Source organism: Moschus berezovskii, chromosome 9, assembly GCF_049115385.1.
Source record: "Moschus berezovskii isolate FMDL1 chromosome 9, NW_MosBer_1.0, whole genome shotgun sequence".
Classification (NCBI taxonomy): Eukaryota; Metazoa; Chordata; class Mammalia; order Artiodactyla; family Moschidae; genus Moschus; species Moschus berezovskii.
This window is the reverse complement of record NC_142468.1, coordinates 99,542,707-99,685,942: the sequence shown is the minus strand read 5'-3', so window position 1 is coordinate 99,685,942 and position 143,236 is coordinate 99,542,707. Positions and strand designations below refer to the sequence as shown.

The 143,236-nt window shown below is 42.3% G+C and overlaps 6 protein-coding genes, 15 non-coding genes and 2 pseudogenes across 21 annotated transcripts in view; 9 read left to right on the top strand and 14 right to left on the bottom strand.

Moving 5' to 3' along the window:
* Nucleotides 1-10,054: 10,054 nt before the first annotated feature.
* On the bottom strand, nt 10,055-10,681 carry LOC129562403 (inactive ribonuclease-like protein 9). Its single transcript, XM_055435467.2, has one exon. It carries the CDS (start codon nt 10,679-10,681, stop codon nt 10,055-10,057), a length of 627 nt encoding a protein of 208 aa, XP_055291442.2.
* An 11,784-nt stretch (nt 10,682-22,465) lies between these two features.
* On the bottom strand, nt 22,466-23,502 carry LOC129563493 (inactive ribonuclease-like protein 9; annotated as a pseudogene).
* Nucleotides 23,503-31,415: 7,913 nt separating this feature from the next.
* On the top strand, nt 31,416-31,718 carry LOC148776643 (V-type proton ATPase subunit e 1 pseudogene; annotated as a pseudogene).
* Nucleotides 31,719-41,924: 10,206 nt separating this feature from the next.
* On the bottom strand, nt 41,925-42,548 carry RNASE11 (ribonuclease A family member 11 (inactive)). The gene has a single exon (XM_055435539.2). It carries the CDS (start codon nt 42,519-42,521, stop codon nt 41,925-41,927), a length of 597 nt encoding a protein of 198 aa, XP_055291514.2. The 5' UTR covers nt 42,522-42,548.
* A 5,317-nt stretch (nt 42,549-47,865) lies between these two features.
* RNASE12 (ribonuclease A family member 12 (inactive)) lies at nt 47,866-48,414 on the bottom strand. Its single transcript, XM_055437400.2, has one exon. The coding sequence runs from the start codon at nt 48,392-48,394 to the stop codon at nt 47,957-47,959; it is 438 nt and encodes a 145-aa protein (XP_055293375.2). The 5' UTR covers nt 48,395-48,414; the 3' UTR covers nt 47,866-47,956.
* A 21,542-nt stretch (nt 48,415-69,956) lies between these two features.
* Nucleotides 69,957-70,028, bottom strand: TRNAP-AGG (transfer RNA proline (anticodon AGG)). Its single transcript has one exon. It is a non-coding gene; the product is annotated as a tRNA-Pro (tRNA).
* An 890-nt stretch (nt 70,029-70,918) lies between these two features.
* On the top strand, nt 70,919-71,000 carry TRNAL-AAG (transfer RNA leucine (anticodon AAG)). Its single transcript has one exon. It is a non-coding gene; the product is annotated as a tRNA-Leu (tRNA).
* Nucleotides 71,001-72,440: 1,440 nt separating this feature from the next.
* TRNAP-AGG (transfer RNA proline (anticodon AGG)) lies at nt 72,441-72,512 on the bottom strand. Its single transcript has one exon. It is a non-coding gene; the product is annotated as a tRNA-Pro (tRNA).
* A 335-nt stretch (nt 72,513-72,847) lies between these two features.
* On the bottom strand, nt 72,848-72,920 carry TRNAT-UGU (transfer RNA threonine (anticodon UGU)). Its single transcript has one exon. It is a non-coding gene; the product is annotated as a tRNA-Thr (tRNA).
* Nucleotides 72,921-80,716: 7,796 nt separating this feature from the next.
* Nucleotides 80,717-80,798, top strand: TRNAL-UAG (transfer RNA leucine (anticodon UAG)). Its single transcript has one exon. It is a non-coding gene; the product is annotated as a tRNA-Leu (tRNA).
* A 4,001-nt stretch (nt 80,799-84,799) lies between these two features.
* Nucleotides 84,800-84,872, bottom strand: TRNAT-UGU (transfer RNA threonine (anticodon UGU)). The gene has a single exon. It is a non-coding gene; the product is annotated as a tRNA-Thr (tRNA).
* A 1,519-nt stretch (nt 84,873-86,391) lies between these two features.
* TRNAP-UGG (transfer RNA proline (anticodon UGG)) lies at nt 86,392-86,463 on the top strand. The gene has a single exon. It is a non-coding gene; the product is annotated as a tRNA-Pro (tRNA).
* A 6,000-nt stretch (nt 86,464-92,463) lies between these two features.
* OR6S1 (olfactory receptor family 6 subfamily S member 1) lies at nt 92,464-93,527 on the bottom strand. Its single transcript, XM_055437254.2, is given in 1 exon segment — nt 92,464-93,527. A coding segment is annotated over 1 exon segment (996 nt). The 3' UTR covers nt 92,464-92,531.
* Nucleotides 93,528-103,987: 10,460 nt separating this feature from the next.
* On the bottom strand, nt 103,988-104,077 carry TRNAY-GUA (transfer RNA tyrosine (anticodon GUA)). Its single transcript is given in 2 exon segments — nt 103,988-104,023; nt 104,041-104,077. It is a non-coding gene; the product is annotated as a tRNA-Tyr (tRNA).
* A 451-nt stretch (nt 104,078-104,528) lies between these two features.
* Nucleotides 104,529-104,618, bottom strand: TRNAY-GUA (transfer RNA tyrosine (anticodon GUA)). The gene is given in 2 exon segments: nt 104,529-104,564; nt 104,582-104,618. It is a non-coding gene; the product is annotated as a tRNA-Tyr (tRNA).
* Nucleotides 104,619-107,175: 2,557 nt separating this feature from the next.
* Nucleotides 107,176-107,265, bottom strand: TRNAY-GUA (transfer RNA tyrosine (anticodon GUA)). Its single transcript is given in 2 exon segments — nt 107,176-107,211; nt 107,229-107,265. It is a non-coding gene; the product is annotated as a tRNA-Tyr (tRNA).
* A 4,287-nt stretch (nt 107,266-111,552) lies between these two features.
* On the bottom strand, nt 111,553-111,634 carry TRNAL-AAG (transfer RNA leucine (anticodon AAG)). Its single transcript has one exon. It is a non-coding gene; the product is annotated as a tRNA-Leu (tRNA).
* Nucleotides 111,635-113,216: 1,582 nt separating this feature from the next.
* Nucleotides 113,217-113,298, bottom strand: TRNAL-UAG (transfer RNA leucine (anticodon UAG)). The gene has a single exon. It is a non-coding gene; the product is annotated as a tRNA-Leu (tRNA).
* Nucleotides 113,299-130,201: 16,903 nt separating this feature from the next.
* On the top strand, nt 130,202-130,274 carry TRNAT-UGU (transfer RNA threonine (anticodon UGU)). The gene has a single exon. It is a non-coding gene; the product is annotated as a tRNA-Thr (tRNA).
* A 1,181-nt stretch (nt 130,275-131,455) lies between these two features.
* Nucleotides 131,456-131,545, top strand: TRNAY-GUA (transfer RNA tyrosine (anticodon GUA)). The gene is given in 2 exon segments: nt 131,456-131,492; nt 131,510-131,545. It is a non-coding gene; the product is annotated as a tRNA-Tyr (tRNA).
* Nucleotides 131,546-132,650: 1,105 nt separating this feature from the next.
* Nucleotides 132,651-132,722, top strand: TRNAP-UGG (transfer RNA proline (anticodon UGG)). Its single transcript has one exon. It is a non-coding gene; the product is annotated as a tRNA-Pro (tRNA).
* Nucleotides 132,723-133,142: 420 nt separating this feature from the next.
* The window catches only part of ANG (angiogenin), a 15,720-nt gene continuing 5,626 nt past the window's right edge, over nt 133,143-143,236 (top strand). The window contains exon 1 of the mRNA XM_088840038.1: nt 133,143-133,280. The gene's annotated coding sequence lies outside the window, so the exon portion shown is untranslated. The remainder of the gene's footprint in view (nt 133,281-143,236) is intronic.
* Nucleotides 133,147-143,236, top strand: part of RNASE4 (ribonuclease A family member 4) — a 26,091-nt gene continuing 16,001 nt past the window's right edge. Inside the window, exon 1 of the mRNA XM_055436377.2 lies at nt 133,147-133,280. The gene's annotated coding sequence lies outside the window, so the exon portion shown is untranslated. The remainder of the gene's footprint in view (nt 133,281-143,236) is intronic.

Here is a 143,236-nt window from a genome sequence, read left to right as displayed (position 1 = left end):
TCCTGTGAGAGCACCAAACTGCAACTAGCTGTTGGACGATCATTGACAGGAGGATGCTGGAACACCAGAAAAGATACCCCAGGTCCAAAGACAGAGAAGAAGCTGCAGCTAGATGGTAGGAGGGGTGCAATATGATAAAATCAAATCGCATACCAGCCAGGTGAGTGACCCACAAACTGGGGAACAATAATACCAAAGTTCTCCCACTGTTGTGAAGGTTCTGAGCCCCATGTCAGGCTTCCCAGTTTGGGGATCCTACAAAGAGACTGGGGATCCCCAGGGAATCTGGCCTTCAAGGTCAGCAGGATTTGATTATATGACTTCCACAGAACTGGGGGAAACAGAGACGCCAGTCTTGGAGGGCACAAAAAAACCTTATGAGCAACAAGACCCAGAGGAAAGGAGCAGTAATGCCACAGGAGGGTGGAACCAAAGCTACCTGCTGGTATCGGAGGGCCTCCTGGGGAGGTGTGGGTTGGCACAGGGACAGGGGCACTGGCAGCGGCAGGCCAGGAAGGTCCCCCTTGGTATAAACCCTCTTGGAGGTCGCCATTAACCCTACCAGACATGCCAAACCACTACCAGAGAGGGGATGATACCCCACCCATCAGCAGATAATTGGATTAAAGCTTTACTGAGCAAGGCCCGGCCTACCAGAGCAAGACCCAGTGTTTCCCATCACCAGTCCCTCCCATCAGGAAGCTTATACAGGCTGCTTAGCCTCCTCCATCAGAGCGCAGACAGAAGAAGCAAAAAGCACAGTCCCACAGCAACTAGAACAAAAACCACATTACAGAAAATTAACCATGATGAAAAGGACAATGTTATGTCCCATATACAACTGGGACACAGTTGGGAAAACAATGGAGAAGATGTAAGAAATGTTTATCAAAGACTTACAAGAACTAAAGAACAAGCAAATAGAGATGAATAATACACTGCTGCTACTGCTGCTAAGTCACTTCAGTCGTGTCCGACTCTGTGCGACCCCAGAAATGGCAGCCCACCAGGCTCCCCCATCCCTGGGATTCTCCAGGCAAGAACACTGGAGTGGGTTGCCATTTCCTTCTCCAATGTATGAAAGTGAAAAGTGAAAGTGAAGTCTCTCAGCCTTGTCTGACTCCTAGCGACCCCACGGACTGCAGCCCACCAGGCTCCTCCATCCATGGGACCCTCCTAGACGGAATCAATAGCTGAGGCAGAAGAATAGATACATGGCCTGGAGGACAGAATGGTGGAAATCACTGCCACAGAACAGAATATAGAAGAAAAGAACGAAAAGAAACAAGATAGCCTAAGAGATCTCTGGGACAACATTAAACACACCAAACGTTCACATTATAGGGGTCCCAGCAGGAGACAAGAGAAAAGACCTGAGAAAATATTTGAAGAGATAATAGCTAAAGACTTCCTTAACATGGGAAAAGAACTAGTCAACCAAATCCAGGAAGCACAGAGTCCCAGGTAGGATAAACCCAAGGAGGAACACACTGAGATGCATAGTAATCAAACTGACAAAAATTAAAAATAAAGATAAAATATTAACAGCAAGAAGGGAAAAACAACAAACAGCATACAAGGAAACTCCCATTAGCTGATTTCTCAACAGAAACTCTACAAGCCAGAAGGGAATGGCAGGATATATTTAAAGTGATGAAAGGGAAGAACCTACAACCAAGAATACTGTACTGAGCAAGACTCTTGTTCAGATTTGCTGGAGAAATCAAAAGCTTTCCAGACAAGCAAAAGTTAAGAGAATTCAGCACCACCAAACCAGCTTTACAACAAATGCTAAAGGAACTTCTCTAGTCAGGATACACAGAGAAGGAAAAAACCTATACAAAATAAACCCAAAACAATTAAGAAAACTGTAATAGGATCATACATATCAATAATTACCCTAAATGTAAATGGATTAAATGCACCAACCAAAAGACATAGACCAGCTGGGAGGATGAAAACATGTGCATGTACGCACTTCCACTTACCACATCACTCTGTTTGACCCCCAAATTGTATGTAATTATTTTATATTGTTAGAGTAATCATGTTCCCATCATGGCTTGCAATTGTTATTACTTTTTATTTTTGTCTGGATATAGATTGTGAAAACTGATAAACATCTTTTCCTATTGTGATTATGTAACTACTACTCAATACCATTGTATCAATGCCCAGGTGTTACGTTTTCTTCTCCAGAGCTCCAGATAAGTGTCTAATGAGCAGTCATGTTTAAAAACAACTGGACTATATGATGATCTTTTGCTTTTATCTAGTTTATTTCACTTTTTCTATTTCATATTCAGTGCTCCCATTTCATTTAGTTGATGTTTTCTAATTTCTCCCTTTTTAAAAATTAATTAATTTATTTTAATTGGAGGCTAATTACTTTACAGTATTGTAGTGGTTTTTGCCATACATTGACATGAATCAGCCATGGGTGGACATGTGTCCCCAATCCTGAACTCCTCTCCCACCTCCCTCCCCATCCCATCCCTCTGGGTCATCCCAGTGCACCAGCCCTGAGCACCCTGTCTCATGCAACGAACCTGGACTGGTGATCTATTTCACATATGGCAATATACATGTTTCAATGCTATTCTCTCAAATCATCCCACCCTCGCTTTCTCCCACAGAGTCCAAAAGTCTGTTCTTTACATCTGTGTCTCTTTTGCTGTCTCGTATATAGGGTCATCATTACCATCTTTCTAAATTCCATATATATGCATTAATATACTGTATTGGTGTTTTTCTTTCTGACTTACTTCATTCTGTATAATAGACTCCAGTTTCATCCACCTCATTAGAACTGATTCAAATGCATTCTTTTTAATGGCTGAGTAATACTCCATTGTGTATATGTACCACAGCTTTCTTATCCATTCATCTGCCGATGGACATCTAGGTTGCTTCCATGTCCTGGCTATTGTAAACAGTGCTGCTATGAACATTGGGGTACACGTGTCTCTTTTTTTTTAATTTAAATTTTAATTGGAGGCTAATTGCTTTACTATCTTGTATTGGTTTTGCCATACATTGACATGAATTCGCCCCGGGTGTACATGTGTTCCCCATCCTAAAACCCCCTCCCACCTCCCTCCCCTCAGGGTCATCCCAGTGCACCAGCCCTGAGCACCCTGTATCATGCATCGAACCTGGACTGGCGATCTGTTTCACATATGATAATATACATGTTTCAATGCTATTCTCTCAAATCATAACTCTTTTTTAATGTTCTTTCTCAAGCCTTTATGAAAAGTAGTAGAAAAGCTTTTGTATACATATATATAAATAATATGTACAATATATACTTTAGAAAACTTATAAATTTTTGCCTAACTAAAAATTTTTATGACATTTTGATTCCACTTCTAATTTAAAAAATAGATATGCCATGACCAACAAGGTTTGCTGTATAGCAGAGGGAACTATAGTCAATATCTTGTAATAACTTACAGTAGAAAATAGTTTTAAAAATAATACATGTGTATATGTATAACTGAATCTTTGCGTGCACCTGAAACATTTTAAGTCAACTATGCTTCAATACAATATATATATTAAGAGAGAGAGAGAAAAAAAAACCAACTAGTGACAGGAGTGCCAGGAGGACCTGTACTGACTCACAGAAACAGATGTCTGAGACACACAGCAGGATGTAGAAATCCAATCCTTCACTCTTTGTTTTCTCTCTCATTCCACTCTGGTTTCTACATTAGCTTTATGCACAGGCAGGGCCTCTCCACAGACTAGCAGAGGTATTTATCCAACATAACAAACATCTTTTCTGATTGGCCTCATTTCTGTCACATGCATAAATCCATGAACGTGAGCTCCCCTGATTGGTCCATCTGAAGCTCAGGTCCTTCTCTGAGAAGAAAAGGCAAAACCACAAGTTAAAACCCGAGTAGAATTGCAGTTGCTGACAGAAAGGCTGTTCCCCTACAACGCAAACAAAGGAATGGACACCAAATACAAAAATAGCAAATGTCCATTTGAAAAAAGCGGGGAAAAAATCAAAACGCAGAAGATATCTGCAACGTGGCCCCAAATAATGTTTGAAATAAAGATTACATGGTGAGGGAGGGAAAGCCTAAACATAACCTTATTCAACTGCTCTTTCTGAAGGGTTAATTTCTTATAGTGATCTTGAAAACTATCAATTTCTCAAAATTAAAATAATTCTGAGGAAGTATCATTGAAGAAATGTATCTTTAAGAGCTGGTTTTGGCATGTTATCCAATATTAAGTGTCAATTTCTCACAATGCCACATTCTAGTATCAGTGAACTCCTACCCTTTATCAGCATCAGGAAATGTCAGTTCCTTAACTTGAATGGTTGAATAAAGATAGTCCAAACACTCAGTCCTTAGAATTAGACTTACCTTTGTGAGTAAATCCCAGAGTATTTCTCTATTAAATTCTGGAAGAAAAATCTCACCTTAAGCAACTTTAAATTTATACTTTTTACTATCATATAGAGACAATGATTGGAGAAAGCAATGGCACCCCACTCCAGTACTCTTGCCTGGAAAATCCCATGGACGGAGGAGCCTGGTAGGCTGCAGTCCATGGGGTCGCTAAGGGTCGGACACGACTGAGCGACTTCACTTTCACTTTTCACTTTCATGCATTGGAGAAGGAAATGGCAACCCACTCCAGTGTTCTTGCCTGGAGAATCCCAGGGACGGGGAAGCCTGGTGGGCTGCCGTCTATGGGGTCACACAGAGTTGGACACCACTGAAGGGACTTAGCAGCAGCAGCAGAGGCAATAATTATGCTTCAGACCTTCAGACCTATAACCAAACTGAGAATGAGGTCAGTTTGAGAAAACCTGGAGAATCATGTGATCCTTATGGGCCATTAGAGAATCAATAGGTTCACTGAAATGCACACCTTTCGGTGAATTCAAGACATTTCTTCCCCTTAGGGTCACTGTGATGGCTTGAGTATCTGGGGCTTCCAGAAGTGCACAGAGTAGAGAGACACTAAGAGTTTCTCAGTAATTGAAAATCAGCTTTCAGAGCACAAATGTAGAATAATTTTAACATCTTATGTTGCAAAAATGGAATCAAAGCTAGGTCTCAGATGACAAAATTCTCTCCCGGTTGTAGCTTTCTGCAAAGTTATACTTGCTCATGTCCTGTTTAGCCCTTTTTGTATGATTTTGCAAAAATGTTTAAAGATTTGCTGCATTGATATCTACTATATTTTCATGTAATGTCAATGTGAATTTATTTAGTTTAAAGGATTTTTACAGATCAGTTGACAATGTAAGTATTTATTCATTTTGTTTTGAACATGCCAGGCAGAGGCAGGAGCCTAGATCCCTGATCAGGGATTGAACCAGTGCCCCCTGGAGTGGAAGTGCTGAGTTTTAACCATTGAAAGTGAAAGTGAAGTCACTGAGTCGTGTCCGACTCTTTGTGACCCTGTGGACTGTAGCCTACCCGGCTCCTCCATCCACGGGACTTTCCAGGCAAGAACTTTGGAGTGGGTTGCAATTTCCTTCTCCAGGGTATCTTCCGGACCCGGGGATCCAACCTGAGTCACCCACATTGCAGACAGACTCTTTACTGTCTGAGTCACCAGCCTGGAGCACCTGAAATGTCCCTCAGTGTGAGTTTAGAAGGAAATGACTAAGACATCCAAGATATGGCCACTGGTTTGACTGATTTCATCATCTGGTCCTTCTGACAGATTAGGATTAGTAGAAAAATAGAAGTATGGAATATGGTGGGATAGATTATCCCATAGATTTTCTTGGGAAGAGAAACATAAGTCTAGTGAGACAACTGGCTGCATATCAGTTAAAACAACAACATAGGTTCCAGGGTTCATTCCATGTAGCCCATACACACACACACACTCTCTCTCTCCCTCTCCCCAATGTATGTTGGACTTGAGATCAAAGTAATATTTAGAAAACATTAAGGATATTGATACAAGTATAGTAGCATATTTTTTTCATACTTCGGATTGAGTAAGGTATGTTTTTTATTTCTTTTCTTTTGGCTGTGCTGCCCAACAAGCAGGATCTCAGTTTTCCAATTGGGGATTAAACCCAGGACATGGCAGTGAAAGCATGGAATCCTAGCCACTAGACTACCAGGAAACTACAAAGAATGTCTTTATTATACAAAAGAGGTGCACAGGCATAACGAAAATGATTGAAAGACTTGCTTACACACAGAGACTGAATTACATACCCATATACACAAGTGCACAGAAAACTTTGCCTGAAACAAATCACACAATAATAATAATTCCTATGGCAAAAGGCACCCCCCCCAAATTTTTTTTACAAACCTAGTTACATCTGGTTTAAAGTAAATTGCATTTAACTTAAAAATATGTGCAGTGTGAAAGTGCTTCTCAAACTCAGATGCAAGAAAAGTGTGAATTATTTTTTTTCTAAATTCAGCATATCTGCATCAAAATTTCAACTCTCAAGGGTGGCAGCAAAATTTACCTTGGTTGTTATTTTAAGTTCCTTCAACCTATTTGGCTTCCTTGGTGGCTCAACTGGTAAAGAATCCACCTGCAATGCAGGGGAGCTGGGTTCGATCCCTGGGTTGGGAAGATCCCCTGGAGAAGGGAAAGGCTACCCACTCCAATATTCTGGCCTGGAAAATTCCATAGACTGTATAGTCCATGGAGTCGCAGAGAGTCAGACACGACTGATTGACTTTCACACACGCACATTCAACCTATTTTGGGCTTCCCTTGTGGCTCAGCTGGTAAAGAATCTACCTGCAATGCGGGAGACCTGGGTATGATTCCTGGGTTGGGAAGATACCCTGGAGAAGGGAAAGGCTACCCACTCCACTATTCTGGCCTGGAGAATTCCATGGACTCTATAGTTCATGGGGTCACAAAGAGTAGGACACGACTGAGTGACTTTCACGTTTAAACTATTTTACATAATTAAAAAAGTCAAATTATCTGAATTTGTGTTACTAAAACAGAAAGTTCAGAAAGGTGTGTGTGTATTTTGATTGGCATCATTACAGTTTATCATTCTGTTATAAATTATCAGTATATTGAACATAGTGTTGTTTGACTCACACTTCAAATAGCTAAAAATCTAAAAATTTCACTTCCACAAGAGTTGAAACCAAGAACTGGAACAGATATTTGTACATCTCTGTTCAAAGCAACACTATTTACAATAGGCAAATGGTGGAAGTGGATGGATCATCAGTAAATGGAAGAATAAACAACATGTTTATGTACATTTAATCAAATATTATTTAGCCCTCAAAGGGAAGGAAATTCTAACATATGCTACAATGTGAATGAAAGATGAAGTCATTATACTAAGGAAAATAAACCATTACAAGAGGATAAATAATTTCACCACATTTAATTAAAATTAATGTACATCATCTCAAGGGACACTAACAAAAAGAATAAATTGTAATGGGATAATGTTCGCCTTAGTAGTTTTGTTTTATTGAGAGGAGACTGTGCTAAGGGCACAGGACAATAATCTTTTGCAATCTTAATATACATAAAGCTGGAAATTACCATTTTACCTTATCTTCATTATATTATTAATAAAGAAAGCTAATATGTAATGAAGCAATCCACATTCATTCCTCTTCTTATTCAGAAGTTTAGCACAAAGACACAGCAGAAAGTAAATGTATTCATCTGATAAACATTCATCAAATATCCTCAAGAACTGCATTATCTTAGGGAATCTAGTGGGTAGGAGTCAAGATCTAGATTTTTATGCAATATTAGATAAATAATAAATAAATAAATATTAGATAAATAATCATTGTTCTATTTCCATGGCTTTAATTACAGAATGTGTAATGATCTGGTAATTTACCTGGAGAAAAAGAAATACATTATGATGATTACATAAAAAATAAATATATTTATTGTATGTTGTAGAACCCCAAGATACTTGAGATGAACATGACGCAAATGAGATGGACCAGGGCACATACCCAAGCCAGCCTATGTGGAGAATTTCTTCAGCTGATGTCTAGAAAGGTGGTTTTGGAAGGTTTATCATGGTGACCTCAAATGTTTGACGGAATCCTCATTCGCTCAGAAATTACAATCAAAAGTTATGAGTTTCCATGTAAAAGTGCTGTCTAGAGGCTTGATTTTCTTAGTCACAGAATTGGGATCAGGCAGCACTGAACCCTAGGCCCTTGTTGATAAATTAGGACCTAGCTCTGAGTCTAAAGACAAGGATATTGAATGGGACATGGAGATGGGCACGTCCCATGGATGTCCCTGTGGAGATGGGGATGGAGGACATGTGCAGATTGGATTGCAATGAAATGTGTAAGAATGATGAAATGCGTAAGAATGATGAAATGCGTAAGAATGATGAAATGCGTAAGAATGATAGGCACTCTCCTTCCCATCTCTCCCCACTCCTTTTTATTCCATTTTCAGTAAGTTACAGGGAATAACGATCAAAGGATATCAAAGAAGTTTACAAAGGGAGGGAGAAGTTGTTACCAAATCTGGACAGACAGATTTCTTTTCTCAGACTGGATCTCCAGCCACTTTTGGAAGTGGAATTTTCTCAGATGAAGCCACAGCTACAGCAAGGTGAAAAAAAGAAATGGTGACTGAATGTGACTATGCCAGAAAGTCTGGATTTGCATAAACAGTGATGGCTAAGCTAAAACAAAGATGTGGAAGGGACAAATTAGAAGATTGGGATTGGCATATACACATTGCTATAAAAAGTAGATAACTAATAAGGACATACTGTATAAGACAGGGAACTCTACTCAACACTCTGTAATGACCTATATGCAAAAAGAATCTTAAAAGGAGTGGATATTATGTGTAAGTGTAACAGATTTACTTTTCTGTACACCTTAAAGTAACTAACATTTATATAGTAAATCAACTATAATCTAATAAATAGTGAAAAGAAAAGAAACCAAGATGTGGGAATTCACAAAAGCAGCATTGGACAGCTGAAAAGTACTTTGGGGAGTTTGCTATTCTGAATATTAGGTATTTATGCTGAGATGGTTGTTATATCTATATCTTCCTGTCCCCATGAATATTGTGTTGCATGGAAAGGAGAGAACAAGTGAAAATTCTACAAATATACCAACTAGGAGTGTGAATTTCACCATGTCACAGGGAGTTCCCAACTCTTCTTTAAAACAAATTATTTATTTACTTAATGTGCCAGGTTTTTGTTGTAGCATTCAAGGTTTTGATCTTCTTTGTGGCATCCAAATTTTTAGTTGGAGCTTGCAGCATGTTTACATTTGCGGCATGTAAACTCTTGGATTCGGCATGCGGGATCTAATTCCAACACCAGAACTGGAACCCAGGGTCCCTGTATTGGGAGCCTAGAATCTTAGCTACTGGACTACCATGAAAGTCCCTTCAATTCTTTTTGTTTCAAGTGTGTCACAGAGGAAAGTCAGGCAAACGCAAAAACCCCACATAAGGATTCCAGAGACCCCTAGCTACATCAATGCACTTTATTATTTCTACTGAACCAGAAATTCACATGAATACAACTTTGGAGCTTCCGTTGTGACTCAGCTGGTAAAGAATCTGCCTGCAATGTGAGAGACCTGGGTTCAATCCCTGGGTTGGAAATATCCCTTGGAGAAGGGAAAGGCTACCCACTCCAGTGTTCTGGTCTGGAGAATTCCATGGACTGTATAGTCCATGGAGTCACATGGAGTTGGACAAGACTGAGGAGCTTTTACTTTCACTTATCAGCAAACATTTCCTATTCCTGTTGGTGCTGGCCATCCTTTCCCTGCAGGCATTCATCCACATAAAAAATTCGAAGTGAGCTAAACTCTGTGACCTGTTTGAATCCATGTCTCAGAGCACTATCTCTTAATCCAGCCCACCTTTCCTTTGCCTGGTATAAGGAGAAAAAGGGCAGGCAGTGAATGACGAAAGTGAATGAGACCAAAATTTCCATTCTCAATTTGACTTGTAAAGATCAGTAAGGATAGGATTCTATCTTCTTGCTTTAACATCTTAGAGAATATACTTCCAGAGGGGTGGAAGGAAAGAGATTTTCCTGGTGGATGATTCTTTATATGGCCAAAATATAATTTACAGACACAGGGATAATTTCTCCAATATCATCTTGCCATTGACAAGTGATAAAGACCCACCCCATCTTGTAAGACGATGTGTATTCACAAAATGGCATCATGACCCCACTTTTTAAAGCACAATGCACTCCTGATATTATTCCCCGGCTCCTGTGACATTTCCTAATCCCATTTTTACATTGCACAAACATGTTATTACAGATCTCTTGAATGTCCTCATATGATGCTCGGAGGAAGAAATGCTCTTTAACACAATAAAGCCTATTGTGAACACGTTTCATCTTCATTTCTTGATCGCAGTAGCTTCGCTCAGTTAACGGCATTTCAGAATCAATAATGACGTGGGTTTTGAATGCTTCCTTGGTAGGTGGTTTGGTAGGCCCTGTAGAATATAAGTCATCTAAATAGTCTTCTAATTCTTCTCGTCGTTCATTTGATAAATATGGATCAGTTATCCTCACAAACTGCAGTGGCTTCAGCAGCAGGAAGAGCAGAAACAGGGGCAGCATGTTGATCAGAGTCCCCATATTTCCCTGAAGGGAATACAAGAGAGAAGGAGTTATGTCCACTGTGAGGCTGTGCCTTCTGTTCCTGTGCAGGCCCATTTCTACCACCTTTTGCTGTTCTGAGCTCTAAGACTTTGGACCATTTAAAAATTGACAACTCAGGATCTATTCCAATACCTGTAAAATATGTACTTCAAGGTGACCTTAGGGGAGCTATGCTCAATCTAGAAGACTGTGGGTAAGAGAGGGAAAGGTGAAGGAAAATGGAGAGAAAAGGAGAAAGGCAGGGAGAGACAACACTGAGGAGAGAGAGAGAAGGAGACAAGGAAGAACTGAGCAAGAGAGAGGTGACGGGCAGGAGGGAAGGGCAAAGAGGACAAGAGGGCGAGAGGGCACCGCGGCAGGAGGCGGAGGAAAGGCTCATGTGCTCCCTCCTTCTGAAGTAAATGTATCTGTTCTCTTCCTGGAGTTAAGAACGTGCTCTAAAGAGCTGTGCATGATCCCCTTTTCCCCCTCACCAACATCTCGCTTGGGCTTCCCTCATAGCCCAGTCAGTAAAGAATCTGCCTGTAAGGCAGGATACTCGGGTTTGATTCCTGGATCGGGAAGATTCCCTGCAGAAGGAAATGGCAACCCACTCCAGTATTCTTGCCTAGAGAATCCCATGGACAGAGGAGCCTGATGGACTACAGTCCGTGGGGTCGCAAGAGTTGGACTCTACTGAGTGATTTCACTACACTTCATTCTTCATCGTCTGACTTTCTCCTCTTGCCCATTTCTGACCATCAGTACCCTTGCACAAGGGATCAAGAAAGATCCATCATGAAAAATGAGCACCAAATGTGTGTGGATTGGCCTAAATACTGTTACCATCACCTCGTTGCCTGGAATTGTGGGTCCGTGTTACAGTCTCCTCTGCCACCTCTCCCCACTCAGAAGAACTCTTCCACTAAGGTGCATTACTGACCTTGTGAGTCTTTTTTTAATCTTTTCTTTAAGGAAGACTCCATGATTCCTTCTCAGGTTTTCCCTTCTCTAAATTCTCCCCATCCTGTGTGCCAGTGTGCCATCATGGTACCCTCATCATCGGAGACTTCACAGTCACAACTTTCCTTCCATATGTGTGTGTCTCCATGTCTATTCACCCCACTGGAGGAACACTAATATTTCCCCAATACCTGTCATATGCAAGTGTCTTTACCACACAAATATGGGAAACTGGGTAGTTCCTTATATCTTTTCAAGAATTCTACTACTTAAAAAGAAATGGAAATATTTAATATAGCACCTACTTCTGAGGTACATCTTTATAACGGTTCATGCTAATCATGTTACGGGACCTTAAGAAAAGCATTCCTTAAGGGAACCATCTTACCTGTCTCCTGAGAAACCTTTATGGGGGTCAAGAAGCAACAGTTAGAACCCTGTATGGCACAACTGATTGGTTCAAGATCCAGAAAGGAGTAAGACAGGGCTGTCTTCTGTCACTCTGTTTGTTTAACCTATACACTGAGCACATCATGAGAAATGCCGGGTTGAATGAGTTACAAGCTGAAATCAAAATAGGCAGGAGAAATATCAACAACCTCAGATATGCAGATGATACCACTCTAAGGCAGAAAGTGAGGAGGAACTAAAGAGCCTCTTGATAAGGGTGAAGGAGGAGAGTGAAAGAGCCAGCTCAAGACTAAATATTAAAACAAAAGACTAAGATCATGGCACCTGGACCCATTACTGCATGCAAAATAGAAGGGGAAATGTGGAAGTTGATGCATTTCCTCTTCTTGGATTCCAAAATCACTGTGGACAGTGACAGCAGCCATGAAATCAGAAGACAATTGCTTCTTGGCAGGAAAGCGATGACAAACCTAGAGACAAAAGCAGAGACATTACTCTGCTGACAAAGGTCCATATAGTCAAGGCTATGGTCTTCCCAGTAGTCACGTATGGTTGTGAGAGTTGGGCCATAAAGAAGGCAAAATGCCAAAGAGTTGATGCCTTCAAACTGTGGTGCTGGCGAAGACTCCTGCAAGTCCATTGGAGAGCAAGGAGATCAAAGCAGTCAATCTTAAGGGAGATCTACCCTGGATATTCACTGGAAGGACTGATGCTGAAGCAGAAGCTCCAGTATTGTGGTCATCTGATGTGAACAGATGACTCACTGGAAAAGTCCCTGATGCTAGGAAAGAGTGAGAGCAGGAGAAGAGGGTGTCAGAGAATGAGATGGGTGGATGGCATCACCAATACAATGAACATGAACTCGGGCAAACTCCAGGAGATGGTAAGGGACAGGGAGACCTAGCTTACTGCAGTCCACGGGGTCACAAAGAGTCGAAAACGACTGGGTAACTAAACAACAACAACATCAACAAGGGAGCCTGAGCAGTAGTGACCTGTGGTCCAGAAAATAGGCCCAAGTGCTAGACATCAGGGCACAGTCTACTATTTAGTGGAAAGTGTCATCATTCATAGAGGATTCTTGGGTCTATTGATCATTTTTTAATCCCTGTTCAGATCTGACTATTAAGCAATAATTCTCCAAGGAGGCTTTCTTCCCAGGGGAAGGCTAGTACCTTAGGTACACTAGACAGCAGCCTTCTTGGCCTATCTTTGCCCATGGTCTTTTGCCTCATTTATTCTTTGTATGGTCAAAGCTTCAGAGAGTGGATATGTTAAGGACGGGGCTGGAGATATCCTGATACTGGGAATATTGACCTCCTGTAAGAGTGGTAGAGCTTGAAATAGGAAAAGAGAAGAGCAAAATTGAATGGCTGAATTAAGTACATTCTTGAGGTTGCCTTAAAGTAAAAATAAAAATCATAAATAATAATGCTTGGAAAGAAAGTTATGACCAGCCTAGATAGCATATTAAAAAGCAGAGACATTACTTTGCCAACCAAAGTCCGTCTAGTCAAGGCTATGGTTTTTCCCGTGGTCATGTATGGATGTGAGAGTTGGACTGTGAAGAAAGCTGATTGCCAAAGAATTGATGCTTTTGAACTGTTGTGCTGGAGAAGACTCTTGAGAGTCCCTTGGACTGCAAGGAGATCCAACCAGTCCATTCTAAAGGAGATCAGTCCTGGGTGTTCATTGGAAGGACTGATGCTAAAGCTGAAACTCCAATACTTTGGCCATCTCACGTGATGGGTTGACTCACTGGAAAAGAATCTGATGCTGGGAGGGATTGGGGATGGGAGGAGACGGGGATGACAGAGAATGAGATGACTGGATGGCATCACCGACTCGATGGACATGAGTTTGAGTGAACTCCGGGAGTCGGTGATGGACAGGGAGGCCTGGCGTGCTGTGATTCATGGGGTCGCAAAGAGTCGGACACGACTGAGTGACTGAACTGAACTGAACTGAAGATCATAGGCAAGTATACACCAAGCCCTTAGTTCAGCACTAAACATATATCATCATCCAAACAAGCTTATGATAAAGATATTCTTATAGTTTTGTTTTTATCTTGATAGTAAACAGTATCTCTTTGTGAAGGGACATTGCTTCAAATTTTACTTTAGGTCTGGCAGAATCTTGGTTCAAGCCTTTTTCACAAGTCAGTCTGATTTTCACGTCTCTGTTCCTCAGTGCTATTGTATGACTTCCTTCAGTCTCACTTCCCCACCTGAGGCTAGAATGTACCTCCTTCCCTAGGTTGACTTTGTAACTCTAGAAGAGACTACCAGAAACACACAGACCACCAAAGTCGCCAGTACTAAACTCGTCTCTGAGCCACAAGAGAGCTGTAAAAAAAAACCAGATCCATTCTCCACAAAGCCTAGCTGTGCTGCTGCAGGACAGTTTTCTGGTTTTTTGTTTGTTTACTCCACTGTGCTCTTGGTAGAAGAGAAGTCTTCCAATGGGGCAAACTCAAGTTATTTTCTAACACTGAAAATAACCCAGAGACCCTGACCAAGGGGGAGATGGATATCAATATTTGACTCCAGGGTGGATCCAGTTTGTAGACATGTGAGCAGACAAGTGGCTACAATGAGGTTGATTTGGGGACACACATCACACAGTGGAGAGAAGAAGAAATCTGAAGATGGGAAATCAGAGATTAGGCCAAGAAAGAAACAACTGATCCTCAGTGTCGATGTGAAAGAGGGCACTCCAGGTGTGAGCACGTTCAGAAGCCATTCCTCACACCCCTACTTTCACTCTCTCATCAGCCTCCTCAAGGTGTCTCTTCAGCAGAGTGATCCCACTGGGACAAACCAGGGAGCTCTGCACACAGTCCCAGAAATGGGACCCTGGAGTCTCTGTGCCATCTTGGGCTGGAGAGAGCAGGACAGGGCGAGCATGGGCAGCAGAACTGAGGCTCCTGTAGCACCAGGGTCAGGACAGCCCTTCATCTTTTATATCCTCTAAGCTCTTCATCCTTTGTTTATGAATTCATGCTGTGGTTTCAGGCTTCTTAAGGTCTTCTTCACTCACCCCCAAGTATATGCGTTTTCACTCACACGCTATCTTATGTCTTTATGGATTTTCAGAAAGTTTAAGCCTTTCATCCATCTGGAATTTATATTGAAGTATAAGAGGTGGTGATTTTTTTTTCACATGGCTTATATGTAATTTCAGTACTGATTATTTGGAGAATAAAGTTCATTCACTCACCTCTAAGTTAAAATTTTACCTTATGCTCTGTATCAACCTAGACAGGTGGGATGGGGAAGAAGATGAGAGGGAGGTTCAAGAGGGAGGGGACAAAAGTATACCTATGGCTGATTTGTGTTGATATTTGGCAGAAAGCAACAAGATTCTCTAAAGCAATTGTCTTTCAATTAAAAAATAAATTAATTTTTAAAAGTTACCTTATGTATTTAACAGGGCTTCACTTGTGGCTCAGATGGTAAAGAATCTGCCTGCAAAACAGGAGACCCAATTTGATCCCTGGATGAGGAAAATCCCTAGAGAAGGGAATGGCTACCTACTTCAGAATCTTTGCCTGGAGAATTCTGTGGAAACAGGAGCCTGGAAGTCTACAGTCCATGGGGTCATAAAGAGTCAGACAAGACTGAGCAACTAACACTTTCACTTACGTATTTGATAATTCTTTTTCTGAATGATTCACAAGACTGGAAAAGGTTAGTTTTCATTCCAAACAAATGAAGGGAAATGTCAAACAATGTTCAAACTATCTTTTTTTTTTCATTTTTAAATAGTAAATTTAATTTTTAAATTAAAAAATGTTCAATTTTAACATTGAAATATGTTCAAATTGTGCTCATTTCTCATGCTAGCAAGGTAATGCTCAAAATCCTTCAAGCTAGGCTTCAGGGTTCATGAGCCGAGAACTTATCATACATACAAGCTGGGTTTAGAAGAGGCAGAAGAACCAGAGATCAAATTGCCACCATTCATTGGATCATAGAGAAAGCAAGGGAATTCCAGAAAAACATCTGCTTTTGCTTCTTTGACTATGCTAAGGCCTTTGACTGTGAAGTCACAACAAACTGTGGAAAATTCTCAAAGAGATGGGAATACCAGACTACCTTACCTGCCACCTGAGAAACCTGTATGCAGGTCAGAAGCAACGGTTAGAACCAGACATAGAACAATGAATGGACTGGTTCAAAATTGGGAAAGGAGTATCTCCAGGGTGTATATTATCACCCTGTTTATTTAACTTCTATGCAGAGTACATCATGTGAAATGATAAGCTAGAGAAACCCAAACTGGAATCAAGATTGCCGGGAGAAATATCAACAATCTCAGATATGCAGATGATACCACTCTAATGGCAGAAAGCGTCGGGGAACTAAAGAGCTTCTTTGATGAGGGTGAATGAGGAGAGTGAAAAAGCATTTTGTTGTTTCTGTGAGTGGACCCAGAAATTTGCGCTTTAAACAAATTCACAAGGTTATTCCTCTTTACTTTTAAACTTGTTTGGGAGTGTTAAAGCAGCTTAGATTATAGGCTGGGAGGAGCCTGAGAGAGGCTGTCTGTCTAGAGCATTTTCTCCTAATGTGTGGGTCCTGACTCCCAGGCAGAACTCTCTATTTACAGTTTAAAAAAATTGAGACGAGTCAAAGGCTCCTTAGGTACATGAATATATATCTCTGAGGGGTCATAAGGGTTTTCAGTGTAAATCTCTTTAAAGAAGAAAAGTAGGATTTGTAAATACAGCTTAATATGAGGCATCAATGGACAATAATCATATAATAATTTTATAGCCCCAACCACTGAATAAAAGTGAAATTTGTATCTTTCAAACTGGTAATAATTATTACAGTTTCCAAAATCATTGCTGGTGAGAGTGTGATAAGGGGAATAATCCTATATTTCTGGTTATAGTGAAAACTTTGGCAAGTGTAATAAAAAAATTTTTTTAATCTGATACTTTTCCCCCAATTTCAATAGCTTGAATTCTACATACCATATTTTAGATGGCAATATGGACAGCAAGTTTTACTGCATAGGAACAAAAATTTCAACTTCGAAAACATAAATGTCTAAGAATTTAAGGAAAGTTTAAGTTGCCATGGATGTATTCATGGACAAAACAAAAACACCACTACAATTGTAACTATAAGAGCTAATATTTGAGATAAGCAGTGTTCTATATTCACTGATTTATAGATTCTTAGAATGGATTATTTTCCAGAATATAGAAATATATCAATCAATGAAATTTTACAGATGCAGAATATTCATAATATTACAGCAAGGGGAATGTCTGGTTTTAACCAGACCAGGGGCAGGAGTGCAAAAAATTAACTTAAACCCAAGAGGACCTGTACTGACTCACAGAGACAGACGTCCAGGACACACAGCAGGATGAAGAAATACAATCCTTCACTAGACACTTGTTAAACCCAAGAGGACCTGTACTGACTCACAGAGACAGACGTCCAGGACACACAGCAGGATGAAGAAATACAGTCCTTCACTAGACTCTTGGTTTCTCTCTCACTCCACTCTGCTTTCTATGCCAAGTTCACGTGCAGGCAGGGCCTCTCCACAGAATGGCAGGGTAAATCATTACCATCTTTATAACACTATGTGGGGTCACTGAAAGATGTGCCATCCTCTCTCACATTCATCCAATGTAGAAAATAACCTTTCTGATTGGTCTCGTTTTTGTCATGTGAATACATCCAGGAATGTGAGTTCCCCTTGTTGGTCCACCTGAAGTTCATGCTTTTTTCTGGTAAGAAAAGGCAAAACCACACAGTTAAAACCCCAGTAGAACTGCAATTGCTGACAAAAGGCTGCTCCCTGCAATACAAACAAAGGAATGGACACCAAAATACAAAAGTAGCAAATGTCCATTTGAAAAAGTGGGGGAAAATCAAAACACAGAAGATATCTACAACATCTACAATGTTTGAAATAAAGATAATAAATAATGTTTGAAATAAACATGGTGAGGGAGGGGGAGCCCCAAACATAACCTTTTCAACTGCTGTTTCTGAGCAGTTTATTTTTTATTGTGATCTTGAAAGTTGTCAGTTTCTCAAAGTCAAAATAAATAAATCTGAAAGTGTCATTGAAGAAATGTGTCTTTAAGAGCTGATTTGGGCATGTTATCCAATACTCAGTGCCAATTTCTCAGAATGCCACATTTTCATATCAGTGAACTCCTACCCTTTATTAGCATCAGGAAATGTCAGTTCCTTAGCTTGAATGGTTGAATAGAGAGAGTTTAAACACTCAGTCCTTAGAATTAGACTTACCTTTGCGAATAAATCCCAAAGTATCTCTCCATTAAATTCAGGGGAAAGAAAATCTCACCTTAGGCATATTGAAATTTATGCTTTTACAAACATATAGAGGCAATATTTATAGTTTCAGGCCTTCATACCCATAACCGAGCTGAGAATGGGGTCAGAATGAGAAAACCTGGAGAACAATGTGATCCTTAAGGGTCATTAGAGGGTCAATGTGTGTGGGTGTGTGGGTGCTCAGTCATGTCCGACTCTTTGCAGTCGCATGGACTGTAGCCTGCCAGGTTCCTCTATCTGTGGAATTTTCCAGGCACAAATACTGAAATTGGTTGCCATTTCTTACTCCAGGGCATTATGCCAACCCAGGGATTGAACCTGTGTCTTTTAGGTCTCCTGTATTGGCAGGTGGATTCTTTACCATCAGTGTCACTTGGAAGTGCCAGAGGGTCAATGGCTCCACTGAAACACAGTTGTTGCTCAGTTCAAATCATGTCTTCCCCTTAGGGTCACTGTGATGACCTGAGTATCTGAGCTTACAGAGGTGCACCGAATGGACAGAGACAAAGTAGAAATGAACTGTCTAAGGAGACACATGTGCTGTCAAAGCAAGAGACTTTATTGGGAAGAGGGGCCTGGATGGAGAGTAGTAGGGTAAGGAAACCCAGGAGAAATGTTCTGCCATGGGATTGCAGTGTTAGGCTTTATGGTAATTGGGTTTACCTTTGGCTCCTTCCTGGTGGAACATGTGTCAGTCAAGATGGAGTCCAGCAAGAAGGACTCTTGGTGGTTGCTGGGCCTTATGGACAGGAGTCTCCTCTCTCCTTTTGATTTTTCCTGAATTCTTCTGGTTGGTGGTAGCTTGTTGGTTTCACATTCCTTACTAGACCCTCTAGTTTAAGATAACTCCTGCAAGTGGTTACTACGATGCTGGGCCAGGGTGGGCAGTTACAGTCAGTGGTTCTGTTAGTGGTTCTAACATGAAAGAAATTTAATTTAAAATTTCACTTCTTGGTATATACCCAAAAGAATTGAAAGCAAAACCATGAACAGATATTTGTACATGCATGTTCAAAGCAGCACTATTCACAATAAACAAATGGTTGAAGTGTTCATCAGTGGAAGGATGAGTAAACAACATGTGACATACACATTTAATTAAATATTCAGTCCAGTTCAGTTCAGTTGCTCAGTTGTGTTCGACTCTTTGTGACCCCATGAACCACAGCCTCCCTGTCCATCACCAATTCCCTGAGTTCACCCAAACCCATGCCCATTGAGTCAGTGATGCCATCCAACCATTTTGGCCTCTGTTGTCTCCTTTTCCTCCTGCCCTCAATCTTTCCCAGCATCAGGGTCTTCTCAAATGAGTCAGCTCTTCACATCAGGTGGCCAAAGCATTGGAGTTTCAGCTTCAACATCAGTCCCACCAATGAACACCCAGGACTGATCTCCTTTAGAACGGACTGGTTGGATCTCCTTGCAGTCCAAGGGACTCTTGAGACTCTTCTCCAACACCACAGTTCAAAAGCATCAATTCTTCAGCGCTCAGTTTTCTTTATAGCCCAACTCTCACATCCATACATGACCACTGGAAAAACCATAGCCTTGATCAGACAGACCTTTGCTGACAAAGTAATGTCTCTGCTTTTCAATATGCTGTCTAGGTTGGTCATAACTTTCCTTCCAAGGAGTAAGCATCTTTTAATTTCATGGCTGCAATCACCATTTGCAGTGATTTTAGAGCCCAGAAAAATAGTCAGCCACTGTTTCCACTGTTTCCTCATCTATTTGCCATGAAGTGATAGGACCGGGTGCCGCAATCTTAGTTTTATGATTCAGCCTTCAAAAGGAAGGAAACACTTACCTATGCTACAATGAGGATGAAACCTGAAGCCATTATGTCAAGGGACATAAAAAAACACAAAAGCAGGAATAATTTTACCACAGTTAAATAAAATTAATGTGCATTATCTCAAGGGGCTCTTAACGTTAAAAATAGATTGTCATGGGGATTAAGGAAGGGATAATGTTCACTTTCTAATGAGTCAACTCGTCGCATGAGGTGGCCAAAGTATTGCAATTTCAGCTTTAGCATCAGTCCTTCCAATGAACACCCAGGATCGATCTCCCTTAGAATGGACTGGTTGGATCTCCTTGCAGTCCAAGGGACTCTCAAGAGTCTTCTCCAGCACCACAGTTCAAAAGCATCAATTCTTCGGCAATCAGCTTTCTTCACAGTCCAACTCTCACATCCATACATGACCACGGGAAAAACCATAGCTCTGATGCTGGGAAAGGTTGGGGGCTGGAGGAGAAGGGGACGACAGATGGCTGGATGGCATCACCGACTCTGTGGACATGAGTTGGAGTGAACTCCGGCAGTTGGTGATGGATAGGGAGGCCTGGCGTGCTGTGATTCATGGGGTCGCGGAGAGTCGGACACGACTGAGCGACTGAACTGAACTGAATGTTCACTTTATTAGTGTGGTTTTATTAAGGAGAGACTGCTAATAAGCAGAGGACAATAATCTATTAGAATCTTAATATGCATAAAGCTATAAATTACTGTATTTACCTATCTTAGAAAATCTGGTAGGTCAAGGGCAAGATCTGGTTTCTTATGCAATAAGAATAATCTGTTATAATAGATAAAAGGAACAATCTGTGTAAATAATCATTGTTCTACTTCCATGACTCTAATTATAGAATGTGTAAGGATCTGATCTTTTATCTTGAGAAAAAGAGACAAATTTTGATGATTTCTTGCCTAGTACTATAACTAGTTACTACACCATATTCTCAAAAATATATTTCTTGTATGTTGTAGAATGTTGTCTGTTGCAGAACCCCAAGATTTTGAGGTGAATATGGCCTAGATGAGATGGTCCACAGCACATACCTAAGCTAGACTATGTGGAGAACTTCTTCAACTGACGTCTAGAAGGTTGACTTTTAGAGGATGTCATGGTGATTCTCAAAAGGGTGGTGGGGTCCTCATTCACTAGACATTACAATCAAAAGTCTTGAGTTTCCATGTGAAAAGTTGTATCAAGAGGCTTGATTTTCTGGTGTCCTTTACTTAGTCACTGAATGGGGTCTGGTAGCCTTGGGCCCTAGGCTTTAGGCCCTTACTAATAAATGAGGACATTAGCTCTGAGTCTGAAGATAAGGATAGGGAATGAAAGATGCATGCACATTAGATTGTAATGAATCATGCAAGAGAGACAGGCACTCCATCTCTCCTCACTATGCCTTGTCCCATTTTCAGTAAGTTATAGAGAATAACGATAAAAAGATAATAAAGAGTTTCACAAAGAGAGAGAAGTTATTACTGAAACAGGACAGATTGATTTCTTTTGTCACACTGGATCTCCAGCCTCTTTTGGAAGTGGAATATTCTCAGATAAAGCCACAGTGACAGGAAACTGAGGAGAAGAAATAGCGAATAAATGTGACTATGCCAGAAAGTGAGGAATTGTGTGTAGTTTTGTGAACAGTGATGTCTAAGCTAAAACAAAATTGTGGGAATCCATGAAAGTAGCACTGGACAATAAGAGTACTTTGGGGAGTTTGCTATTCTGAATATTTAGGTATTTATGTTGACATGGCTCCTGTTAGAATCTATACTATCCTGTTCCCACGAATATTGTGTTGTATAGAAAGAAGAGAACAAGTAAAAATTCTACAAATATAGCACTAGGAGGAAGAATTTCACAATTTCTCAGGCGTCGCCCAATTCTTCTTGTTTCAAATTGTGTCACAGAGAAAGATCAGTCCAAACCCAGAAACCCCACATAAGCATACCAGAGACACCTGACTGTGTCAATGCACTTTATTATTTCTACTGAACCACAGTTCACATGCATACAACTTGGGAGCACACCTCAGCAATCATTCCCAGATCCTCTTGTTGCTGTTTATCCCTTCCCTGCAGGCATTCATCCTCAAATCACATTCAACATGTGCTGAACTCCGTGACCTGTTTGCAACCACATCTCAGAGCACTGTATTTTAACCCAGCCCACTTTGCCTGGTCTAAGGAGAAAAAAGGCAGGCAGTGAATGATGAAAGTGAGTGGGATCAAAATTTCCATTCTCAAGTTTGATTTGTAAGGATCACTAAGGATAGGATTCTACCTTTTTGCTTTAACATCTTAGAGAATATACTTCTAGAACTGTAGGGAGAGGATACTATCTTGGTAGATGACTCTTTACATTTTAATAATATCAATTACAGAATCAGGGATAATTTCTCCAACATCATTTCTCCATTGACAAGTGATAAAAACCCATCCCTCCTTGTAAGACGATGTGTATTCACAAAATGACATCATGATCCTACTTGTTAAAACACAGTGCACTCTGGCTATTACATTCCAGCTCCTGTGACATTTCCTAATCCCACCGCTACATTGCACAAATGTGTTGTGACAGATCTGTTAAATGTCCTCATATGATGCTTGGAGGAAGAAATGCTCTTTAACACAATAAAATCTATTGTGAACACATTTCATCTCATTTCATCATTATAGTGGTCTGGATCAGTTAATGGTCTTTCAGAATCAATAATGACATGGGATTTGAATGTTTCTTAGGCAAGTGGTCTCATAAGCCCTGTAGCATAGAAGTCATCTAAATAGTTTTCTAATATTTCTCATTGTTCATCTGATAAAGATTCATCATATATCCTCATGAACTGCAGTGGCTTCAGCAGCAGGAAGAGCAGAAATAGGGGCAGCATGTTAATCAGAGTCCCCACATTTCCCTGAAGGGAATACAAGAGAGAAGGAGTTATGTCCACTGTGAGGCTGTGCCTTCTGTTCCTGTGCAGCTCCCATTTTTACTACCTCTTGCTGTTCTGAGCTCTAAGACTTTGGACCATTTTAAAATTGACAACTCACAATCTATTTTAATACCTGTAAAATAAAAGTGACCTTAGAGGACATCAGTCTAGCAGACTGTAGGTAAGAGAAGGAAAGGTGAAGGAAGATGGAGATTAAAGGAGAAAGGGAGGGGGGGGGAAGGTGAAGAGAGAGAGAGAAGGTAACAAGGGAGAACTGGGGAAGAGAGCGGGAGAGAGATGAAGGCCAGGAGGGAACCGTAAAGAGGACAAGCGGTGGAGAGGACGCGGGACGAAACGAGGCTCGTATGCTCCCTCCTACGAAGAAAATGCATCTGTTCTCTTCCTGGAGTTAAGAACTTGTGCTGAAAAGAGCTGTACTTGGTCCCCTCTTCCCCTCACCAACATCTGCTCTTCTGAGGACCATTCTTGATCTTATGACTTCTTCCTCTTGCTCATTTATGGCCATCAATGCCATCACAAGGGATCAAACAAGATCCATCATGTCACATGAGCACCAAATGCTGTGTGGATTGGTGTAAATACTGTTACCATCACCTCATTGCCTGGAATTGTTGGTCCATGTTGTAGTCTCCTCTGCCTGCTCTTCTCGCTCAGAAGAGCTCTTCCACTAAGGTGCATTACTGACCTTGTGAGTGTTTTTCCCATCTTTTTTTTTTTTAAGTTAGACTTCGTGGTTTCTCCTCAGGTTTTCTACTCCTCAATTCTTCCCATCCTGTGTGCCCTTCTGAAGACATAAATCTCATCATCAGAGATGGCACAGTCACCACCTTCCTTTCCTCTGTGTGTGTCTCCATGCCTATTCACTCCACTCTGCTGCTGCTGCTGCTAAGTCACTTCAGTCGTGTCCGACTCTGTGCGACACCATAGACGGCAGCCCACCAGGCTCCCCCGTCCCTGGGATTCTCCAGGCAAGAACACTGGAGTAGGTTGCCATGTCCTTCTCCAATGCATGAAAGTGAAAAGTGAAAGTGAAGTCGCTCAGTCGTGTCCAATTCTTAGCGACCCCATGGACCGAAGCCTACCAGGCTCCTCTGTCCATGGGATTTTCCAGGCAAGAGTACTGGAGTGGCTTGCCATTGCCTTCTCCACAAAGGAATGGATACAAATACAAAAGCAGCGAATATTCATTTGAAAAAGTCAAGGAAAAATCAAAATCTGCAACCTGGTCCCAAATAATGGAAATAAAGATTACATGGTGAGGGAGGGGGAGCCCTAAACAAAACCTTATTCACTGCTATTTCCAAAGACTTAATTTTTAATTGTAATCTTGAAAGTTGTCAAATTCTCAAAGATAAAATAAATAATTCTGAGGAAGTGTCATTGAAGACATGTATCTTTAAGAGCTGGTTTGGGCATGTTACCCGATATTAAGTGCCAATTTCTCAGAATGCCACATTTTTATATTAGCAAACTCCCATCCTTTATTGGCATCAGGAAACATCAGTTCCTTAGTTTAAGTGGTTGAGCAAAGACAGTCTAAACACTCAATCCTTATAGTTAGACATACTTTTGTGAGTAAATCCCAGAGTATCTCTCCATTCAGTTCAGGAAGAAAAACTCAGCTTTAAATTTACTTTTCACAAACATAAGGAGGCAATATTTATGCTTCAGACATTCATATCTATAAGCAAAGTGAAAGTGGGATTAGTTTGAGGAAACCTAGAGAGAAATGTCATTCTCATGGCTCATAATTCAGCACATGTCTTCCCCTTAGGGTCACTGTGAAGACTTGAGTACCTGAACTTACAGAAGTACACAGAATGGACAGACACAAAATAAGAAGTCTTCAGTAACTGAAAATCAACCTTCAGAGCACAAATGTAGAGTAATTTCAACATCTTATTTAGCAAAATGGAATCAAAACCAGGTCTTAGATGAAAAAAATCTCTCAATTGATTGCATTTTCCATCTATACTTACTCATGCCTTGCCTAGTTGCTCATTGTATGATTCTTAAAAATGTTTTAAAGACTTTTTTTCTCTGTAATGTCAAAGTGAGTTTATAAAGTGCAGACCAAGATATTGCCACTGGTTTGTTTTGATTTTATAATTTGCTCCTTGACAGATTAGGAATAGCAGGAATATGAAAATATCGAATACATTAGGAGAGAGAATCTCATATTTTCTTGAGAAAAGGAAAATACACCTGGTGAGACAAATGTTGTATATCAAGAAAAAGTAACACAGGTTCCAGTGTTCATTCCATACACCACACACACACGTACACACAAACACACACAAAAACTCACTCCCCAATGTATAGTGGACTAGAGATCAAAGTAATATTTAGAAAACAACACTAAAGATACTGATGCAATTATAGTATTTTTCATAGTTTTGGAATTAGTAAGGAATGTCTTTGTCACACAAAACAGGCACACGAGCATAAAGAAATTAAAGATAAAGATTGAAAGACTTCCCTACATACACATAGACTGAATTACATACTCATATACATGAGTACACAGAAAATCTTACTAAAGCATATTGCATAACAATATTTTCTTACGGCAGAAATCACCAAAATTGAATTTTAAAAACCAACACTAGCTTAGAAAACAATTTTTAAATATGTATAATATGAAATCACTTTCCAAACTAAAATACAAGAAAAGCCCAAATTTTTTTTCTAAACTCAATGTATCTGCATCAAAAATTCAGCTCAACGGTGGCAGCATTTACCACGGTTCTTATTTTTGTGTCTTCTTTCTTTTTACATAATTAGGAAAATCAAATCACCTGAATTTGTCCTAAAACAGAAAATTTACTTATTTTTTATGTCAATATTTCTTGACATTATCAGCTCTCTTTCTGCTAAAAATTATCTGAAAGAATTGTTATCAAGGTGAAAGAAATATGTCCCAAACCATAAAGATGGCATAGTGTTAGTTGTGAAAATTTAATTTTGCTCTAATAACCACATGATATGATTGCTTTATCATTAAATTCTCTGTAGAAATGAAAGAAAAATTGTCTGAGTATTGAGTACAGTATTGCTTTGTTCTCACATTTCAGATAGCTAAAGAATTAAATTGAATATAAAACCCATTAACATACATTTTAACCATCAAAACCCTCCAAGTCTCATGTTAGGGACACCTTCTCATGTTCAGTTCAGTTCAGTTCAGTCTCTCAGTCGTGTCCGATTCTTTGCGACCCCTGAATCACAGCACGCCAGGCCTCCCTGTCCATCACCAACTCCCGAAGTTCACTCAAACTCATGTCCATCGAGTCGGTGATGCCATCGAGCCATCTCATTCTCTGTCGGCCCCTTCTCCTCCTACCCCCAATCCCTCCTAGCATCAGACTCTTTTCCAGTGAGTCAACTCGTCGCATGAGGTGGCCAAAGTATTGGAGTTTCAGCTTTAGCATCAGTCCTTCCAATGAACACCCAGGACTGATATCCTTTAGAATGGACTGGCTGGATCTCCTTGCAGTCCAAGGGACTCTCAAGAGTCTTCTCCAACACCACAGTTCAAAAGCATCCATTCTTCGGCGATCAGCTTTCTTCACAGTCCAACTCTCACATCCGTACATGACCACGGGAAAAACCATAGCCTTGACTAGACGGACCTTGGTTGGCAAAGTAATGTCTCTGCTTTTCAATATACTATCTAGGTTGGTCATAACTTTCCTTCCAAGGAGTGAGTGTCTTTTAATTTCCTGGCTGCAATCAGCATCCGCAGTGATTTTGGAGCCCAAAAAAATAAAGTCTGACACTGTTTCCACTGTTTCCCCATCTATTTCCCATGAAGTGATGGGACCAGATGCCATGATCTTTGTTTTCTGAATGTTGAGCTTCAAGCCAACCTTTTCACTCTCCTCTTTCACTTTCATCAAGAGGCTTTTTAGTTCCTCTTCACTCTCTGCCATAAGGGTGGTGTCATCTGCATATCTGAGGTTATTTATATTTCTTCCGGCAATCTTGATTCCAACTTGTGCTTCTTCCAGCCCAGCGTTCCTCATGATGTACTCTGCATATAAGTTAAATAAGCAGGGTGACAATATACAACCTTGACATACTCCTTTTCCTGTTTGGAACCAGTCTGTTGTTCCATGTACAGTTCTGACTGTTGCTTCCTGACCTGCATACAGGTTTCTCAAGAGGCAGGTCAGGTGGTCTGGGATTCCCATCTCTTTCAGAATGTTCCACAGTTTATTGTGATCCACACAGTCAAAGGCTTTGGCATAGTCAATGAAGCAGAAATAGATGCTCTTCTGGAACTCTCTTGCTTTCTCCATGATCCAGCGGATGTTGGCAATTTGATCTCTGGTGCCTCTGCCTTTTCTAATGTTACAGAAATAAATAATTTCTTTCTTTCTTTTCCAATATTCTACAGCAATAAAAACAAAATGCCAATTTTTGTCTCAATGAAGTATCTTTGTGTCCCGTGAAATCGGTACTCAATCCATCCATTTTCTAGCTTTTGCATTACTAACTGCAGATATTCATCAGGAGTGCAGCTCTACTATGACATAACTATTTTCCTAGTAGAAAAGCCAAAACAGATCGTGTAGCTCCAAAAATTTGTAGGGAACCAGTTGTATATAAAAATACTTTAGATTTGGCTTCAAAATAATTTTTACAAGGACTAATATAATCTTCCAATTGAGTTGGAATAACATGGATCTGATCTACCCTCCCACCCTAAGCAATTTTTAAAACTGACAAAATGCTGGGAAAAATTATTTTCAAGACCCTGAACATTAGGCAACAAAATACTGATCTTGAAAGACAGGAACATGGTGAGCCCTGTGATATATTCAACTTACTGTCTTGAGAAAACTTTCAGGCAAAATAAAGGGACAGTGCACTTAGGAAGAGATGGAAGACTACCTGAGCTGAAGAGATGGAACTGAGGAAGTGAAGAGATTGAGGAAACGTGAGTTCATTAGACAAAGTACCGGACATGAGACTGCTGCCTCGAGACAGAAACTTGGAGATCCGTGAAGGGTTCCCCTCAAGTATTCAGCAGAGTATTGCTGATCACACGTGTGGGAGAAAATCACCTGAGGCTGGGAAAGAACCACCTCTAAGGACCAGAGGGAATAGTACTTACTCCCACTAGCCGGGCTGGAAAATGTCAAAATTCATGAGCATTAGGTCGAGTGCTCAGGAAGGCTTTGCCTCAATAGAGGGAAATCATTAGCCCTAGACTGGCTCTACCGATAGCTCAGTTGGTAAAGAATCCATCTGCACTTCAGGAGATCCCAGTTCGATTCCTGGGTTGGGAAGATCCGTTGGAGAAGGGGTAGGCTCCAGTATTCTTGGGCTTCCCTTGTGGCCAAGAACCACCTATAAGGTAAAGAATGTGGAAGTGTGTATAGAATGTGGAAGAGCCGTATAAAGAATGTGGAACCTTCCTATAAGGAACTACCTATAAGGTAAAGAATCCGCCTGCAATGTGGGAGACCTGGGTTCAGTCCCTGAGTTGGGAAGATCTCCTGGAGAAGGGAAAGGCTACCCACTCTAGTATCCTGACCTGGAGAATTCCATGAACTGTATAGTGCCTGGGGTTGCAAAGAGTCAGACACAACTGAGCGACTGTCATACTCAGACTATTACTGCTGTGTACTTGTCTAACAAATCAAAAGTTTCAACATGATTCCAAATAGCTTACGTGTATCCCAGCAAAATGTTCAAGAACATTTACAGAAATACAAAAATATTCATCCAAAGTAAACAAACAAGGTAAAATTCACAGTATCTGGCATCCAGTCAAAGATCTCACTAAGCATGAAAGGAAACAAGAAAACACAAATCATCATAAAATAATCAATTAATTGATGCTAACCTAGAACACATACAGAATAAAATACTAAAACCATGAGTGTTTTATGTTCTCAGTCAGTCAGTCAATCAGTTCAGTCGCTCAGTCGTGTCCAACTCTTTGTGACCCCGTGGACTGCATGCAGCATGCCAGGCCTCCCTGTCCATCACCAACTCCCAGAGTTTATTCAAACTCACGTCCATTGAGTCGGTGATGCCATCCATTTAATCCTCTGTCGTCCCCTTCTTCTCTCACCTTCAATCTTTCCCAGCATCAGTGTCTTTTCCAATGAGTCAGTTCTTCGCATCAGGTGGCCAAAGCATTGGAGTTTCAGCTTCAGCATCAGTCCTTCCAATGAGCAGTCAGGACTGATTTCCTTTAGGATGGACTGGTTGGATCTCCTTGCAGTCCAAGGGACTCTCAAGAGTTTTCTTCAACACCACAGTTCAAAAGCATCAATTCTTCGCTACTCAGCTTTCTTTATGGTCCATCTCTCACATCCATACATGACTACTGGAAAAACCATAGCTCTTGACTAGATGGACCTTTGTTGGCAAAGTAATGTCTCTGCTTTTCAATATGCTGTCCAGGTTGGTCATAACTTTCCTTCTAAGGAGTAAGCATCTTTTTATTTCATGGCTGCTGTCACCATCTACAGTGATTTTGGAGCCCCACCAAATAAAGTCTGCCACTGTTTCCACTGTTTCTCCATCTATTTGCCATGAAGTGATGGGACCAGATGCCATGATCTTTGTTTTCTGAATGTTCAGCTTTAAGCCAACTTTTTCACTTTCCTCTTTCACTTTCACCAAGAGGCTCTTGTATGCAAAAGGGATTCCCTGGTGGCTCAGATGGTAAAGAGTCTGCCTATAATGTGGGAGACCTGGGTTTGATCCCTGGGTCAGGAAGATCCCCTGGAGAAAGAAGCGGCAACCCACTCCAGTATTCTTGCCTGGAAAATCCCATGGATGGAAGAGCCTGGCTGCTGACTACAGTCCATGGGTCACAAAGAGTTGGACATGACTGAGTGACTTCACTTTTGCTTTTCACTTATGTGCAAAAAGTTAGATTCATGAACAATGTAAAAACCCCAGAGACAGGATCAAGATGGTGAAGTAGGAAGACCACAAATTTACCTTCCCACTAGAACGCATCAGACCTACAACCACGTAGAGAGGAACTTCTGGTGCAAATGACTTGAAGACTAACAGAACGGTTCTTCTACAACCAAAGCTGTAAAGAAAGGACTGCATGGAATCTGGTAGGAGGAGGAAATGCAATCTGAAACCAAGCGGGACCCTGTAGAGGCCTCTTTGTCTTCCATTTCTCATAGGCAAGACTCTAGCCTCCATGACCTTCCCTGAGTTCCAAAGGGCAGATTGCTAATCAAGAGGGAAGAGCAGCCAAGAAACCACCTGAAGACTTGAGAAACTCATCAAGATTAAAAGACCCAACCACCTGAGACCTGCACACACCCTAAGCTTGTCAGCAACCCCATCCTTGGGGACTGTTGTTATGAAACATCAACTCCCCCTGGGTGGGGACATATAGTTTCTCTGGCCAGGAGCTGTGTTCCCCTTTGCTTGTCAAAGTAATAAAGCTATCCAAAAGGCAACCAAAACTGTCTCTGAGATTTGATTTGGCACTGGTGTAGACAGAAGCTGAGCTTTCAGCACCAAATCTCATCAAGACCTGTAAGCGATACAGAATAGGAAGGAGATATCACAAACTTGAAGATCCTCTCAGAGGGGTGACAGAATGAGTCATATATTAGATACCCCAGCACTGGGGCCTGACACTGAGAAGATGAACCCCTTTAGCTGGTTTGAAAACCAGTGGGACTTGGTCCTCTGCTAAGAAAATGAGTTTCCACTGTTGAAGAGTGAGAACAGAGTCTTCCCTGGTGATCCAGTAGCTAAGACTCTGCGCTTGCAATGTTCAAAGATTCTGAATGCTGCTATGAAGATGGAAGGTCCTGCATGCAGCAACTAAGATCCAGTGCAGCTAAATAATTGTAAAGAAATGTTTTTTAAAAAAGAGTCAGAACAAAGACTTTCTTGTTTTTAATCCCAGTGCAGAGACACCAAATTGATAACTGCCTAGTACTCTGACCAGCCTGCCAGGACCTACCCAGAGTTCCCTCCAACACACATGGGGCTCCTGCTCTATCTCCTGCTCCAGTGCTGCTCCCCGTTGCTCAAACTCATGTCCACTGAGTCAGTGATGCTACCTAACCATCTCATCTGCTGCCCCCTTCTCCTTTTGCCTTCAATCTTTCTCAGCATCAGGGTCTTTTCCAATAAGTCGGCTCTTCACATCAGGTGTCCAAAATATTGGAGCTTCAGCTTCAGCATCGGTCCTCCCAATAAATATTCAAGGTTGATTTCCTGTAGAATTCACTGGCTTGTTCTCCTTGCAGCCCAAGGGACTCTCAAGAGTCTTCCTAAGCACCACAGTTCAAGAGAATCAATTCAGGATGGGATTAAAGTGAGGTAACTTGGCAGGGCTGGCACCTTCCACAGCAACCATGGCATATACTGGCCTCACCGTGTCTCTTACCATGATGAGTGTGTTCTGGGGCATCATCGGCTTTCCAGATGCTCTGGTTCATCCCTAAGGATCCCAACCGGGGAGTTGTTATCACTATGTTAGTGACCTGTTCCGTTTGCTGCTATCTCTTTTGGCTGATTGCAATTCAGGCCCAACTCAACCCTCTCTTTGGACCACAGTTGAAAATGAAACGTTCTGGTACCTCAAGTATCATTGGCCTTGGGGAATTGGCTTGCTCACCAGTACTGAGTCATTGAGATCATGGAGAGAACTCCTCTAGATGAAAATACACCTCCATACCCAGACCACATCCCTTGACTCACCCACTGTGGCCATCAGCTGCCTTAAATTTTCACCCATATTTGAATATCATATTCTACAATGCAGTGATTTTTTTCCTGTCGCCCTTTTTACGCTTTGATGAATGATGTGCCTATTTAATCTAAACTATGCTGCCTCTGTAAAATATTTATGTATACTCTTCTGAGATCGAAAGTGCTGTTCTGAGAAATAACATTACTCTCTCCTTGGAATTCTGTGGATTTGAAGATGGCTCCTCCCGGCTCACAACATGAGAATCAGCAAAATGTTTAAAAACTGTTACATGATAATAGTCTCCAGTGGGGCAGTCAGTAGGAGAACATGTTTGAGGGAAAATCTGTCCTACAAAGTTTATTATACCAAAGTATGAATGAATTTCAGGATAAATTTCATATTTCTGCCATTTTTTGGTATAAATTATTTTTCAGTTTTCTACGGGGGAAAAAAGCATCAGTTCTTTGGCACTCAACCTTCTTTATGGTCCAACTCTCATATCTGTACATGTCTTCTGGAAAAACCAGAGCTTTGACTATATGGACCTTTGTTGACAAAGTGATGTCTCTGCAAGACACTGTCTAGGTTTGTCATTGCTATTGTTTCTCTTGTCTGAAGAGACTGATCAAAAAAAAATATTGCAAAAGTTAACAAATTGGGCCAAACTTTAAAGTTTTGAACTGTGAAGGAAACTGTCAATAAAATGAAAAGATAATCTATTAAACGGGAGAAGATATTTGTAAATGATATTTCTGATAAGGGATTAATATGCAAAATATATAAGGAACTCATATAACTCAATAGAAAAAACAAACAACCCAATTTAAAAAGGGGCTGCTGCTGCTGCTAAGTCATTTCAGTCGTGTCCGACTCTGTGCAACCCATAGACAGCAGCCCACCGGGCTCCCCCGTCCCTGTGATTCTCCAGGCAAGAACACTGGAGTGGGTTGCCATGTCCTTCTCCAATGCATGAAAGTGAAAAGTGAAAGTGAAGTTGCTTAGTCGCGTCCGACTCTTAGCGACCCCGTGGACTGCAGACTACCAGGCTCCTCCATCCATGGGATTTTCCAGGCAGGAGTACTGGAGTGGGCTGCCATTGCCTTCTCTGAAAAAAGGGGCAGAGGACCTAAATAGACATTTTTCCAAAGAAGACATACAGGTGGCAGGAATGAACATGGACATTTTAGGAATCAGTGAGTTAAAATGGATGGGAATGGGCAAATTTAATTCAGATAACCATTATATCTACTACTGTGGGCAAGAATCCCTTAGAAGAAAAGGAGAAGCCAGTAGGAATGGAAAATGGCAATTGTTTTAGAAGACATTTCACATTTCCTACAAAACTAAACATACTTGTTATATGATCCAGCAGTTGTACTCACTGGTATTTGCCCAAAGGAGATGAAAATGGATATCTACATAAAAACATGCACACAGATATTTATAGCGGCTTCATTCACAATTGCCAAAACTTGGAAGCAATCAAGATGTTCTTCAATAGATGAATGGATAAATAAACTGTAGTACATCCAGAAAGTGGAATATTATTCTGTACTAAAAAGAAATGAGTTAACAAGCCATGAAAAGATATTCAGGGACCTTAAATGTACCTTAAAGTCACACATTTTATGTCAATTATATTCCCAAAAAGCTGGAAAAAACACATGTGAATGTGTGTGTGTGTGCTGCAGGGTGAGGGGAAGTGTAATGTACTTATAAAAGGAGATCATGAGGGATATATGCAGTGACAGAAATGTTCTGTACCTTGACTGTGTTAATGTCAATATCCCAATTTTGACATAGTACTACATATTTACATAATATTATCATTGGAGAAGTGGGTAAACAGTACATAGATTACTCTTGATTATTTATTACATCTGCATGTAAATCTATAATAATCCCAAAATAAAAGATTCAATTTAAAAACATAAACAGAAAGGCTACACACTATATGCACTCCTGTGCCTCAAAATTAAAGAATCATAGATATGGAGAACAAATCAGTAGTTACCAAGGGTGGAAGAGTTCCTTGGTGGTAAGGGAACAGTTCTGTATTTTGACCATCATAGTGATTACATGAATCTGTACACAAGATAAAATTGCATATAACTACACCCACACTCACACTTCTGTCGTTAAGCTGCTCAGTCATGTCTCTTTGTGATCCCATGAACTACAGCACGCCAGATTTCCCTGTCCTTCACCATCTCCCAGAGTTTGTCAAGTTCATGTCCATTGAATCAGTGAAGCCATCCATCTAATCTTCTGCTGCCCTCTTCTCCTCTTGCCTTCAGTCTTTCTCAGCATCAAGATCTTTTCCAATGAGTCAGCTCTTTGTATAGGTGGGCAAAGTATTGGAGCTTCAACTTCAGCATCAGTACTTCCAATGAGTATTTAGGGTTGATTTCCTTTAGGATTGACTGGTTTGATATCCTTGCAGTCCAAGGAACTCTCAAGAGTCTTCTTCAGCACCACAGTTTGAAAGCATCAATTCTTTGGGACTGAGCCTTCTTTATGGTCCAACTTTCACATCTGTACATGACTACTGGAAAAATCCTAGTTTTGACTATATGGATGATTGTCAGCAAAGTGATGTTTTGCTTTTTAATACACTGACTAGGTTTGTCATAGCCTTTCTTCCAAGAAGCAAGTATCTTCTAATTTTGTGGTTGTAGTCACAATCTTCAGTGATTTTGGAGCCCAGGAAGAGAAAATCTGTCACTGCTTCCACTTTTTCTCCTTCTGTTTGCCATGGAGTGGTGGGACCAGATGCCATGATCTCAGTTTAGACCCTTACACAAAACCTTATATGGAACAACTGACTGGCTCAAAATTGGAAAAGGAGTATGACAAGGCTGTATATTATCACTCTTTTTATTTAACTTATACTCAGAATACATCATGCAAAATGCCGGGCTGGGTGAGTTACAAGCTGGAATCAAGACTGCAGAAATGTTAACCTCAGATAAGCAGATGATACCACTCTAGCAGCAGAAAGTGAAGAGGAACTAAAGAGCCTCTTGATAAGAGTGAAGGAAGAGAGCGAAAAAGCTGGCTTAAAACTCACACTGATTGTAAAAACTGATTAAAATTATTTTAAAATAATTATTGTAAAAACTGATAAAAATTACTGCATTTAAAAACGGATGACATCTGAATGAGGCCTATAGTTTAGTTAACAATATTGTTATTTGATATTGCATTATAGTTACATAGCATGCAATCACTGGGGGAAGCTGGGATGAAAGGGACCTGGGATTGTGTACAATTATTCAGTTTCCTATGACTTAAAATTATTTTTAAAATGATAAGTTCAACACAGTGAATGAATAGATCTTTCCATTGATGTAAAAAGAGCACCAGGACATATTTTTATGGGAAAAACAAGTCTCAGAATTAAAAATGTATAATATGATCCAATTTGTGCTTTTAAAAAATCTATCTGGGAGTGCACCAATCTATGTATATGTGTAAGAAAAGGCATACGATTATACACAATAAACATATTGACCTGATTATCTCCAGGAGCAATTCTCAAAATGTTTAAAAGCTCAATGACATGAGCAGTAATCAGAACGACTACTTTAAAATTAGACACCAGAGTGGATGTGAGAGTGAAACTGGACATTTACTTTCTCCTGCTTTGAAATTTTTACAATGAACATGCTTTGTTTTATAATTTAAACTCAATAAAAATAAGCTTTAAATATAAATATATCATAAAAGGAATTAGGGTATGTCTCAGACAACTATATATTTGGAACGACTATGAAAATTATATAAATTATGCGTAGATGTCAATTGGATGTCAATATGGCACATAATTCAAAAGTCTTATAGATATGCTACAAAGTAAAGTAAGGAATGGAAATCCTTTACTCTCAAAGGGGTGATTACCTAATCCTTTTTCCTTGGGAATAAAGAAAAAGAGAGACTTCGCCAGGTCCTGGCCCTTCAATGAATAACTGTTTGATTATGGAAACAAACTGAAAAAAAAAAGGATTAAAACAGAGTGTATTACATCCACTGTATGCATTCACAACTTCATTTTCTCACTATTGAACGCTATTCTGAATAATGAGAAGAGATGTCAAAGTTCAAGGGATACAAGTGGAGCTATTGGGACATTTCTAGTAGGAATGCAAAATAATGTACCATTATGGAAGATGGCAGAGAAGGCGAAGGCACCGCACTCCAGTGTTCTTGCCTGGAAAATCCCATGGACAGAGGAACCTGGTGGACTGCCGTCTCTGGGGTCTCACAGAGTCAGACACGACTGAAGCAACTTAGCAGCATGGAAGATGGTCTGACAGTTTCTTCCAAAGCTAAAGAGAGACCCACCATACAACCTAGCATTCATGCTTCTGGGTATTTACCCGACTGACCTGAAAAGTTAAGTTCACATAAAATCCTGCACATGAATTTTTGTAGCGTGAATCTGACCACATTTCAAATCTGACCATGTGACAAAACCTCACTGAACGGGATACAGAAAAAAGAGATCTAAATAACTTAAATCTTTATATAACCCTCCCCCCGCCTCAATTCATATGTTGAAATCCTAATTCCTAATATGGTGGCATTAGGAGATGGGGCCTTTGGCAAGTGATTAGGACATGAAGATGGAGCCCTCATGAGTGGGATTAGTGCCCAACACTTCAGAGACAATTTCTATTTTTTATTTTTTAATAATTTTTATTTATTGGTTGTACTAGGTCTTCGTTGCTGTGTGGGCTTCTAGTGGGGACTACTCTCTAGCTGCAGTGCTCAGGCTTCTCAACGCAGTGGCTTCTCTTGTTGCTGAGCACAGGCTCTAGGGCACACAGGCTTCAGTAGTTACAGCGTGAGGGCTCAGTGGTTGTGCTTCTCAGGCTGTGCAGCACGGGTTTAATAGCTGTGGCCCACAGGCTTAGTCATTCCCTGGCATTTGGGATCATCCCAGATCAGGGATCAAACCCTTGTCTCCTGCATTGGCAGGTGGATCCTTTACCACTGAGCCACCAGGGAAGCCCCATTCACCAGTTTTATAGATTAGGACCCGGATATCTTTGAGAGCCATTCAGCCTTCTGCAATCTTATGAGGAAAAAAAATCATTCAAGTTATTATTTCTAGCATTCATCTATCAACAACTGTATTTCCACCCACTCTTTTCATAAGTTTCTTCCCATTCCTAGTATTGTTTTCTCTTTATTCATTTTTTAGCTATTTTAATGGATTGTCCAACAAGTTCAAGATTTTAAGTCTTCTTTTACAAGTGCCTGCATTGATCACTTCAAGCAACAGAGACATGTTCCTCTCTTAAGGTACGATCTTATTAGCCTAAATCCAGTACAGGTACACATTTCTTTCATTATGCCTTTTTCCCACAGTAGCTGGTATAATGCCTTATGTATGAATGTTTCTCAATTGCTTGCCTGTAAATACATTTCACTCATTAACCATTCTATTATTACTATGCTTTCATAACAGGCCATCTCACATAATATCATCACATTTCTCCCTACTGGGTCCAAAGTTCTACTCAGCCACTCAAGGCCTACATGAACATACCTTCACTGTTATAATTAATTTACAGGTGACTGCCTGACATAAGGACTAAAACTAGAAAATAAAAAAAATATGATGAATGTATTTTTGAACTGTGATTAAATTTACATCAATATACTTTGCCACACATTAAGTGATGCTCATAGCCATTATCATGTGTGTGTGCTCAGTTGTGTCTGACTCTGCAAACCCCATGAACTATAGCCTGCCAGACTTCTCTGTCCATGGGATTTCCCAGGCAAGAATACTGGAGTGGGTTGCTCTTTCCTCCTCCAGGAGATCTTCCTCACCCAGGGATTGAAACTGCATCTCCTGTGTCTCCTGAATTGATAGGTAGATTCTTCACCACCGAGCCACCAGAGAAGCCCAGCTACTATCATCAGTTCAGTTCAGCTCAATCACTCAGTCATGTCCGACTCTTTGTGACCTCATGGACTGCAGCACACCAGGCCTCCCTGTCCATCACCAACTCCAGGAGTTTACCCAAACTCATGTCCATTGAGTCGGTGATGCCATCCAACCATCTCATCCTCTGTTGTTCCCTTCTCCTCCTGCCCTCAATCTTTCCCAGCATCAGGGTCTTTTCAAATGTGTCAGCTTACTCCTTGGAAGGAAAGTTATGATCAACCTAGATAGCATATTGAAAAGCAGAGACATTACTTTGCCAACAAAGGCCCATCTAGTCAAGGCTATGGTTTTTCCAGTGGACATGTATGGATGTGAGAGTTGGACTGTGAAGAAAGCTGATCACCGAAGAATTGATGCTTTTGAAATGTGGTGTTGGAGAAGATTCTTGAGAGTCCCTTGGACTGCAAGGAAATCCAACCAGTCCGTTCTAAAGGAGATCAGTCCTGGGTGTTCATTGGAAGGACTGATGCTAAAGCTGAAGCTCCAATACTTTGGCCACCTCATGCAAAGAGTTGACTCCCTGGAAAAGACCCTGATGCTGGGAGGGATTGGGGGCAGGAGGAGAAGGGGACGACAGAGGATGAGATGGCTGGATGGCATCACTAACTCGATGGACATGAGTTTGGGTAAACTCCAGGAGTTGGTGATGGACAGGGAGGCCTGGCATGCTTTGATTCATGGGGTCACAAAGAGTCGGACACGACTGAGCGACTGAACTGAACTGAACTGATTATCATAGTGCCTGGTAAATAAGCCCCAAAGGAAGCAGTTCATAAAAATGTTCACAATGAATATGATTTTTATAAAGACAGCTGAGCAATTTCAGAATTTTCTAAAGGAAGACAAGAGAGAATTTCCGAAGCAGACACAGGAGTGATTCAGAGGCACTCCTCTAAAAGGGCTGGATGTGTTCCCAGAGTGAGTTCAGCAGTTCGTGCTGTTCTTGTCCTTTTCCACCTGGGCAACTCAGGGCTGTGTGTTCCATGAGCCTTGGTTGAATAGGTTGCTCCACTGGGGGTTGAAGCCAGGCCAGATTGAATATTGGCCTTTGAGTAAAAGTCTTATGGGTGGCCGGCCTGGTTCTAGAAATCTGTCCTACTCGTCAGTCTCTATCTGAACAGTGACTTTGAATACAAGACACACAAAGAAGAAAATATAGAGTTAAGTGGTGCAAAACCTGGAAGCCAAATAAGCAGAAGACACACAGAGTATAAAAGGGAGATGTAAAGTTGAGGACACAATCTGATCAACAGAAGAAAACATGAAAGTTAGATGAAGAAGGGACAGGAGATGAAAGGTAGAAGTAAGAGTCATTACTGTTTGTGGAGGTGTGTTTTGAGAGCCCATCTTCCCAACTTTGCTCCCCCAATACTTCCACTAACAGACTCTGCCTCCCGTGCCCAGCAGAGCTCTCAGAAGGGGCACTGAACATGACAGGACAAAGAGCTCAGCCCACAGTCCTATCATGAAGAACACGGGATCCTTGGAACAGCCTGAGCTGGGGAGAAAAGGAGAGCACACGCCAGCAGCATAGCCTGCAGCTCTCACACGCCCAGGGCTCTGCCAGCTTACCTGGCCCTGCTCTCTGACCTTATGCAAGACAAGCCCCACGGCCTACTCAAATTCTCCCACAAGGTCCCATCTCCAGTCTTATGTCTAATATACAGAACTTATTTGTTCTGGACTGAGGCCCAGGGTTTCATATTTAATATCAGTTCCTTAAGTTTTAAAATGTGTTAGGGCAAAGCTAAGAGGATGGAACGGAATCTCAAAACAGAGTGGATTTTTAAAAAAATATATTTATTTCTCTCTATCAGACCCAAGTTGAACAATCCAGGTTGGCAAAATAGCTCTGCCTCACACAATTGTTTGGGCTCATGGGCTTTTGCTCCCCTTTCTCTGTGGCTATTCCTTGAACAAATCATCTACATCAGCAGTCTCAACCTTTTTGGTACCAGGGACTGGTTTTGTGAAAGATAATTTTTCCACAGACAAGGTCAGGGGCGGGGGGTGGGAGTGGAGCAGGGGCCTTTGTGGTTTGGAAGCAGAAAAGGAACATGATGAAAACTTAATGTTATAGAATCTGAAATCCCCTGCCTGTTGTCACCATTAGGGATCTTCAGATGCTATTATGTTGAAGGGGTGACTGACTTTGAGGGTGAGGAGTGCTAGCATTCGGAAGGTCTGACAGTCTGTGGCATCTTCACATTTGACATCTTTCAGACTTCATAGTTTGATGATTAGGTAGATTCTGGGAGATCAAAGCACCAAAAACTTGGAACCAAGAGCTCCTGATTTCTTCTGGAAAGGTTTGGTCTTAATTAAGACCCTTTAGAAAATGCTCCTGACCTGGAAAGAGGTATCTGTTCTGCTGGGTCATTGTTCTTATTTCCTGGTAAAGGAAGAAATCTGTACTAGATTCTGACTGAATTTACTTTTTCTTGTTGTTGTTTAGTCGGTAAGTCATGTCTGACTCTTTGCAACCTCATGAACTGTAGCCTACCGGGCCCCTCTGTCCATGGGATTTCCCAGGCAAGAATACTGGAGTGGTTTGCCATTTCCTTCTCCAGGGGACCGTCCCAACCCAGGGATCAAACTGATGTCTCCTGCATTGTCAGGCAGATTCTTTACCACTGAGCCACAAGAGACACCTTAGTTTTTCTTACATATTACCAAAAAGCTCTCTCAGAGCTAGTATAGTTATTGTCTCTGGGGCTAATATGCCCATCACCCAGAGCTGAACTCTGTAGTAGGAAAGAAGTTACTCAAATTTGAACCAAGTTTGAGCCAAGAGGAGACCTACTAGTGTGCTCCACCATGGACAAAGCCCATCTCATGTTTGGTGAGTGGGTGGTAGCACCAGCCTGGCTACATGGAACTAGCCCTAGAATGGAACCCAGTGATATGGCTCCCTTCCAGGGCCTTGCAGTCTCCTCCCACAGAGAAGAGGATCTCAAACTCCAGGCACTTTTATAAGTTTCTTCTCCAGCTTCCAAGTGAAAAATAATTGCTGCTAACATAACTGTCAATATTTGGCCAAGACCATAGTGATTGTTTATTTAAGCAGCTATCATACTGACAAGGAAAATTCAGCTAAAAGATATAAAAACATCTGCCCTAATGTTGCATATTGGTGGATTGTCAGAGTTTTTCAGTTTCAGTATAATGAGAATTCTGCACCAGATATGAAAAACATTATGAAAACTTATAGAGAGAGTGATGTACAACATTCTATTTACATGCATTTATTTAAAATTAGGACATTGTAGATGGGTTTTTGGGTATACTAGTCTGCCGTCTTCCCAGTCTGCCAGCTTTCTGAATAAAGTCACTATTCCTTGCCTTAAAATAAAATTAGGACATTAAAAAAGGGTCTCAGGATAGAGGGAGGATGTATGATGAGGAATCTCGAACACACAGACACACATTTATGAACAAGATAACTGTCCAATTTTATGTAGAGTGTTGAACCATAAAGATTTACAAACAGACTTGGCATAGACTTGCTATTTCCCATCTTTCTACCTCCTTTATCCCTCCATGGCTAGCCATTCCTCTCCCAGGACCCCTGGAAATCAAGACTATGCTTGAGTAAAAATTACAATAGGAGCTTTACTTTTTCTCTCTGTAGCAACTTGTGAAATAGGGGAAAAGATGGAGGAATGGAGACGGGATAGGAATGGAGCTGTTGACTGAAGACAACAGCTAAACCAAAGGATCTTTTCTTTCGGCATCTTCTAGAGAACAGGCAGATCCCATGGCTACATAGGTGGGTGCTCACACTTGTGTGCTTGCATCAACGTACATTTTCTTTGAAGAGAAGCAATGATAATAAAATCCCCCTGTCATTCACTATTGCTCTGAATCATCTCAGTGGCAGTACAGTTAACTTTCAATACTCTGTACTGGTTTGGAGCCTTCTCTCCTTAATTTTATCAAGTTGGGTAAACTCTGCTTCTTGGCTTTATAGCTGAGCTAGGATGGAATTCAGTTTGGTTCAAAGAAAGTTTGTACATGCATATATGTGGGAGAGAGAAAGAGAGAATACATCTACACTTCAGCATCAGTTATACATTTCAACTGAATTATCTACAATTGTGGATTTGTTTCATTTCTCCAGTTGGTGTAAATAATTAAGAGTTTCCTATAGTGCTGAAAGGATAAATGTGGATAATAGAAAACAATAACCAATAATGAAAAGTTCTGTGGGATTTACAAGTTAGAGACACTAACTAACCAGCTCATCAGAGAATGACTTGTCAGCACCACCAAAATTTTCTTTAATGAAGTAACACCATGGTGTTGGCAACTGGGGGATTGTTTGCCCAGAGTGAACTGGCATGTAGTGGTCCTTATTTCTGTAGTCTCAGAGCAGCTTATGCCTGGAGTCTGTCCACACTTGCAGCTGAGGGCTTTGGGGACCCCGCTGGCCACTTCCACGGAGCCATGGATGAAGTTATTGCTCAACTTGAATGACCCATTAGCTTCTGAAACTTTTCTCCAGACTGTCATGTCACTGCAGTAATGTTTGTTATTACCTGGATTGCATTTGGGGGGCAAGCTATAATGTAATCTTCTGAAGGTTGATAATGAGGAAGACACATCTTTGGATATGCTGAGGCTGGTATTTTTATATAACACAGTCAAATTTATTAATACCTCAATGGTCTGTTTTTCCTGGTCACTTTTTGCCATGTCATATTGCATCTCTTTCTCTAAAAATTCCTCTTTAATTATCTCCATTATACTTTCTGAAATGTCTGCAAAAATCACCCCCAGGCCAAGTAGCAGCAAAAAGAAGATCTCCATCTCAGATCTAGGGCAAACTCTTCTGCAGTAAAAACTAAAAGATAAAAATGAAGAAAATATTAAACAAGTAGCTCTCTTTTCTTTATGACATTCACAGGGTTGACTCCTACATGTAAGCTAAGACACCTACATCTGTTAATGAAAGGATGAGAAAGGAAAAAGCTGTGTAGTCTGAAGATCCAACTTTGAACCCCTGTTTATCCACTAATAAGCAATTTATTCCACCTCATGTAACTACAGTTTCCTCTTGTTAAAAAAAAAATGAGAATTATATAAGATATTATGGTTAAAGTACCCAGAACCAAGTAGTCATTTCTCTTTCTTTTTACCTCATCTATAATCTCACTGGTAAAGTCTGTAATCTCTGCAGTGGGTCCCAATAATCTCACCTAACATATTCCTCACTATTGCTGTGGATCCTCCAGCCTCACACAGTACCTGGCGCATAGCAGCCAGGTGAAAAAACCATCATGATATTTTCCCATCTCTCATTTCTTTTCCCACTGATTCTCAGTCATGGAATTTCTGCCTTTACCAGTTCTTTTGGTAAGTTGATCGTGTGGCAAAAGATTCCAGATTGTTGCAAGGCAAGAAGTGAAATCGTATTCATTTCCTGGGAGTTTCTCTTACTGGGTCTAACAACGGAAGGGGGTACAAGAAGGAGAAGGCAGAATCGTCTGAGATAGAAGGAGGAGACAAAGTGGAACCAGTGATGCTCGGAGAACTGAATGCAGTGTCCACTTGGCTGTCAGAATCCCAGTGCCCTTGGGCAGTATCATTGCTTCTTCTCTTGTGAAATCTTCCTTGCTTATTTCTACTTCAACCTAGAGTAATTTTTGTTGTTGTTTTTGAAACCCTACAGCATAGATAATATTGTGCTTGATTTTATACATTATTTTTTTTAATTTTTGAAGTGAGTTGATACAGTTTTTCTCCTTTTTATGAAAGCTGGAAATTTCTTGAGCCTGGAAAATAGCCTCTGTTTCTTTTCATTCTCTACAGGAAGAATGAACTATATATGTCCTGCTGCTGCTAAGTCACTTCAGTTGTGTCCAACTCTGCGCAACCCCATAGACGGCAGCCCACCAGACTCCACCATCACTGGGATTCTCCAGGCAAGAGCACTGGAGTGGGTTGCCATTTCCTTCTCCAATGCATGAAAGGGAAAAGTGAAAGTGAAGTCGCTCAGTTGTGTCTGACTCTTAGCGACCCCATGGATTGCAGCCTACCAGACTCCTCCATCCATGGGATTTTCCAGGCAAGAGTAATGGAGTGGGCTGCCATTGCCTTCTCCATATATGTCCTAGTTTCTCACAGTGTTTGCCAACAACATAACATGGTTTGACTACTGTAGAAAGTCCTTTACTTGAGGTCAGTGCTGGAAAATTCACAATGAGAATCCCAGAAGGAATGATTATTTGGGGTAATAATTCTTTCTCTTGCTTTTGAATGACCATCCCCTTTTTTTCCCTCTTTTTTTCTCTCCCACCTCTAAAAGCCTCCTTCCCTTATACTTGTATCTACTGTATTACCTCCTAATCACTAGTCCTTGCCCCTCCAATTCCTTTAATACATTACTTTTCTAAAAACACACTTGCAGTGACATTATTTCAGGAACATTGAGATATTTCTCATTGTCTCTACAAGGTAATCTAATCTTCTGAGTCCACTTGGTCAAAATTCTGTTTGATCTAATCCCAACCTGCCCCTCAAGGATGATCACCCATTATTTTGGTATACAAACCTGTTCCAGTCAAATCAATGTGACCCACCCTCCTGTGAGTACACCCTGTTCTGTCCTGTGTGTGAAATTAGAGCAAAGACCCAGTACCAAAAATACATGAGCTTTAGTAATTGGGTTGGTTGATTATTGATAGATTATTAAGAATTCAGTGGATGTTTTCATGTGTGTGCCTTGAGCACAGACTTGGTACAGGTTGAAGGGAGGAGAGAAGAAGGATTTGAACTGCTTCCTAAATATCCTCTACTGTCACATCAATAGTGAGGTGCTGATAGGAAAACAGGAGACAGCAAGGAGAAAAATAAACAAGAAGAGCAGTACAGAAACATTCAGTTTTTCTAAAGCATTTTACATGGGAAGAATTCACAGCCACCTGGGTTTGATTGGTGTTGCTGGTACCCATTTAAAAAATATCTCCCTGACTCCTTTCAAACTAAAAATGTCTAAAATGTCACAATTCATTTGAACTGGGATTTGATCCTTGGAAAATGAAAATACTCTGAGGATAGATTCCGTTTTACAGTCTCAGTTACTTACTCTAATGGGAATGCATTTATCTGCAAGATTTTGTTTTTAAATAGAAAGAAGGAGGTTAGGGGAGGAAAGGAAGGAAAAGTAATGAGAAGGAAAGAAAGGACAATTAAGCCTAGGATGAGAGAAAGAGATAGGAAAAGGAATCAGAGATCAGAACATAGAAACATAGGCCTAAAGCAGTTCAAAAAAGCAAAAAGCAAAATCCCATTTCAGCTACATTTTCCCAGGAAATGGTTCTGCTACCAGGACCCAACCTGTCACACAATAGGGGCCAGCTATTCTTTCACAGCCTCTGTTCTGACACTGGGGGTCTGCTTCCCTGGTGATACCCACACTTTCATAAAGACAAGGATCCTGGGATTCATTACTCACAGAGAAATGAGTAATGGAACTCAACTGCAAAAGGGCTACCCCAGAAAGGTAAGCCTCTACTTACAAGGTTGCCAAGTGTTCTTTACAAATGATTGTCACTCCCTTTCCTCCATAAATGTCACCAGTCTGTTAGAACTTGATGTTTACCAATGACAGAGTTACCAACTAGCATAGGTTGATCTGACCTTGAATTAAGTACAAATAATTGAATAGTTTGAACTCTCTCAACTGAAAAGATAAGAACAGACCAGGCCCTCTAAAGCTTATGTATTGCCTGTGTCTGCTTTAGCTCAGTGTATGAATGTCTGGCTCTCACAGGATTAAACTGTCACAGCTCAAATTTAGTGACCCCGTAATCTGGCCCTTACTTGCCTATTACCCCTTTTTTTCTTACTACTCCCTATCTCTAACAACTCCAAAAAGAGTCTAGATTCCCTAAGAAATAGAATTGTGGAGTAATAGACCTGGCTGCTGCTGCTGCTGTTAAGTCACTTCAGTCGTGTCCGACTCTGCGCAACCCCATAGACGGCAGCCCACCAGACTCCACTGTCACTGGGATTCTCCAGGCAAGAACACTGGAGTGGGTTGCCATTTCCTTTTCCAATGCATGAAAGTGAAAAGTAAAAGTGAAGTTGCTCAGTCGTGTCCGACTTTTTGTGACCTCAAGGACTGCATCCTACCAGGCTCCTCCATCCATGGGATTTTCCAGGCAAGAGTACAGGAGTGGGTTGCCATTGCCTTCTCCAAATAGACCTGGAAAAAAGCTCAAAGATTATCTAGTTTGATCTCTTCACTTTACAGATGAGGAAACTGATATAGAGGAACAGAACTTAATCAAATCCCCAGAATTAGGAGTCTCTATTTCCCTTCCTTCTCTTCCTTTGCCCTCTCATTCTAAAGACCCTCTGTCCATAGCAAATGAGGAGGAACTAAACAAACAGTCCAGTTGTAAGAACTAAAAGGGGAAAGAATGATTAATCTGAGTCAAAATAATCTCTGTTCTTTCTGGGAACACAAAGAGGAGATAGACTGAACCCTGAGAGTCTTGATCCTTCCCTGGGAAATCTTTATCCATTTCTTTCTAGACTTTAAGGGAGATGGTTTCTGACCAATTAGGCTTCTTCTGATCTCCTTTTCCTTTTCTTTCAAGGCACAGAGGCAGCAGTTGAATAAGAGCAGGTACAGCTTGAGTTATACACATCATCCTTAAAGAAGACCTTAAGAGATGACCCCTACTCCCTCTACATTTAGGATAAAGTCTAGGATGAGTGTGAGATGAATGAAGTACTCACTCTGCAGGTACAAACTGTTAAAAGCCCAATAATCAAGAGAAACAGTATTTTATTGCAACATTTAAAAATAATTTTAATGCACATGACATGGAAGAACCTATCTATGAAACAGAAATGGGCCTCACAGGTGGCGACAGTGGTAAGGAACCCATCTGCCAATGCAGGAGATGTAAGGGACAAGGGTTCAATTCCTGGGTCGCGAAGATGCCCTGGAGGAGGGCATGGCAACCCACTCCCTTTTCTTACCTGGAGAATCCCACGGACAGAGAAACCTGGTGAGTTACAGTCCTTAGGGTCACAAAGAGCCCGAAACAACTGAAGCAATTGAGCATGCACACATGAATTAGAAACAGACTCACAGACATAAAGAACAAACTTGTGGTTGCCAGAGGCAGGGGACGAGAAAGGGATGGATTGGGAGTTTGAGGTTAGCAGTTGCAAGCTATCATATACATTTAGAATGGATAACAACAAGGTCCCACAGTATCAGTTTAGTTGCTCAGTCATGTCCGGCTCTCTGCAACCCCATGGACTGCAGCACGCCAGGCTTCCCTGTCCATTCCCAACTCCTGGAGCTTGCTCAAACTCATGTCCATTGAGTCAGTGATGCCATCCAACCAGCTCATCCTCTGTCGTCCCCTTCTCCTGCCTTCAATCTTTCCCAGAATCAAGGTCTTTTCCAAGGAGTCAGTTCTTCGCATCAGGTGGCCAAAGTACTGGAGCTTCAGCTTCAGCATCAGTACTTGCAATGAATATTCAAGACTGTTTCCTTTAGGATTGACTGGTTTGATCTCCTTGCAGTCCAAGGGACTCTCCTACAGTATAGGAAACAATATTCAATATCCTAGGATAAACCTTAACTGAAAAGAATATATGTATAACTGAGTCACTTTTCTATACAACAGAAAGGAACACAACATTGTAAACCAACTATACTCCAATAAAAGCAAAGAAACAAACAAATAAATTTAATGCATAATAAACCCTGCTGAACAAATATCGAAAATTTAAGTAACAGGATCTGACCCTACACTGTTAGGACTCATGCACCCCACCTCATCCTAAATCCATCCCTGTCAGAATGGGTCTTAATTTAAAATTCAGATATTTTGCTCATCAGGGATTTTTATATTGATCCTTAAAATTTTATTTGTCTATATGACTCTGGGGATTTTGGTGTTCCTCAAATTTTGGGTGTCAAATGAGTACCTTATTTCCCTTACCTAATTTCAGGCCTGCATAAGGGTCACTCTGGGTTCTCACCAAATGACCCACAGAAAAAGGAGAAGAAATTAAAACACACATAGAGTTTATGGTTTAATTCAGTAGATTTGTTTTATTGAAGCGCAATAAAAAGATTCCAGCTCAGCAATAGTGGAAGGATAAATCCATTTCACTCTAGGCATGATCCCACGTCCACAGGGTGTAGGGAAACCAACACCAGAGCCTCTGGGAGAGGAGACGAGAGAACAGCAGACTCTGATGCTGGTCTCAGATTAGTCAGTGTATCTCTGGATTTTAGCTGGCCCCATGTCATCACAAGTGGCAACAATAGACCCCTCTGTGGCGAAAACACGGTAGTTGCAGGCAGGATATCTGGTGCCTTCAATGAGCTTACAGACTGTCATTTTGAACTTGATTTCACTCAGGAAGCAGAGACTGGGGGCATGGTTTTGGCAAGTCACCCTCCTGGGAGAATTGCAAACACTGTTGATATTTCGAGGCCTCTCATGGATGAAGAAATGCTCTTTTTTGCAGGTGTTGTTGGGTTCCTTGATGATTCTTTGTATGATCATGTGGTTGCAGTACCTTATCGGAATGTCACTCTGAGGGTAATCCACATGCAACTGCTCTAAAGTTGCAGCCATTGCTTCCTCATCCAGCTCATTTTCCCAGAATAGAAGCACCAGGAAGATTATCACCATTAGTATCATCAGGGGTATGAGATCTTTCACATGTTTTGGTCTAATTCCTATAGAGGAAGAGAAGACAGCAAATATCAGAGAGTGATCAGACTCCACCAGCCCCATCCACTGACTTTCTCCCCTGTGCATGCCTGCTCAGTCATCTTCAACTCTGCGACCCCATGGACTGTAGCTCACCAGGCTTCTCTGTCCATGGAATTTTCCAGGCAAGAATACTGGAATAGGCTGCCATTTTCTACTCCAGGGATCTGCCCAACCCAGGGACTTTCTCCCCTAGCCTTTGATATTTTATTTCCTTCTTTCTGTTAATAAAAACCATGCTAACCCTGCAATGTCCAGCTAGAGGTACAGCTCCCCAAGAAAGCCCTTTCTGACCATTTCAGCTCTCAGGCTGGCATTGAACAGTTCTCTAATTAATCCTGGGTTTTGGTGGTGGTGGTGGTGGTCTCCACAGCTTCTTAATAGTTGGTATTTCATTACCTATTTCTCCTAAATCCATCAGAGTGCTTAATACAAAGCAAAACATACAGAAGCTATTAAAAATACCCCATATCTGATTGTTTTATTCTTGTTACTAAATAACTTTCTATCCCATAATTGTCTTAACCTTGATCCTACCCAATTCCATATGCTTTTTAGCCTTTCCTCCCAATTCCTTCCCAACCTCTCCTTCTGTCGATCTTACTTGGTTTTGTGCTAGACCCTCTCACCTTTCCTTTTTGCTGTAATTCTCATAGACAACATATCCTTGTGATCATGGATCTCAGAAAGTCCTTTGTGTCTCACTGTTCCCAGACAATAACTGGTAGGGAGCCAGCTGAGTGTGGGCAGGTCCAAGTGGAAAGAACAGAAAGGGAGGAGCCTGTAGGAGGGGAATGTGCTTGGTTGCCTTCAAGAAGAGAAGTTACTTTCAGAGGGACAGTTGGGTAAGGCAAGTCCTGTAATGTGTCCTCATTAAACAAGCAGTGACTTTTCAAAACACTTATTGAAGTCCTGAGTCTAGTTATTTTCCAAATTTTCATCAGTCCTTACTACAAACCTGTGAAATAATTGTTATCTCCACTTTGTTAATGAAGAAATAAGTTGCAGAAAGTTTCAGGCAGAGATACGATATGGCAAGATTAATAAAAATCTCGCCATCTCAATCCTTAAGCCTTGAATTCCAGTTTCAGCAAATTTTGTTCCCACGTGGTGTCCATGACAGGGCAGAAACAATTCCTGGACATTAACATGAGTCTTGATAAAGCGCTAGGCTCTCAGAGAGCATGGCAATGATTTTCAAACTCTGCTGAACTTAGGAATCTCTGAGGTATTTTTAAATGCCACCTTGAGGCATTCTGCCTCAATTAGTGCTGGGTAAGAACTGAGTGTTGAGTATATTAAAAGTTTCCCAGTGACTCTAATACGCAGCAAAATTTGAGAACCCCTGAATTATAGTATATATTGGACACCTACATGGAAAATTAGTAGATAAGGGCGTAAGTAAAAGATAGTGGCTCAGGTATTGAGACAATAGAATTATTTTTGTTGCCAAAATCTTACAGTCTTTGATATAGGAATGGGAAAATGGACTTAATTTTGCTCTTTCTTGCTCTGAAATGATTTCTCTTTTGGAAAGACAGCTATACAGTCTCCTTTGTATGTATCTGTATATGTCTTGCTAATTGTCAAGTAGAAAGCTATTTGGGGATTAAAATTTGTCTAGGAGATAGACAGTCCTGGATAAGTCTTCAAAGAATGTGTCTCTTTCTATTCAATAAAAATAAAAGCATAATTCCAGACCATGAACATGAACATTCAGGAGGTTTTTATTTACTTTCCCAAAATTTTCACTCTGACTGTCCTTTCACAATTCAAACTGTCCTGTTTTGGTATGTGCTGCAAAAATGCCACAAAGATGTAAGTGCATAATTAATTGATGGTGAAATTTTCAATTAACAAATTTTGATTTTCACATCTTACAAAAACATTTCTGTTGTATAAAAAAGAACTCTATGTATTATAACTTGTTCACTGTTTCCTGCCAGGATTTCCAAGTTGCTAAAATACAGATGTGATACTAAGTTTACAGGCAAGGAATCAACTCTTGTTACAAAATTTATCCTCAACTAATGCAACTAGGCCTATCTCTTAGTTCAGAGTATTACCCTTTCGCAATAGAGTTGAGACTGGGTTTAAATGTTTTATAGTGCTGGCGGCCAAATGGAGAAAACACTTGTAATGCCTAAAACCAACCAAAGATTAACACCTAGACATAAGGAATTCCTTCTTTCAGTGGTTCAGTTCAGTCGCTCAGTCATGTCCGACTCTTTGCAACTCCATGGACTGCAGCAGGCCAGGCTTCCCTGTCTATCAACAACTCCCAGAGCTTGCTCAAACTCATGTCCATCAAGTCAGTGATGCCAACCAACCATCTCATCTTCGGTCATCCCCTTCTCCTCCTGCCTTCAATCTTTCCCAGCATCAGGGTCTTTTCCAATGAGTCAGTTCTTCGCACCAGGTGGCCAGAGTATTGGAGTTTCAGTTTCAGCATCAGTCCTTCCAATGTATATTCAAGACTGATTTCCTTTATATATCCTCAATAAAAAGACACAAACACTCCAGAGGAGAAAAGATTGTCAAAAGTTATGAAAGCTCAATTTCAGAAGAGGAAGTCAATGCTTAACTGTGTTGGTAATCTAATAAATGGAAATTAACATAACCAAGAGATAAGTGGTTTATAACCACCAGATTATCAACAACTAGAAAATCTAACATTTTCTGGAAGTGCTGGAAAAAATGTTAGTAGGCTTGAAAAACTGGTGTAGTGATATTGGAGAAGGCAATGGCAAGCCACTCCAGTACTATTGCCTAGAAAATCCCATGGATGGAGGAGCCTGGTAGGCTGCAGTCCGTGGGGTCGCTAAGGGTCGGACACGACTGAGCGACTTCACTTTCACTTTTCACTTTCACACATTGGAGAAGGAAATGGCGACCCACTCCAGTGTTCTTGCCTGGAGAATCCCAGGGACGGGGGAGCCTGGTGGGCTTCCGTCTATGGGGTCACACAGAGTCGGACACGACTGAAGTGACACAGCAGCAGCAGCAGCAGTGATATTGGAAAGTATTCCAGAAGTATTTGGTAAAATTATGAATGGGTATAATCTGAGACCGTGTAACCTTATTCCGAGCATAGACTCCAACAGAGTTCTTCCAGATGGAATACGTGCCATGTTCATCATGGCATGATAAGTGGCAGAAAAGAGCTAAAGGTAATTTAAATGTCCCGCATGACAGAAATGGACAGGTAGAGATGTTTTAGATACATAAAATAAAATAGTATAAAATAGCTTCAAATAATGCACTAGTTTTACAAATAGCAACGTGTATAGAACTCAAAAACATGGTGCTGTGTGAAAAAAGAAAAATCACTGCCAGTTGATTCAAATTGAAAACATGCATGCTCCAAAATAATATATTTTCCAAGGATATACAGTATCTAAATAGGATGGAAGAATGTGGATTACATACTCTAAGGCAGATGCCCATGAGAATGAGAGAAATAGAAGCAAGGATAAGGGATAAAAAGGGAAAATAATAAAATTGAACAAAACCAGAGAGGCTGTAACAGAATATGATCATCTTAGTTCTGTGCATCTGAAGACGGAAGGGAGGGAAGAAGAAAAGAGGGAAAGAAGGAAGGATGGAGATGGAGGGGGAAGAGGAGAAGGAGGAAGCAGGGAGGAAGAGCAGCGGGAGGAGGAGGCGGAGAGGAGCAAGAAGGAAAGGGATTATCAGACAATTGCATTCAACCTAAAGTCCCCACCACCCTCCCTTTGCTAAGTCTCAGGTCTGTCTCAGAAGAAGACTGCAGGAGACAGATAGTTGCTGGAAACTAATATTAGTGCCAGGATGTAAAACAATGTAAGTAATTCCTCTCATGACTCATCCTGTCAAATTAATGAGCCCTACTCCAGGATGGCTAGAAACTGACCCACGTCCCACATTATCTGTGACAAGGCAATGGCCTCAAAGGGACAGTGGAGGAAGCAAACACTTACTCTGGATGCCTTCAGCTGCCACGTGTGAAGTTTGGCTGTGTAGAGGCCACCAGTGGAGAGAACGCATGGAGGAGAGAAATGCGCAAAGACCTCCAGCTGCTTCAACGCCCTCAGGAAACTGTGGAGCTTGTTCATGTCTCACCAACATGGTTGGCTACCCTTGCAAGACTTCTGCAGTTGCCCAATGCCTCGCTCACCTTAAAGCCATGTAGCAGATTGTATTTCTCCCCAAAATGGCCACAGTATATTTCTACCCCACAGTCTCTTCTGGAACCTTACCACTCCCTTAGCAAGATGTAGAATCTCTGTCATTTCCTGAGAACTAGGGTGGGCTTCTGTGCCTGCTCCCATCATGTAGCATCACGTGACCTCTCAGCCGAGGTCACAAGCTTCCATTGGGCCGTGGTTCTCCTAGGACGTTGACTCTGGGTGTCCTGCAGAAAGAAGTCTGACTGTTGATACTGCACAGGGGGAGGTCAAACAACGAGGGAGATGCCCAGACTGCTCCACCCGTTTCAGTTCCCTGTGCATGAAACCACATACAGGACCTCAAGCAAGAACTACCTTGTGAAGTTCAACCTCCAGATTTAGGATCGAATGAATGTTGTTGTTTTTGGCCACCACATGGGATGATCTGTAAAGCAGCAATTGACAGATAGACTAAAGAGCTCACCATTCTCCCAAATCTCCCCAAGCAAATCCAATTGCACCAACTTTTAGCAAACAGTATTATAGAAACCACTAAAGTTTTCTTGAATATAGAGTATAGAGACGCCCAGGGTGTTTTCCCCGCAGGATCCAAGAACATTCCACACAGACCTAGGCTCACTTGCTCTCTCCTGCAGAGGAAATGTGATGGAACAGACGTTTGGAGGTTGCTTTGACTTTCCCTGGGAGTGTGGGAGACCTCCCTGGGCGCAGGGCCTCAGCTGTCACACAAACGATAAGGCAAAACTAGTGTTTAACATCTCCATCTGCTGTAAAACTCTCAAAATTCCCTTTTAACTTCCCCATCTCTCTCCATCTCTGACTTGAGAGCCTCCCTTCTCCATGGTGCCAGCTCTTCTGTGTCTCCTGGATTCCACCTGGCCCTCTGTGCCCCCGCCTTTCCATCAATACCTTGTAACCAAGCAAGACCCCTCCCAAGAGGGGGTTTTGAGGGAGGATGGATACATGTATATGTACGGCTGAGTCCCTTCGCTGTTCACCTAAAACTATCACAACGCTGTTAATTGGCTATACCCCAGTTCTGATGAATTATAAGTCTTTGACTGTGTGGATCACAATAAACTGTGGAAAATTCTGAAAGAGATGGGAATACCAGACCACCTGACCTGCCTCTTGAGAAACCTGTATGCAGGTCAGGAAGCAACAGTTAGAACTGGACATGGAACAACAGACTGGTTCCAAATAGGAAAAGGAGTACGTCAAAGCTGTATATTGTCACCCTGCTTATTTAACTTATATGCAGAGTACATCATGAGGAACGCTGGGCTGGAAGAAGCTCAAGATGGAATCAAGATTGCTGGGAGAAATATCAATAACCTCAGATATCCAGACGACACCACCCTTATGACAGAAAGTGAAGAGGAACTAAGGAGCCTCTTGATGAAAGTGAAAGAGGAGAGTGAAAAAGTTGCCTTAAAACACATCATTCAGAAAACAAAGATCATGGCATCTGGTCCCATCACTTCATGGGAAATAGATAGGGAAACAGTGGCAACAGTGTCAGACTTTATTTTTTGGGGCTCCAAAATCACTGCAGATGCTGATTGCAGCCAGATTCAGAAGGGGGAACTCTTGTACACCTAGGGCGAATTCATGTCAATGTATGGCAAAACCAACCAATATAATATTGTAAAATAAAAAAAAAAAATAAAGATCAAAAAATAAAAAAATAAAAGACGCTTACTCCTTGGAAGGAAAGTTATGACCAACCTAGGCAGCATATTAAAAAGCAGAGACATTATTTTGCCAACCAAGGTCCATCTAGTCAAGGCTATGGTTTTTCCCGTGGTCATGTATGGATGTGAGAGTTAGACTGTGAAGAAAGCTGAGCGCTGAAGAATTGATGCTTTTGAACTGTGGTGCTGGAGAAGACTCTTGAGAGTCCCTTGGACTGCAAAATCCAACAAGTCCATTCTAAGGGAGATCAGTCCTGGGTGTTCATTGGAAGGACTGATGCTAAAGCTGAAACTCCAATACTTTGGCCAGCTCATGCGATGAGTTGACTCACTGGAAAAGACTCTGATGCTGGGAAGGATTGGGGGCGGGAGGAGAAGGGGACGACTGAGAATGAGATGGCTGGATGGCATCACTGACTTGATAGACGTGAGTTTGAGTGAACTCCGGGAGTTGGTGATGGACAGGGAGGCCTGGCGTGCTATGATTCATGGGTTCGCAAAGAGTCAGATACAACTGAGCGACTGAACTGAACTGAACTGAATTGATGAATTATATTTTTTTAATCAGGTTTCCCAAGTGGCGCTAGTGGTAAAGAACCTGCCTACCACTGCTGGAGATATCAGAGATGCAGGTTCCATCCCTGGGAGAAGGGTATGGAAACCCACTCTAGTATTCTAGCCATAGACAGAGGAGCCTGGAGTGCTATAGTCCATAGGGTCACAAAGAGTTGGACATGACTGAAACGACTTAGCACGCATGCATGGGTAATTTACAATATTGTGCTAGTTACCGCTGTACAGCAAAGTGATTCAGTTATATATATGTACACATTCCTTTTTATATTCTTTTCCGTTAAGTCTGATGAATTAAATGAAAAGTTATGTAATAAAATACAAAGTATGATTTCATTTTTGTGAAAACAAATATGTTCTTGAATGTTCTTCAAAAATGTCTGGAAAGATATCGGGGTGGGGGGGGGAAGACCCTTCCTGATAATTGATTCACTTAAAAAATCAGTGCAGTATTGTAAGTAACAAATATTTTGCTGCCTAACACGTATAGATCTTATTCTACAAACTTAGGCAAGAAAACTTGCACCACCTTATTGCTTCTATATCAAATTAAAGCTAATTCTAGGTCTTCTGTCCTACTAATCTGGGAGAAATTCAACATGGTAGTTATTATGGTTTTTTTCCTCCCAGGGACCCAGGGGCATCTAGAAAAGTCTATTACCCAATAGAACTAACCAGGAGACAAACATTCTTATCAACTCCCCTTAAAAACTCATTGAGTACAGGGCTCACACTCAGAATTCTTGACTCATGGTTGTACTAAGACTTAGTTTCTTTAGTCACTGTTTATACTGGATTTTTGTCACCTACTATAAGGAAATTTTATCATTCACATGTTATTTGTTTACCTGTGCCAGACACTATTACACTTGGGACACATCACCAAAGACAAAGATCACTATTCCCTTCTGAGTCTGAATCAATCCTTAATATGAAAATTGATAATTAAAATATAAGAGCTGTACATTTACTCTGCCTAGCCTGTAGGAATAATATTTCAGGGTAGCCAAATATCTTTCATGTGATAAAGGAAAGTTCTTTTTTAGAGAAGAACAATAACCAATACAAATTAGACAGAATATTAAAAACCAAAGACATCTCTTTGCCGACAAAGCTATGGTTTTCCCAGTAGTCATGTATGGACATGAGAATTGGACCATAAAGAAGGTTGAGCACCAAAGAATTGATGTTTTCTAATTGTAGTGCTGGAGAAGACTCTTTTTTTAAAAATTTTTATTTAATAAATGGTACAAAGCACAATGCCAAAAACATTAACAGTTAAAATTGCACCATGCAAAAAGAAAAAAAACCCAATGCCATACCTAAGTTATCCCTCTCTCAAAATAATGCCATTTATATTATAAACCACGAGCTCCCCATCGAAAGATGGGAACTGTTTTTGTTAATTCATATATATATATATATATATGACTGTATCACTTTGCTATACACCTGAAACAAACACAACACTGTAAATAAAATATATTACAATATAAAATAAAAATAAGTGACACATCTTTGGGGCTTTACACTGAGTTAGAGTTCCTATCAGAGGGATAACAGCACCACAGCCGCACTGGATCCTCATGAAGGAGGCACACGAATGACGGGGTTACAAGAGTTACAGGAATGAGAGCTGCTCACTTCCCAGAAACCACAGCTCACAGAAAACCAACAAAGGCACGAGATGCAGACCATTCACTTATGAATGTGTAAAACTCAAGAAAGTCCACATCGCTCCTACAACATGTCGAAAGTGCCTCAGAATTCACACAATACCAACTTTCTCATGGTTCTGGTTAAATTACATATACCAGTTTATAACAAATGGCAAAATCTGTAACTCTGTTCAAAGTTTTAAAAGATTACTTAAGAATAGTTTCTTGCATTTCTATGCCACCTTTATAGTTCTGGTTTCTCATTTCTTAATTAGTAAATTCAGCGTGTAGTTTCTATCCGAGGCTAATTTATACACTTCCGGAAGGAACGGCCTCTTAAATCCACAGAGTGTTGAGGTAGGGAGCCCCCAACCACGTCAGATTCGTTTCACATATGATAATATACATGATTCAATCCATTCTCTGGAGAAGACTCTTGAGAGTCCCTTGGACTGCAAGGAGATCCAACCAGTCAATCCCAAAGGAAATCAGTCCTGAATATTCATTGGAAGGACTGATGCTAAAGCTGAAACTGCAATACTTTGGCCACCTGACGTGAAGAACCGACTCATTAAAAAAGACCCTGATGCTGGGAAAGATTGAAGGAAAAGGAATAGAGAGCAGCAGAGGATGAAATGGTTAGAGTATCACTGATTCAATGGACATAAATTTGAGCAAGCTCCGGGAGATGGTGAAGGACAGGGAAGCCTGGCATGCTGCAGTTCACGGGCTTGCAAATAGTTGGACACAACTTAGTGACTAAACAAGAACAATAACTAACAGATATGAAAAGAATGACAAAATCAGTGGGAGTTGATAAGAGCCTCGTTAGTGACAAATTTGCACCCCATCCATATCTGTTCTAGCTGTGTTTTCTGTATAGGTCGGGGGCTCCTGCCTGGGGCGTTTGCTCTGGCCGCCCCCTCCCCTGGATGCCCGATGTCTGTCCCTCACAGACGCTGTGCTCACTCACTGTCCTCCTTCAAGTCTGCCAATGAGGCCCACGCAGACCAACCCACCTGAAATTCTAGCCCACACCTGCACTTACATGTTCTACTTTTTTCTTTTCTGTTTCATTTATACCTTCTGATATATTATGTAATTTACATTTTTGTTTTGATTGTTGTTATGATCTGTTTGCTGCCACTTACAAGTAGGCTCCATGTCAAGAGTACTCTAAACAAGCTCCCCTCAGGAAGGAAAATATTCCCAACTCCTTGGTCCCTTCCCTGGATTTGACTCACAACAGTTAAGAGTCTGTTTTGGTGTAGCACCAAGGGCTGGTGCTTAAATGCCCTCCAATTAAGAACCCGGGAAGCTTGTCTCAGGAGTACTAAGAAATGGAGTGATGGATGAAGGACTGGGGGGAACTTTTGCTCACCTTACTGACTGCATGAGCTTAAGCAGCTGAGTGTATGTTCTGAACCATTCTGGACTCTGGAAGCTCAGAATGCCTGTGGATTCTGAGGAACTGTCTGCACAGAGTGGGGCCTTCGGGCCAACGCCCTTGGAGATTGTTTACAGTACGGCATTTGTCTTTGACAAATGAATTGTATTGAAAACAGTCTATTATACTCAAATACATACATATTTGTTTATAGCCCTTGGACCTACTGATAGGGGAAGGAGATCAAAGATATATATGTATCAGTCCTGAATATTCATTGGAAGGACTGATGCTGAAGCTGAAACTCCAATACTCTGACCACTTGTTGCAAAGAACTGACTCATTGGAAATGACCCTGATGCTGGAAAAGATTGAAGGCAGGAGGAGAGGGGATGACAGAGGATGAGCTGGTTGGATGGCATCACTGACTTGATGCACATAAGTTTGAGCAAGCTTCGGGAGTTGTTGATGGACAGCGAAGCCTGGCGTGCTGCAGTCCAGCACGCAAAGAGTAGGACACAACTGAGCGACTGAGTTGAACTGAACTGAACTGAAATATGTATATAGAGAGATGTAAGCTTTAGAAGAAAACTCCTGAACAATTTATTATAATTAGTATATTTGTTAGAATATGTTTATTGATTCTAAATACTCTTAATCAGCTAAGGCCCTCTCCTATTCCAAGTATCCTTTTTGGAATATCCTTTATTATTTTTGTTAGCTTATGTGTAAATCCCTAGACTTTGTGTACGTCCTAAAACACAACTTGTTTTGAGGAAAAAAAAAAGTCTAAAAAGATCACCTTTACACGCTTCCCAAATGGCTGCTAATAATAGAAAGCACAAAGTAATAGTCTAAACAAAATAAATGTTTATTCATTGTGTAAAGCCCAGGTCCTGTAGGATTTTCCAGGCAAGATACTGGATTGGGTTGTAATTTCCTTCTCCAGGGGATCTTCCTGACCCAGGGATTACCCATTTCAGGCAGACTCTTTACCATCTGAGCCACCAAGGAAAAGCCTAAAGTAGTTAGCCTACGATTGGTGAGGTGTCCCAAGATGCTGGCTTCTTCTCTCTCATTGTGTGGTTTCTGTGTCATGGTCCAGAAGGCTGTTCTGAACACAGCTTTCCAGTCTGCAGTCCAGCCAGCCAGCAGGGAGAAGAAAGGTAGGGAAAGGGCATGCACTGCTTTTTGAGGACACATCCCAAAGTCTCACACACTATGTCCAGTTATATCTCATTGGCAATAGCTTGGTCAGACTCCCCTGCAAGGGACACTGGGAAACTTAGGGTTTATTCTGGGTGGGCATGTGCTCAGCTAAAATTCTGGCTCCGTATTACTATGACGGAGGAGAGAAGAAACACTGGAAGGATCTCCCTGGTGGTTCAGTGGTTAAGACTCCATGCTCGCAATGCAGGGAGCATGGGTTCAATCCCTAGTTGGGAAACTAATATCCCATATGCCACCTAGTGTGAGCAAAAAACAAAACAAAAAACACTGGAGGGCCACCTTGCCTTCAGGCAAATATCGTTCTGTAAAATGTTAATAAGTGTACTTCAAGAAAAAAGTTTCATGATCTAAAGTTAGAGGAAACACTGTTCATTATACCCCTTCCTTTGCAGTCACAAGATTCACAGAGCGTGAGTTTCTAAGAAGCTCAACATTAGAGAAGCTTGACTAGTTTCATTTAACTCAAGATTTTTCAAATTGATTTGAGCTTGGAGCTTCATTTGAGGGACACCACTATTAACAGTCAAAGGAACAGGGTTCCATGAAAGATCACTTGGGGGAAAAATGCATAGGATGTGGAGACATAGATGGCAAACTAGGAGCCAGGCATCTGAGTGGTAACAAAGGAAATAATAAGCCAAAGAGAATGTAACCTAAATAGACCCAATATTTTAGATTTGGGAGATTACCCTCCCTTGTATAACAATAATCCAAGCTCCATGCTGCATCACCATTAGAATTCTAGTTCCCTTCTGCAACTGTTCAAGAAGATCTCTGGGGAGCGCTTTAATCTCTTGTGCAAAACAGGTGCTCCAGTTTTCTTCTTGGTTCATCCCTGGCTTCTCACAAGTGCTTCTCCGTGGGGCTGCAGCTGTTTCTGTCCTGTTTCACCCTTCTCCCAAAGCCTGGACACAGACCTGCCCTATATTCACCAATACACACAAAACACACGGATATGGAGTTTAACAGACTTCCTGAACATTTTTAATTACAAAAGAGAAAAAATACCTTAACACTGATTCATACATCTACTAGCCCTACCATCCGTCAGCAGGTCCTTCACTGGATGTCCTTTTCAAATTGTCCTTTTCCTTGGCCACTCTGATATGGGGTATGCTTACTGCCCTCATCACCCCATACTTTACGTGTCCTCTTCCTAAAGTGCTGGGCCTCCATGCCCATCCACAGCGGTGACCACAGAGTTTCAAAGGAGCTAGGCCTGAAGGGTGCTAATTACTCCATAAGAAGAGGCAAGGGTCCCCTTTGAAGATGCCTCTTCTGAGTACTTTACCATAAAACTGAGGAAACACCAATTGCCCATGCCAGAGAATGGGAATGGAAGGAAGATGGGGAGCATATTGTGGAAGGGCTGATGACCTCACAGTTAGTCCTCAACCACGCCTTAGTCTAGTCTTTCACTACCTGGTTCCCACAGATTCAAAAAAAAAAAAAGAAGTGCATGTGGTGGTTTCTAAGGGAAATCCATCAGAGTCCCTTGGCTACTGATGAAAAATACAGAAACACGGGCTTTACTCTAGACCCATAGAATCAAAATCTCTGGAGATGAGGCCCTGGATTCTGCATTTGTAATTAGTAGCCCATCTCTGGTGATTATAATGCTCCCTGATATTTAAGGATCACCACACTAGATGAGCCTCGAGTTGGTAAATAGCATCATAATTTGTAGAGTGGCACCCGCTCCACAAGTAAGCTGAGTTTTCCATTATGATGTGGATTACTCAACACCCTAATAAGAAACCGTAATATCTGGGTTACTTTTCCTTGTTCAGAGCTTCCACAAGACAAGGATATGCTTGTCTCACATCACACGACTCAGCCAGCTCCTCAGAGTGCTCCCTCCCTGGATCCTGGGAAGACCCATGTCCCAAACACACCACTGGAGGAAGAAGGATTAGTCTGTATTTCTCAGTTATCGTCCTTAACTACTCGTGTTCAAGACAGTTCACAGGGATCCTAGAGATAAAGTGGAGAGATCTGAGTTCCACCAGGGAGGGAGATTCCAGGGTCAGGCAAGGAGGAAGGGAGTAGTAAGAACATGTGTGTCTGCCTTGGAAGTGGGACTGACAGGCGGAGAAAGAGTTGTGAATACCTTGAATTTAGGAAGTTTGCTTAAAGCAGAAAGTACTCCTCACCCCCACCCTCCACCATTCTCTAGCTCTCAATTCCTATTTCTTTATCACCCAGATGCTCACCTTTCAGCATGACTCTTAAGACAGAAGGTGGGAAGTACTTCTGAGCTGGAATCTGTTTTCTTTCTTCACTGTTCATTTTCACCAAGCAGCCCTCCCAAACCATTTTCACGTACTACTCTGATGTGGACAACAGTCAGATGATAGATAGCTCAAGCTGCTTTCTAACCTTGAAAGTGGCGCTTGCAATTTCTGCTGGTTCCCACAAAAAGGTTCTCAGGCTTTTGACATAAGCCCACCTATGAAGCAATGTCTCTTGACTGCCAAGTAAAGGACATGAGACTTTATCAGTTCCTCCAGGAATTTTTTTAATTAACCACTTTCGTCTTATCCTTGAGTGCCATACAAAGCTTTCCTCCCAGCTTCCTGTACACAACTTAGCAGCAGTGACTGCTACCTGGTGTGGCAAAGAAGGTATTTGGCTTTCTCTCCCCCGTGCAGTGTGCTTCTGGAGAGCCAGAACAATGCACTTGCTTGCTCTAGCACACTGCCTGGTACTCACAGGAGATCAGAAAATGTTTATGGAATGGATGAAAGATTTCAGATCTTTTTCTTCTTCTGTGTCACTTCTCAGAGTCACAGTTCCTTCATCTCTAAAATAGAGGTGGTAGACAAGAATAAAGGAAGAATTTGACTCTAAGGTCAGCAAAGGTTGTCCGGCCTCTCCAGACATTCTTGTGCAATAAGACTCTTTCCATAAATCTCAAGCCCTGTGACTTCAAACAAGAAAGCAAGCAAGATAAATCAGGAAGAAAATAGGTGGGTGGGGTGATGGAAGAGATACGAACAGCCTCCTCTGAACGATAAATACATGAACCACAGGCTGCGGAGGGAAGCGGAGGAGAGCGGAGGGTACAAAGTATATTCCTCAAGTCAGCATCCCCACCTCCAACCACTCTCCCGGTGGGTAGCGTGGCCGAGCGGTCTAAGGTGCTGGATTAATCCAGTCTCTTCGGGTGCGTGGGTTCGAATCCCACCGCTGAAAATGTTTCTTCTACTTTTGCAGATAAAGGCTTTGAACTACATTTAAATGACCCCAAAAGCTATCCTCTTAACATGAGGATTCTCTGACCACCACTTCTATTTCCCTCCACGCTGGGGGAGTAGCCATGTGTTTTCTGCCTCCCAGGCTGGAGTCAGAGTGCTACACGTGCATGTGTGCTCAGTTTGACTCTATGCGCCTAGCCTCCTCCAGGCAAGAATAGTGGAGTGGGTTGCCTTGCCTTTCTTCAGGGGATCTTTCCAATCCAGGGATCAAACCTGCCCCTCTTACAGTCTCCCGCATTGGCAAGCAGGTTCTTTACCAGGAGTGCCACCTGACGAGCCAGGGTGAGCTATGCAGAAATAGGCGGCCAGATCCCAGGCAACAGTCCCAAAAGTGGGGAGCAGAACTCTGATTCAGGAGTGAGATGGAATAGTCTGAAATGGCTTAGGGAATTGGCATTCTGGTCATAAATATATCTCCCTAAATCAGAAACACTATTGCCAAAAAAAAAAAAAGCATGAAGCCACCCCTATTCTGGAAGGGTTGCTTGGCTACCTTCCGCAACCACAAAGCTGTTTCCTAGATAAGCTGTTACTGGCAGGACTCATGCCAGTAAGAATACAGGAAGGCATTCATTCAATACCTTCACGAGGTATTGGGCCCTCTTCCAACTGCCCTCCCACTACCTCACCTGTCTCCAACCAGGTGAGGTAGACGAGCTTGCCTATGTCCAAAAACAAGCTGCTGCTGATTTGGGCAGGACATGTTCTGAATCAGAGGCTATTAACCTCTCAGCCTTGCAGGAACAGCCCCAGGCTATGCACACAGGCAGTGGGAAGGACTGTACTCCCTTGGGGGCAAACCAATTTTTTTTTTTTTTTTTGGTAATTTTCTTGTCTTCCTGAAATGACAGCCACCAAGCAGTGGGCCAGGGGAGGTCAGGTTGAGGGGAGATTGCCCTATCTGTATCTAACAGCTACTTGGTAAGCCTTTGTGTTTCCTACTTCTCAGAAAGCTTTGAGCACAATGTACCCAACACCTCATGTGTGTCCCCAGGCTGAGCCCTGAACAGTTTCCTTTGAGTCCACATTGAAGAAGGAGCATTAACCCATCCTTCCCCTACAGCACCTCCAAGCACATTCACACCTTTCCTACCACTCCCATCTCTGCTGCCCTCTTGGGGGTCAATTCCAGTTTCCCTGAAAATCAGTTAAGATTCCTTCAAATGGTGGTTTCCTGACCCCAATCATTATTAAGGCCTTAAAGAATGCAGATGTAATTTTTAAAAAAGTGAAAGTGAAGTCACTCAGTCATGTCCAACTCTTTTAGACCCCATTTTCCAGGCAAGAGTACTGGAGTGGGTTGCCATGTCCTTCTCCAAATTAAAAATAAATAAATAAACAAAACCAAAAATAAGCCCACCACCAACAAAAAGAAAAAGAAAAACACCCTCCCTTTTCAGAGGCCTCCAGCTAGAGCAAAATGAGCAGTGGCCTGGGTGGGAGGCATGAAAGCTAGGTTCCTCTCTTTACACTGGCTTTGCCAGTAAATAGTTCTGTGACCCTGAGCTTAATTCCACGGGCCTCACTGATCTCCTCTGAAGTGGCTGGGAGCTGGCAGAGCTGGTGGAATGCACGAGATGAAAACAACGAACAATTTTAGAGTTGATAAAACACATTCATCCATAAACTTCCCTGATGTGGGGCTCTGGGCTTGCTTATTAGAAAGCTGACACAGGGGTTCTCCATGGCTTTGTGGTCAACCCTACTATACCGCAGTAATCTCTTGAAAACACAAATTTAGTTCTGTGCCTGTGCTCTCCACCCCACCCCCACCTAAACTGTATCAATGGTTTTTCAGAAGTCTTAATGACACAGTCCTTACCTCTGCCTACCAGGCCACGCAAAGGAGCTTCAACCCCAAACCACTCTCCCTGTCTCCCTAACGCTCCTTAAACTCCCCTTTTCAGATCCCTGAACTCATCAGGGTTCCTCTCAACTCAAGATTTTAACATCTAGTTCCTGCATATGTGCCTTATTCCATTCACCCCTCTCCATCCTACCCGCTTAAACCCTGTGTGTCCTCCTTTCCTTAGGCCAGCCTTCCCAGAAGCCCCAGCCTAAATGAACAGTCTCTGTTTTGCTTGCATCACACTCTGAACTTTTCCTTTATGGCCTTATCACTAGTATATTAAATTAACTGTATTTCTCAGTTTTTGAAAAAGTATTTGATTGATTCATGAGAGTAGAAACCACATCTGTCTGGTTCCATGAAGTAACCTCTGTTCCAAGCACAGAGACTGGAATACTGCAAATGTTCAGCAAATGTTTGCTCAATAAATACTCTTAAAATCCAAGAGTGATTGTGCTAAAAGAACTAGATTTCACCATTAAAAATAGTATCAAAAGGCTATCGTTGGCAAAAGTTAACAATTATTTTTGATACTTTTCCCTGTAGCCCCATATGGACATAAGATCAGAAAGATCAATAAAAGAAAAGAAAAATGTTGATTCACCTCTGCATTGAAGATTTTAAATCTTTGATTGTCACTCTGAACCTTCACCTTTAGTTAAAGAAACAACTCAAGAGTTTTGCTAATGGGTGCTTGCTCTATTTTCTGCTTTCCCTGTATATCCATGGGATGCCATGTACTTTAATAAGTAGTTCAGCTTAATCCCACCAATACCATCTCCTTGGACAGTAATATAGCTTTTTCCCCTGTAAGATCCACCTCCATATAATGCACACAGAAGATTCAGCAAAAAGTAATGAGGTTCTTGAAAATTAATTTTTAACCTGAAAGCTACTGTTGTTTAGTCGCTGAGTCATGTCCAACTCTTTGCGACTCTGTGGACAGCAGTGCCCCAGGCTTCCCTGTCCTTCACTGTCTCCCGGAGTTTGCTCAAACTCACGTCCACTGAGTCGGTCATGCCATCCAAACTTCTCATCCTCTGTTGCCCCCTTTTCTTCCTGCTCTCAATTTTTTCAGCATCAGGGTCTCCTCCAATGAGTCGGCTCTTCGCATCAGGTGGCCAAAGTGTTGGCGCTTCAGCTTCAGCGTCAGTCCTTCCAGTGAATATTCAGGGTTGATTTCTTTTAGGATTGATTGGTTTGTGTGGATCACAACAAAATGTGGAAAATTCTAAACAAATGGGAATACCAAACCACCTTACCTGCTACCTGAGAAACCTGTGTGCAGGTCAAGAAGCAACAGCTACAACTGGACATGGAACAATGGACTGGTTCAAAATTTGGAAAGAAGTATGACAAGACTGTATACTGTCACCCTGTTTATTTAACTTATATGCAGAGTACATCATGCGAAATGCCAGGCTGGATGAATCATAAGCTGAAATCAAGATTGCAGGGAGAAATATCAACAACCTCAGATATGCAGATAACACCTCTCTAATGGCAGAAAACAGAGAAACTAAAACTTCTCTTGATAAAGGTGAAAGAGGAGAGTGAAAAAGCTAGCTTAAAACTCAACATTCAAAAAACTAAGATCATGGCCTCCTGTCCCATTACTTCATGAGACATAGATTCGGAAAAAGTAGAAGCAGTGACAGATTTTCTTTTCTTGGGCTCCAAAATCACTGTGGATGGTGAGTACAGCCATGAAATTAAAAGACGCTTGCTCCTTGGAAGGAAAGCTGTGACAAAATTAGACAACATATTAAAAAGCAGAGATATCACTTCGCCAACAAATGTCGGTATAGTCAAAGCTGTGGTTTTTCAAGGAGTCATGTACGGATGTGAGTTGGACCATAAAGAAGCCCGAGCACCTGAAGAAATGATGCTTTCGAATTGATGCTTTCAAACTGCGGTGCTACAGACGACCCTTGAGAGTTCCCTGGACTGTAGGTTTTTGGACTGCAGTATGATTTTAGACTGCAAGGAGATTAAATCAATCATCTCCAAGACCCTAATGGAAAAACTCATGGTAATATTTGGTTTGTCCACAAGGGGGCAGATTTCAACTGGTGGTCATAGCCCCTGAGAACAGTCACTTTGCCTATTAATACCTATCTTGTGACCATCAACAGGTTTTCACTTCTTGTTTTATATACTTCTCCCAGCATTCTCCCTACATGTGAGCACTGTTTCCTTGACTGACAGTCACAGATCGCTTATCATGAAACTTGGTCAAGTGAAGTTGATAAAGTCCTATTGGATTATACAACTTCATTTCTTTCGTTTTCCTCTTCCTCTGCAATCTCCCTTTTATGGACTTCTGTTCCTCATCTTATTAAGTCCATTATTTTACAGACTCTAACAGAATGGCCCTGCTAAATGCAACCCTACAGGGTGATCTCAAAACACCACGTGGTTCAGAATTTGCCCAAGCAGCTCTGTACTTCAGCAGCTCTGCCTGGGGAGAGCTTGCTACAGAAGTCAGGGGCACTGAGGCACAATTTACAGCTGTGAGGGCCTACTTTGTGCCTTTCTTTATGTCCAATTGGGAGAACCTTTCAACGCTTCTGTAAAGCATTTGCAGGTCCATACTGTGACTGAGGAGAGCTGCCAAAGAATATATTTCACACATGGCCCCACTCTCAGGCTTTCTTAGAAGATGGCACATGCATAGGATACCTGACACTGCAAGAGCCCTCTGTCCAAGCTCCCAGTTCCTCCATGCTCCTTATTCCCTTCAGCATCCAGAATCAAGGATTCCTTTTTCTTTTTTAAAATATTTTTTAATGTGGACCATTTTTAAAGTTTTTATTGAATTTGTTATAATATCGCTTCTGTTTTATGTTTTGGGTTCTTTCTTTCTTTTTGGCCCTGAGGCATGTGGGATCTTTGCTACCTGACCAGGGATTGGACCACCATCCCTTGCATTGGGCAGCAAGGTCTTAACCAGGGACTGCCAGGGAGCAGAGTTTGCTCTGATAACATCTGAGCAGAGATCTTAAAAGCAGGATTGAGCCATCCAGATATGAAGGAGATAAGAGTCAAAGCAGAGAGAAGAGCACGTGCAAAGGCACTGAGGTGGGTGTTTCTGAGAACTACTATAGGCTAATGTAGTTGGAACACAGCTGACAATGGGAGAGACATAGGAGATGAGGTCAAAAAAGTGAGAGGAGTCTAAGAAATGGCAGAGTCAGGTAGAGACTTTTGAAGTCATGGCAAGGAGTTTGATAAAATGTGAAATGAAACAAAGATACATCAAAGGATTTTAAGGAGAGCAATGATCTGCTCTCTCCTAGGTTTTAATCCCCTTCATGGATCACAGCAGTGTCATGGTGAAGGGGCTTGCATAACTTAATAAAGCTATGAACCATGACGTGAAGGACCACCCAAGATGGACGGGTCATAGTTAAGAGTTTCGGCAAATCATGGTCCACTGGAGGAGGAAATGGCAACCCACTCCAGTATTCTTGCCTGGAGATCTACATGAACAGTTTGAAAAGGCAAAAAGATATGACACCAGATGAGTCTCCCGGGTTGGAAGGTGTCCGATATGCTACTGGGATGAAATGGTTAAATAGCGTCACCAACTCACTGGATATGAATTTGAGCAAACTCCAGGAGATAGTGGAGGACAGAGGAGCCTGGCTTGCTGCGATCCATGGGGTCACAAAGAGTCAGACATGACATAGCAACTGAACAACAACAAAGGTTTTAATAGGATCGTTCTCTCTGTTAACACAAGTTCGTGTGCCTGACTCACCGTGAGGTGAAACAAACTGAAATGTTGGAGTTTGGAGCAAGAGAAAAGTTTATTGCAGGGCCATGAAAGGAGACGAGGTGGCTCATACTCTGAACTGTCTAAGGTCCCGAAGGGCTTCAGGAAAGCGTTTTTGGTTTTGACCGCACAGTGCAGTATATGGGATCTTAGTTCCCTTACCAGGGACTGAACCGTGTCCCCTGGGTGGAATCATGGAATCTTAACTACTGGACCATGAGGGAAGTTCCTAAACAAAGCGTTTTAAAAGCCAGGTGAGGGAAAGGGTCACAGGGTATGTGATCAGCTCATGCACATTTCTCTGATTGGCTGATGGTGAGGGGACAGGCATTGTCACAGGGGTTAACAGTATCAGTCCTTAGGCTTCAGAGGCTGGGGACTATGGTCATCAAGTAGTTAACATCTTCCATTTGGTGGGGGGGTTTTCATATCTGTAAAACAACTCTGAAAATACTATGTATCAAATACTGTTATCTAGGTACTTCAGAGAAGAGTTAAGGCAGAGGATATGAGAGAAGGCATGTTCTGGGAAGGCCCCATGGGGTCCTTCTTGTTTATGTCTATGCTGCGTTGAGAGTATACACAAGGGCCAGTCAGAGAGGCCCGCTGATGGGCTATTGTAATAGTGCAGGGGCGAGGCAGTAGTGCCTTGGAGTACAGAGGTGGTGGAGGTGGTGAAAAATGTTTAGACCCTGGAAATATTCTAAAGGTACAGACAATATTATTTGTTACAGGATTGAACGTAGGTTATAAGAGAAAGCACTAAACAATGATTCCAAGATTATTTGTTTTGCAGTTCTTCCAAATGTCTTAAGAGGTACTAGGAGTTAAATACTCAGGAAAATAATTAAGAGTGAAGTAAAAATTATTGTGGTTTCTAGGTCTTGTTCATCAGGTGAGTCAGAGTGCATCCGATTGAAGTAAGGGGATGTGAACAATGCATGTCCAGCAGGTAGGGAGCGAGTGGGGTGAAGGTCATGAACTGAGAGTCTAGCCCTTGTGTAGAGGATGAGTTACCACCCCTCCCACCCCATATCCCAGAGAAAAGATTGGACTCAGAACTAAACTTCAGGAGTGAAGAGGAAGTACCAGCTGGAAGAAGGTGATTCTGAGGCAGGTGGAATGGGATGCAGGATGCCTAGTTGCTGGGATACTGGGGATGGTCTCCAGCTGTGGCCTGTAGAGCAACTAGCTAGCATCTGTAACTCCCAGGCCAACCTTAACTACATTTGAAGATCTGTTATGTAATGACCATCCTCAAAGACTTTGGTTTAATTGGTTTGGGGTTGGACCCTCAGTGAATGATTAAACAGATTTACAGGTTGAGGCTAATTTGCAGGCATGTATGAGCACCTCTGTCAAGAAGTTCCTTCCCAGGGTGATACTCTACCAGAAACTCTCACACCCCTACTAACACACCCAAGGGCCCTGGGATGTTACATTTGAATGAGGGAGGGAGTCCGGGCTTTCTGTGACAAGACACGTGGTCACAGTTGTTGACCTGTGGAGGTCCCAGTACCCAGCGTGGGCCACAGGCTTACTGCGTAGGAAAATTTCCACCTCGCTAAGTTCTGAAGGAACACCTCCTGTTTAATAACAAGACACTACAGAAGAGAAATGATACTTGACTTTAGAAATAATGATTTTGTAGAAGAAAGTTTATATGAAATATTCTTGATAATATCTGGCGTTTATCCTCGTGATTTAAGAACACAACAAGGAGTATTTGTCTAAAGATAGGTTTAAATCTGCAATAGTGAAGTATAAAATGGTGCTCCTTACTGTAATGTTAGCTACATAGGGTGCTTGTTTAACGTGATGGTGTTTAACATCAACAAATCAGAGGCTTTATGGAAGGCAACGGAAAGACAGCTGACTAGAAAAGGAAAAAAGTAGGGCTCGTCCGGGATTTGAACCCGGGACCTCTCGCACCCTAAGCGAGAATCATACCCCTAGACCAACGAGCCACACAGTTATACGCCTTTCAAACTTTATTAAAGAAACTTTTAGCCACGTCTACAGTTGGTTGTAAAATCTTCTTTTGCTAACTATGGACGTGGATGACACCTAGTGGAAGAATAAATCACTGCACTCTCGTCCACATTACGGATTGCTATTCCACAGATCTTTTTTAAGAAAAAAATTCGGGATCAACAAAAAATAATTGCGCCGCATGTTTTCGCTTCTGAGTGAGCCAAAGACGCTGCGGGAACGAAGGTAGGCAATTGCATTAGGGACAGTCACAGGCCGAGGGGTGATCCCGTGATATTGGGGAGGGGAGTGGACCCGCGCATCTGTTTTCGGTCCGCTAAGGGCTGGAGACTGGGGCCCAAGTGGGAGGCTTCTTCAGGCTTCGGCACGTTACTGACTGGTTCCTGGGCTCGGGCAGGCTGGGACTTTTCTGTCTCTCCGTTACAAGCTATGGAACTCACCGCCTGGCGAGCTTCTGCGTCTCCTCTAGGAAGATCCAGGCGCTTTCTCGCCGCAGGACCCCAGGCTCAGCATCTCAAGGACCGCAGGCTCCCGCCGTGTGGCACCTTCCACGGAAAGCATCCCCAAGCCCCGGGAGGGCCGACTCTCCCGGGCGACCCAACTGTGCCGGGCCCAGGCAGGCTCTCGGTAGCCGTTAGAGCTAGCAAATGTTCTCCGGCCTCTCGAGAAGCTCTTGTGCAATAAGACTCTTCCCATATATCTCAAGCACTGTGGCTTCAAAGAAGAAAGAAAGCAAATCAGATCAGGAAGAAAGGTTTGCGGGCGGGATACAAAGAGCCTCCGCAAAACGATGGTTCAATGAACCACTGGAGGGACTGGGAGGAGGGAGGATCATATAGAGTATGTTTCCCCACTGCCTCCTACGGGTAGCGTGGCCGAGCGGTCTAAGGCGCTGGATTAAGGCTCCAGTCTCTTCGGGGGCGTGGGTTCGAACCCCACCGCTGCCAGGTTGGTTTTGAAACCACGTGGATCAAGCAGTCTCTTGACTCCGCTCATCTTGCCGCTTTAATACAGTTTCCTGACTTTCCTCTCGCCTTCTATGCTTGATAGACTGGCCCAGTTTTGCGACTTTCCATGCTTCTGTTCATTGGAAAAGACCCTCTTGCTGCGCAAGATTGAAGGCAGGACGAGGATGAGATGGTTGAATGGCATCACGCAAGCTCCGGGAGACGGTGAAGGAGAAGAAAACCCGGCGTGCTACTGTCCGTGGGGTCGCGGAGTCGGACACGACTGAGCGCCTGAACAACAATCATTCTAATTCCTCCGCTAGAGATGACCTTACTCTACATGAGTGGTTTTTTTTTTTTTTTTGGTTTTTGTTTGTTTGCTTGTTTGTTTTTTAACAGGCAGTGTGGAGTAGGAGAAAGAGAAAAAAAATAAAAAGAAAGACACCACAGTATGTGATACTGCATAAAACCTCTTTTAAAGGGTAATATATCACACACGCTTAAAACGGTGATTATGTTAGTACATTTCAGACCCGCGTTCCTTCAGGGGCGGGAAGAGCAGTTTGTATTTAGCACTGTTTGAAGTTTCAAGGCAGTTTTGTTAGAGCCAAACGCTCTGGGAAGCAAACTCACTCAGAAGGACAGCCTGGATAGTGGAGTGCAGTTTATTACAGGGCGGGTCCCAGGTAAAGTTTCCTCCTTAGCCAAGGGCCCCTACCGACTTGGTGACAACCTTTTATACAAAGTGTACGTGCCCAAGCCCACATCTCCAAATTCTCTAAAGCCCACTCTGGACAATGTCAGTAAGAGATACAATCAGGTTCCAGCCATAAATTTACATTCTAAAGCTATCTGGTCACAGAGTTTAGTCTACATCACTAAGTATTATTAAGATTACATAGTGGACACTGCGTTCCTTCTGGCTCCGGGAGGTCTAGGCACGGGGTCTGGCTGGTCTGGTTTTCATTCTCCCGGGAGACCCGCTTGGCTGTTGGTGTTTTATCTCTGTGGCTCCCCAGGTATGCAGTCCAAAGTGCGCCGAGAGTGTAAGATGGAGTTCCTGTTCTTTTAAAAACTGGAGTCAGTCCGGTCAGGGCAACCTGCTCCTTTCCTTCTTCAGTTTCCCACACAGTGTTTTACTTTACTGAAGGGGATCCCTGGCGCTAGGCAGGGAAAGGGAATGTGTAACCATTTCCATTTCACAGCAGATGCACTGCGAGGTCTAGAGACAGGCTCTCGGCGCTGCCACGTCAGCCCGCCAGCCAGGAGAGTGCGGAATCGCATCTTCAGACGGAATTCAAAAGCAACTCGTAGTTCTCCGTAGCTTTACCATTTCTCATCCCTAGGGGTCCTCTGCCGCAACTTTTCAAAGCAGAGTAGAAAGAACAAAATGCGATAGCATATATATTTTTAAGTAAATTATCAGAAGCAAACAAAGGTGGGCTCGTCCGGGATTTGAACCCGGGACCTCTCGCACCCTAAGCGAGAATCATACCCCTAGACCAACAAGCCACCGTAAGGCGGCCTTTTAATTCCGCCTCAAGGCTCACACACGTCACTAGGCCACGTCACTAGGCGTTTCTCAAAGAAATACGAGTTTGAGTGCCTTCTACCGGCAGAAATGCGTGTCTGTTTCCCCAGCGAACGCGCGCCTGACGCAGCGAAGGACTTATCAGCTGTGATCGTGGATCCAGACCCGGACAGCAGCAGGGGAACTATGTCCACTTAGCCTGAAAGTCTTCTGACGCGCTGTTGAAGACAGGGGAGATCTGCCGGAACAGCCGCATTGGTACCGTCGTCCTGTAGCCACTGCTTTGATGCTTAGGAAGAGGAAAAAAACGACCACTAGGCCCCAGCGAGATTTGAACTCGCGACCCCTGGTTTACAAGACCAGTGCTCTAACCCCTGAGCTATGGAGCCCTCCTATGTGTACCACCTCTCTATATTCCCTGTTACAGGTGTTTTCGGTAAGTTTACCGTGTTAAATGGGACTTTGATCCAAGCAAAAATCCAAGGTATGCTGCGAAATTGAAAACTTTCTGTGTCCTGTTAACCACTCGGAAAAGACTCTGCTTTGAGCAGAGTCTTCTAGTCCCTTCCCTTGGTAGTCGGCTGAGACATTGCCTTCTGTGCCTCTGCCGCCCAGAAAGGATGCATATGCCAGAACTCCAGATACCCGGGCACTCTAGAGACCCACTTGAGAATAAAAAGGCGCATATAGAGGGTATCCGACAGGCAGGGAGGTTACGGTGCACTCCCTTTCCTTATATGGTGGTGAAATCCACAGACAAGGTTAGAAGGGGTTTGCCACGCGTTTTTTTTGTCTTTTCTGAATCCCAAAGCCCCTAACTCTTGCTTGTATGTTGGAATTCAGTTCAGTTCAGTTCAGTCACTCAGTCGTGTCCGACTCTCTGCGACCCCATGAATCACAGCACGCCAGGCCTCCCTGTCCATCACCAACTCCCGGAGTTCACTCAAACTCATGTCCACAGAGTCGGTGATGCCATCCAGCCATCTCATTCTCGGTCGTCCCCTTCTCCTCCTGCCCCCAATCCTTCCCAGCATCAGACTCTTTTCCAGTGAGTCAGCTCGTCGCATGAGGTGGCCACAGTATTGGAGTTTCAGCTTTAGCATCAGTCCTTCCAATGAACACCCAGGACTGATCTCCTTTAGAATGGACTGGTTGGATCTCCTTGCAATCCAAGGGACTCTCTTGCCTCTCAAAGGTCCAGGGTTAGAAGCGAGCAGGGAAAAGAGGTTCTAGAGAGGAAAATTTTAATCTTTCCTTAAAGATGTATGGATTTGCATGTATCCTTGGTATGAATAATATAACTTTTAAAAAAGGATTTTGTTTTCACTGTTTAGAGATCCTGTTTTTGTAAGCTAGTAAACAGGAACAAAAATTGTATTTAACTACAAAAATCTTGTACTTATTTCTTACTGCAAATATAGCCATAGACTAGAACATTGGCGGGGTGGGGGGAAGGACTGATTCATGCAAGCCCAAGAAGTGAACCACTTTTATTTAGTAAGGTTTAGATTATCTGACCATAGGCCTGCTCGTGTATTCACTACTTTTTAATGTCATTTGCCCAAGATCATTAAGGCTGCAAGAAATCTGAAAGTTACTGTGCCCTTTAAATTCCATACCTAAATACTTAACAGACATATCCTAAATATAAGAACTAAGAATAAAAGCATAACTTCAGTACCATATTAGACCTAACAACATTTATAATAACTCTGTAATTTATAGTCCATATTTTCAAATTTCCCCAACTGACTCCCTCCAATTTTTTTTTTATACTAGATTCAAACAATGTTTCTCGCTGCTTTTAGTTTTAATGTTTCTTTAGTCTCTTTCAATTTGAAAATTCCCCTCCTTTCAGCCTTTCTTTTTTCATAGCAGTTCTCTTATAAGTCTCACATTCTGCATGCTAAGTTGCTCCAGTCGGGTCCGACTCTTTTCGATCCCATGGACTGTAGCGCGCCAAGCTTCTCTGTCCATGGGAATCTCCAGGCAAGAATACTGGAGTGGATTCAATACTCTGACTGGATTCAGCCTATATATTTTTGTCAGGAACACAACCTCACAGATCTTTAATACCCTAAGGAACCAAATAATTTTCCAGAACAGATTGTCTAGGCTGTAGACAAAATTAAATTTCTAAGTGCCAAAGCAGAAAAAATGAGGTCAAATAAGATCATTTTATCTATTTGCATGAAAATGCATTGTGTGCCATTCAAGGAAGTTTTTTTCTCCCACAAAAGAGACTTCCTTGATCTCCTTGGCTGAAGACCTTGCATTTTCAGGTTCACTGACCCTGCAAAGTCACTGACCCTAAAGTACCTTAAAATGTCAAGAATTTATATAGAAAAGTAGGCACAATTAAGAGAATCCAATCAATTATTCATCTTAGCAGCATCCAAGTACATCTATGGATAGACAGACAGATTGGTTCTAAGGTACATGGATTATTTATCTAGAATATCAAAGAACAAGGCTTTGCAAAATTTTAACCAAAAAAAAAAAAAGTTGTACTAGCCTCAACTTATGCTTTCTTAAAAATTCATTTTCTTTAGTTTCCCTAGACCTCCGACCCTTGGGAAATTGAGCCTGCACTCACTCTGGCATTTGGGTTACTACTCCTGTTACCACCTAATGGTGGTGCGTATGTGGGTATTCATTCTTCTAGATTTATATTGTATGGATTACAGAAAACATCTTCTTTCACTCAACTGCAAGCTAGCTACAAGCAGGGATAATAACCTTATTTATTTTCTGCACCTCCCCTAACCTGACCAAATGATTTATTTGGTGGATGTGGGGTTGGTTGTAATGTACCTTGAAGAACCAAAGAAGAAGGTGAAGGTGAAGTCATTCAGTCGTGTCCGACTCTTTGCGACTCCATGGACTGTAACCTACCAGGCTCCTCAGTCCATGGAATTTTCCAGGCAAGAGTACTGGAGTGGGTTTCCATTTCCTTCAAAAGAAGGTTCTATTTCTCAGTTTCACAGTGCTTCTTGGTTCGTGTTCCCCATTACCTAATCCTAAGTGCCTAAATCCATTATAATTACTCTTGTGTGTTCCTTGAGAAGCTGCCCTCTGAGTACTTGGATACTCTGGAACTGGAGTCAGAAGCTGGACAAGGTAGTAGAGAATCAAAGAAGAAAACCAAGTGTGCATCAGATTTTATCTTCTTAAACCCAAAGCACGCGTGCCAAGTCTCTTCAGCTGTGTCCGACTCTTTGCACCCCTATGGACTGTATCCCACTTGGCTCCTCTGTCCATGGGATTCTCCAGGCAAGAATACTGGAGTGGGTTGCCATGCCTTCCTCCGGGGGATCTTCCCAAACCCAAAGTAGCCAGATTATTACAATATTTTGTAGTGACTGAGTTGAGGGGTGATGAAGGAGGTTATTGCTCCCAGCAGGATGAATAGAAACAAAGAAAAAAGAATGTCTCATAAATTTCCTCTTTCCCTTTGGCTGACCATGTTCAGGGTTACATTTCTTTTCACCTGAAGCTTGCAGAGGCGATCAACCTGGTGAGATTGTTCCCTTTTGTCCCACCTCTTCCATAAACTTCAGTAAACATTATAAAGACAAATACAAATTTAAAATAAGAGGCTTAATTCTTCCTATTGAAAATAAGGGGAAAGATTTCCCTTTCCCTTCTCTCCTTTTTCTTTACATAGTTATTTTAGAAAAGTTGCGAGTATAAATACATCAAAGTATTTTGTATTACTACTCTAAACACATGAGACCATGAAAGAGCTACTAAATATTTAAGTAGGGGCTCAATAAAGCTGAAAAGACTATCTGATACATCCATCAAAAGGAGCACATTATTTACCAGTATTTAATTTTTAGTAAGATATACTACCCTTATGGCAGAAAGTGAAGAGGAACTCAAAAGCCTCTTGATGAAAGTGAAAGAGGAGAGTGAAAAGTTTGGCTTGAAGCTCAACATTCAGAAAACAAAGATCATGGCATCTGGTCCCATCACTTCATGGGAAATAGATGGAAAAACAGTGGAAACAGTGGCAGACTTTATTTTTTGGGGCTCCAAACTCACTGCAGATGCTGATTGCAGCCATGAAATTAAAAGACGCTTACTCCTTGGAAGGAAAGTTATGACCAACCTTGACAATATATTAAAAAGCAGAGACATTACTTTGCCAACAAAGGTCCACCTAGTCAAGGCTATGGTTTTTCCCGTGGTCATGTATGGATGTGAGAGTTGGACTGTGAAGAAAGCTGATCGCCGAAGAATTGATGCTTTTGAACTGTGGTGCTAGAGAAGACTCTTGAGAGTCCCTTGGACTGCAAGGAGATCCAACCAGTCCATTCTAAGGGAGATCGATCCTGGGTGTTCATTGGAAGGACTGATGCTAAAGCTGAAACTGCAATACTTTGGCCACCTCATGCGATGAGTTGACTCACTGGAAAAGACTCTGATGCTGGGAAGGGTTGGGGGCGGGAGGAGAAGGGGACGACCGAGAATGAGATGGCTGGATGGCATCACCGACTCTGTGGACATGAGTTTGAGTGAACTCTGGGAGTTGGTGATGGACAGGGAGGCCTGGCATGCTGTGATTCATGGGGTCGCGGAGAGTCGGACAGGACTGAGCGACTGAACTGAAGATATTTATGGGCTTTCCTGGTGGCTCAGATGGTAAAGGATCTGCCTGCAGTGCAGGAGACCAGGGTTTGATTTCCTGGAGAAGAGAATGGCTACCCACTCCAGTATTCTTGTTTGGAGAATTCTATGGACAGAGGAGCTTGGTGGGCTACAGTCCATGGGGTCATAAGGAACTTTTAGTGAGATTTTTATAGCACATGCAGATGGGAGCCAAGCCAGTAATTGGATGGCTCTCTACTACTGGTGCTAGGGTGAGAGACTTACACTGCATTGTAGTGAAAATCTGGCAGGAACTCTAAAATGCCCTAAACAGAGAATAGAACAGTTGAAGCACAGATTGGAAAACAGAATACTTGTAACAATTCTCTAACTTTGGGGGAATTTATTAGGATTCCAATTCATGGGCCTGAGATTGTGCATTCCTAATAAATTACCAGGAGATGATGATGATGCTGGTTCTTAGACTATACCTTGAACATCAAGGCCTTAAGGTAAATTTCCCGCTTGTGTATAAATTTTCATCATTTAGACTATCGACAAGGTATGGATAGCAGGAAATCCAAGGTTAAATTCTCCTGTAATGTTGCAGAATGTTAGAGCCTAAAATACTGGTATCCAACACTGAAAACTGAAAGAATAGGCATGTGCCAGACAAACATCACACTTTTCTCTATCAAGCATCTTTCCAAAGGGCTTCAGATACTCGTCAATCAAGTGTTTGGCAAGGCTGCCATTCCACTAGGAAAGCTAAGACTTCTGACTTCAGGTCTCTAATCAGTCTAACTGATGATCCACTTCTGTGACGAACAGATCAAAATACTTCCCTCATTGAAGAATCCTGTGAGTTTAAGGCAGACAATGAGCACTCGAGCGATAACAGGTGATTGAATAGGGGAGGCCATGCACACTGGTTAGTAAAGGAAATTCAGAATGGCATGTGAGACTGTGGTACTTTGTCCTGATAAGAAAATGCTTTGAAGCTTGTCAATTTGTGGAGCCTGAACATGCAGTCCCTTAGAATCAAAGGGACCTCTGCTATAATGATCAAGTTCTTTCTTGTCAACTGGTTTCTTTCACTGCCCTGACCTAGAACTAAAAAATAAATAAATAATCAAGGGTTCAGGTCACTTCCATCTTACGAGAATCTCTGTACTTTTTTTGGAATCCATATTTTTAAAAAGAAGTCAAAACATTTACAGAAGCTGTGGTTTATTTAAATGTGTATGTTTACCAAATTAGCACAGAGACCAAAATATGATCTCACTTAATCTTCTAATCAGAAGCCTCAATATGAGATTTCCCAGGACCAATCCATAGACCCTGAGTTTCTCCTCTGTTCACTACTAGACAAGATTGTTGGATAAATAGGTTCAACACTTGTTCTCTCTCCTCCCATCCATCCCTACATCCTTTCAGGTAGTAAAGAACCCCAGGCCTTTTCTGTCTTTCAAACTGATGCTTCCTAGTCTTAATGCACAAAGTTTATCGCACACGATTTCTAGGTTCTCTCCAATTTGAGATTAGCGTCAGTCTCCCACTGCTTATGACCTGTTGCGAAGAAGCGTGTGCTGCTCAAGGCAGTAAGCTCACACACACTTTTTTCTGAGGGTCCTCAACAAGCCTGGAAACAAACTGAAGTTTCTTGTAAGTTGTCCACTTCAGCCAAAGGGGCTGGAGACAGGTACTTGAGCTCCTCCATCTCCTGTGATGTGGGGCCTAGAAGCCACACCTTTGCCGATTCCGCTAGATTCGCTGGCCTTTGCTGCTGACCATCTCCGAGAGACGGCCATGCTCGTGGCTCCGGTACCTTCTGGAGAGAAAGAACTCGGTGGGAGCCCACGGGTTGACACCCAGTTCCACCCTGGGAGCTCAGATTGCCTGTCAACTGGGAGCAGAGAGAGGGAACTAAAGAGCGAAGAAGAGAGATCGGGAAGCGTCTAACCCGGTGTGGGAGAGGGGTGAGATGAGGAGCGGGTGGAGGGGACTTGACCCAGCCGGCCCCGGGACTGGCGGCAGCAGCGAGCTGATGGGGAGTCTGAGGACAGCCCGCCTCTGGCCTTGAACTCCTCCTAAAGTGGCCCCAGCTTTTCCCGTTTCCTGCTTCCCCGTCTTGGTTCTACGTTCATCCGGTGCTCCCTGAGCCCTATTTTCAATCAGCTTTTTTAGAAATTCTTTTGTGTTCCTCGCTCCCCACCCCACCCCGCTTCCTGGTATCGAAGATGGGAACAAGCAAGACCTTCGTCCCAAGAAAACACAAAGAAGAACAATTTTGCCTCTGTCTAAGCACGCCTGGGAGAAGGCAATGGCAACCCACTCCGGTACTCTTGCCTTGAAAACCCCATGGATGGAGGAGCCTGGTAGGCTGCAGTCCATGGGGTCGCGAAGAGTCGGATACGACTGAGCGACTTCACTTTCACTTTTCACTTTCACGCATTGGAGAAGGAAATGGCAACCCACTCCAGCGTTCTTGCCTGGAGAATTCCAGGGACAGAGGAGCCTGGAATCTATGGGGTCGCACAGAGTCGGACACGACTGAAGTGACTTAGCAGCAGCAGCAAGCACGCCTGACCCTGACCCCAAACCCTCAGGCCTCCGGTAGAGGGCCTCGGAGAGCTTTGGGGCAAGGGCAGGCAAGAGCAGTGTGTGGGTTTTTGGAGTGATGGAGGCGGGGAGTAAGAGGAAGTTAGGAAACTTGAATGAGACTCCTAGGAGAGTTTCTGCATCCAAAGACCCAAAAATGGCCAATCAGAAACAGCAGTTAATAAGGTGACCTGTAATCCAGGGCTTACCGCGGAGCACAGATTGACAGGTATGAGATTCCACTTGGGTGCTGAAGATCCCTGGCTGGGAGCACTTCTGAAACTTTTCCTTTCCCTCTACTCCATTTGAAAGAAACGATCTGAAGTTTAGTGGCCTCGGAAGCCCCATGGAAACCCGGACACACCCCTCCCCGGTGTGGGAAAGTCCTTGGATGTAACCACCCTCTGGGAGTCACCCTGGTCCCTCTGTCAGGGAAATTGTTCAGAGGCTACAGCAGTGCGCGTGTGCGTGGGTCTACCCCAGAGTGCTACTTTCAGGAAAAGTAGACCAATCTCTCTCTCTGATCGAACCTGCAGGGAATGCGACCAAAGACTTTCCTGTCTATCAGCGACAGGCTTGCCAGATCTGTCAACGGAAGCGATCCTCTTGGTTGCTCTTATCTCACAGCTCATTCTCTCTGTGATTTTCGCAGCCATAGACCAACGACCCAGCAGAGGGGAGTTTCTTAGTCTTCTGAAATCACTTACAATAAGTCGCCAGTGAGATTTTCCCCCCTCCTTTCTGCGTGGAATTGCCTCGGTTAAAGAAAAAGGTCTTTCAAGGAAATTTGCGCTAATAATCATTGACTACTTTCTAGTTCACTTCTCAGGCCTGTGAAAACGCAATGATTTCTCCTCTCTCCGAGTTTGCTCAGGTCCTTAGGGATAAATGAAAACACTTGAGGGAAATTCCACTAACTCAAGAAAATTCAAAGTTATGAACATGTCTACTGTAGTAAACAGCTTAGGGATGAGATTTCCACACTGCGTGTGGTAGTGTGGCCGAGCGGTCTAAGGCGCTGGATTTAGGCTCCAGTCTCTTCGGGGGCGTGGGTTCGAATCCCACCGCTGCCAACGGTGTGTTTTAGTATGGCTGTAAATCAGAAGTCGTATAATTCAAGCTGAATCCACGAAAACCTCTCTCTCTCTCTCTCTCTCTCTCGCAAGAATTTCCAGGAAACCTTTCAATCCTGCTCTGAAATATTTATTTCAAACCAGGTTAGCTCAGTTTCTTCTCAACATTTCGTGCTCAAACTAGTTGCTTGCACCTCATTTTGCATCTAAGCTTTTGTATTCGCACAACGGGGAATTCTTTCTGTCCTCCTCTTATGAAATCCACGCTCACATCGAATCCTTCTCATGACCTGGCTTAGGCACCATCTGGTAGGAAAGACTTCCTGGATTGTGCCCCATAGCCCCCATCAGTCCTGGTTTGGGAGCCAACACTGGTTTAGGAGCTGCAGCTCTGTGCTCTGGAAATAACCTGCACAGACTTGATTTGGTTTTAATCACATTACTTTTTAACTGAAGATGATGAATGAATGCATCCATGCAGAAAGCGGTTTCCTTCCAGGCTTCCAGCTCTCACTCAGGCATTATTGCCTTAGGGTTGGGGCAGGACAGGTAAATGGTTCTTTTGAATTTGACTTTGCAGGTGGGTTTGTGATTCCAAAACTCTTAAAGGCTGATTTTTGGCTGACTCCGTGTGTCAAGCCCAGTGGAGTGTTCTGTGAATGCTGGCTTAGCCACTGCTTTGCCCCTTCTAAGTGAATTCACTTACCTTGGAGACTGATCTGGTCTCTGAATCACCCAGTTGCAATGCCTGTTTAGAACCTAACTCAGTGTGGGAAAGAGTAAGGGATACACTCAGGGTCTATTTAGTGGTGCCCTATCGGAATGGTTGTCACATTGACGTTCATCAGCCATTTCAGCCCCTGTTATCCCACAGGCTGTACAGCTCTCTCAAAGACGTACAGTATTCCCCTGTGGTGCCTTGAGGAATGAAAGGTACAGAGCAGAGAATGAGGACTCTGCACAGGAACCAAGGTCTCGGGATTTTTTGTGGCACATTGATTCTGCCTTCCTTTTTATGTCGTTCCCTCTCCTCAATCGAAATTATCTTCTGTGGCCTCACAGGTCATCTCCTGTTTCACTTGGATGACTCCTCCAGATCAGTGCCTTTCCTCTCACTAAGAAAAATCTTAGGACACCTATGTTCTTCATACACACACACACACACACACACACACACACACTGATCACATTTTTGTGCTTTGTGAAGAGGGAAAAAAAATCCTCTAAAATCTTTAGTTTACACTACGGTTTACTCTTGGTGTTGCACATTCTATGGGTTTTGACAAAATGTACAATGATATATATCCACCACCGTTAAAGGATCATACAGAATAATTTCACTGCCCTAAAAATCCTCAGTGCTTCCCCAATGCGTTCCTCCCTCCCCTATAACCTCTGACAACCACTGACCCTTTCATCATCTCCATAGTTTTGCATTTTCCAGAACGTTGAATATTTGTCGTTGTTGTTGTTTAGTCGCTAAGTCGTGTCGGACTGTTTGTGACCCACATGGACTGTAGCCCGCCAGGTTACTCCGTCTATGGGATTCTCCAGTCATGAATATTTATTGGAGTGGGTTGTCATTTCCTTCTCCAGTTGAATATTTGGAATCATACAGTATGTAGCCTTTTCAGATTGGCTTCTTTCACTTATACACATTTCAAGTTCTTCCACACCATTTCATGGTTTGATATCGCATTTCTTTCTGGTGCTGAATAATATTCCATTGTATGGATGTACCACAGTTTTATTTACCTATTGAAGGACATCTTTACTGTTTCCCAGTTTTGAAAATTATACACATATAAAGCTGCTATAAATATTCATGGGCATGTTTTTGTGTGGACATCAGTTTTCAACTCATTTGAGTAAGTACCTAGGAATGTAATTCCTGGATTGTATGGAAAGAATATATTTAGTTTTGTAAGAAACTGTCAAAATATTTTCCACTGTGGCACAGTGTATTTTTAAACATCATTTGTAAGGTTAAAGCTCTGTTTTTTAAAAAATGTTCTTTATATATGTAGCATATTTTGAAAAAAAAAAAAACTTAAAAGTATACAGAACACAATTTACCCACAGATAAACATCTTTTGCCGTATTTCCTTTTTTTCCAAAAATGAATGATAAATTTTTAGGAGTAGGGAAAGAATACTCGATGAAACACGATGTTTGGTGTTTTTTTTTTTAAACACAGTGTCTTTTTAAGATTCCTGATTTATAACGCCCAGTAGTACTACTCCAGAAAGTAGTGACAATTTTATGAGAAAGTCTTTGTCAATGTATCCTGGCCAGTACTAAACAGTAAACACTGTGTAATTTGGTGGTGAAACAAAATCCCCTAGTTTGAATTAGTATTTCTTTCTTATTATTGAAAGAACATTCCCACATGCATATTTTGCTTTTTGCATCGCTTATTTTCTACATTGTTCACACTCTTTTGAAGGACAGATTATTTCTCTTTAAACTCTGAATTGCTTAGTATAAATTACTCATGGTAAGGGAAAATTGTAGGGCTAGGGGAAGGGGTTGAGGGATATTACCAAATATTCAGTTAAGACTAGCTGGTCTTCAAGATTAGGAGATACCATTCAAATCTAAAAGGGGTACCGTTATTTCATGCTGCTGCTGCTGCTAAGTCGCTTCAGTCGTGTCCGACTCTGTGTGACCCCATAGACGGCTGCCCACCAGGCTCCTCTGTCCCTGGGATTCTGCAGGCAAGAACACTGGAGTGGGTTGCCATTTCCTTCTCCAACCGTTATTTCATATCTCCTCAGTAAACCGAATCACCTATAATGCACGATCACAGAGAGGACACATAACATTAAGTTTTATGGTCGGCAAAAAGTTGTTCTTTTGTTGCCTGAAAATCAAATATTTCACAGTTATTGATTTAGGAGCTAAAACCTAGTGGAATAGGAGACTGCAACGAAAGATTAAACATCTCCTCTCGGCGGAATCAAACCAGCGACTTAAGGATGATGCTGCTGCTGCTAAGTCACTTCAGTCGTGTCCGACTCTGTGTGATCCCATAGACGGAAGCCCACCAGGCTCCCCCGTCCCTGGGATTCTCCAGGCAAGAACACTGGAGTGGGTTGCCATTTCCTTCTCCAATGTGTGAAAGTGAAAAGTGAAAGTGAAGTCGCTCAGTCGTGTCCGACCCTTAGCGACCCCTCGGACTGCAGCCTACCAGGCTCCTTCATCCATGGGATTTTCTAGGCAATAGTACTGGAGTGGCTTGCCATTGCCTTCTCCGAGACTTAAGGATAACAGAAGCTTAATCATAAGCTTGATATAGTCCCCTGCTCTGCTAACTGAGCTATACCAAAGGGTGTAGCTAGTATGATAATGTCGACTACTGAACTTACAGTAACAGCCAGTGAGTGGCCACGGGGGAGCCTGGTGGGCTTCTGTCTATGGGGTCACACAGAGTCGGACACGACTGAAGTGACTTAGCAGCAGCAGCAGCAGTGAGTGGCCTAGGTGCTTTGTATTTGACGTTCGGGCTTAAACTGGAGATCAAGAAATCTCCAGAGTTGAAGGGGTAGACTGAATCCTGGAGTAACCTGGGGCAGAAGGACACAGAGGCTGAGTCCGAGGAAGTAAAAGAGCAGAAACCGTCCGGATTGGGGTGTATCTGCATAGCTTCTGGGCTAGGCTGTCCCAAAGTAATCGGCAAATCAGTTCTTGCGCCAGAAGCAAAGGAAAAACTGGGCAGTCAGGCAGGTTGCAAGTGGGAAAATGCGCAGGACTCCACGCTCCAGGAGCAGCTGGAGGATCACGGCAATCTGTTGGCCGAGGTTGGGTTATTCTTGACCTTAAACGCAGCTATGTGGACTCAGCCAATCCTACAATCTTTCCTCTCAAATCTTCAGAAGATAATTTTCCCCGAAACTCCACACACTGCTTCCTTTCTTTCAAGGGTCAGTGTAGGAAAGAAAAGCATAGGAAGCACCATTCTCGTTAGGAAATGTACTCTCGTTAGGAAATGTACTCTCTCTAGGCCCCAGCGAGATTTGAACTCGCGACCCCTGGTTTACAAGACCAGTGCTCTAACCCCTGAGCTATGGAGCCAAAACACGTCATGTGCTTTTCCGTCGACTTCCCTAAGTTTTGAAACCTGCAACTAAATGACAAATAAAATTTAATAGATATTTTAAAATTAAAAGGAATTTCTTTTGAAGGAAGAGCTTCTTTATATACAAATAAGAAATATGTTCTTGACTAGGCCCAAACGGGAATGTAAGTCACTGGAAGAGCACTGCGTGCTCCTCAGGCTCAGGCCTGACAAGTCACTGAATTTGGGTAACACCAGGGCCACCAGCGCAGCCCTGGGATAAAGTGGGGTAGGTGCGGGTGCGAGACACGGCATCACGTCATTGTCTCCTATCTGCTTGGATTCTTGTAAAAGTAACTGCTACGGCTCTCGTAGACTAATATTAGGGTTTGTTCTTGTTTTAAGAAAGGCGGACTTCTCGAAGCCCAGAGCCTGCCCAAGGTGAAGACATTCAGGGGTCTAGGCCGTCCCCACCACGGTCTTCCAGTGGAACAAGATTCTTTCCTAGTCAACCTGGGTCTGAGAGTCCTCCAAGTTTCCTGAAACAGAAATAGACTAGAAGAGGAGCAACCTTTCCCTGGGTCCTTTAATACTCTTTGCCAACAGCTCGGAGGCTGAGAGGCAGCTGCTTCTCTCTCGGTCTCAGAGCTCTTCTAAATAACCAACCTGAAGTCCAGAATCAACAGAAAGTGGCGATGCAGAGAAAGGTTGGGAAGGGGGCGATCCCCTTCTTCTCTCTCGCATCTTAGCCCGCCCAGCAATCTGGCGCGGATACTGAGCCCTGCGTTCGTTGTTTATCAAGTTTGTGCCCTGAACCAGGAATATGCTCGGTGCGCGGTGAACCGTGTGACCAAAGCAGACAAGCTAGAGCCCAAGAGCTTCGTCCCCAAGTAGAAGAGCCTGCGGAGTAAGGACAGCGCTTCCCTTCCCATTCCCCCCGCCACCTTCTGGGTGCCGGAGAAGCGGGCGAGGGTAGGCTGCTAAAGAAGAGGGTATTGGAAATGGTCGATTCTTCCCGACGTTTGCCACCTTCCGCGCGTCCTTAAAGAGTGCCTTAAATCTAAATCTATGGTGCAAAGTTCATTAAATTAAGCTGAAAGAAAACAGCAAGAGCACGATACAGGGTGTGACACAGTGGACAGGCTGAGGCGGTGGTTCTAGTATTTGACCTCCGCCGGGGCGTGGTATCGAGTTCCTCAGTTCTAGACCCTGGGAGGGAGGGCTTTTGATGAAATCAATGTGGTTTTTTGTCTTACCTGTCCTCTAACTCCAGGCCACCTGCAGGGATGTTTGTCCTAACTCTGTAAGAACTCAGACTCTCGCAAGAGGGTTCACAGGTGGCCTGAGTCCCTTACTGAACATTTCTGCCTCTGGAACGCTGTGGTTCAGGTTTCCCTGAATCTGCACGTTGATGCTCCTGAAGTCTGGAGAAAATCGCCGGGCTTAGGAGAGGAATCAAAAACTGTCTTCATACAATGGGATGCAGCGAATAGAATAAATGAATATTCTTAAATAGGAAAACGCGCCGCAGAGGTTGGCTCGTTGGTCTAGTGGTATGATTCTCGCTTTGGGTGCGAGAGGTCCCGGGTTCAAATCCCGGACGAGCCCAGGTGAGTTTTTCCTTTGTTTTCTTTTCCTTTTCCCCCTCTTTAAATGAAGCCAACACCACTAAGCCTAGATCCACTTAGGTGAGGCCCCTTTCAACCTTGACCTGACTCAAGGACTTCGTTGTAGACAGAGACTCCTCATCCCGCTATGTATATATTTTATTAGGAATATCTTGCTCAGGCAGATCTTATGCCGGCACTTCGAGCGGGAAAGAAAACTAGTGCACTTCTCATTCGGCATTCACACGGAGTAGAGTGGTACCCGGCCGGAGCTGTGATGGGGCTGCAACGCCTGACAGAACTGTCTTCCTGAGGCCCTAGTCTGTCTTCCCCAGAGTCGCAAGTGCTGTGCGCGGTCTTCCCAATGCTAAATAGGGGCTCCGGGAACCCTTGGGCTCAAAGGATTCAGACATCCATGCCGTCCAAAGGGAGTATAATTGAATTATTTTAAGGCATTATTTTCCAAAACACAGTATAACATAATTGTCATTCCTGGCAAGAATCCACCAGACTCTTCACTTTGATTGCTCAGTTGAAAAACCAGCAGGCTATAATGTGAGGTGTCTACTTGTGACCTTAGGGTGTGGTTAATCCCGATTTGCGGAAGTCGCCCAGACTTAGAAACCACTGGTATGATAGGCTTCAAACTTGCCTTTCTTCCTAAACAGCTTATACAAGGGGGATCTTTGATAGGATTTCTGTCTGACTTGATCATATTCGTCCTTTGCAAGTTTCCTCTCTTAGAAAGGTTTTGTGACCAGGCAAGAATAAAGAGCTTTGTGATTGGTGATTGGAGGGAGGGAAGAAAGTAGACTCTGCCAGGAGGTCCTGACAGATTGACGCTCCCCTGAGAAAGGTTAGGGCTTTAATGTGTTTGCTAAATGACTCCTGGTGGAGACGCACAGTGAGAATTCGGGTATAAAGTCCTGAGATTCAAGAGAAAGATCCAAACCAAAGAAAGGAGTTTTACAAATAAAAAACACAGAGCACTTAACAGTGATGTGGGTAAGAGCCAACAGGGAAGAGCAATTATATAGAGAAGAATTTAAGGACAGGCCCCGGTGATCATTAATGTTTAAAAATGTGAAAACAGAATACCAATGAGTGAGGGAACTAGAGAAGGCAGGCCCATGACAGTCACCTGCTCTGATGGCTTCTTTATTTGCTTAGGGCCCACTGACAATCTTTACCAGCATTTGATGCAAAAACTTTACGGAAGACGACAGTGCTGCACGGAATGAGGACTGAGGGGAAGTGTGGACAGACAAGTAAATCTTTCTTCTTAGTATCTTGAGTGAGAAGGGGAGGACCTATATAGTTCACACATTTAGCTTGGAGGTCTTGGGATAGCTTCACAATTATTTAACTGTCCACTCAAGGACAATCAGTGGGTCTTTTGATGCCCGGCCCTAAAAGCTGGGCAAAGGTGTGTTGGGATTGCCAAAAGTGCACTCCTTGACCTTGGTATGTTCTGACTCTTGAGGGTTTTTATCAGTAGCCGATGAAAGTGGCATCTGTTCCACTTCCCTTCCATTATCCTCCTTCCATCCTCCTTCCATTATCATGGTAAGAAGCAGAAATACTGGCTACAATCAAGACAAGGAACTCTTCAGCACTTGAAAAAAAGGCTCGAAGGAGCAAATTAAAGAATACCCAGGTGGCTTGAGGAGGGAGATAAAGGAAAGTTAGTTCTGAAAAGCAGAAATAGTTTAAGATGATCTTATGTGGGAGAAAAGTGGGGATTTCTTATCTCAAATAAGATCTTTGACCTTTGAGGAAATAATATCTATTGGGAACCAGAAACGGAACACCTGGCTAAAGATTCAGTACGTACTTTTTTCTATAGTGGTGGAAATTGGGACCTTATCTTCTGGGCTCTACTTGAGAGAAGCAGCACCAGCTTCTACAGCTAAGAATCTGAGTTTGCAGTTTATTTCACTGATGACACTTCCAACAAGTAATTTTGTTGCTTGTTGGGGTTGAGACCTACTATGTCCACCAGGGCTTCCCTGGTGGCTCAAAGGTTAGAGAGTCCGCAATGCGGGTAGACCTAGGTTCGATCCCTAGGTTGGGAAGATCCTCTGGAGAAGGAAATGGCAACCCACTCCAGTATTCTTGCCTGAAGAGTCCCATGGATGGAGGAGCCTGGTGGCCTACAGTCTATGGGGTCACAAAGAGTCAGACACGACTGAGCAACTTCACTTTCACTTTCTTTTCATGTCATCCTCATTGCTTGGGGAATGTTAGGAGTCACAGAGAATGTCTGGAAAACTTGTCAAAGTCTTTACTGCTAAAATTCTTTCTGTATTGTCAGATCTTGAAATACTTCCTACAGCCGCAATGTTTTGTTTTTTTTTTAAAGATGGGGAACCCAAGCGAAATATCCATATGCAAAACTTCACAAAATCATGGTTTTCCTGGAATGAGGATGTTTAAGGAAGGACTTGACTATGTATGTATAGCTACTGAACTCATCTGCTCCAAGGCCCACTCGGGAGCTCAGCCATAGACTCAGGGACTGTACAATCTTAGAGCTGCTAAACTGTCTTCCTCAACTCCTATGGTACCTATAACTATGGTACTCCTATGCCAGTATGGGCCTTTAATAAGCTATTGTCAACATGATCCCCTTTGAATTATACAAAAGTGTTCCCAGCAAATCACTACTGAGCATAATTACTTGACAGTTTTTCATTCCTTATGTAATTTTTCCCTACAAGAAACAAAAAAGTAATGAGACTTTGCTATGTACCAAATTACTAGCTACTCTTCTGGATGGCATAGAAACAAACTCAGATATGATCCAGTCTGTCTTTAAGAAGCTTGAAAAATAATCGGAAACAGGAGAAATGCTGCAGCTTATTATTGCAAAAGAAATTGTATCATTTAGGGTTCAATCAAAGTGGAAGCACTGCAAGTAGTGATGAATAAGAGATTTTTTATAATTCTGGGAACTGATGAAAAAGTTTATGTCAAGCTCTTGCTTCTATGACTAGCGTTGGGCCTGAATCTGTAACCCTGGGGGTAAACAGGTAAAGAGAAGTGGGCACTGAAGTGAGGGAGAATGATTCAAACTGACACCATGAAATCCATGAAGGCAAAATGAAATAAAAAGGGCAAACTGGGACCTACATCTGTCTCTCACTGTCTCCAACCTTGTTGATGTGGGAGATCTGCAGGAGAAGCTCGCTCCCTTCATCATGGAACTACCCATGCACTTGGCCCAAGAGATGGAGGAGGAGATCCATTTGTGCCAGAGGAGTTGTGGGTCCAACAGAAGCCCACACCAATGAGTGAAAAGCAGACTAGCAGAATAGCATCTCTGTTGCATCAATCAGTGAAAGCTGCAACAAAGCCTGGCATTCTATGCCAGTCTTCAGAACACAGTGTTTGCTGTGTGTGACATTTTCACCTTCTAAATCTCACTACAAATTTCACCACATCCATATAGAAATTTAGATCCATATAGAAAGGAAAATTCCAGATAATGAAGTTCCAGCTTAGACAGACACAGTACAAAGTCAACTGTCTTGGGCACCTCCTAAGTACCAGGCTCTGTTCTGTGTGTTTGGAACACATTCTTATTTTTAGCTTCTTCTTATTTTGTGATCTCTGGGATTGACTTCAGGTTTTTACGCTCCATGAAATTTAGTTCAGTTCAGTCGCTCAGTCGTGTCCGACTTTCCACGACCCCATGAATCACAGCATGCCAGGCCTCCCTGTCCATCACCAACTCCCGGAGTACACTCAAACTCATGTCCACAGAGTCGGTGATGCCATCCAGCCATCTCATTCTCCGTCGTCCCCTTCTCCTCCCGCCCCCAACCTTTCCCAGCATCAGAGTCTTTTCCAGTGAGTCAACTCGTCGCATGAGGTGGCCAAAGTATTGGAGTTTCAGCTTTAGCATCAGTCCCTCCAATGAACATCCAGGACTGATCTCCTTTAGAATGGACTGGTTGGATCTCCTTGCAGTATAAGGGACTCTCAAGAGTCTTTTCCAACACCACAGTTCAAAAGCGTAGCTTTTAAGGCAATACCTCTTCTGCCCTCTGGCAACACTTCTAGATCATTCCAGAAGAATTATTTTTCTCTCTCAAATTACTGCTTATTCTTATTCCTTCCACTCCTCTTGTTCTCAATCAGGAATCTTTCAGGATAGAAATATTTAATGTGTGTTTTTGTGTATTACTAATAGAACCAGATAAAAACATCACTATTTCCAGTGACCATTGAAACTTTATGGCTATTTCTTTGCATATTAATGCTCAGTTTGCCAATTGTGCAACATTATTTTGAGGTTGATGTGCTGTCCATACTTTGATATTTATTTTTTCTAAGCATTGTGTCTATGTATACAAATGCACTCCAACATGGAATTAATTCCCTTGTAGCAAATGATAGCTTTCAAAAACTTTTCTAACAAGAAAATACTTAACAGGATAAATCAATTTTTGTATGACCTCCAATGTTATTTTGTAAACCCCCTTATCATCCCCTATCTTTGAATTATTATTTGTCTCTTAGTCTTTCCTTTTAAAGATCAAAGTCGCTTGAGGTTAGGAACCATTGCTTATTCATCTTATTATATATAACAAGGACACATTATATATAATAACATATATTACTGTATCACAGTATCCAACAAAGATGCTTAAAAAACCTTTGTTGAATGATTGAATACATACATACATATATACATAAATAAACATTTGTCCAAGATTCCATGGTCACCACAAATAAGAACCCCCATTTCCTCTCAAATATACAATGAGGTAGATAAAATGTAACACAAAATCTGATTCTTGGTAGGTACAACAGTAGTTGATATTCTTAATTTTTTTATATTGAAGGTCCTCATTCCATCCCCATTTTACTAAAAATAAAAGATGAATGAGGACAACAGATATTCAAATATAATGAAAAGATGGACAAATGAAAGCAACATAATCCACTGATGAAATGAGTGAATATATCTTTAATCCACCTTTATAATACAGTGTAAATTAGAAAACCACATTAAATGCTACTATTCATAAGCTTTCTTTTTGATCTTCTTTTCCAAAGGCATCTGAAATTGCCATGAAGAAGAAAATAAGTCCCTTATTAAATTTGTTTTACCTCTTTTCCACCTGACAGTGAATGCAATATTTTTCGGAAAGCACGTACAAAAATATACAGTTAATTTATTTATTTTTATCATTATAGGACATTTTTCTTAAGATTCTTGATTTTCATAAATAATTTAAAGAGAACTGTGGTGCTGGAGAAGACTCTTGAGAGTCCCTTGGACTGCAAGGAGATCCAACCAGTCCATTCTAAAGGAGATCAATCCTGGGTGTTCATTGGAAGGACTGATGCTAAAGCTGAAACTCCAATACTTTGGCCACCTCATGCGAAGAGTTGACTCACTGGAAAAGACTCTGATGCTGGGAAGGATTGGGGGCAGGAGGAGAAGGGGACGACAGAGAATGAGATGGCTGGATGGCATCACTGACTTGATGGACATGAGTTTGGGTGAACTCCGGGAGTTGGTGATAGACAGGGAGGCCTGGTGTGCTGTGATTATGGGGTCACAAAGAGTCAGACACGACTGAGCGACTGAACTGAAACAAGACTGAACTGAACTGAACTGAATGAGAATTAGTTTTTAACTTTTGGTGACAATCATACATGAACTCTTTAGGAATTGAATTAAAGCTATATATCCTCTTCCCAGACAAGTGCATATAGGCTCAGATATATACATTTACATAATAATAGTGCTTATATACTTTCTGAAGCTCATTCTTAGATTCCCTGGTGCCTATGGACCCATAGGTTAAGATTGCACAGGTTGGAGGTTCTTATAATGGTATTGATTATGATAAATCAATAATAATGTGAATTTATATGAGATAGAATCAAGGAATTTTGCCTGAAAGGGAAGAAGGATAGATTTGATGCCTTTGTAGTTCTTTAGTGGTTCCAAAATTCAGTCATGTGGTGATATCCATGATGATGAGACAATGAGAAGATAACAAAGAAGACTTGGGCTTAGGACATCCCTTAAGTGATGACATCCCTTCACTTTCACCTCACTGTTTTCTTGTTGAAACTCTTAGCAAGTGAAAAATGCCACCAAAATCCTGCTATTACCTTCTTAAACACATCCTTCAAAGCTTGTTTTACTCGCTCATTACGTAAGGCATAGATGAATGGGTTCAACAGTGGTGTCACAAATGTTGTTATCACTGTCACTGCCCAGTTAGTATCCACAGAGCCACTCTGTGATGGCCGCACGTATAGAAAAATGGCACTTCCATAGAAGAGGGTCACCACCATCAAATGGGAGGTACAGGTAGAGAAAGCCTTCTGCCGGCCTGAAGCTGAGGGGATGCGCAGGACAGCCAGGACTATGTGACCATAGGACATGGCAGTAGTCATCAGTGAGGATATGATGACAAGAGAAGCTAAGGCAAAGTCAGTTTCCTCCAACTCCTTGGTGTTGGTGCATGCCAGGCGGAGCAGTGGGCCACTGTCACAGAAGAAGTGCTGCACCACAGCATCCTGTTCACAGAAAGGAAGCAAAGCCACAGCCACTGTGGGGCCAAGGACTGCAAGGAGTCCCCCGACCCAGCAGGCCAAGGCCACTCAGAAGCACACAGCCCTGTTCATGAGCAAGGGGTAGTGCAGAGGATGACAGATGGCCAGGTAGCGATCCACTGACATGACAGCCAACAGTAGGAACTCAGAGGCCCCAAGAAAGAAGTAGAGATAGAACTGGGTAATACATGCAGCAAAGGAAATAGTGTGTTGCCTTGAAAGGAAATTGCTCAGCATCTTAGGAATAATGACAGAAGTGAGCAGAATCTCAAGGCAGGACAAGTTACCTAGAAAGAAGTACATGGGAGTCTTCAGGTGAGTATCAGCTCCTACTACCCCGATGATCAACACATTACCTGTTAGACTCAGCAGATAAACAAGAAGGAAGACAGAAAACAGTTCTGCTTTTGTGCTATTGAGATTTGGGAAACCCGCCAGGATGAACTCAGTCACACCACTGCTCTGGTTTCCACCAGGAGCCATTATGTTTCCCATCTGTGCAACAGCATGAACACAGTCCTGGTGAGGCTTCTCCAGACAGTCCTAAAATTTATTTTATCATGATATGGCACACAAAGCTCCACTTTCTCTAGTCACAGATCCTGTTAATACTTGAAGAACCTAAATGTCCATCAACAGACAAATGGATAATGAAGATGTGGCCCATATATACAATGGAATATTACTCAGTCACAAAGAAGAATGAAATAAAGTCATTTGCAGCAACACAGGTGGACCTAGAGATTGTCATACTGGTGAAGTAAACCAGACAGAGAAAGAGAAATATTGTATGATATTACTTAAAAGTGCAATCTAAAAAAACAGGGGTATGATGAATGAATTTATCTATAAAACAGAAATAGAGTTACAGATGTAAAAAAAAAAAACGTTATGGTTATGAAGGAGTAGGGGGAGGGATAAATTGGGAGATTGGGATTGACATATACACACTACTATATATAAAATAGATAACTAATAAGGACCTACTATATAGCACAGGAAACTCTACCAATACTCTATAATGGCCTAAATGGGAAAGAATCTGAAAGGAGTGGATATATGTATATGTATAACTGATTCACTTTGCTGTACACCTGAAACTAACACAACATTGTAAATCAACTATACTCCAATTGAATTTTTTTTTAAAGATTCGAAGGACCTGAGGTCCTCATCTAATTGATTTTTAGAGCTGAGGAAGATTTCCTATAAATGGTAGCTAAAACTAAATTGTGAAGATGACAGAAGGCTCCATCTTCACATCTACTATTCTAAGATCCCAAATGGTGATATCTCATTATTATAATAACAATATCCATTAAGCTGGACAAAAATTAAGAAAAATGATTTTGTGAAGAATGTGATTCCCATTCAACCAGAATCAGAACTTGAACCAGACTGCCTGGCTTTGAATCCCAGCATCTACACTTACTAGCCAAGTAGCCTTGGAAAAGTTACTTAACCTCTCTGCACAACTCAATTGTAAAATGCTGTAAGGAGCAAATGAATTCATAGTGCAAAGAGTTGCCAGCCCTTAGCTGACAAATGATGTGATAGAAAAAGCTCTGGACTCTTAAGTTAGGGCATCAGAGTCTAGGTTTGTCTTGCCACTTCCCTTGGAAGACAGTCAATTAATCCAGCCTTGATTGTCTTTCATCTGCTCAGCTGCAGAATAAGTCATAGGAATCTAGGCCATTAGTACATTTATCACACAATATTACCTTTTCATGGAGACTTTCTCTTGAAACCCAACCGTCTAACAGAACTCAGTTTGTCACAAAGTCCTTGCCTATCTAAAGCAAGTTATATTTAAAAGGGAGAATAGGGATAAACCACACTGATTCAATCAGTCAGTTAACCACATATTTTAATTTAGTGCCAACTTCAAGCCAAATATTCTGGGGAATGTTAAGATGAGTTTCTCAAGCTTTTTCAGTCCATAATACCAAGCTAAATCTCTTCAAACTTGGGCCCTATTAGATGACTTGCCAGAGACAAAATTATGAATTTCTGATAATTTCTAATAAATTCAGAAATCAATGACAATTGATTCTCGTCATTCCAATTCTGAAGACTAACACCAATTATAAGAATAAATCAATGATATTCTGAAATTTGTTTTTAAAGCCTCAGTTACTAGGAGAAAACTGATCACCATTAGCCATGCAAAGCATGAGAAATGACCTCAAGTCCTTGGTTCTCTGTCAGCCCTACAGTTCTCTAGAATACCCAGCAGTCTTCGTTTGCAATAAAGCTTGTGTGTTAAGTTGCTTCAGTTGAGTATGATTCTTTGTAACCCCATGGACACAACTCTTTGTGACCCCATGGACTAAAGCCCACCAGGCTCCTCTATCCAAGAACTGGAGTAGATTGCCATTTCCTTCTCCAGGGTTTCTTTCCGACCCAGGAATCAAACTCATATTTCTTATGTCTCCTGCATTAACAGGCGGGTTCTTTACCACTAGTGCCACCTCTCTACTTACAATCTCTCACCTGTGGCTCCCACCCAAGTAGGAAAACTTTTGTACCTTTTGTTTAGTATAAAGCAATTCTGTGGTCTTTATCCCTAGAGATTTCATTCAACATCTCATCTCCCTGTAGCTTCTATAGAAATTACCTTATTAGCAGTAAAACCATTCAGCTTTTGTTCTAGGTTGTTTATGTCTCAGGTGCTATGTTTATTGATTCGAAGATAAAGGCAATATTGTCACTACCCTCATGCAGTTCACTGCCTAATGAGAACGACAGAAAAGTTAAAGTGAGTCACACGTGAAATGTCACAGGTAAGCCCAGAGACTTAGAAACTATTCTGGAGAAAGGTGAAACCTAAAATAAATACTAAAAATAAATATAGATTTGATAGGAGAGACAGGAGGTTTTTAATGGAAAAGAGCAGTATGTGAGCATAGTACGTTGCAGCTGAAGCACAGAAAATAAGTAATGGCGTGAAATGAAATAGGACCGGTCCCTCAAAGAGAATTCTTTCTGGCTGTCTGAAAATACTGAAACTAATTATCCTCTAAGTGAGAAGAAGATGAGCCCTAAACCAAAATATAGAAGGAATTATTCCTACCTGCCCCTAAAAGTCTTTGATATCTCCATGAGGGTGAGGATCACCTGCAAGAATTTTCTTTCCCTTTTTATGACTGAAATGTCCTGCTCCATCCTGGAGTCCTTCCCATGACTTCTACTGTGAGGCTAACAATAGCCTGGCACACTTGGAGTTCCTGAGGATAGGCAAAACACTTGGGAAAAGAAGCTGCAGGTGGGTAATCTGCTGCTGCTTTTGTGCTTCCCTCCTGGGTATAATTCTTCAAAGCTTTTCTTCTGCCTCGTAAATAAAGGGACTTTCTGATCCTAAGGAGGCTGCATCATATTGTCCCTTCTTATGGCCATGGCCAGGTCAACCATTAGGGTCCACCCTCTCCTCCCTGTATAAAGAGTTTCTTCCACAATCTGATCACTGCCTTAGGTTTGAACAGGTACCCTTCAAGTGAAATACAATGATCTCATAGCACTCCAAGGTATGTCACTAAAAGAATAACATGGGGCTGGAAGGCAAGGGGTGAATATGGAGGGTTTAAACCACTCATCTATCAGTGAAAAGACTTTACGCACTTACCTATAGCTCCTTTTGTCTCTAATGGTTGAAAAATGTTCCATTTAAATCCAGATATTCACCTTTTCTGCTGGTGAGTTTTATGTACAAATTGTTTGAGACCCTGTCCTCCCTGGCTCCTGGCATGAGCCTGAGTGCAGGGAAGGAGAGGACTGAAGAAGTGGTTGGTTTCTAACCAGTCCATCTATTGACAAGCAGGATCCTTCAGGCAAAACTTGGAGTTTCAGCGCCGGAAGGAGGAAGTGAAAAAAAAGTGAAGTTGCTCAGCTGTGTCCGACTTTGCAAGCCCACGGACTGTAACCTACCAGAGGAAACTGGTATGGGATTTTCCAGGCAGGAGTGGATTGCCATTTCCTTCTCCAGCAGGAAGGAGAGGTTAGGACAAATGGAGAAAGTAGCAATGACATATATACATGATCATGTGTAAAATAGATAATTAGCGGGAAGCTGTTATATAACACATGGAGCCCAGCATGGAACTCTGTGACAACCTAGAAGGGTGGAATGGGTGATGGAGGGAGGGGATATATATATACAACATATTACATATATTGTATATAATTATGACTAATTCATGTCAATGTACAGGAGAGACCACCATAACACTATAAAGCAATTATCCTCCAATAAAAAAACCCTTGAGTTTCCAGAGGTGATGCCCCAAAATGAGGATTTACTGAACCAAACATTAGGAGCCCAGCTAGCAGCAGTGCCTGCTAAAGAAAAGAGATCCAATTGGCGAGGAAATAAAGCCATAAGAAAGAGAGAAAATAATTCCTCAATGACACAAGAGAGATTTGCAATTCAACAGAAGTGTCCCAGACTTCATGCTTGATGAAAAGGAGGCTGACCCTTAACAAGGGTTGAGTGGGAATGCTTCTGCTTTCATCTGTCACTCACCCCAAACCAGCAACTGCGAAAGTACTGGGCAATACAGTGGAAATGAGAGAAAGAATGGAGTTTGACCAGCTGTGGAGGACCATAGCCAACATCTGTCCTTCTCCTGCACAGCACTCATGGGAAATATTTATATCCCAATAACAGAAGCATTGTGTTTTCTCCCTGAGGATTTACACTGATATTGAGAATCCCTCCCCTGGCTTTTGGGTTGGGAAGCAATAGTAGCCCCAAGGGTGGGATAAGATAAGAGAAGCTTCCCTGCATCATCCCTAGCTTTTACTGCTTCTCCCAGCCTTGGACCTTATCTTCTAGTAATAAATAACACACACACACACACCTAAGACACTATTCAGAATTCTGAACCACTCTTCATATTTTTCTGTGTCTACTTTATGTCCTTGAATAAAGACTTGACTAACTCCTATTCATGTTCTAAAACTCAGTTTACTCTGACACATATCTGCTTCTTTTCTGAGAAGCTTCCCCTGCCCACTCTCCAACCTGATCCATGGCTGGTTCTGCTAAACTAAGTCTCAATACCTAATTGGAACTCTACTTTCTCATGCCAGATTCTGAACTTGTAGGACAGGAATTATATTTTAGTATAATAACAAACACCAAACACAGTGCCCGGGACACAGTAGGTGCACAATAAATAAGTGATTTAAACTACTCTGACCCCTAGACTTGAGGAGCAGCTGGTACTGTGAGATGAAAACCAGTTAAGTCTTAAGCTGAGAGTAGAGTTGTCTCTTGTTATCTGCATCAGATCAGTTCCAGAACCCCCTGGGAATATTAAAAAAACAAACAAACTATGAGTGTTCAAGCCCCTTGGTTAGAATGGAATAGTATTTGAATACAACCTGCACATATCTTCCATATAAAGTTGACTCTTGAAAAATGCAGTGGGAGGGAGGTTTAGGGATGCCAATTCCTGTGTAGTTGAAAACCCACATACTGCTATTTCTGCCTCAAAACAGAGGAATTCATAAATGACTTACCCAAGAGCAGAAACCTGAAACAGTTTGGTCAGAATCAGTACTCAAACCCTTCTGATTTCTTTTGATTCTACATATTGTGATCTTTAAGAGAAAAGAAACTTTCCCTCATAGCTAGTTAATTTAAGGATATGTAAAATGAAAATGTAGGTACTATATTTATTGGAAAAATCCACAAGTAAGTGGACTTATTCAGTTCAGACCTATGTTGTTCAAGGGTAAGCTATACTTTAAATCATTTCTAGATTACTTATAATACCCAACACAATGTAATGCAGTAGGAAGTGGCAACCCACTCCAGTATTCTTGCCTGGACAAGTCCATGGATGGAGGAGCCTGGTGGACTATAGTCCATGGGATTGCAAGAAGTCAGACACGACTGAGTGGCTAACAAACACACACACACACACACAACACAATGTAAATGCTATGTGAAAGTTGTTGGTATAGCAAATTTGCTTTGCATTTTGAAACTTTCTGGATTTTTTTCCTGATTATTTTAAATTATGGTTGGTTGAGTTCCCAGATGCAGAACCTATGAATACGGAGGATTGATTGTACAGAGGTCCCCCTGAGACTCAGTTTGACGGAATTGCATTCTTCTGGACATATTCCTTTTTAGAGAAAAGAAAATACCTAACTGGAAACATGAATGAGGCATCAGAAGTTTAATTACTTTAGATTCTGAGGAAATAGTGAGATCACAGACAGGTAGACCTGGTTGAGGTAAGTTGAACAAAACTAAACTAGAAACTGAGGCTCTTGTTTGTTGAGCTTTTAGGAAGACAAGTGGAAGTGAAGAGAGACGCATGAAGTCTGAGCGCTAGTAAAGTACGCTTAAGCCATATATGTTTCTAACATTTAATTGAACTATAAAACCTAAGGCTCTAACTATAAAGGCAGGCAATTTTTTAAAAAACTACAAAGCCATCTGTCCAATTAACAGTGATCTTGGTATTGTTATAATACTTTCAAACTGACTTGATCATAGGAATATCCTAGTTTTTGCATGAAATAGCACATTCTAGAAGAAAAAATCATATTTATTTTAAAAATATAAAACATACTCAAATGACTTAAAAATACAACAATGTATAGATTTTTAAAGTTCTAATCCTCCTCCTCCCCCCATCCATCCCATATCCCTTCCTTAATTAACCATTTTCATTATTTCATTGCACAACCTTCTAGTGTTGTTTTGTGTGTATGTAAGCAAATGTCAGAATGCTTAATTCTTTACCTGTGACTTTCTTACTCTGTTCTGCACCTTATTACTCACTTTTAAGATACCCTGGAAAACCTTCCCTGTCATTATATGGAGAAGAGAAGGAAAATATTTCAACTAAGGAAACTACTAGCTATTCAACTCTGTTGAATGATGGAATTTCAATATTCTCGAATTATACTTCTATTTTAAGCATCTTTTAATATCACTTTGACTTTAGTTTTCCTCATCAGTGAAATTCCTGTTGTGGTAACTGTATAGAAAATAATTTATATTAAAATGATATGATACTTGGGATTTGCTTCAAAATAAAATGATTGGAGGTATGGATAAAATCATCATGGCCATGATTTGGTAATTCATGGAACCATGAGTTTGTTACACCATTATTCATTATACCATTTTCTCTATTTCTAGAATGTTTGAAATTTTTCATTATGAAAAAGCATCAGAAATATGTAGCAACAATCAGGTATATATTTGAAGAAAACTCAAAGTTTTCAGAAATACAAAATGTTTGCAGTTAAAAATTAATGAATGTCAGAAATATTTATCTGAAGATGGCAACTCAATTTCCACAAAATTAGCCAACCAACCACTGGGGAATGTCAGATACTGTGTGGCCTACTCAGAGCCAGAAAATGTAAACCTATAATGAACTATCAACTCCAGGAGGAATTCCAGCTTCCCAGAAACGACTTGCTTTCTGACCCAAAAGTAGTGGAGGCAATATAGAAACAGAGCTATCTACAGTTCAGAATGGGGAGATAAGACTAAAAGAAAATATTGAATACAGAAGACTGCCTTTTCCATTATGATAAAATTTCTTCAAATAAATAAAGATTGCTTTTCTCTCCCTTCTTCTTTTCCCATATTTAAAAGGGTAAGTAAATAACATAGGAAAACAAGATTGAGTTCCATTATCAAATTTTATATAAAAAGAACTTACAGGAGAAAAAATAGCACATAGAATTGAATAAAAAGAACAAGAAATACAATACAAATCTAAAATATGAATAGGAGATTATTCCGTAGTCCTTAACTCATATATGTTAACTCACACCCATGTATAATCTGGCCTTGAGTATAATAACCACAGTGTGAAAAGAAGGATCAAACAGGACAAGCAACCTTAGAGAAAACAGGTACTTCAGGACTGGCTGAAGATTATCTTAAAGAACATAGAACTAAGAGACAAAATATAGGAGAGAAATGTTAAGTGCCATGCTGCTAAGCTGTTAAGTCACTTCAGTCCCGTCCAACTCTGTGGGACCCCATAGACGGCAGCCCACCAGGCTCCCTCGTCCCTGGGATTCTCCAGGCAAGAACACTGGAGTGGGTTACCATTTCCTTCAATGCATGAAAGTGAAAAGTGAAAGTGAAGTCGCTCAGTCGTGTCTGACTCTTCACGACCCCATGGACTGCAGCCTACCAGGCTCCTCCATCCATGGGATTTTCCAGGCAAGAATACTGGAGTGGGGTGCCAGACATAAAGGCAGACAAATATCTATGAAACAGAAGGGTGCAGAAATAGACCCACATATTTATGGCCACTTCATTTTCAATGAGAAAAGGAAATTCAGCAGAAAAAGTATGGTCTTTTCAAGAAATATTGAAATAACAGTTGGATATTCATATGATAAAATGGACTTTAACCTACACCTTAGACCATATATAAAAACTAGGTAAAAAAAAAGATTCATAGACTAAAATGTAAAACTAAAACAATTTTAATTTCTAAAAGTACAAAATAAGATATAAGCTCTGTGACTTTGATTTAGGCAGATTTAATAGAAACTAAATCAAAAGCACAGTCCATAAAAGAAAAATTGATAAACTGAACTTCATCAAAATTATAAGTTTTCTTTCTCAAAAAAATGCTGTTAAGACAACCCATAAACAAGTTATAGGTTGGGGAAATTACATACATTAAAATCATATATCTAATAAAGGTAAAATAGTATCCAGCTATACTAAGAACTTGCAAAACTTGTTAATAAGAAAACCTACCTCTAATTTTTTAAATGAAAAAAAGATTTGGACGGTCCTACAGTGATAGTTGGAGACTTCAACACCCCAGTGTAAATAATGGAGAAAACAACTAGACAAAAGATAAATAAGGAAATAGAAGACTTCAACACGGTAAGCTAACCTAACAGTGCAGACCTAACAGACCGCACATAGAACATTCCACCCAATGACAACAGAATAGGCCTCCCTCAGAAATACAGATGGAACATTCTCCAAGATAGACTTTAGGCCACAAAACTAGTCACAATAAAATTAAACTGTTGAAATTATACAAGTGTCTTTTCTGATCACCATGTAATGAAACTACAAATCAATATCAGAAAAAGCTTAAACCACACAGTTTTGAGCAACAAATGTGTCAAATTAGCTAACACAAGAGAAATTAGAAAATCTTAGAGATTAGTGAAAACAAAATCACAACATACCAAAACTTAAAGGATGCAGCAAAAGCAAATTTCAGAAGGAAATTTAGAGCTACGAATGCATTCATTGAAAAAGAAATCTCAAATCAATAACCTAACTTTCAATTTTAAGGTTGAAAAAAATGTTTAAGAAGAAAAGTTTTAAGAAAAAAGAAAAGCAAACTAAGCACAAACAAAGCAAGCAGATGGAAGGAATAATAAAGATTAGAGCGGCGATAATGAAAAATAATTTTAAAAAACAAAATCAACAAAACCAAAACTTGGTTTTTGAAAAGATGAAAAAAACCTGACAAATCTTTAGCTTGACTGACAAAGGAAAAAAGCAAAAGCAAAAAAAGATCATAGTACTGAAATCAGGAATTAAAGTGGAGATGTTACTACTGACCTTACAGAAATAAAAAATACTGTAAGAGAATACTATTAACACCTGTATGCCAACAAATTAGATAACCTAGATGAAATGGAAAATTTTCTAGAAATACACAAACTATCAAAACTGACTCAAAAGTTTCTTTGAAAAATGGAAAATCTGAACAGATCTATAGTGAATAAAGAAGCTAAATCAGTAATTGAAAACCTATCAAAAATTCAGGATCAGATGGCTTTATTGGTGAATTCTACCAAGCATTTAAAGAAAAATTAACTCCAATCCTTCTCAAACTCTTCCAAAAGGCAGAGGAGGGAATGCTTCCAAACTTGTTCTATGAGGCCAGTACTAGCCTCATATCAAATTTAGAAGAAAAAAATATTTATAAGAAAAGAAAATGATACACCACTGTACTACATGAATTTAAATACAAAAATCCTCAACCAAATACCAGTAAACCTGATCCAGCAGCATAGTAAAAAGATTATACACTAAAACCAATTGGTATATACCCCAAGAATGTTAAGAGTGGTGCAACATATGAAAATGAATATAATATGCCATGTTAACAAAATAGAGGGGGAAAAAACATGATCATCACAACTGATAAAGAAAAAGCATTAGACAAACTTGATATCCTTTCCTGATGAGATTACTCAGCAAACTAGGAATACAAGGGAACGTCTTCAATATGATAAAGGACACCTATGAAAAATCTGCAGCTAATATCAGTCTTAATGGTGAAACATTGAAAACTTTCTCCCTAAATTCGGGAGCAAGAGTGGACAACCACTTTCACCACTTCTATCCAACATTGTACAGGAAGTTCTAACTAAGGAATTCAGGCAAATAGAATGGAATGGAATAAAACAAAATGAAGCAAAACAAAATGATATGTAGTATATACCATACTATACAATATAATACATCCAAATTGGAAAGGAAGAAGTAAAACTGTCTCTGCTAGGAGATTTTATGATTTTTATATGTAGAAAATCCTGAAGAATCCATCCCCCTGAAAAACTATTGTAGCAAACGAATTCAGAAATGTGGGTATCAAAGACAGCGCTGTGCTAGGCAGAAGACGCAAAAGCAAGAGTTGTAGGGAAACAACAGTGTAAAGGGCTTGAGGGTTGGGGTACTGTTCTCTTAAGCGGGAGCGCTGGTTGGGGAACCGGGGGCTGTTGTTTCGCGCTAAAACCGTGGGCTTCAGAAGAAGTAAATGTATTCCTTGGCGACAGTCCCCAGGTCGCTGTGAGGGTGGCTCCAGAAGGGCTTTCCTGCCCCGATTCTGTGAGAGTTCAGATGCTAACCCACTTTGCAGCTAGGCGCCCGGGGGTGGCGCCGGCCTTCACGGTGAAGCAAAACCACCGGCGGCACTTCCTTCGAGCCGGAATCGAACCAGCGACCTAAGGATGTCGACATGTTTCGCATCTACAGTCCTCCGCTCTACCAGCTGAGCTATCGAAGGGCGCACACGAGCGTGTGCTGGGTCCTTCCTTTTTGCAGAAGTATCAAAAGCCAAAAGGCTTTAAGAGGCTCCGGGTACAACACACGTTTGGCTGGAAGTCCTTTGGCAAAGAGCCGTGCACACGCAGGGGATCCGTGGTGGCCAGGCATCCCGGAGAGGCGATTTTCAGAATCTGAGCCCGGGCCGCTACTTGTTGACTCATTTTCTCTCCCTTCTTCAGAGAGAACAGGACAGCAGCCCTCTGTGGCCAGAAAACTGGAAAGAGGGTGAGGAGGAGGGGGCGTTGCTGAAACCCAAATGGATGCGTGGGTGAGGTGGGAGCCGGCTTGCGGAGGAAAGTAGAGGATCCTACCACCCAGGTAGGATCGCTGGACCAGGGCCAATATACAGGGCAGAGGTAGAGGGCGCTAGCGGTCTTCGTGATGGATAAAAATAAAGAAAGCCAAGCTCTTCCTTCGAGCCGGAATCGAACCAGCGACCTAAGGATGTCTGCATGGATGAAATCTACAGTCCTCCGCTCTACCAGCTGAGCTATCGAAGGGAGCACGGCACACTTTTTCAACTGACAAGTTCTGGGTCTTTTCTTTTTGCAGAAATGAAGGCGGTCAAGAAAATGGAGTTTCACTGCTTCTTAAAGAGGAGCATGGGCCTCTGAGCTCCTCCCCCGTTCCATCTATCTCAGACCCCATTCCTGGTTCTGTATCTCCTTTACCTGTTACTCACTCCAGAGAGGGGCCTTGGTGCCCACCTAGATCTAGTCTTACTTTTCAATCTGGGGCCTTGGTTCCTCTCCTTTGCCCACAGACCCGGATTCCTTTGGCAGAGGCGACTGCTCCCTGAAGTAGCTCAAGATTCTGTGGGCTTCCTGGATAGGCACGGGAAACAAAGGGAGGAGCCAGAGCACCCTGCTGTCCAAATTGGACCTCTTGCCCTCACTTGGAGTCTGAAAAACCTTTCAGATCCTATCTGGTGTGGGCTCGCCACCCCAACAGTGCATGGTCACCCACCCAGCACAGGTAGCACAGAGGTGCTGCAAGCCATACCCAAGTCACCTGCCCTCCAATGCCTGTGTCACCACCCCTGATCGAAAGACCCACAGGTCTGCTTCTGTGAGGATGAGGGCCATGTCCACGGAGGTCCCCTACAGCTCACAGACAGGAGGACTTGACTGTGCTAGGGGACACCCTAGAGTATCCAAGTCATCAGAGTCCATCTCCCAGCTATGGGTATCCCCCTGTCCCTGCTACTTCCCCAAAACATCAAAGTTAGTTCCCCCAAGCCTGGGAACCTCCAGTTCCCATGGAGAGGGGGAGGGAGAGGAGGTAGGGGTGTCTGTGGGCACATCCAATGAAAGCCTTAGAATCTCTCTTTGGTCCCTGACCGCTGGTCTCTGCAGAAGGCTGGGGACTCCTTGTGGTCACAGAGCAATAAAACCTTTCTCCTGAAGGTCTCCTGTGGGACAGCAGTGGCACCACCCTCATGGAGATGCCACAGCCCTGGGCTCAGCCCCTTTTAGTCAGCAGTGTGACATGGGAAGACCTGGGGCAGCTCACCTGGAGAGGAAAATGTGTGGGGAAATGCAGTCTGGATGCAGAGGCTGAACCTGAACTGAAAAGGAGTTTGTGGGCTTAGGGGCACGGGAGGACAAGACTGCAGAGAGTCACAAGCCCATCACCATTGTATGGACAGTACTCTTTCCCACGCTTTCCCAACATATCTCCCACCTTCAGAAGTTTCCCTCCCACAAGAGGGAAAAGAGCAAGGGCCACACCTTGGCTTTCCTCTCTGCACCCATGAGCCTTGACAGCCCTCCCCCAACCACCACCACCTCTTCAGCCTGGCTCAGTGGGGATGGATGGAGGTTGGTGGGAAGGCCCAGCCCATGTAGCCTAAGGGCCAGGCCCTTAATTCAGCCAGCTGGTCAGAAAGCACGGGCCAGTGGCCTGTGTAAGGAGGACAGTTGGTGTACCCCTCCAGATCACACATCCAGCCATCAAACCCCACTCCCTGGCCCCTTCTGCTCCCTGCCTTCAGCCACCATTATCTGCCCTCCCCTCCACTCCCACTTTTCCTACCCTCGGTGCTCTCTCAACTCTAAATCTTTCCTTTTGCTCACAAACTCTGCTCCTCTTTATCTCCCCCTCCCCTTGCAGTCACTCAGCCTTGGTCTCTGTCTCCATCTCTGTTTCTGTGCCTTCCATCAGAAGCAGCAGGGGAATCCGTGCACGTGTTTTTCCCACCATCGTACAGAGTAGGAGCAATCATTAGTCTTTCAGAAGGAACTCAAAGCTTCCATAGCAACCAGAACAACTGTGAAGTTTCAAGGAATTTGAAGTTTTCCCAGGGCCTCAGCCTAGTTCTCTGACAGGAGACCTGAATCGGGCCTCTGAAGTTTTCGTTATGACTTGAAGCCTTCTCCCCTGTCCTGAGAGCCTTGGTGTCTTTTGCTGCTGCCCATGCCAGTGGCTCTCAATGCAGGTGTACAGTTGGCAGTAGCTTGGTAAATCTCAGAGTGGCGGTCCTGTCCCACAGTATATAAAATGAATAGTGATGGAAGTTTTCTGTCTCCCTATGTCTATATATTTATGGATTATTTGAAAGACACACAGAAAGAGAGGACAAATGTGAGAATGATGGAGAAAGAGAAAAAGAGAGAGTCAGAGAGAAAGTTGGAGAAATGGACAAGGACACCCCGAGATTGCAGTTGGACTAGATAGAAGAGAGAAGCAAGGGACCACCCTAGGACTAGGCAGAGTAGGAAAGAGAAATTGAATGGGAGGGTTTTCAAGAGGAATGCCTTCACTGTCCATGACCAATTTCACGGCCCAGTGCTTGTCCAGCTCCAGGGCTTGTGGCGGGCAGGTACTGTGTGGCTGGGTCTATCCATGTTGAGTAAGTGGTAGTAGCAGAGCAGGTGCTGCTGTCCCTGGGGAGAGGTGGGTGAATAAAAGTTTAAAGGACTTGGGGGGTCAACAGGGTGCCTTGTTGGGGCAGCCTCCTAAGGCAGGAGAAAAGGGGTGTTTGGGGCTGGGGGGCATATGTCAGTGGACACATTTCACTAGTGGCCCTCATGATGGGGCAAAAGCAACCAAGGCACTTCCTTCGAGCCGGAATCGAACCAGCGACCTAAGGATGTCCACGTGTAGTAGATCTACAGTCCTCCGCTCTACCAGCTGAGCTACCGAAGGGTGCATGTTGGCTCATGCTGGGTCCTTCCTTTTTGTGGAAAGGACAGAGGCCAGCACAGTGGGTGACCCGGGTACATCAAGCCTCTGGTTAGTTGGAAGCCCTCTTGGCAAAGAGAGATGTACATGCCGGCTGCGTGGTTGTCAGGCACCCGGCGTGGCTATTTCCAGAATGTCTGGGCCTGGACAGTCACTCGTTGACTCGTTTTCTCTCCCTTGCTCCTTTCTACACGGAGTGGTGGAATACCGGCCATCCCAGGTCAGAAACCCTGTAAGAGGTGAGGCTAAAGGGGGCGTCTGCCAAAAGGAAGCGTGGGTTGGTTGGTGGCGGGCTTGCGAAGGAATGGAGAGCAGAAGAAAGCATCCTGCAGGGTCAATGAAGACCCTTTGAGGAGAATCACCACCTCTAACCGCCTCTCCCCATCCCACTCAACTCCCGCCCCAGGTTCTGTACTCACCTCGCCTCGGCACTCGCTCCAGCCCGGGACTGCGCTGCTCACCTAGACCTAGTCTGACTTTGGCGCTCAGTGAGGCTTCCTGGGAAGTGATGGAGAAAGTGACGTTCGGGGTGGGATGATTTGGGAGAATGGCATTGAAACATGTATGTTGTCATATGTGAAACCAATCACCAGTTCAGGGTCGATGCATGTTACAGGATGCTCGGGACTGGCATGCAGGGATGACCCAGAGGGAGGATAAAGGGAGGAGGGAGGTTGGAGGGGGGTTCAGGAGGGGGAACTCATGTACACCCGGGGCGGATTCATGTCAATGTATGGCAAAACCAACCAATATAATATTGTAAAATAATTAGCCTCCAATAAAAAATTAATTAATTAATTTAAAAAATTTAAAAAAAAAAGAAAGTGACGTTCGGTTCCGCGGGGGCGACCACGCCCGTCAGTTCTCTTCTGCCCTGCTCGCTGATGCCGATCTAGGGACTTGGATCTTCTTTTCTGCCCACAGACCCTAAATTTTTGTCAGTAACTGTTTCTCCAGCATCTGTCTTCCCCTCCCCGCACCCTTCAGTTCCCTTGCTTCAGCCCTCTTTATTTTCCCTACCCCCTTCCTACTACCAGGTGCATTTCTGATCCCTTTTTGATCCCTAAGTTCGTGCTTCTCTTTTAAACTTTCCCCCTTCTTGTATAGCTGCATCTGTTTCTCGTTTTCTGTCTCTCAGGATGTCTAGCCCTCTTAGTCTGATTTTTCTCTGTAACTTTCTTTTTTCACTGTTTTCTTCTTTGTTTCTATGTCTCTTTCTCTTGCTTTTTGTCTCTTTCTGTTATTTTTTTCTTTCTCTATTTCTATATCTCTATGTCAGAATTTGCAGTATATTTGTTTCTAATTCTCCAAGTTCCAGCACTCATTGCTCTTTCAGATGAAACTAACACTTTCTGGGTGCAATGAGAGCAGAGTATAGGACAACAGATATTTGTCTAAAATGCAGGCTGAGACAAGCCTGTGGGAAAATAAAGGAAGAGTTCCGAAAGTTCAGGATAGTTATCCTGGATATGTTTATAATTATGCATGCTCAGATTCTCTTGGACTTTTATTGCAAGTCTCTTTTACTCTCCAGGTTTGAAGAAATCTTTAATGGCAAACAAAGAAATTTTGCTGGGATGATGCCTGGATTTAATTATTAACAAAATGGAACAATTGGTTTACCAAATGTAACAAAATGTGTTATACCAACGCAGTTTGTCATTAAAAGGGAAAATATTGGAAGAGGAGCAGTGAAAGCATATATATGAAAACTTTGTTTACATTGTGCTCAGTTTTCTTTTACATAAAACTGCCTCCAAACAGAAAAAAAAGTATTAATTGAAAAATTCATGAATTGATTTTGCCCATGAATATCCATTTACATGTATACAGCTACTAGAAAGAATGTTCTTGGGTAAGCAATAAGGGATGGCTTCTAGGGTGCAGTTAGAGGGGATGGTCTTAGCTAGTGTCTTGGCTAGGTCATCCACAGTAACAGGAGGAATAAAAGTCCTCAGATGCCTGTAGATGGGTATCTTGTAGTACCCGGCAGCATGCTGACATTCTGTGAATGCTTCTGTTTCCTTGGTGAAATAGAAAGCTGAGAGTGAGAATAGATGCTGAGGTATTGCTATTTTAAAGACTATATAGAAGGAATGAAAGGTTAGCCTTTAAGAATGGTACAGTGAAGTGACTGAGAAAAATAGCAAAGTTATTATGCAGATGCACTTGAGATCATTGTCATGAATTTAAATTGAGACCATTTGAGCATTACTGGGTTTCTCTTCATTCTAGTTCAGCTCAGTGAGTGCAGGGGTGCAATACTTATGTATTGCGATTTTGTTAAGTGAGTTTTCTAAGCAAAAGAGGAACAATCATGCAGACCCTTAGACTGAGAATTCAGCCAGGAACTGGAAACTTCTCTTGATGTTTCTTTTAAGGACATGGGCCATCTTTGTTCCTTCACCACCTCCTGAAGGTGCTCTCTCCTTTGCCTAAGGGTGCTCTCTCCTGCAAAATGGGCCTCTCCAAAGACACTGAGAAAGGTGTAACACTTTAATTCAACCTGGATTGCAGTGGACATCAAATTCCATCCATACACTCTCCTGGACCCCTGAAATGTGGGCAAAGATCTAAAGTTCAAAAGGTGAAAATGTCTAACAGGCGTTCAGATTATGGGTTAAAACATTCTCAGACTTTTTGAAAGCAAGCAGTAGGGGCAGTGAGCTAATTTTCCAAGTTAGTTGTCCAAGATCCTTGATTCAAGTCTACAAGAATTTAAACACCTCCCTCCTCCCGTGGACATTGCCTTTTTGTTGAGTCACACTCCAGACAGTCTCCCTCAGACCCTCCCTGTCCTTCTCACTTCCTGGTAGAGAAAGATGCAGAGTCTGCATCAGTTAGTTCAGTTGCTCAGTCGTGTCTGACTCTTTGCGACCCCGTGAATCACAGCATGCCAGGCCTCCCTATCCATCACCAACTCCCGCGGTTCACTCAAACTCATGTCCATTGAGTCGGTGATGCCATCCAGCCATCTCATTCTCTGTCATCCCCTTCTCCTCCTGCCTCCAATCCCTCCAAGCATCAGAGTCTTCTCCAGTGAGTCAACTCTTCGCGTGAGGTGGCCAAAGTATTGGAGTTTCAGCTTCAACATCAGTCCTTCTAATGAATACCCAGGACTGATCTCCTTTAGAATGGACTGGTTGGATCTCCTTGCAGTCCAAGGGACTCTCAAAAGTCTTCTCCAGCACCACAGTTCAAAAGCATCAATTCTTCTGCGCTCAGTTTTCTTCACAGTCCATCTCTCACATCCATACATGACCACGGGAAAAACCATATCCTTGACTAGACGGACCTTGGTTGGCAAAGTAATGTCTCTGCTTTTTAATATGCTGTCTAGGTTGGTCATAATTTTCCTTCCAAGGAGTAAGCGTCTTTTAATTCCACGGCTGCAATCAGCATCCGCAGTGATTTTGGAGCCAAAAAAAAAATAAAGTCTGACACTGTTTCCACTGTTTCCCCATCTATTTCTCATGAAGTGATGGGACCAGATGCCATGATCTTAGTTTTCTGAATGTTGAGCTTTAAGCCAAACTTTTCACTCTCCTCTTTCCCTTTCATCAAGAGGCTTTTTAGTTCCTCTTCACTTTCTGCCGTAAGAGTAGTGCCTTCTGCATATCTGAGGTTATTGATAGTTCTCCCGGCAATCTGGATTCCAATCTTGATTTCTGGTCTGAGTCTGCATCAGGAGTCCAGAAATGGGGCTTGGGCATGGGGAGGCAGATGCGTCCCAGAGCAAACAGACCAATGGAGAGCTGAGGACCTGAGGATTTGATTCTAAAGTCACCGCTGTACTCTGACGACAGTATGGACCCAAAGGCTATGCCCTGCGCTTTTGCCAAAAGAGTTGCCTCTTGAATTTCGGTTTTACACTGCCCGCGAAGCCTCTGTGAGTTTCCCTCTGTGAAAATGTGGGGGAAAAGGGATACCACTCTCCCTTTCCCCTACCCTTTTATCAGTCCCTTGTCGAATGTGACAGCTTCCTCTTCCGGAGTTGCGTTTGCACTTAAAGCTTCCGTTTTAAGGTCTTAAAACTTGTTTCTGATGACCCCTGTCCTCTTGGTGAAATTCTTCTATGAAGACTAATCAGTACGTTACTAATCAGCAAAAAACATTCTCGGCAGAAAACGGGTTTGACTAGTTTTAACTGAACCTCGCTCCAACACGCTCAATCTCTCACCTCTAACCTACTGTTCGCAATGTCTATCTCATTTTAGATCTCAGTCTTCAGCAACTAGCAAAAACCCTCCTTGGCAGCGGTGGGATTCGAACCCACGCCCCCGAAGAGACTGGAGCCTTAATCCAGCGCCTTAGACCGCTCGGCCACGCTACCTGACGCGTCTGTGTGCTCCCTACTCTTTCTGAAAATACTCTCTTTACATCCCAATTTCGCTTTATACAACGCGTTCTTGAAGTCCTAACTTCAAACGTCAAGAGCAAGGGGTTCAGGGCACAGCGGACACTTACCGCAAAAGTTTACTCTCTTCGTTGGCTTTGAATTTTTCATCTTCCACCCAGGGCTTAACGGGGAAGAATCCAGTGAATGAATAAATGGGTGATGAATGAGTTGAATCTGAACCACACACTAGGCTGTGGACCTTCTGCAGTGCTGCTGTTTTATTCCTTGCAGCTTCCTCAACCCGCCATAAAGCTCTTACAAAGATAAACGAAGGCTGTTGCTAACTAAAGCTACGAAAATCGTATCTTCAAAGGAACATGACATCTAACGGCGTTTTTAGAGCATTTGCAAATGCTCCAGTGCCTATTTGGAATCTAACCAACAACCGAAAGATGCCAACAGAATTCTATAACTCCCCCTATTTCCACCAGCTGAGACATCAAACAATGCACACATGTGCTCTGCTGAATTATTTCTTTAGAAAAGAAACTTCTTATATTTTCTCCCCAGAAAATAATCAGCTGACTGATTCGTATGGAATTGTCCAAACTATCACTTGCCTGGAGAATTCCACGGACAGAGGAGCCTGGTGGGCTCCAGTCCATGGGGTCTCAAATAGACAAGACTGAGCAACTAATACTTTGACTTCACTTTCAGAAGCTGACTAGAGTAACAAGTCACATGGACAAATTTATTGTTTGCCTTCAATAGTCCGGTCAGGACCATCACCACCTACTAAAATGAACCAATGACTCCTCAAAGGCTTAAGGAAGAGGAGATGCCTGGATTCAAATCTGAGTGCAGTAGGTGCCAAACCATGCCCAATGCCCCCTTTGGGAATCAAAGGTGGTGCACATTGGGCAGGGAAGGCACTGCCCTCTAAGGTCAGAAAATGACAGTGTTCCTTAAAGAACTCAAATTATGACTTTGAACCCATCCTAGGACACTATGCTAGGTAGGGTCAGAGTACTCTTTCTTGGCTGGCTCAAGCCTAGGAATTAAATCACTTCCCTGAGCTGATGAGGCTTCCCTGGTGCCACAGATGGTAAACCGAGGAGCAATCGCCTCCCTCGATGATTCTCTTCCAGCTTAACCCATCTTCTTTACTGGTCTGACTTTACCACCCTTGCCTGGAAGGGAAGGAAAGAGAAAGGGTGAGTGAGGGAGGGGGTGCTGTTTAAGTGAGGAGAGCAGCAGATAAATAGAGATCATCCTGTAGGAAGCGGTAGGGATCCAGAGGCAGTCAGCAGCAGAAACTGCACAGGGACGTTCTGCAACTGCCCGAAGTTTGCTGGCTTAACAGCAAATGATGAGACAACCTGACTTCACTCCCTGCTGCCCTCGCTGGGGCAGCCCGTGTGGGGCACGTGCACTTGCAAGGTAATTTCAAGGCTCTCCACCTCTCTTCTCTCAACTTGAAAAAGCCCCAGCTTAAATGCTATCCTTTTGGCAAGTCCTTATCCGGTCCTGTAGTGAGGACGTGGGTCGTGACATTCACGATCAAGAAACAAAACCTTGGCAGCGGTGGGATTCGAACCCACGCCTCCAGAGAGACTGGAGCCTAAATCCAGCGCCTTAGACCGCTCGGCCACGCTACCACACCTATATCAGGTATTCCTCGACACTTACTAGTTATATCTTTCTGCCTTTTTTCCCAGCGTTGTCCTCTACTTTGTGACCCCAAACCTTGATGTCACCAGAGGACACTAAGAAAGTTCTTCTCTGCTCTACTAGAACTCGAACCCATATCCACCCAACCCAAATAGCTTTTCTCACTCGAGGAACTAAAAGGGAAATAACTTCAAAGCCAAGTATCGCTCCGGAAGCGCAGCTCTTAGGGTGTGGAATGAAACAGCTTCCCGAAGGGGGGTCGCATCAGTTTCTGCTTTGCGTCAGTAAGCTCTCAAAAACTATTTGCTGATTGGACAAAAAGTGATCAGTATCCATATCGCTTGGGGATACTGGTGGTCGTGGAATAAGAATGAGCAAAGCTGCCCTTCCCTGTCAGCTCCGCGTGCCTGGACTTCAATTTTTTGCTAAATTTTGAGTTTGATACTTTTCGATTTTGAAGCCAAGACAGCAGTCTTGAGTCTCCAGGAGGCATGCATAGGGCGTGCGTTAAAGGATTAAAATAAACAAACAAACAAAAACAAAACGAAGCAAAAACCTAGTTCCCTTTTGCTCTTAGTGGCCGAGAGCCCAAAAAGCTGACTCCAATCAATGCCCGCTGCCTAGGGTCAGCCCAAGCAGAATCTTCCAACTCAGCCTGTTGCAGGAGAAGGCTGTCTTTTAGGTTGGATCGGTTCCTGCTTCCAGGGAGCCTTCAGTCCCTTTCTTTGGAACATGTATTTCTGCGTCTCCCAGAGAGGTCCTGTCTCCCCTGCGCAGTTGTAGTCATGCAGCGGTTATTACCACTGGCGACTGCGGGAGGAGAAGCCAGAGAAACCCTTCTCCAGGGACTGAGGCAGGATTCTGAGTCCAGGCTGGTACTCGAGGCACCCAGGGTTCCTGAGAACTCTGCGTGCTCCCGCGCCTCATCCTACCCAAACCCCAAGACTGCAGGCTTACGAGAGGAGCCTGGGAACGGAGTCGGAAAGAGAGAAAACTAACATTACACTGTCACTGCTCTTGACACAGAGAACAGTAGCCACACACATCAGTTTTCCAAACGTTTGCGCATCTGTTTAGGGTCCACACACTTGAGTCTCCGTGTTCCCTATGCGGAAGGAACTCTTGCTTCTTTTACTTACAACGAATTGGAAATGACAGAACGACCAGATGCTGCTATCTCTTACGCTGGCGTGTGGCTGTAGTAGAATTATTTCACAACTGCTGCCTAGACTTGTTGGAGGTGGTGGTGGGGTAGGGGACCAGGTGACAGCAAAAGGTTGGGTGGTGGGATTGGGGGATGTTTGGGCCAATTTTCTGCCTTCTAAGAAAGTAGAAATTGTGGCTCCTTGATGACATCGGATCACACCCTCCATTTAATTACATTAAAGCTATTTGGAGAGCAAATTTCCACGAAGAGCTTTACATGGGGAGGTTATATATATTCATGTTCTGTGCCTCCCTCTCTTTTGCAAATATACAGTCTATGTTAGGGAAGAAGCACCCAGACCTGGCTTACTTCCTTAAGAATAGACATTTGTCACTGTCTCTTAATTTCCCCCGAGAGAAGAGAAAATTAATCCTATGGTGGTGTTGGGGGTTCCCTGGACATATCAAGGGGATTTTCCCAGAGTCTCCTGTAAAATTCTGTGGTCTTTGTTGTAGGTGGAATTTTGTCCCTCCAAAAGGTTATATAGAAGTCTTAATCCCCAGTGCAGATGACACCACCCTTATGGCAGAAAGTGAAGAGGAACTAAAAAGCCTCTTGATGAAAGTGAAAGAGGAGAATGAAAAAGTTGGCTTAAAGCTCAACATTCAGAAAACTAAGATCATGGCATCTGGTCCCATCACTTCATGGGAAATAGATGGGGAAACAGTGGAAACAGTGTCAGACTTTATTTTTTTTTGACTCCAAAATCACTGCGGATGCTGATTGCAGCCATGAAATTAAAAGACGCTTACTCCTTGGAAGGAAAGTTATGACCAACCTAGACAGCATATTAAAAAGCAGAGACATTACTTTGCCAACCAAGGTCCGTCTAGTCAAGGCTATGGTTTTTCCAGTGGTCATGTATGGATGTGAGAGTTGGACTGTGAAGAAAGCTGATCGCCGAAGAATTGATGCTTTTGAACTGTAGTGCTGGAGAAGACTCTTGAGAGTCCCTTGGACTGCAAGGAGATCCAACCAGTCCATTCTAAAGGAGATCAATCCTGGGTGTTCATTGGAAGGACTGATGCTAAAGCTGAAACTCCAATACTTTGGCCACCTCATGGGACGAGTTGACTCACTGGAAAAGACTCTGATGCTGGGAGGGACTGGGGGCAGGAGGAGAAGGGGATGACAGAGAATGAGATGGCTGGATGGCATCACCGACTCGATGGACATGAGTTTGAGTGAACTCCGGGAGTTGGTGATGGACAGGGAGGCCTGGCGTGCTGTGATTCATGGGGTGGCAAAGAGTCGGACACAACTGAGCGACTGAACTGAACTGAACTGAATCCCCAGTGCCCCAATATGTGACCTTATTTGGAAACAAGATATTTACTGTAGTAACCAAGTTAAAATGTGGTTATTAGTGTGGGCATTAATCCAATATGGCTGGTGTCCTTATATGAAGGGGAAATTTGGGCATAGAGACAGAGATCTTTTCTTGAAATCCCGTAAGTTTTAACATAAAAGTGAAGGGAGCAGGAATTGGAGGAAGACTGCTAACTGAGATTCTCTGTGGGATCTCTGTCAATGAACCACAATGCATTTTCAAGGGTTAAAGAGGTAGGCATATTGGGGCCAGAGCTCCCTGCTGCTGTGGAGACAGACCTCACTGGAGAGGGGCATCTGTCCAGTGGTGGATCTCTGACTCTCAAATGTCAGCAGGCATCACAATCACCTGAGGGCTTATTAAAAAGACAAATTGCTGGACTCAGCTCTTGGAATTTCTGATTCAGAAGGCCAAGGGCCTAAGAATTTATATTTCTAACAGGTTTTTGCTGCTGCTGCTGCTGAGTCGCTTCAGTCGTGTCCGACTCTGTGCGACCCCATGGACGGCAGCCCACCAGGCTCCCCCGTCTAGGTTTTTAGGTGATGCAAATGCTACTGATCCAGGGACCATGCTTTGAGAACCATTGATTGAAGCAGAGATCAGGTTTGTGGAATTTTGGAATTCCAACAGAAACGAGGAAGGTGAACTAAAGGAGTCAGAGATCTGCAGATGTCTTGAAAGCAGTGTGCAGGGAAGAGATGTATGCTCAGTGTGGTGGCAGTGGGGGAAAAATGAGAAGCCTTAGATACAAATGAGAGGGAAAAGCAGAAAACCCTGGCAAAATAGTAAAGACAACTGTTAAGGACCAGGAAAAGGTCCTTCCAATGCTAAGGAACAGTACCGACCACTTTATGACCCTTAAGACATGAATAGACTGTGAACCCCAGGATGCCCAGGACTAGAAACACTGGAGATCTCAGATGAACCACACAAAAATGGAATCAAATTGTGCTGTCTTCTGAGGTCTCTGGCCAAGTGTATTTGTTTTGCAAGTGAGTATGCAGGCGAAACTAGGAGAAATGCTTGCACCATTACCCTCTCTTGGGCCACATGGACAGCTCTTCACATGTTCAAATTAATCAAATGAGATCATCCTGGAAACTCAATACCAGGGGTCTTTTTCATCTGTGGAAGAACCTCAGAGATTTGGAATCTAGAAACTCTGAAGCCCATGAACAATGAACCTGCAAGATCTTGGTCCAAGAGCAGGGAATCTCAATTACGTCGATCTTCTAAGTCCAAATGTGCTTTTTATTATGTCAGTTTTACAGGCTTCAACACGGTGGCGTGCACACCCTTGTCAGTAGTGTGCAAAATACCTGTGTTCTCCTTTGAATCACAGAGACCTAAGAATGTCTGCCAGGACATGCATCCTACTGTCCTCCGTTCTGTCAGCAGAGTGACTGAAGTTTGTGTGGGCTGAAAAAATGTACAACGTGGGAGTTGTGAGTTAAGTTTTATCTGGGGAGACTATAGCTCAGGAGACAGTGTCTCAGACAGCTCTGAGGAACTATCTGCTCTGAAGAGGTAGGGAAGTATGAAGTGTGTAGGTTGCTCAGTTGTGTCTGAATCTTTGTGATCCCATGGACTGTAACCCGCCAGTCTTCTCTGTCCATGGGATTCTCCAGGCAAGAATACTGGAATGGATTGTCATTCCCTTCACCAGGGGATAGGGGAAGTCAGTATTCTATATGATTTGGGTGAAGGGGGATATGTTCAGTCAAGCACACATTTTGGCAGAGGCCTACTGCTAATCACAAGGAGAAAATGTTTCTGTTAATGATTTTAGTGCTTTCCTAGATGTGAGAAGATGCAAGAATTTGAGCTCATAAAATCTTCTCCTGAAAATAACTACCTGAATGAAGCCCTGCTCTACCAGTTTTTCCCAGAGCACAGAGTGCCTCATTGCTGATCCCCACCCTGAGCTCCTTGCAGGATGTACTGAAGGTCAGTGACTGCAGCAGCCAGTGACTTAATCCTTGTAGCAGCCAGTGACTTAATCCTTGTAGAGGCAGAGGGCAAATGGCAATTTTTAGTTGCCATGTGCATAGTAAACTTTATTCAAAATTTCTTTTTTAGGAATCTATCCAATTATCTCTCAATACCACATATTGGTTACTGTGTTCATAAAATCTTCAATGACCTCACTGAATATTTTGTCTACTTGTTTAACACTTGCTGAGAGAGATCTGTTCAAATATCCAGTCATGACTGTGTGTTTTTCTATTTCTGTTTCTTCTCTCAGTTCTGTCAACTTTTGTTTCTGACCTCTGAAGACGTGTTATTAGATACATAGAAATTCAAGACTGTTGTGGGAAAGCTTAAACAGAATTTACTTTTAGGGAAGTTTTAAGTCCACAGCAGAAGTGAGTAAAAAGTACATAGAGTTCCCATTTACCTCCTGCCCCTACACATGCACAGCCTCCTCCACCATCAACATTCGACACTAGGGCGGTGTAGGGCGGTATAGAATGGTGCATTTGTTACAAGCAATGAATCACACTGATACATCATTGTCACCCCCAGCCATGGTTTACATTTGGGGTCACTCTATCTATTTAAAAAAATTTTTTTATTTTGTATTGTGTATAGTAGATTAACAATGTTGTGATAGTTTCAGGTGAACAGTGAAGGGACTCAACCATATACATTTGCATGTAGCCTTTCTCCCCCAAACTCTACATTAGGGATCACTCTTGCTGTTAGAAATTCTATGGTTTCTGACAAATGTATGGCATATATCCACCATATCAAATAGAACAGTTTCACTGCCCTAAAAGTCTTCTGTGCTCTGACTATTCATCCCTCTCTCCACACAACCCTTAGCACCCAATGATCATTTTGTTGTGTCCATAGTTTTGCCTTTTTCTCAGAACATCATGTAGTTGGAATCATATAATACGCAGCCTTTAAAATGGGCTTCTTTCACTTAGTAAAATGCATTTGAAGTTTTGTCTTAGCTCAGGCTGCCATACAAAATACCATAGATTGGATAACTTGAACAACAGAATTTTATTTACTCACAGTTATGGAGGCTAGAAGTCTAGAGTGCTAGGATGGTTGGATTCTGATGCAAGCTATTTTTCTAGCTTGCAGTCAAGCATTTTGTCCTCACATGGTACAGAGAAAGAGAAAGTTAACTTTTTGGCCTCTCTTCTAAGAAGGGCACTAATCCCAGCATGAGGGCTCCATCTTCATGATGTCATCTAACCCTATGTACCCCCAAAAGACCCATCCCAGATACCATTACATTGGAGGTTAGTGTTTCAACATATGAATTTGGGGGAAACATAGGCATTCGGTTCATAATATTTCTTCCATGTCTTTTCATGGCTTGATAGCTCATGCCTATAGATCTTAGTGCTAAATAATAGTCCATTGTATGGATGTACCAAAAGGTACCAAAAGGAATATTGTGCTTTGTATAGAATTGACCCTGTAATAATCAAATATTCCTCAATATCTCATATAGTATTTCTCACCTTAAAGAATCTGTTATCTGATATTGAGGTAGCTACATCAGCTTTTTTTTTTTTAATTTTCAAAGTATGTCTTTTCCATTTTTTACTTTTAACATATCTGTGACGAGTTGACTCACTGGAAAAGACTCTGATGCTGGGAGGGATTGGGGGCAGGAGGAGACGGGGACGACAGAGAATGAAATGGCTGGATGGCATCACTAACTCAATGGAAATGAGTTTGAGTGAACTCTGGGAGCTGGTGTTGGACAGGGAAGTCTGGTGTGTTGTGATTCATGGGGTCGCAAAGAGTCGGATACAACTGAGCGACTGAACTGAACTGAACTGAACTGATGATGGAAAAAAAGTTCTACCTCATATATTGAGGTATAGGTCCATTTTTCTGGCTTATACACAATTTGGCTTGAACTTTATGCTAACTGGAACAGTCTGTCTTATGACCTGTCAAACATGGGTGGTACATCTGCTTTAACCATCAAAGAAAATAATACATTTTTAAGTCAAAATGGAGGAACTGTGGTTTAGGCATTCAAAACGGAGCTGGACGGCCATTGTGGGTATGGTTTCAGACATGTTCCTGAATCTAAGAATTTGAATTTTTGTTTGTTTGTTTGCTTGCTTTAACTGTATGGGACTCAAAGACACCACCAGCTGTTCTCAAAATAGCATGTGCTAGCAGCAATCCTTGTTTAATAAGCACCTTTATTTCTTGCCAGATCCAATCCTAAACCTTCACAAACAACTTACATAACTTTGCAGTTTTTGCCTATGTTGTAAGCTTCTCCCATTTTGTAGGCCACTGCAACACAGTTCAAGAGCTTATTGAATCTGTGTCTCCTGGGTTATAGTCTTTGATTTGGCACAGATCAAACTCTTTTCTATTTCTGTTGTTTATTGATTATTTCTGTTAATACATGTCTTTACATTTAAAATGTGTTTTCTATAAACAGCATAGAGTTAGGTCTAATTTTACTCAATCTAGCAATTTTTGCTTTTATCAACAGTATTTGTTCCACTTATGTTAAATGTAATTTCTGAAATAGAGGAGATTAAGTTTCCTGATTGCTATTTGCTTTCTATTATTCCCATCAATACTTTTTAAAAACAACTTTATTGCGATATGATTTATATACCTAAATTCATCCTTGTAAGCGTACAATTCAATGATTATTTTAGTAAATTTATCAAATTGTACAACCATCACTATAATCCACGTTTAAAACATTTGTATCATCCTACAATACCTTCTTTATCTTTTCTTTGTTTCTTATTCCTTGTTAACCAAGAATTCCAGGAACAGAGACCTGGTTGAGACAAAAAAAATGCTATTTTGAAAGTGTGTTAAGACAGCAGCCCAGGAGGCACAAATTCAAGGAAGCACTTGAATTGTGTCCCATTGAATTACAAAATGAGGAAAGCTTACAAAATTACAAAATGAGGAAAGGCAAAAAACTGTGAGGTTGCATAAGTTGTTTGTCAAGAATTTGAAGAAGTAAGGGTGCTAATTTCGTGACGATTGATTGGGGTTTGAAATGATAACATAGTTGTGAAATGGGTGGGGGACACTTTTAAACTATAAGCTTGTAGCTAGATCCTGCTATCAGATATTGTTTTGAAACTGACTAGTGATGTCCTTGAATTTCATACAGGTCAGAAAGTTCAAGCTCTCACCTCTTTAGTTTATTCTTAAGTATTTTGTTGTTATTGCTGTTGTGAATGTGATTGTTTTCTTAATTTCCTATTCGCATAGTTATTGTGTATAGAAATACAACTGATTTTTGCATGTTGACTTTATATCCTGAAACTACACTGAGTTCACTTACTAGTTCTAACAGGTTTTTATGGTTGTTGCTCAGTAGTTAGGATTTTTTGCGTATATGACCATGTCATCTCTAAATAGAGATGATTTTACTTCTTTCCAATTTGGATGCTTTTTATTTCTTTTTCTTGTCTAATTGCTCAGACTAGGACTTTCTGTACTATGTTGAATAGAAGTGATGATAGTGGGCATCCTTGCCTTGTATCAGATCTCTGAGGGCAAGATTTCAGGTTTCCCCCATTAATTATGGTGTTAGCTGTGGGATTTTCATATATGACCTTTGTTGTGTCGAGATAGGTCCTTTCTATACCTATTTTATTAAGAGTATTTTTTTTTATCATGAATGGATGTTGAATTTTGGCAAATGCTTTTTTTGCATCTAGAGATGGTCATGGAGAAGGGAATAACAACCCACTCCAGTATTCTTACCTAGAAAATTCCATGAACAGAGCAGCCTGGAGGGCTACAGTCTATGGTATTCTAAAGAGTTGGACTGGAGGAAGAAATGGCAACCCACTCCAGTATTCTTGCCTGGAGAATCCCATGGACAGAGGAGCCTGGCAGGCTACAGTCTATGGGGTCGCAAGAGTCGGACACGACTGAGCGACTAAGCATAGCACAGAGGTGGTCATGTGGCTTTCTTCTTTTTCTGTTAATATAGTTTGTCACACTGACTGATTTGCACATGTTGAATCATCTCTGCATCCCAGAGATAAATCCGACCTGGTCATTGTGATGATCCTTTTAATATACTGTTAAATTCAATTTGCTAGCATTTTGCATTGGTAGTGGCCTGTAATTTTCCTTTTTTTGTAGTGTCTTTGTCTGTTGTTGGTATCTGCATGGTACTGACTCCATAAAGTGAGATTGGAAGTGTTCCTTCTTTTCCTAATGCAAGTATTCAACCCTACTAGGGCAAATTTCCCTTGAGAAATGCCTGACTTTCCTTCACAGTCCTAATGTGTGATGCCAGACCCTCAGGAAGACATACTTCCTGCTGAAAAAATGTGTAGGAAACAAAGGTTGCCCTGTTAGGCAAATACGTGTTTTAGGTGGGGCTTCTCTCACTGGAAAGTGTGTCTGCTTGAGGGTCTGAAATTATGAATTAGCCTGAGAAAGGAGGTCAGACATTTTTCAAAGGAAATCTGCCCCAGCAGGGCTAAACGCACATGCCATATTAAACGGATTTCACCCAGTCTTTTGTTACGAACATTATCTTATATATTCTCAGTCTCAATAGGCAAACATATGTTTATTTTCAGGTAACTTCCTCTCTTTTCTGTAAGGACACTGTGTGTGTTGGGTGGTGGGGCATTCATCTCTGTCAGTGTTAGCTACACCATTTAGTGACCACATAAAATGAGAACTGGCCCCTGAATTCAGACTAGTATCCTGGAATTTAAATTAAATGAGAGCTAGAAGTCCCTTAGACCCACTCCAGTGTTCTTGCCTGGAGAATCCCAGGGACGGGGAAGCCTGGTGGGCTGCCATCTATGGGGTTGCACAGAGTTGGACATGACTGAAGCGACTTAGCAGCAGCAGCAGCAGCAGAAGTCCCTTAGAGATTTTCAGTGCTTGTTTTACCAATAATTTCAGGAAGAGGAAACTAAAAGAATCTATTGGGTTCCAGATTTCTGGGGGCAATAATATCCTTTACTCTCTGAACATTTCAAGTATTTATTAATACCATTTCAAGTATTTATTAATACCACTCTGTGCTGGTCACTTTGTTAGGTATTTTGGAAACCCATACAACCTTCCCCTCAAGGAGCTGAGAATACAATGCTTAAAACTGCTTCTTGTTGTTGTTCAGTCGCTAAGTCTTGTCTGACCCTTTGCGACCCCATGAACTGCAGCACGCCAGGCTTCCCTGTTCTTCACTATCTCGCTGAGTTTGCGCAAACTCATATCCATTGAGTCAGTGTTGCCATCCAACCATCTCATCCTCTGTTGTCCCCTTCTCTTGCTCTCAATCTTTCCCAGCATCAGGGTCTTTTCCAATGAGTGGTCAAAATATTGGAGCTTCAGCTTCAGCACCAGCCCTTCCAATGAATATTCAGGGTTGATTTCTTTAGGATTGACTGGTTTGATTTCCTTGCAGTCCAAAAGACTCTCAAGGGTCTTCTCTAGCACCAGTTTGAAAGCATCAATTCTTCAGCGGTCAGCCTTCTTTATGATCCAACTCTCACATCCATATGTGACTACTGGAAAAACCATAGCTTTCATTGTACAGACCTTTGTTGGCAAAGTATGTCTCTGCTTTTTAATACACTGTCCTAGGTTTGTCAGAGATTTTTTTCAAAGGATCAAGAGTCTTTTAATTTCGTGGCTGCAGTCACCATTCATGGTGATTTTGGAGCCCAAGAAAATAGTCTCTCACTGTTTCCATTGTCTCCCCACCTATTTGCATGAAGTGATGGGACCAGATGCCATGGTCTTAGTTTTCGGAATGTTGAGTTTTAAGCCAGTTTTTTCACTCTTCTTTTTCACATTCGTCAAGAGGCTATTCCTCTTCGCTTTCTGCCATTAGGGTGGTGTCATCTGCTTATCTGAGGTTGTTGATATTTCTCCCAGCAATCTTGATTCCAGCTTGTGATTCATCCAGTCCAGCATTTTGCCTGATGTACTCTGCATAGAAGTTAAATAAACAGGATGACAATATACAGCCTTGACATACTCTTTCCCAGTTTGGAACCAGTCTGTTGTTCCATGTCCAGTTCTAACAGTTGTGTCTTGACCTGCATACAGGTTTCTCAGAAGGCAGATCAGGTGGTCTGGTATTCCCATCTCATTAAGAATATTCCACATTTTGTTGTGATCTACACAGTCAAAGGCTTTAGAGTAGTCAATGAAGCATAAGTACATGTGTTTTTTTGGAATTCCCTTGCTTTTTCTGTGATACAGCTTATGTTAGCAATTTGATTTCTGGTTCCTCTGCCTTTTCTAAATCCAGCTTGTACATCTGAAAGTTCTCGGTTCACGTACTGCTGATAGTGTACTAAAACTGCTGATGGTATACTAACACGCTGAATTCTAAAAACAAGATAAAGCAGTTTGTAACTAAGTAGAGTCTCCTTCCCTTTTTCTTTTCCATCTCATTCAGTCTTTCTTTGTATCTTTCGTAGCATTTCCAAAAGGTGGACATAGACATAGATAGGAAAACAGAATTTAGAAGTAATTCTGGAAGATTAAAAAAATAAAAGGGTACCTTCTTTCAACAATATTTCATATAAGATGAAGAAATTTGGGAAGGACAGAACAGTCTGATAATTTCATAACTGACTGAGCGTAGTTGAATGGGTAATGGCAGTCTGGATGCTTACTTCTGGGTCCTAGGGAACACCTCCATTACATGTGTCCTGTTCAAAATCCTGAGAGAGAGAGCGAAGAAGAATGAACAGCAAAGATGGAAAAGGTTCATAGGTTTCAGAGGGGAAATGAAATGAAATCCACTTGGTAAAAAAGCAAAGCCATTGTGAATTAGAACATTGAGATAATTTTTCCAGGATAAGTAGTGTTTGACAGGTATGGAGAAATGGAAAATCATTCTAGCTGAAGAAATAATAAACAAATGATCACAACTGGAAAAGGTGTGAGTTATATTTGGGGAATTACAAGTGGACCAAGTTGACTGGAGCAGAGATCTGTATATGTGGCCAACATATAACTGCCATTTGATAAATATTGATCCAAATATTAGAAGATAAAAGCTATAATGTAGAGACATGTATTAATACCTTCAGTGTTATTTAGGAGTATTTTAAGTTGAAAATAATTTTTCCTAAAATAGAAGGGAAAATTGCTGTAAAAATTCAGGGAAGTCTCATAGATTCTAAGAGGGAATACAGTGAGGCCTCTGGAGTGAGTCATAACTATAGACTTGGAAGGTACACAGGATTCCTTTTTCACTATCACTGCTCTCTTTTTTGTGCTTTCTCTCCCTTAGGCCCTTTCTAGAGTAATGCACTCTCTGCTTCTCAGTCCATGTGGTAGAATATGACGTTATAGCTCCTACCACTCTAATCTCCTTTCTAGTAATTGTGGGCTAATTAAATTGGACCAACCTCCTTGAGGAAAAGTGATAAAAATATTGGATAAGATTTTACCAAATTTTCGTAAAAACATCAAAGTACTAATATGATAAAAAGAAACTAATAGGCCAGAATCTAAGGAAAAGATGAAATCTGAGAGGTAAAGAAAACATTAATCTTTGTAGCTCTTAAGACATTTGCTAATTACTGCAAAATTGGGTTATAGTTTTGGCAGCATCTTTGGGTGGGAGAAAAAGGAAGGGCAGATGTCCAGGTTCAGCACCCACTAAAAGTGGAAATTCTACTAAGATACTCTTCCAAATATTAAGTTCGGACCCCAAAGAGCTATGCCCACAAGATAAGAATGAATAATAAGTTAACCTTTCACTTACAGTAATTGTTGTGGAGCTCAGCAGAAATCAGCTGAGCTTAGAAAGGGAAAATAAAAAGAAGAGCTTTCAACTTTTACTGGGAAGCTAGGGCCATAGGTATGCTTTTTCTCTGATTTGCAGTTTGGCCTGACTTCATCTTGGAGGCCCAAGGAATGTCTGACCATGAACTTTTTTTAGAGTCCTTTTGGGCTGATAATGGTTCAAGTACATATAAGAAACAAAAGCCATGTAATTTTTTTTTGTTCCAGGAAGAAACTTTCATCTTGACCTCAAAAATTCACTGCTCATAATTTTGCAAAGATATTGAGCAGTTTACATTCGAAGATGAACGGTTACACAGGAAACAATTTGACGTAAGAATCAACTAAAGCAACAGATAGCATAATACAGATTATCATAGATATTAAAACAATATAATTGCTATGTTTAAAGAGATTTTTAAAAACTGGCAGATATCTTCAAATAATATGAAAGTATAGAATTTGGCTTAGTAGTTTTGAAAAAGAAGCAACATGTCTAAAATTGAAAATTACAATTTATAATTACAGTTGACTCAGTGGGTAGATTTAACAGCTGGTTAAATACAGCAGTAGTTGATTATGAGTAAGAACATGTGACCCAGAAAGCAACATGGAGACAAAAAGACAGTAAATATGAAAGAGAAGTTAAGAGATGAAGGACAGGTTGTGAGGGTCTAATATGTATTTAATTCATTTCATGAATGGAGAAAGAAAAGTAGAGGGGAAAAAAAAAAAAAAGATAATGGATGAGAATTTTCCAGAATGGAAGAAAGGCAATGATCTATAGATTTAAGAAATCCCAAACCCAAGAACCTAACACCTTCATCATTGGACAAATATGGGAGTTCCCTGTGGAAATATTAACCCCTGGATTAGAGGAGTAAAGAGGATTATTTACACCTCTAAACTGAAATCTTCTCTGGATGCATCTGATTGGTGGACCTAGGTCACATCCTCACTCTCAGCTGCCAGATGGGAAAGCAAGTTTTCTAGGACTAATAATACTGAAATTACAAAAAAGTGAGGAAAATGTTTTTAAAATGTTGAATAAAAAAGAAATGTTGGACACACTCATATGACAAAGGCCTGCAACGGGGCTATTCAGAAAGCTTATTTTCAGGTGTCTGCTGTTTTCTGTTTGTACTCTCTTCCTTCAAGAGCACATAATACTTACAGGCTCTGACTCAATGAATGACCTCTGTAATTTGATCTAACCTTGACTTATCAATCTACAGAACTCTAGACACAAGAGTACCCTAGCTGTCATAAATTCCTATATCCTCCATCTATACTTCAAATCCAGCCTACGTAAATTCTAACATTTCTTCACCCCTCTGCCTTCTCCAGATACCCATCTCTCCTTTAGATTTTCTTTTTTCAGTATCATCTTGCTTCTTCAAAGAATGATATTTGAGAATCTTCCTCCTTTCCTCTTTGTTGTCTCTTATCTCTTCTTCATTCAGATCTGCTTCAGCAGACTCTCCCTTGCCTGTATCTCTTCATTCATTCCTCCCTTTCCAATCCCATAACTATTATGCTCCTACATTTTATCTTTGAGAATATGTACCATGGCCAGTCTCTCGTCCTCTTGACTTTGGTTTCTCTCCCCTTCAATTCAATCTCCATATTCATGCTTTGTGAATTTCCCTGTTCAATTTTTAAAGGGGTGTAACTTCCTTCCAGAATTTTCTAAGTCTTCTGCTTTCCTATTTTACAATACCTCACTTCCACAAGGGCTGGCATCTGCCCCAGCCAGTGTTCTGCCTTGGCACTTTAAATGCCAACGTCTTTCTCTCCAACTTTGCTCATAATTTTTTTCTCTACCAAGGATCACTCTGTCCCCAAACTTGTGTAAGTGTTAACTTGCCCTCAAGGTGCAGTTCAAGTTCCATCCCCTCCTGAAGGCCTGCATCTGTGACGGCTCACGCTGAAGGTCTGTGAACCTTAGCACTGTTACCACTCCCTCACACTCTGCACGGCTACTTCTCATTGTTCTCTTTCATGAAAACTAACATTCTTTTATACCACAAGACTATGCCGCTGGCTTCAAAGCAAAGACCATATCTAGATGTCTCATTCTGACTAGCACAGAACTGGAGTTCAGTGTTTATCCAATAAAGGGATGAACGAATTAACGAATGCCTATTCTGGCACTAAGACTTGAGCTGTGGAGAAATCGCTAATCTAACGAACTTGGGGCAGGCAGTTGCCCCTTGGTTCATGTCCTAAGTCAAACAGAAAACCAAATGTGGATGTCGAAATTTAGTCTGAGAGATCTGTGGTCGGCAGTTTCCTCTGTGTAGAATTTCCCTTCTTGATTTTCACAATCTGCAGAGGGTAGAGGGTGGAAAACTTTCACTACATTAGACTATGTTGGGTTGGGCAAATTTCTGCATTCTTAAATTAGTGGTAGTTCCTGTCACTGACCCCATATTGCGCTGTCCCCAGCAAGAGACTACAGAGTTCCAATAGTGACCTAAATCAAATCCCTTATGATTGTACAGTGGAAGTGACAAATAGATTCAAGGGATTAGATCTTATAGACACAGTTCCTGAAGAACTATGGACAGAGGTTTGTAACATTGTACAGGAGGCAGTGATCAAAATCATCCCCAAGAAAAAGAAAAGCAAAAAGGCTGTCTGAGGAAGTCTTACACACAGCTGAGAAAAGAAGAGAAGTGAAAGGCAAAGGTGAAAAGGAAAGATATATCCATCTGAATGCAAATTTCCAAAGAATAGCAAGGAGAGATAAGAAAGTCTTCCTAGCTGAACAATGCAAAGAAATAGAAACAATAGAATGGGAAAGACTAGAGATCTCTTCAAGAAAATTAGAGATACCAAGGGAATATTTCATGCAAAGATGGGCACAAAAAAGGACAGAAATGGTATGGGCCTAAAAGAAGCAGAAGGGATTAAGAAGAAGTGGCAAGAATATACATAAGATCTATACAAAAAAATCTTCATGACCCAGATAACCACCATGGTGTGATTATCTGGGTCATGACATCCCGGAGTTGGAAGTTAAGTGGGCCTTTAGAAAGCATCACTACAAACAAAGCTACTGGAGGGGATGGAATTTCAGCTGAGATATTTCAAATCCTAGAATATGATGCTGTTAAAGTGCTGCATTCAATATGTCAGCAAATTTGGAAAAATTAGCAGTGATCACAGGACAAGAAAAGGTCAGTTTACATTCCAGTACCAAAGAAGAGCAACACCAAAGAATGTTCAAACTACTGTACAATGGCACTTATTTTACATGCTAGTAAGGTAATGCTCAAAATCCTTCAAGCTAGGCTTCAACAGTATGTGAACTGAGAACTTCCAGATGTACCAGCTGGATTTAGAAAAGGCAGAGGAACCAGAGATCAAATTGCCAACATTCGTTGGATCACAGAAAAAACAAAAGAATTCCAGAAAAATATCTATATCTGCTTCTTTGACTAGCTAAAGCCTTTGACTATGTGGATCACAACAGACTGGAAAATTCTTAAAAGAGGTGGGAATACCAGACCACCTTACCTGCCTCCTGAGAAACCTGTATGCAGGTCAAGAAGCAATAGTTAGAACCATACATGGAACAAGGGACTGGTTCCAAATTGGGAAAAGAGTATGTCAAGAGTATGTATATTGTCACCCTGCTTATTTAACTTCTATGCAGAGTACATCAAGTGAAATGCCGGGGTGGCTGAAGCACAAGCTGGAATCAAGATTTCCAGGAGAAATATCAACAACCTCAGATAAGCAGATGACACCACGCTAATAGCAGAAAGTGAAGAGGAAGTAAAAAGAGTCACTTGATGAAGGTGAAAATGGAGAGTGAAAAAGCTGGCTTAAAACTCAACATTCTGAAAACTAAGATCATGGCATCTGGTCCCATCACTTCATGGAAAATAGGTAGGGAGACAATGGAAACAGTGAGAGACTATTTTCTTGGGCTCCAAAATCACCGTGAATGGTGACTGCAGCCACGAAATTAAAAGACTCTTCTTGATCCTTGGAAGAAAAGCGACAAACCTAGACAGTGTATTAAAAAGCAGAGACATCACTTTGCTGGCAAAGGAACAGATAGGCAAAGGTATGGTTTTTCCAGTATTCATGCAAGGATTTGAGAGTTGGACCATAAAGAAAGGCTGAGCATGGAAGAATTGATGCTTTTGAATTGTGCTGGAGAACACTCTTGAGAGTCCCTTGGACTCTAAGGAGATAAAACCAGTCAATCCTAAAGGAAATCAACCCTGACTATTCATTGGAAGGACTGATGTTGAAGGTGAAGCTCCAATACTTTGGCCACCAGATCCAAAGAGCCGATTCACTGGAAAAGACCCTGATGCTGGGAAAGATTGAGGGCAGAAGGAGAAGGGGAGAGATGGTTGGATGGCGTCACCGACTCAATGGACGTGAGTTTGGGTGAACTCAGGGAGATGATGAAGGACAGGAAAGTCTGGCCTGCTGCAGTCCACCGGGTTGCAAAGAATCGGACACGACTAAGTGACTGAACAACAACAGATTGAAACGACGTCCAGTTTTTTTGCCCAGTTCATACAGGCACCCTAATAAAGGTCCAGCATAAAAGCTGTTTTAGAGAATAAGGGATAGTAGTCACCGGCAGGGCCCTATAGCTCAGGGGTTAGAGCACTGGTCTTGTAAACCAGGGGTCGCGAGTTCAAATCTCGCTGGGGCCTACCGGGAAATCCCTTCGTTCTTTTGAAAAGCTACTTCACCAGCTATCCACCTCTCTCACGTAACTTAAACTCCAGCGGAAATTCCGCTAATTATAACTTCCCGCCGGTTTCCAGATGTCCCAAATAAGCACCCGAGCAGAACACTTACTTTTAGGTTCCAGTAGTAGGGGGCAAGGGCTGCTTTGCCGCCCTGATTGTGGCAGAGTCTATCACAAACTGCGGCAAGTGCTGCCAGTCTCCGAGGACGCCCTGGCTTTGCAGGACCACAGCAAGAGCCTTGGGGGTGGCCCGTGCAGCGGCAGGATATGAGGGCGGTGAGGAAAGAGATGGGATTGAACACACACACACCCGCTCTGAGCAGGTCTGGAGTCCAGAACCAAGTCCTCTCCCCAGCGTCCGCTGTCCCGATTAGGCGTTTGGGAGAATATAGGCTGTCCGACAAGGTTCCATGTTTCAGTGGGTTTTCGAACACCTAAATATTTCAGCAGGAAAATTAGGGTCGAGAATCGGGTCACTAAATTTATTATTTACTCAAAGAATCTGTGGCTACCTCTTTGAAAACCTTAAAATAGTTTCTCCGAGAGTCAATTCTCACAGTAATGTTGGGCTTAGCCATGTATTATACGTCACAGCCTCTCCCTCCGCTAGTCTGCGGACGTGTAAGCGGAAGGGAGAAGCAGCTCGCTTGTGCAAACGCTCCTGGATTATGGAGGCTAGCACGCGAAGGGAGAAAAAGGGAGGCCCAGGCCGGAGCTCTAAGGCCCGCGGTGGCTCGCAGTTGCGCGATCAGAATTGGGTGTTACACCACCTCAGCCCTTTGTTTTCCAGTGCCCGGGTGTCTGCTCCCACTTTAGACACGCATCATCAGGCCAGGAGGCCCGGGGCAGCGCGCTAAGTGAAGACAACAGGCCGGCAGATCGCCACGGCTCGGGGCGGCCTCGAGATCCAAGGCTCTAGGTACGCCAGTGAAGAGCTCACAGGTTAGGCCTGCTTGAAAGCCCCTCTCTGAAGCAGGAGAATCCAGCTCTAGAGGGGTTGTCTGTAGAAGTGTGGATGCAGGACTTTCTCCTAAGCTGGTCGGCTACGTGGTATCCACACACTGGCAACTACTGGGCTGTTGTGCCAGAACCTGTTTATCAACTTTCTCATTACAAAACTCTAAGTAATTAGCACCCGTGCTTCCTTCGATAGCTCAGCTGGTAGAGCGGAGGACTGTAGTAATTCAGAGCATAGACATCCTTAGGTCGCTGGTTCGATTCCGGCTCGAAGGAGGAAACGAATGTTTTGGGGCTTGCACTTGGTGAACCCTGGCTCTCCAATTTCTCACGTCGTTTTAAGTGTTCTAGGGTCTTTTTCTCCAGACCTTACCCAGTTACAAAGATGGTTTTGTTATCTTGAAAACGGTCCTGTTGGGCACGGTTTTCAGTGAAAAGGGGGAGTGAGCACTAACTCTTCCAACCATCTGAAGAAGTTCTGAGTTTGATGGTCTAACTGAATTTAGGTTGCCGCCTGAGGTTCAAAAGTTGAAGATCCAATACCACTCGTTGGTACTGAATATATATTATATTCTGCGGTCCTTAGAGCTCTAATTTGCGGGACAACCCACTGAGACCTTCATTCACTCTACACGCACATATCCATTCAGTGAGGAGAGCCTTTTAATTTATTCAACTGTTAACAGATTTTTATAGTTCCAAAGCAACAACCACCAAAAAAACTTTTTGAGCTGGAGCAGGAAGAGGAATAGGCTTTGACGTAAATTGGGATGTGAAATGGGAAAGAGAAATTAAAAATGTAGAAACAATTTAAGCAAAGGTGGGGAAATGGAACATTTGATTCTCATTCAAGGAAACTTCGGGGGTCTGATCTTTACGAACACGCCCCAGACTGGTTCACCTCCAAAAGATCAAAATACTGGCTACCCGCATTTTGATGCCCGTCATTCCTGCCCCTAGGATTTTACACCCTCGCGAAGTAGTAGCAGCCGGACAGACACACAACCTGGGCGTCTGTCCTGGTATTCAGGATCTTGCAATCGACCCCAACTTGGGCCCTCAGGCTTCAACGCGGTTCTCTCCAGGTTCCCTCCAGCTGGAACGCAAAGAGACTCCTCCGGGAGGGGCTTGTTGGAGCTCAGACATGGGGACTGTCGTCCTGAAAAGCTGCCTCTCCTCACCCCATCTAGCGTCTGGAGGGGTCCAGGACGCCGATGGAGGAGAATAAGTGAGGTCAGAGTCAGACGTGATACTTCATAAAGAACAGCTAAGCAAAATCAAAGGTAAACGTCTACACCGAAAAGAAAAGTTCAGAGCAACCAGGCGGCCGGTTGCTGACCGAGAAGATTCAGAGACAACCTCTGAGAAAAATTTCTACTGTGGCTCGTTGGTCTAGGGGTATGATTCTCGCTTTGGGTGCGAGAGGTCCCGGGTTCAAATCCCGGACGAGCCCGCTTCCATTTTTTCCCCTCTCCATCCCACGTTTGCTAATTGCTGAGTCTGTTCTATGCAAATTTTCCCGCGTTCCGAACTGTTGTACAAAAGATGTACACTGATCGAACATGTGATAGCTGGAGCTGGTTATGTGTGCGGGGCCAAACTGCCTGGCTTACTGGACTGTCGCCAGTAGGCGCTGGGAGAGGCAGCCTTGCTCCCTGGAGCAGGGGCCAGGTCCTGCAGGCCCCCTCACGCCTTGTCCTCTAGGCCAGTGAGCGTCGGGCTCGGACCTCCAAGCTCAATCCCAGCCCAGGCAGAAACCCACCCGTTCCGCCTGGAACCGGGGTTGCTCTGACGCCTGCATTGGAGGCGGGTCCTGGCTGGAAGCGCCTCCTAGGAGAAGTGGGGCGCCGTCCCAACTACAAAAAGCCTTGCACCCCGACCCTTCTGCACCTCTCTGCATCTTTGCATTTCTCCCGACTCGGCGTCGTCGTTACAGGGAAGAAGAAGCGGGTGAGAAAAACTTCTGTTTCCACCGTCTTGCCCATTTCCGCAGACTTGTTCCGAGGCCGAGGTAGGTTCACACTCCCGCTCCTTCATCTCCTCCTCTACTCCTCCTTTTTTGGTAGCTTTATCCGGGAGTTTGGGCGAGGGAGTCCCTTTTTTAGCAGAGACAGTATGGAGTTCTGTGGCGAGGCGTTTCCTGGACTGGCCTGGAGGGGCTAAGGAATGGGAAGGAAGGTAAAAGCGCCGTTCTTCTACAGTTAGGGATCACACGTTCCTGAGCAGTCTCTCCGTCGTGTCCGACTCCTTGCGACCCCAGGGACTGTGACCCAGCCCGCTCCTCTGACCTTGGGGATTCTCCAGGCAAGAATACTAGAGTGGGTTGCCTTGCCCTCCTCCAGCCCACATTCCGACTCGGCTGCTTCTTTTCTGAAGCTGAGTAGAGCTGCCAGCATGAAATGCCTGTTGCCTGGAATATAGGCTCTAAGCGTGACCGCAGAATTGGTGAAGGGAAGGGAAATCCGAGGAGGGCTACACTTCCTTGGGAAAACAGGATAATCGCCAGATTTATGAACCATAACTTGTCAAGTTTTTGCAACCGTAACTGACATTTGGGAACTCGTGTCTTCCTTTTCTCCTCTGTCTTCTCCCCCCTAACCCACCTTCAGCCTGAGTTGTGAAATTCTTTGAGACACTTCGCCAACAACCTCTTCTCTAAGCTTTCTTAGTGGAACCTTGGAATCCTCAACTTTCTTACTCTGAGACAGCACATCAAATGACAACGACACAGGCTTATTTAGAAAGGACAGTAAAAGCGATTTTCAACAGTGTTTAGGGGCCTGGGGAAATCTCAAGTGAGCTGTAGGGGATAATTTGCCACCCTAAAATGTCTCTTTGGCATATTATTTTAACTTGATTGTTTTCTAAAAAACAGCAGACAAGGAGAAAATCTTGAAAACCTAGTAGGAGTTACCTTTTCGTAACAAGAAACATTTACATTTATAAGGGAAACCTCCATTTGTAAGAATGTCTCCCTTGGGGTACCCGGAAGAAGATGATGAACAAATCTCTACAAACTCTTGCCAACTGGAGAAAGCAAAGACTTAAGTTTGCATAACAACCTTACTATTGTCTATTGTGCTTTTCCTGGTAACCTTCCATAACTGACTCTCCCCACCCTCAACATCCTCTTCTGAGCCAAATTAGTTTCGCTTGGGAAAATCATTCTAGAAAAAGAGGAATGGCTCTGGCTATTGTTAAAAGAGCAGATGTGAGTGTATAAGCAGTCAAAGCTAAGAGGTTTACCCAGTTACTGTTAAAAGCATTTGCCAGCATGATTCATAAATTAGATGGCTGAGAAAGTGGACCACAGCAGACTGCTGAAACCCCTCTTTAGTTTATATTGAATCTGTATTCGAGAAAACAATCTCTGTAAACAGCTATTCTCAGAACACATTAAAATAACTGGGAAAGAGCTGCTGCTGCTAAGTCGCTTCAGTCGTGTCTGACTCTGTGAGACCCCATAGATGGCAGCCCACCAGGCTCCTCTGCCCCTGGGATTCTCCAGGCAAGAACACTGGAGTGGGTTGCCATTTCCTTCTCGACTGAGCAAATGGGCACAGAACCCAGAGTCTGTTGAAAACTGAATGTTTAATGTTTGTTTTTATTTGGAAATACAGGTAGGCCAGTAGGACTTTGTCACCATTCTCCCTCAGCCAATAGTGTTTTCTGCTTCCTGGAGGTGGAAGAGTGATCCTTATTTTCATGTGGGCTTCATCCTCCTTTAACCATTGACTTCTGTTACTAAATAAGTTTCACACTTGTAGACCTAAAATTTTTTGTTATGAAGGAATTTATAGATTAATCTCTTCCCTCCATCACCTGATTTTATAATTACCCTTGAGGACAGAACTAAAGATACATACTGTGTATAAAGGGAAAAGCAGACTAGCACTAAGTCCATAGAAGGAGAACCCATGCTTCCTGTCTCCTTGTGCAGGGAAACTATTGGCTGGAAGGAGAGAGTGAAAAACATTTCAAAATAAAGGGGATGGCTTTGAGTTCAAGCTGTCAGAACAGTTTTTAAATATACGAGCATCTTTTTCAATTGGCAATGCAATTGCTTCCCATCTAGTGAAGGTAAGGTAAGTGAAGTCGCTTAGTCGTGTCCGACTCTTTGCAACTCCATGGACTGCAGCCTACCAGGCTCCCCCATGGGATTTTCCAGGCAAGAGTACTGGACTGGATTGCCATTTCCTTCTCCAGGGAAATCTTGCCAACACAGGGATCAAACCGGGTCTCCGGCATTGCAGGCAGAAACTTTGTGGTCTGAACCACAGGAATTAGTTCCAGGACTTACCAAGGGACCTAAACCCGATGCTCAAGCCCCTTATATAAAATGACATAGTATTTGTACTAATATATAATCTGCACACATCCTCCCTATACTTTAAATGATCTCTAGATTACTTATAATACTTAATACAATGTAAATACTATGTAAACAGTTGCTGGGATACAGTGAATTTAAAATTTTGCTTTTTAGAACTTTCTAGAATATTTTTTCAAATATTTTCAGTCCATAGTTGGTTGAATCCGAGGATGGGAACCTGTGGATATGGAAGGTTAACTGTAGCTTCTCATTGTAGGTATTTTGAGTAAGCATTTCAGTTCAGTTGCTCAATTGTGTCCGACTCTTTAAGACCCCATGGACTGCAGCACACCAGGCTTCCCTGTCCATCACCAACTCCTGGAGCTTCCTCAAACTCATGTCCATCTTGTCGGTGATGCCATCCAACCATCTCATCCTCTGTCATCCCCTTCTCCTGCCTTCAGTCTTTCCCAGATTCAGGGTCTTTTCAAATGAGTCAGTTCTTCCCATCAGGTGGCCAAAGTATTGGAGTTTCAGCTTCAGCATTAGTCCTTCCAAAGAATATTCAGGACTGATTTCCTTTAGGATGGACTGGTTTGATGTCCTTGCAGTCCAAGGGACTCTCAAGAGTCTTCTCCAACACTACAGTTCAAAAGCATCAATTCTTTGGCACTCAACTTTCTTTACAGTCCAACTCTCACATCCATACATGACTACCAGAAAAACCGTAGCTTTGACTAGATGGACCTTTGTTGGCAAAGTAATGGCTCTGCTTTTTAATACACTACCTAGCTTGGTCATAATTTTTCTTCCAAGGAGCAAGCATCTTTGAATTTCATGGCTGCAGTCACCATCTGCAGTGATTTTGGAGCCCAAGAAAATAAAGTCTCTCACTGTTTCCATTGTTTCCCCACCTATTTGCCGTGAAGTGATGGGACCAGATGCCACATCTTAGTTTTCTGAATGTTGAGTTTTAAGCCAACTTTTTCACTCACCTCTTTCACTTTCATCAAGAGACTCTAATTCCTCTTCACTTTCTGCCATTAGATGGTGTCTTCTGCATATCTGAGGTTATTGATATTTCTCCCAGAAATCTTGATTCCAGCTTGTGCTTCATCAAGCCTGGCATTTCACATGATGTACTCTGCATAGAAGTTAAATAAGCAGGGTGACAATATACAGCTTTGACATACTCCTTTCCCAGTTTGGAACCAGTCTGTTGTTCCATGTCCAGTTCTAACTGTTGCTTCTTGACTTGCAAACAGATTTCTCAGGCGGCAGGTCAGGTGGTCTGGTATTCCCATCTCTTTAAGAATTTTCCACAGTTTGTTGTGATACACACAGTCTAAGGCTTTGGCATAGTCAATAAAGCAGAAGTAGATGTTTTTCTGAAACTCTTGCTTTTTCAATCATCCAATGAACGTATGTTGGCAATTTGATCTCTGGTTCCTCTGCCTTTTCCAAATCCAGCTTGAACATCTGGAAGTCCTTGGTTCATGTACTGTTGAAGCTTGACTTGGAGAATTTTGAGCATTACTTTGCTAGCCTGTGAGATGAGTGCAATTGTGCAGTAGTTTGAACATTCTTTGGCATTGCCTTTCTTTGGGATTGGAATGAAAACTGACCTTTTCCAGTCCTGTGGCCACTGCTGAGTTTTTCAAATGTGATGGTATATTGAGTAAGCATTTAGATGCATTTTAATGAAATAGTAAAATTTTCTTTTTATTTCAAAATCTTATTTTCTGTTTTCATCACCTCATTGTGCCAAGGTGAAAAGGAAAACAGTTAGAATAAAAGTAATCATACATTATTCACCAACTCACTTTTGGCATTGTCAGTTCTATGGACAATTGCTGCTGCCGCTAAGCTGCGTCCAACTCTGTGGGACCCTATGGACTGCAGCCTGCTAGGCTTCTCTGTCCATGGGATTCTCCAGGCAAGAAGACTGGAGTGGGTTGCCATTTCCTTCTCCAGGGGATCTTTCAGATCCTGGGTTTGAACTCAGGTCTCTTATGTCTTACCTGCATTGGTGGATGGGTTCTTTACCACTGGCACCATCTGGGAAGCCCAGGGATAGGTTGTGTAATCTCCAAATGTTTGTCAGGTAAAATCTAAGGGGAAGAGATAGGACTTAGCTGTGTTCAGAGGCTGGAGGCTGCCTGCCAGCACTACTGCATGAATCTAAAATCAGAGGCTGATCTGCTGCTTTTAGGCAATTAACCAGAGAGGGATGGAGTTATGTTGATTAAGTTGTCTTGATCCCCTTGGACACTGGGAGTCGACTGCTGCTTCCTAGTCCAGGGTTGCTAAGGCACTAAGGGTGTCGAAACGAGCCTGACAGTCTCCTCCCTAACAAGTGACTGGTTGATAACTTTGTTTTAAGATCACATTATTTGTATTTATAAACCTGAACTGTCTGATAAAAGATCTTCAGATTGAATCACAAAACAAAACCCAGCTTTGTGGTTTGTAATGGTTGATAATTTTTTAAAACTCAGTTCTTCAGTGTGTGTTTAAAGAGTGATGTGTGGGTAATTTAAAATAGGTGCTCTTACTATTCACAATAGCTAGAACATGGATGCAACCTAAATGTCCATTAGCAGATGAATGGATAAGGAAGTTGTGGTACATATACACAATGGAATATCACTCAACTATAAAAAGGAACAAATTTGAGTCAGTTCTAATGAAGTGTGTGAAACTAGAGCCTATTACACAAAATGAAGTAAGTCAGAAAAAGAAACACAAATCCTGTATATTAACACATATATATGGAATTTAGAGAGACTGTAACAATGATCCTACATTCAGGGCAGCAAAAAAAGACACAGATATAAAGAACAGACCTTTGCACTCTGTGGGAAAAGGCGAGGGTGGAATGCTTTGAGAGAATAGCATTGAAACATGTATATTACCATGTGTAAAATAGATGACCAGTGCAAGTTCGATGCATGAAGCAGGGTACCCAAAGCCAGTGCTCTGGGACAACCCAGAGGGATGGGGTGTGGAGAGAGGTGGGAGGAGGCTTCAGGCTAGGGGGACACATGTACACCCATGGCTCGTTCATGTCGATGTATGGCAAAAATCATCATACTGTAAAGTAATCGTTCTCCTGTTAAAGTAATTAGTTAAAAAATAAAATAGGTGCTCCTCTCAAGCAGTGTGTTTGCTCAGAAAAGGAAAGTGAGTAGGCACATTGTTAGATGCCAGTCGAGGCCCCACATCCTGCTATTTCTCTTTGCTCTGTTAAAAACCAAAATTCAACTGAGCAAATTTGAAGACCTAATTGGCTTTGTTAACCGATTCATGAAAGGGGCAGCATCTCATCTAGTAAAAGAGAGGTGCTCTGAGGAGCTCAGCAATGGAAGACTTTTATAGGCAGAAACTGGATGGGCCAAGAACGTTATTAGCAGGAGGAAAATAAAAAAGGATTGCTTCAGTCAAGGTCTTGTTTGATTTTGGAGTTTTCTCATAAGAAAAACTGACTTACATAATACTGTCCTCAAACAGTTCTGGTGAGGATTAAATGTAGCCATGTAAATAAATATGAGCCCTTCATAGAATGAAAGGTAACACTGATTATTATAATTGTTATAATGATTTCAAATGCATTTGTTTTACTGGTGGGCAGCCTGACTTCAGCTGACACCTAAAATACAGGGAGACTGAAAATGTGGAGGTGCTTGGATGACGAGAGAAGGTTGGTAATTTTTAAGAAGACAATAGTGTCCTAGATCCAACACCAGTAAAGGTGATTGCTGGGGGTCTGTGAGACAGCTGGCCTCCTGTTGCTGCCTGATATTTGAAACCATAGGATCTGAAAGTGATCCTGGTGCCCTTGGGTCCACTTTCTATGCAGGCAACATAGTCATTTTGTGAGTGGATACAAGTCAGTGTTGCATCGATGGTGGAGTTAGACAATTTTACAGTGAAAGATTGGACACTTACAGACATTTGTGGACAGGTAAAGATGAAAGGAAAGAGAAGCCAAGGAATATGATAAGGATATTTCTGAAGGTTAATAGCTGGGAGGTTGAGGTCAGGTGCAGGGTGCCAACAGCTGTCACATAACCTTCTCTGGGAGTGCTTTCCCGGTTCTATAAAACCTACTTAACACCTGTTCATGAGACCAATTTCTGTGGGTAAAGAGAAAGTACAGTGGAGCAGCATCCTCCTGGGGGACCCCATCTTCTCTGCAGGCTTTTGCAAGGCAGTCCTTGGAGCTGGCCTAAGAAACAACATCTTTGGGATCCAGATATTGCATGGGAACAATGAAACCTCAATTCTGTCTTGGGCAGGAGTAACAACCAGGGATGTCAGAAAAAGCCAACTCAGGGACAAAAGGCCACATTTATCAAACTTTGCCTCCTAGAACAAATCTCTAATCCAAAGGTGGGTTAATAGTTGACCAGATCATGCCCAGGGAAGAGGTGAACGACTCTCATTGTTTGTTCAAGAGCAGTGTCCTTGGTTTGTGTGTCTCTGTCAGAGTTGGGAATTTTCAGACTGGTCTCGCCACCCTGTTCATCTGATCACTGTGTCATCAGAACCAGGAGGGACCTCCAGGTTCACTCAGCTGAAACCCATCTCCAGGAACAAACAGCTGGAATCCCTCTGCAGTTGGAGGGAAACTTCCAGATTTTTGTAAGATTCTTCCATCTGGGTAATCCATTGTTTTATTTATTTGTCTGTCTGTTTTTTGTTTATATACTATAGCCATCCATCCATTTTAATGAAACTATTTTCCCCTATTTTAAAGCCTCTGGGCCCAAGCTCATGAAAGAAAATGAGTTAGATTCCAAAGTTTAAAATGAAAAAATATTTCTTTGGGGGGATATCCTATATGTAGATAAAGGCAAATTAGTGCCACTGGGAGCAAGTGGAGGGTTAGGACAGATTTCTAAATTGTGATAAAATCCCCAAAGCCTGGGGAAAGCTGTTTGCTGAAGGGTATCTGGAGCCCCATCTCACCCCTACCTCCCCAATATAGGTTTTATATGACGCTGAACAAGAAAAGAAACAAAGTATATTTTCAGCTCTTAGTTTTCTTTTTCTTAAATATCTATTTATTTATTTGGCTGCACCAGGTGTTAATTGTGGCACAGGGATCTTCAATCCTTGTTGCAGCATACAGGATCTTTAGTTGTGGGAATGGCACTCTTAGTTGTGGCAGGAGGGATCTAGTTCCCTGACCTAGGATCAAGCCCCGGACCCATGCATGGGAGAGTAGAGCTTTGGCCACTGCATCACCAGGGAAATCCAATCTCTGTTTACTTGTAAACTTCCCTGCTAACTACTTTAAGAAAATTCTGGAGGAGTTCCCTAGCATTCCAAGCAGGATTATGCTATGCTTTCACTGCCAAAGGCATGGGTTCAATTCCTTGTCAGGGAACTAGGATCCCACAAGCTGTGTGGTGCAGTAAAAAGGAAGAAAGAAAGTTTTGGGTGCTCTTTGAAAGCGAAGTGGAACACACCCCAAGATCAAAAGAAGGTGCACTGACCATAATTATTCATCATCAAAGGCTGGGGTAATTCTGTGGTACATGAAGTTTGATGGCTCCCTTGAATACAAAATATTGCCTGTTGGAGAGGACAAGAATGTTAATTTTTATAAAGACCAATGGATTAGTTTGAGACACAGGATAAAAATCTAAAGAGCATTTGAAATAAATTCCACTGCCAATTATGTGCTTGTGTCTAGAAGGATCTGTGTAAATGAGTCTGACTATCCTTGACCAAATGTGAGGCTCTGCACCATTTGCCTAGGCAGATTCATTTCTGTACCACAAACAATCTGTCTCTTATTTGTTCTTTCCCAATTCTACTTTACCTCTCATTTCCAGAAGTTTGAAACTGCAAACATGTGAGAATTGAAAACAATGTGTGAAGTGGGGGAGCAGATGTTAGATAGAGGTGGCCATAGTGTGTTTGCTGGGATTTGGCTTCTGGATGTCTCAGGGAGTCAAAATTACGATAAGTCTAAGCAAGCTTCAGCTGAGTTGTTACAGGATGAATTTTGCAAAATTTATAAATCAGAAATAAGCATATTCCTTTACCTCCCCAGACTGGAACATGAAGGCCTTCAACCTCCCAACAAACAAGTACCTTTTTAGGGTGCCAAGCCCTGAGGTAGGGTCAGCGCCTTAACTAGAGGTGAAGAGGGCTGGGCTTACACCCTGAGCCTTAAGGGATGATACATACCAGTGAGACTCGGCTCACATCATCCTCTCATCTTTCTTTCAGCTGGTGGCTTGTGCCACCAATTAAATCCATACAAGTTTATCTTTACAATTCCATGGTCACTGGACATTTGCTATGAAACTAGAAAGGTTCCCTTATGTCTTAATGAGAACCACAGAATTTCACACTTTTACAGTGAGCAACTCTCATTTTACAGATAAGCAAATTTAGGTCTGGAGAGGAGAATGAAATCAGTCATTAAAAAAATAAATATTGCGTGTCTGATGTGAGGAATGTAGTATGAGTCAAGGTGAATAACATGCTCTTTGCCCTGTTGTAGATTATGTGCCAATGCTGCTGCTAAGTCACTTCAGTCGTGTCCGACTCTGTGTGACCCCATAGACGGAAGCCCACCAGGCTCCCCTGTCCCTGGGATTCTCCAAGCAAGAACACTGGAGTGGGTTGCCATTTCCTTCTCCAATGTGTAAAAGTGGAAAGTGAAAAGTGAAAGTGAAGTCGCTCAGTCGTGTCCGACCCTTAGCAACCCCATGGACTGCAGCCTACCAGGCTCCTCCATCCATGGGATTTTCCAGGCAAGAGTACTGGAGTGGCTTGCCATTGCCTTCTCCGTATGTGCCAATAGGAAACACTTATCCTGGAGGAGGGCATGGCAACCCACTCCAGTATTCTTGCCGGAATAACGCTGTGGACAGAAGATCCTGGTTGGCTGCAGTCCATGCAGTCACAGAGAGTCGGTAACAACTGGGTGACTGGGTGGGGATGGAAGAAATATTTATAAGTAAATAGGTAATTGTTTGCTTAAGATCCCATGAGTAACGGTTTGGCAATGGCAGGCATGAAACCTGATGACAGCTAAATCTTTATATGTGCTATCTTGAGCTTTGTGACTTTGGCTTTGACACTCGTTTCTAGTGAGGTGTCCTTGGTCTTAATATCTAAGGCATAGAGTGTTTGGACAGAGACTGTGGCCAGGCCTGCCAGCTCACATCAGCTTCTGTGATCAGCAGTATCCTCTGTACAATACTAATTCTGCCTACAAGGACCCGCTGTTACCTCTAAGCAAGGGAGACAACATTCCTATCCACCACTGCCACCTAATGACTCTTTTGGGTACTACCAACTCAGGTTCCACTAGATTTTTGAACTCTGGGATTCTGGCCTCTGTTCACAGTGTGACCATTAAAGATACTTCCAACCTTAACCGCCTTTGACGTTAAAAGGCAATATTTGTCTGTTGCAGAGCAGGAGACTTAACTGATTACAATTCAAGAAAAGTGTCTTCCAAAAAAGTAGAAAAAGAAAACACACCCAGGAGACTGAAAACACCATGTAAATGTAAAGAGCTTGGCGCTTGGGGAGCATGGCAGCCCAGCAGCTGTGCTAGAGCAGTGGCCCTGTAGGAAGGCTTGTTATTCTTTTAGGCGTGACTCTCCGAGTCATCTACCACTTTCTTG

What these genes read in the sequence shown, in the direction of transcription:
- LOC129562403 (XM_055435467.2), bottom strand. Translation starts at nt 10,681, where the DNA reads ATGGGCCTGCACAGGAACAGAAGGCACAGCCTCACAGTGGACATAACT.
- RNASE11 (XM_055435539.2), bottom strand. Translation starts at nt 42,521, where the DNA reads ATGGAGATCTTCTTTTTGCTGCTACTTGGCCTGGGGGTGATTTTTGCA.
- RNASE12 (XM_055437400.2), bottom strand. Translation starts at nt 48,394, where the DNA reads ATGATACTAATGGTGATAATCTTCCTGGTGCTTCTATTCTGGGAAAAT.